This window comes from Balaenoptera borealis (assembly GCF_965194805.1).
Source record: "Balaenoptera borealis genome assembly, chromosome: X".
NCBI classification, from domain to species: Eukaryota; Metazoa; Chordata; class Mammalia; order Artiodactyla; family Balaenopteridae; genus Balaenoptera; species Balaenoptera borealis.
In genome coordinates this window covers 108,462,926-108,586,539 of record NC_138881.1, presented here as the reverse complement: position 1 = coordinate 108,586,539, position 123,614 = coordinate 108,462,926, and the positions used below count along the sequence as shown (strand labels likewise).

The following is a 123,614-nucleotide window of genomic DNA, read 5'->3' as shown; positions in this document are numbered from 1 at the left end:
GGCATAGATCTTGACCATACTGCATCTCTGCCCCTTCTACCCATCTCGTTGTGGTTCCTTCTTTATATCTTTAATTTTAGAAGATCTTTTCTGCTAATCTTCAGGTCTTTCTCATCAGTAGTTGCTCTGTGAATAGTTGTTATTTTCATGTGGGGGGAGGCGAACTCAGGATTTTCCTACTCTGCCATCTTGGCCACTCTCCTAGCAACACATTCTTTTATTACTCTTTTAGTTGTTAACCTAAAAAATTACAACATGCATTCTTGACTAAAACCTACCTGCAATTAGTACTTTTATTACTGCTTAATGTAAGGACCTTTCAACACTTTAACTCACTTTATTCCCTTTTAAGTTGAGTTGTTGTCATGTGCTATTAACATCATAAATTTTAATTCATTGTGTTTTTTTTAACCCACAAGACATTTTTGTAAAAAACTTTGAAACAATCTCAAACCTACAGAAAATTTTAAATACACTATAAAAAAGTTTTTTCCCCGAACCTTTTATGTGTAAGTCACTGACATGATGCTCTATCACTTCAAAATATTTCCATGTGTATTTTCTAGAAAGCAAAGACCATTCTCTTACAAAACTAGATATAACCATCAAATAAGAAAATTAACATTGATACATCACTATTATCCAGTAATGAAATCCCACTCAAGTTTTGCCAGTTTTGCCAATAATATCCTTTATAGCCAAAGAATCCAATTCAGAACCAAGCATTGCATTTGGTTGGCATGTCTATTTAGTGTTCTTCAATCTGCAACAGTTCCTCTCTCTTTCCTTGACTTCCACGACCTTGACACTTGAGGATTATTATTTTGTAAATGTCCCAGTTATTTCATAAAATGTCCCACAACTTGGGTTTATCTCATGTTTCCTCATGATCATATTCAGTTTATAATTCTTTGGCAAGAATATCACTGAAGTGATGCTTTGATCTTTTATTACATTAAGGTGGTATCTTCCAGGCTATATACATATATATCTCCCCAGTTCCTAATCAAACTACTTATTCATTCATTCATTCATATCAGTATGGACTCATGATTTCTTACTTTATTCAATGGGTTTTCATCTAATACTATCATTATTTACTGTGATTTTCAAATTTAGCCAGTGGGAGCCCTTTTAGGCTGCCTTCTATGTCCTTTTGACACTTCCCCATCATTCTCTGAGCACTTCTTTACTTTTAGAGACAAAAATAAGTTTCAAGCTGCTCATTCTTTCTGTGCCCCAGTTATAGAATTAGCTTTTTCTCCAAGGAGCCTGGTTCCTTTTTAATGGAGAATGGTATTTAGAAACCAAGATCTAGGAGCTAGGACTTTTCTTTCTTATTAGGGTTGTTATGGACTAAATGTGTCCCTACAAAATTCATATGTTAAAGCCCTAATCCCCAATGTGATAGTATTTGGAGATGAGGCCTTTGAGAGGTAATTAGGTTTAGATGAGGTCATGAGGATGGGGCCCCCATGGTGAGATTGGTCCCCTTACAAGAAGAGGAAGATACCAGAGCTCTCTCCACCATGTGAGGATACAGTGAGAAGGTGGGAACTAGGAAGAGGTCTGCAAACCAGGAAGAGGCCTATCACTAGAACCCAACCCTGCTGGCCCCCTGATCTCAGATTCACAGCCTTCAGACCTATAAGAAATAAATTTCTGTTGCTTGAGCCACTCAGTCTATGGCATTTTGTTATAGCAACCTGACTAAGATAAAGGTGTTGCTGCTCCCAGGCCCTCTCAGTGGATTAAGAGTGAGAAATATGGTACCTATTTTCTTATTATAATCCTATATGTAATCAATCTTCTGCAGCTATAATTCTCCATATATCATTTAATTTCATGAGTATATCAATTACAATTATTTTCAAGCCTGTGTCTGAGAACTCTAATATCTGGATCTTCTGTGGGTCTGTATCTATTGCCTCTTTTCTCTTAATTTTTCAGTCTCTTGATTTTTTAACATGCTTCATTATTAGTGATTAAATGTTGGACACAACATAAAAAGTTGAAGAGATAATTTGAGGTGATGGATGGCTGATGCTATCTTCCTCCAGAGGGGATTTATTTAGTTTTATTAAAAAAATTTTGTTGTTGGTAAGACTTTATTTTTTAAGGGGACTTTTAGGTTCATAGCGATATTGAGGGGAACATACAGAGATTTCCCATATACTCCTGCTCCCACACATGCACTGACTCCTGCATTATTAACCTCTCACACCAGAGTGGTCCATTTGTCACAGTTGATGAACCTACATTGTTGACACATCATAATCACCATTAGTCCATAGTTTACCCTGGGCTTCACTCTTGATGTTGTACACAGGGGATTTATTTTCTCACTCTGGCAAGCACTCAAGGTAGAGATAGATCATCTTAATCTGATCAGAGATTAAGACTGGGCTTCAGTCTTTATGAGTGCTGATTTGTTTCCCATTCCCTTTTACCCTAGGTAATGGCTGTTTGGTGGATTCAGCTGAAATTCTGTGGTGTTTATCAGGGCTCCTCCTCCTTCACGGGCACTCAACTCCATTTTACCACTTTCAGCTCCATGAGACTTCTGAAGTCTCTGCTCAGCTTCTCAGACTCCCAGCCACTATTTTCTGCACTGTTTTCTCCTCGGGTTCTTAGCTTCTCAATTCACAGCTTTCAGACGCAAATGCCTTAAAAGCAAAAATGCAGCCAGATGTCTGGCTCATTTCTCTCTCTCTCTTTCTAGATTCTCTAGAGTCTTGGCCTCTCAAGTCCTTGCTGCCTTGAGGGCCCTTCAATGTGACCAAAATATGTCTTTTCATGTGTTGATCAGCTATTATAGTTGTTCTCAGTGGGATGGTTAGTCTGAAACAAGTTAGTCCACCACTGACAGAAGCAGAAATTGCTTTAGACTCATGAAAGATAACTCTGGCTATTGTGTGGAGAGTTAAGAGGGGGTAAGAATGGAAATAAGGATACCAGGTAGGAGGCTTGATAAGATGATGGCTTGGACAAGTGTGAAAATAGAGGCGTATGGAAATGGACATAGGTTGAGAGATAGGGGCGAGAAGTAGAGGGAAATATAGGAGACTTATCTCTTCATCTTACAAAGAGGGGGGAAATACCTCTGGTTGGGTTGAACAGGAAACATAAGTTTAAGCATACTATTTAAAGTAAAAAAGATAACCATTAGAGGAAATAATACTAATGTGAAAATTATATTGGAAGGAATGGATGAGAGGTGCAAGTGCTTGAAGTGAGCTTAATCCTCGTCTCTCATCACATTATTTAATAGGTAATGTCAAAGAAGAAAGAAGAGGGGACACATTTGAAGAATTTTTAGGAGGTAAAATTTTCAGGGCTTGGTGATTGATTTAATTTAGTGAGTAAGGGAGAGGGGGAAGGCAAAGGTAATTTACAGATTTCTAGCTTGAGCGGTTGGATGCATGCGGCATTACAACGGAGATAAAGACAATAGAGGAGTATCTAGTTCAAGAGAGAAAATGATAAACTCAGTTTTAGTCGTATGTGGTGCATTGTGGTTGAGAATGTATAGTAGGTAAACATACACACGTGGGCAAAAGTTCTTACCACAATAAAATAAAAAAAGAGAAATTAACAATAAAACCATAGCAAAAAAATATCTGGCCACTTAGAAATTTTAAATGACCTTGTCTAAAAACTCTTGGGTTAAAGTGGAAAAGAAACAAATTACAAATTGTTTATAAATACATGATAAAGCAAAAAAAGAGAAGAACCCATGCTACTGTTGTTATAGATAAATATCTTTGCTTTGTAGACCTCTGCTGTAGACTGAATGTTTGTGTCTGCCACAAATGCATATGTTGAAACCTAACCCCCAAGGTGATGATATTAGGAGATGGGACCTTTGGGAGGTGCTTAGGTCATCAGGGTGGAACCCTCATGAATAAGATTAGTGCCCTAGGGAATTCCCTGGTGGTCCAGTGGTTAGGACTCGGCGCTTTCACTACCATGGCCTGGGTTCCCTCCCTGTTTGACCGCTGGTCAGGGAGCTAAGATCCCGCAAGCCGCGCAGTGAGACCAAAAAAAACCCAAAAGTATTAGTGCCCTTATGAAAGACACCCCAGAGAGCTCCCTTGCCCCTTCCACCATGTGAGAGCACAGTGAAAAGACGTCAGCTGTCTAGGAAGCAGTTTCTCACCAGACACTGGATATGCTGCTTCCCTATCTTGGACTTCCCAGCCTCCAGAACTGTGAGAAATAAGTGTTTGTTGTTTATAAGCCCCTCAGTTTATGGTATTTTGTTATAGCGATACCAATGGACCAACACAACCTCACTGTTAACTACAGTCAGAATTCTGTACACAGAGTGGGCAGATGAGATGAGCCTCATCCCTTCTGTGATGCTAAGTGGGGCCCGTGTTTGCCTGGCAGTGCCATACATTTCATTTTGTCTTGCATTCATTTATAACCCTCAGCAGCAACTCCTCTCCCAATGATAACCTTGATATAAATTGGCTTCATACTCTAATAGAACTGGGGAATGTTTATATGCTCAAACTATGGTATCCCAATGTTTCCATAGTAACTAATGCACACCCAGGGGGAAAAGATGGAAAATAAATGAGAATAGCGTTTTAACAAAATAAGTGAGGGGCGAAGAAGCTTTAGACATGTGATTACTTCTTATTTAGGAATATGAAGATATTCATCTCCTTAATAATGGGGTTATAAAAGTTGTTACAATGAAACATGTCAGTAGCCATTTATATTCCATTTTTCTCTCTAATCATCACCATTGAAAGCATTTAAATGCTTTTTTTGCCCAATAATATTGTAGAAAGTGAGTTAAAAGGACATAGTTGCTGTTCTCCTGTGAGCCTGCAATCAGGATGGGACAGGTTAGGCCAATGTTCATAGTCCAGCCTGCCAGACAGAGCTTTGCCCCAGTGAATATTGGGAGGAGTGAGGGTTCAAAGCAGCTTATTCAATCCTGTGGAATTTGTTTGCTTTGATGCAAGACTTTGCTAGCAACTCAACACTCTCCTGGTTCAAGACTACGAGTATAGGTTGCTGCTGCTCCTCCTTTCTTATTCCACCAGCTGATTTTTCCCATTCCTCCCTAACATCCTTATTCTTCCTTCCCCAAATGCATTCTATGCACCATCTCTACCAATTTCAAAACAATTTGTTCACTTTGCCTCTTGGCTGGTTCTAATGTTCTCTATGTTTGTATATATGTAGGTAGCTACATGCTCCCTATATATATCTCTGATAAACTGATAATTTACTAAAATATGAAACAATCTGTTTTAGTGCTAAACCAGTTGTTAAGGACTGAATTGTGTCCCTCCCCCTCAGTTCACATATTGAAGCCTTAACACCCAACGTGACTGTATTTGGAGATAGAGCTTATAAGGAGGCAATAAAGGTTAAGTGAACTCATAAGGGTGGGGCCCTAATCTAATAAGACTGGTATCCTTATAAGAAGAGGAAGAAAGACCAGATCTCTCTCCCTCACCCCCACCTCCATTTCTTTCTCTTTCTGCATGCCAGAGAGGAAAAGGCCACGTAAGGACACAGCAAGAAGACAGCTGTCTGCAAGTCAGGAAGAGAGCTCTCACTAGGAACCTAATCAAGCTGGTACCTTGATCTGGGACTGCTAGCCTCTAGAATTGTGAGAAAATAAATTTCTGTGTTTAAACGACCCAGTCTATGTATTTTGTTATGGCAGAGCGAGCAGACGAACATATCAGAGTTACATGCGCAACCAATTAAGCTGTTATCAGATAGGAGCAGACTTTGTAAGAGCGAAGAGATACCTTTTTTATTTTAGAATAACAGAGATCAAATTTCTACAGATAAATATAATAGCTAACGGGATATTATTCAACCCGGAACAGAAACACAGAGAGTAGAAGGGCAAAGGTATACTGAATAGCTCCAGGTAGTTAGATAGCCTGGTTTAGCTGATTCAGCTTAGCCAGCTTCCTTCCCCATTTAGAAGAGAAATTAAGAAACACATTCTTTTTTTTTTAACATATTCATATCACCTTTTGAAAATTAGTCTTCAGCTTACCTTCTATGCAAATGAATTCAGAGATTAGAAGCAAGATGTGATGGGAGGTGCCAGTAGGGTGAGGTTCCTTAATGGGAATTAAAGTCAATTTCTTGGAGTTTCCAGGGAAAGATACATCAGACTAGTGACCGTTTACCTTGGATGGCCAGAGATCTGGTAGACATTCTCAAGTTCAGATAAAAAAGGAGTATATCTTCATAAGAGAGGCTCAGTTTGGACAAGGAACATTTCTATTTTGTTTTGTTTGCTTTTAACTTGTGACATTCTGTTTTACAGTCACTGGGTAATGTGGAAGTTTTCAGGAAGTGAAGGTCTCAATAAAGCATTCTCTCCTCCCAAGGGATTTGGTCTCTATCATCATTACATCCAAATTAAAACAAGGCAGAGACTATTTATTCCTGGATAGAATGGTCGTCTCTTGTCATCTATAACACAGAGTGCTAAAAGCTCCTGGTCAATCAATTATATATCATATTAAAATGTAATTAAAATTTTGTCACTGCGTTTTTTCAGACCTCTAAATATCCTTAAAATTAGTGCTTTAGTGAGGTAGATGGACATTATAGTTTACTATAGACAATTTTCTTCTACCTATTTCAGCACAATTCAAAGAAAATCACATCAACAAGGAACATATATTCGCAAACATTAATTTCTTTTTAGTTTTTTCTCGGTGTGGGATTCAGTCTAACAGATTGTCTGAATATATATTTAATACTTCAGTTCTGAATATAAGAAATGGGATAATTTTGTATACATTTGTAGCTGGGTAGAGGTTTGGCTTGAGATCCAAATACTGTAGTTTTGTACAGTACATTGATATAGACATTAATTACAATTTCTGTTAGCTAATATATGCACATGGAGCAAAATTCCAAAGCTATAAAAGAGTGTACACTGAAAATTAGCTTTCTCTCCCACCCTTATATCCAAGTTCTCCAGTTTCCACCTCTGAAGGCAAGCACTGTTACCAGTCTCTTGTGTTTCCTTCTACAGATCTTCCACAGTGCGTTGATGGTGGAACAAGATCTTTCCCTTCCCTTGCTGGCACTCAGTACCTGGCAGCATGAAAATGCTGCTCTTTGAGGTGAAAACTAATGCTATGAGCAGTAGCAAGGAACAGTGACTGCCCTTGCTCTTCTCACAGCCCTCCTTGGAAACCATATACCCAAAGCAGATCACCAGACATTTGTCTAAACCACTTCTAACTGGACATAACACTAACACAGATGCATTTATCAGGAATACACAGCAACAGAAACACCTAACAGATCCATACATTAAATATTTACTTAGTTGTGTATGTGAAAAAGTAGATTCTTTTTCTAGTTGTTGAGCAGGAAGGGGTTCTGTTTTTACGCAGTATGGACTCAGTGAGCAATTGTTCACTCTTTTCCAAGGAGTTGGAGAAGGTTTCATCAGAAAGGTGTTGTGTAAATAACAGAAGGGAGAAACCTTGGCCTCGAAGGTGCGGGAGAAGCATTCCAGCATGCGTTGTGGTCTGGGGGAAATCTTCAATTTGGAGTTTGGGTTAAGAGAAAGAAGGGAGTGTTGAATGTTGATTTGTGAAGAGCCGAGGGGATGAACTGGACTGGCAGGAGGAGGCAGTGCAGTGAAAGTGAGGTAATATGGGATGAATGGCCATTTGCGTTTGTGTGTAGTGAAGTTTTGTATAAGGATCTATGGACAGAGGTCAATCAGTCCCTCTATGCCTTCCATGTTCCTAGTACTTCCATCAGTCCAGAATTTTTCTCTAACAGAGGCACCAAAGAATGGATTGTAGGATAGTATGGTACTTTTCCTCCATTATGTTCTTCTCAGAGGTTAGTTCTATTTACTCAACAGCCATAACTTTCCTTAGTAACTTGCTATGGATCTATCATCCACACATTTATGTAAAGCAGTTTCTCAGTCTGACCACTCTTGACATTCTGGGTCGAATAATTCTTTTGTGAGGCACTGTCTTGTGCATTGTAAGATATTTAGCAACGTCTCAGGCCTCGGCCCACTTGATGTCAGTAGCGCTCCACCCCCAGCTGTGACAACCAAAAAACGTCCAGACATTGCCAATGTCCTCTGGGGCAAAATCGTCCCCAGGTGAACTTACGTAGTTTTTTGTTGTTGTTCTGTAAAACCCCCTTTTAAAAATGAACATTTATAAGTGTTTATCAAAGTGATACATTCATGTGGTTAAAAATGAAATAGTGCCAAAGGGCTTCCTTACAATAAAAAGCAACTATCTCCTGCCCCACTCCTCCCCACCTGTGGTCCCATTCCCTGAGGGTTACCACATTTAACTATTTCTGGTTTGGGTTTTTCTAATGTTCCTGTAGTATCCATCAACCTGTTTATCCATTCACTCAAACCACATATTTATTGAGCGCTGTGTTAGTTTGCTAGGGCTGCCATAACAAAATACCACAGATTGGGAGGCTTAAACAGCAGAAATTTATTCTCTCACAGTTGTGGAGCCTGGAGGTCCAGGATCAAGGTTCCAGAAAGCTTGGTTTCCTCTGAGGGCCATTTGGGAAGGATCCGTTCCAGGCCTCTCTCCTTGCCTTAAAAATGGCCACCCTCTTGCTGCCTCTTCACGTGATTGTTCCTCTGTGCATGTGCACCCCTGGTGTCTCTTCCTCTTCTTATAAGGATACCAGTCATCCTGGATTATGACCGCTTCCCAAGGGCCTCATTTTAATTTAAGCACGTCTTTAAAGACCTTATTTCCAAATACTGTTACATTCTGAAGTACTGGAGGTTGAGACTTCAACATATAAATTTTGGGAGCATGCAATTCAGCCCATAACAAGCACCTACTATGTGCTAGTCACTGTTCTCAGCACTGGAGAAAGAGCAGTGAACAAAACACAAAAACCCCTGCTCTTATTGAGTTTACATTCCAGTGGGGGAGAGCAACAATATGCAAGATAAATAATTAAAATATATAGTATGTTAAAAGACAGTAAGTGCTACGGAGAAAAAGCAGAAAAAGGAGACAGGGAGTTCTTGGGGGCGTGGGCCTGCAATTTCAAATAGTGTAGCCAGGGAAAATCTCTCTGAGAAGGGGAGATTCTGAGTAAGGACCTGAAGGAGGTGATAGAGCAATCCATGCAAATATCTGGGGGAAAGAGCATTCTAGGCAGACAGAACAGCTGGTGCAAAATGGTCCTGTGATAGAACATGTCCAGTTTGCTCAAGGAACAGCAAGGAGGCCACTGGGGCTGACGCAGAGTGAGCAAGGGGGAGTAGCAGTAGATGCAGGGCTTGGGAGATGCTGAGGCAGATGACTGGCTGAGGTCTAGTAAGCCATTGTAATGACTTTGGCTTTTGTTCTGAATGAGATGGTGAATTAGAAACACCTTGTTTTTCCTTCCTGTGTTTCTCCTTTACTCTCACACAACTGCCATACTCACAACACTTCTGACACCAGTTGTGTATGTGGGTTTCCCTAAAACAGGCAATACTCGGTGCCACCAGCTGGGAGTCCTACACTTTAACTCAATTCTGACACTTTCTACCTGGAGGGAGCATCAGATTGCACAGGTTAAGGGCTCAGTCCCACAAGACTACTGCCTCCCCCCCAACTTCAGATGCCAATGGTGAGTTCAGGTTGTCACCTCTACTTTCGACTGATGGGCTGTAAGTCTGAGGTTCCTATGACCCCCTCCTCGGGTTCAATTAATTTGCTGGAGCAGCTCACAGAACTAAGGGAAACACTTACTTATGTTTGCCAGTTTATTATAAAAGGATATGATAAAGGATACAGATGAACAGCCAGATGAGGAGATACATAGGACGAGGTCTGGGAGGGTCCTGAGCGCAGGAGCGTCTGCCCCCTTGGAGTTGGGGTGCATCACCCTCCCAGTATATGGATGTGTTCACCAACCTGGAAGCTCTCTGAACCCAGACTTTTGGGAGCTTTATGGAGGCTTCATCACGTAGGCATGATTGATTATTAACGCCATTTCCAGCCCTTCTCCTTTCTCAAGAGAATGGGGGGTGGGACCGAAAACTCCAAGCTACTAATCATGGCTCTGTCTTTCTGGTGACCAGCCTTCATCCAGGAGCCAGCCAGGAGCCCACCCAGCGCTGCCTCATTAGAACAAAAGACACTCCTATCACCCAGGAAATGACAAGGGTTTTAGGATCGCTTTGCCAGGAACTGGGGGGCAGAGACCAATAAAATTTTTTTCTATTATTTCACAGACGGGAAGCCATTGGGTGGCAAGGTCTGAGTTAACTTTTAAAAGAATCTCTCTAGCTGCTGTGTTAATAATAGACCAAAAGGGGGCAAGGGTGGAAGCAGAGAGACCAGTAAGGGGAGTGTTGTAATAATCCATTTTGTCTAAATGATACGTCCTTCCTTGGTTGACCAGGTCTAGACATCGTCCATCTAGTGACTTCCTGCTCTAATAAATGGAGATTTAGCTCACTTACACTGCAGCAACCACTTCTCTCTTCCTCCTAATACATCACTCCTTTTAGTTCCTCTATTTAATTCCCTTCCCAACAGACAACCATTTTAATGCGTATCTTTTTGTTTGCATGTCTTTTTTGGTTATCTTTGTGCCTTTATATAAGACACATAAATCTCTATTTCTTGTTCCATCATCTATAGATCGAATCTCTTGAGTCTATGCTTTCTAAAATTAGAATATTAGTGCCTCTACACATCCTTCCACCTCCCCTAACTTCATCTACCTTTCAATTTCTGTACCCTATGCTTCTTCATTGTTTGTTGACATTTACTTTATACTTTGTAATCATAATTAAGTTTCCGGTGATTGTCTCTAGGTTGGATTCCAAAGGTTAAAAACTGAAAAAGATAGTGTTTGTCTTATTACAGTTGTAGAGTTTTCAGTGTAAAGCCAAGAATTGGGCCTTGTTTACATTTTCATGTTACAACTTCCATCAATTATTCTATATCACTCCATGTTCTAGTTGTCTTCATTATTGGAAAGTGGCATTTTTGAACAGTTTTGTATTTTCCTTGAATTTTTTTTTGGCCTAGAACAAAACTTTATTTAAGATTTGACTTCCTATGTAGGTCCTTCCTTAACAATTATGATTCGTGATAAGTAGAATTTAATGAGTAAAATTATGGTTTTTAACATGTCAGACTTCAGATTTTTCAAATGCTGAATAGAACTTCCCAAATAAATAGGAGCTGTTTGTTTTCAGTCCCATCGAAAACTACCTTAATGATGAATTGTGTATGAATGTCTTTTTTGAGCTAAAAAGGGAAAATAAAGTACCTCCAAATCATTAGGTAAAACTATAGAAGAAAAATGTTGTTGCTTTGGGGTAGGAAAGGCCTTCTTAAATAAAAATTGCAAATATAAAAAAAAAACTTTAGCAAATTTGACTAAAATAAAATTTAAAACTTTTACACAAGATGTCTTAAAGATAAGTGATAAAATAGGAGAAAAAAATGCAATATGTGTCAAAGAACTGATTCAAAATTTACAACAAACTCCAATAAATCAGCAAAAAAGACACCAAAAGGTAAAAAAATTTTTAAATGAGAAGCAGATATATATAAGAAAATTTTAAAACAGGAAATAAAAATGGTCAAAAAACACATGAAAAGATGCTCTACCTCACCAATACCTGGAGCAATTAAAACGAGATACAAGGGCTTCCCTGGTGGCGCAGTGGTTGAGAATCTGCCTGCCAATGCAGGGGACACGGGTTTGAGCCCTGGTCTGGGAAGATCCCACATGCCGTGGAGCAACTGGGCCTGTGAGCCACAACTACTGAGCCTGCGCGTCTGGAGCCTGTGCTCCGCAACAAGAGAGGTCGCGACAGTGAGAGGCCCGCGCACTGCGATGAAGAGTGGCCCCTGCTTGCTGCAAATAGAGAAAGCCCTCGCACAGAAACGAAGACCCAACACAGCCATAAATAAATAAATAAATAAATAAATAAATTAATTAATTAAAAAAAAAAAACAAAAAACGAGATACAATTTCTTAACCATCGACTGGCAAACAACAAGTGTTGTTGCAGGGAGGAAATGCCTCTTTTGTCCGTTGCTGGCAGGTGAATACGCAGGAGGCTTTGTATTTTCCTTGAATTTTTGATTGCCTTTTTTTTTTTTTTTTGCTGTGGGTCGATTAAACATATGCTGTCTTTACCATATCTCTGCTATTTTCCAGCTTTCTCATTTTGTCTAGTGCTCAGAATAAATTCTATTTGTCTAGAAGCCCACTTCCTGTGTTAATTCTATCCAATTCTTCACATTTTCACATTTGATCCATGGACTTCTTGTACAGATTTTGTTTTTCTTGGCGTTTCTTCATTGCCTCTTTTTAGATTATTTCTTGCATTCTGTGCCTTTATTGTATCTTCAGTTTTCCTAGCTCTTAATCATACCATCTCTTTTGCCAACTTCCCTTTTTCTTGGATGCCTCTTTTTATGTTCTGTATGGTGTTTTTCTGGGCTGGTTGGTTCCAAAATCAGCCTTAGTTTTTGTGTGTTCAGTCAATACCGTTTCCTCCAATTTCTGTCTTCCAGACATTTGTGAAATATACTGTCATCTAATGCCCCTCTTCTCTTCTTTGTTATGAGCTTATGCCTTTTTAATCCCTTTACTATAATTCTAATGGTGTCTTAGGAGAGAGTGGATATAAATGCATGTGATCATTCTGCCATATTGAATGAGAGGTATACAGCCTTATAATAATTTTTTAAATCTTTCTAAGTCCTAAAATTAATAATACTCCTTGCAACTAATTCAGACATGAAAGAAGTGTGTAAAGTAAAACTTAAAAGTTTGTTCACCACTCTCACTCCTCAGAGGTAACCACTGTTCAGTAAATATCCTTCCAGACTTTTAAAATAAAATATACATACATAAAATCATACACTTACACACACAAAAGGTTTTTTAAATTTTGTAAAGTTTGGATTTTATAAAAGTTTAGATACTTGGTTTTTAAACTTAGTATATATTGGGCATACTTGATGTCATTTTTTAATGTAAAATCTTTATTGAAATATATACACATACAGGAAGGTGATAGTCTACTCCTTCCTGTGTATACAGTTAAAGAACTTTTTGTTTGCTAACTTTTGCAATGACAAACAATGTTATAGTGAACATCTTTGTACATATATCTTTGAACATATGTGCTAGTATTTCTCAGTAGAAGTAGGATTGTTGGGTCAATGGTTATATAATGTAAAAATATTAAGAGATACTACTGAACAGCCTTACTGAAAGATTTTTCCAATTTCCTCTTCTATCAACAGTATTTGAGAGGGTACACCCTTCTGAGGCATGCTCTCCTTAAAAGGTTGGAGACTCTGCTGTGCGTGGTTGAGAATTGGACTCTGCCCTGTTTCATGTTTATCTTTAATGACTTCACATGAGCTGGTCTTTTCTTGCTTAGAATATTTGAAGTTCCTTAGAGCCTGGGATCATGTCACTTACTTCTTTGGTATTTCCCATAGTGCCTAGTACAGGCTGGGCAAACTGTGGGTGCTTGACACATACTTAACGATTGACTGACCGATAAACCAGTTTATAGTTTTGGGCTACACAATCCCTTGAGGTCAGCTCCTGGAATGAGAAGGCTGGGCAGAGTGGGAGGCTAGGGCTGTGCTGGGTCAGTATCAGATGCTCTCACTTAGACATCAAGTTTAGACCATAATCTAGGAACCTAAACTGTGAGCACCTAGCACAATCCCTGGCTCAGGGATTAATAGAGACCTTAATAAATGGTCTCTATTGATGTCATTATGACTCCTGTTTAGTGAGAGGGTAGTCTTAGGACTAGTGTTGAGGGCTCTGGCACAGCATCTAAAATCATTCCTGGTGGATTCAGAAATCCACAATCTAGAGATGAAATAAAATTCAGAACCAGCGAGAGCAGACAGGCATCAGAGGCAGAAGCAGCGGCTGGGTTTGAGCAATTTAGTTGCATTGTGATAGCACCTTCCCTGTCACCCCAGGCAGTTCTTATTGGACTTTTTGTATGTTTGGCTTTCACACGGTGGCATCTTTAAGGTGCTTCTCAGTCTCTGACAGGAGCCAACAATCCCAGCACAAAGATGTGAACACAGAAGGTGTGTAATGAAAGAGATGCCATTGATCTCTCACCTGTTGAAACAAATGATGTGGAGGCAATATTGAGGATTCACTTGAGGTGATGGTGCTACAGAACAGCCATTCCACTAGACCAAGATTACATCCCAAGCTTTTCCCAAGCAGCAGTAAGTTTCCCCGGGGATTGAGAAACTAAGTGGCCAGTCAGATAAGGATTAATTTCAGTGACGGATTTAGAGGGTCTGTAAACATGCGGCACATGGATGACAAGGGTTCGACAGAGTGAAGAATGGGTCTCCTTCTTCTTACCTTTCTCCCCCAAGTCAGCAGTGCAGGTAAAGGAGGGAGGTGGGAAACGGCAGTTACCACCGACGTCATTAGAACGTACAACATTGGTTGTGTTTCTCCTATATGCCAGACATTTAGCACACACACATTACCTCCAATCCCCTTTATCACTCTATGAAGTGGGCATTAGCTCTATTTTACAGATGAGGAAATTGGCTCAGAATGGAGAAATTACTTGCTGTAGTTTACACAAGCTACTAAGTAGCAGAGCCAGGATTTGAACCTGGGTCCTTCTGGCTGTAAAGCTTTGGAGCTTTCTACTATGCATACCATCATGTCTCTTCTGCATCAGTGATAGCAGCCCGGGCGTCAGGGAAACAGCTGTTGCTTAAGAACACTAGTTGGTCATGTGTGGACAGGGTGTCCGTGGTTCTCTCCTTTGTTCATCAATTCATTCTACAAATATATGTTTATTTATAGCCGGAAAGTAAGGAGAGGAGAGCAGGCCAGGTAGGTGAGGTGGGAAGGGACACTTGTGTGGGGAGGAGAGCAAGGGGCATGGAAGGGTTGAGGCTAAAGTAAACAGAGAGAAAAAAAAAGGGCCAACAAGAGTTGACCGCAGGATGCGGACTAAGTTTTGGGGTCTGTTCTTGGATACAGTACTGAAGGGGTCTCTGGGTGTTTACAGAAGAGATGTCTGAAGCAACACTAACAGGCAAGCTGCAACCCAGTGGCGGCACTCAGGATCTGAGGCTGTTCAGACAGCACTTTACACCTACACGCCATGAACACACACTCACACAGGAACCATCAATATGGAGACAGGTGTTTTTAAACAAGCACACCAGAATATATGTGACCGCACAGTAGAAGCCTAGACCTTTATTCCATACCGTTTCGAGTGCTCACCATGTGACTGTAACTCCCTTCAAAGGAACCAACACCGATTTGGATGCATGAAGTCTAGAGATTTGTGGAAGAGCAAACAGAAAAAAGAAAGAGAAAAGAAAAAAACGATCTTAGTTTATAGTCACAGTGTAGTTGGGCGTGTGTATTAAGACTTTCGGGATTATAGAAAACAATGTAATGACATAGAAGGAATCGGTATGGAATGTTTGTCCATATACATTTTCCTTATTTTTCTTTTAAAGGTGAGCACAAATAATAATAGATTGTAATAAAGCAAGCCTGACCTACACAGCCACTTAATCCCAGAGGGAATGTGACCCAGAGGAGGGAGGGGCAGAGCTCAGGAATGTGTTGCCGGACACATTGATTCCAGGACGCCCCGGGCTTCACATGCACCTGAGATGTGGACAAAGTATGTTTGGATGCTGTGGAGGTTTCTTTTTGTCCGCTCCCCAGTCAGGAGGATGGCAGCTGGGGTGACTGTGCCACTCCTAAGGGCATCTGGTGTACACAGGCTTGGGAATCCAGGGGCCTGATGGGGCTGAGGGACGTTCCTCTCCCTTCCATACCAAGTGTGTGCAATACCAGCAGCCTCCAGGATTTAAAGGGGAGAACTGGAGGCAATGATACTCATCATAAGGTTCATAAAGACTAAACCGATGATTATAATCAGCATGAGTGCTGGGGAACAATAGAACCTTTATAAAGACATACTTTCCCCTACAAATTAATTATAACACATCTCTCTCATAAGAGAATTACCTAGTGATTTTTTTTTTTTTTTGGCTGTGTGGGTCTTCGTTTCTGTGCGAGGGCCTTCTCTAGTTGCGGCAAGCGGGGGCCACTCTTCATTGCGGTGCGCGGGCCTCTCACTATCGCGGCCTCTCTTGTTGTGGAGCACAGGCTCCAGACGCGCAGGCTCAGTAGTTGTGGCTCACGGGCCCAGTTGCTCCGCGGCATGTGGGATCTTCCCGGACCGGGGCTCGAACCCGTGTCCCCTGCATTGTCAGGCAGACTCTCAACCACTGCGCCACCAGGGAAGCCCACCTAGTGATTTTTTAATCCTTTAAAATTTTTGATTGAAGGGTGCCATGAAAGTGTCAAATGTAACTATCATTAGGTAGCATTTTGCTTCATATCATGTGGGACCCAAATCCTGTAAAAGGAGAAATAGTTCTTGACCATGCACGTGGTCCTTCAACTAACACAAAAAACTGCTGTGGGAAGAGCTTTGGCAGTCTCTTTTGTATTCATTGCAAATACCTTCACCCTAGAGAAACTTTATTCAAGCTCAGGAAAATAGCTGACAATCTGGGCACTCTCCCTAACCGTGTGACAGGTAAGGAAAGGCCACCTTCAGCCCTCTCTCATATTTCCCGTTATATTTGGAAGCCAAGAGCCATCCTAGTGGAAACAGACCTAGTGTCTTTTAAAGTCTGTTGTATAATATTGATACCATGGTTCTCAACTGTTTTCCCCACTCCAATCTTACTCTAAAGGATGCCACTCACTCAGATGAGTAGCAGTGGCTCATCATGGTAATAACTGCCCTGCTGAGGAAGGTGACAGAAGGAAAGAATCAATGTGGTTGGTGGGTGGAGATTCTGCCTTGGATCCCCGCTCCCCGCTCTCCCCGCCCCGCCCCCCGCCTCATTTTCACAAGCTCTTCAAATCTAATACGAATTTACAAGCATTTTTGGGGCAATCTTTACTTCATTATCTACCTGAAAGAATTTACGTCCTGTAAGTAGAGTTTCTCTAAACTCATCACTGTCAATTTTTTGTTTACGACACTGCAAAATTATTCTATTCTTGGGGACAGTTATCCCTTTCAAGTTCCTTTTTACGTTTGTTTGTTTTGTTCTGAAAGCCTTAGAGATGCAGGCCAGGGTGACTGGGACAGAGGTGGGGTCCCTACCTAGTGAATAGGACTTGGGAGGCAGGGGACTTGTTTTTACGCCGGTAAAGAGTAAAATCCCGAGTCACAGTTGATTTCATGCAAGTAGGGCTGGAGAGGCCCAGGGAGGACCTAGTTTGGGGTGAGCATCGGGATCTGTGAGCCAGTGTTGCTCCAGCGTCTCACGGTACGTGTGGGGGGGAGGCAGGTCCCCTGTCCCTCCTGGTCCCATTGGCACTACCCTTCACCCCAGTCTCTGCGGAACTATATTAATAGAAGGCGACACTTCACACATTGGCGCTCAGACCCCAAAGGGAGTCTGGCAATGGCTTGGCAGGTGGGCACGAAGCCGGGAGATGGGTGGGGGAGTGGGGCGGAGGCATCGTCGAGCGGCGTTTGGCTCAGCCAATGGTAGTTCGGGGCAGGGGTGGCAGAGGCGGAGGCACCGAGGCGGATCAGCCAATGGAGGGCGAGCAACTACTGGAACGACCTGGTGACGTGAGGAGCGTTCCATTCGCCCAGCGGTGGGCGGTTGCCACAGCTGGTTTAGGGCCCCGACCATTGGGGCCCCTTGTCAGGAGGAGGCAGCCTCCGGGCTGGGGAGAAGCCGCTGCCACCTCGGGCGGCCGACGCGGTCCCCTGGGACAGTGCACTTCCTGGCCTCGGTTCCCGGCCGAGTTCGGTCTCCGGGGTTCAGGTAACAAGGGGTGGGGGTGGGGGTGGGGGTCTCCGGGGTTCGGCCGCGTGGTAAGCTATCGCTCCCTCGGCTGCACCGGGACGCGCGGACCCTGGGTCTCTTCTTCTCGGCTAGGCAACTGCCGAGCCCCTGGCCGGGGGTGACTACACGTGGCGGGGCGTGTGTGAGTGTGTACGAGCGTGCGGAGGTGGCGCTCGTCCCAACCTGCCCGGGGCGGTGGTCGGCGGCGTGGCCGAGGCAGGGCGGGCCTCCCGAGGCCGCGCCCGCCGCCCGCCCGGGACTCCGGCCTCGGGCCCCGTGCCGCTGGGCCGGTCGCTGGTTCTTGACGGATTTTGATCTTTGTTCTCCCAGGCCCGGCTCCCCTTCCTGGTCTCTCTTCTCTCGCTGGGCCGGTTTATCAGGAGAAGATTATTTTCCAGGTTAGTTTTACACAAAGGAAGTGTTCTCTGTACCTCTGGTGCCCCCTCCCCTTTCCCAAGCCTTCCACCTTCTCCTTTCCCTGCTCAGTTCCTCGTCTCTCTTGGGACCCTTACCCTCTCCAGTCCAGGAATGATTTCGAGTTGGTTGTTCCTCATCAGTCAGTTGGGCTGCAGGCTTCCGCCTCATTCTTGCCAGCGCGGGGCATGTGGTATCAGTAAATAGAGGCCACAGCACCGCACCTGAGAGGAGGAGAAGGGTGGCAGTGGCGGAGAAAGGCTGGGCCTGGGGATTCAGGATGCTAAGTGGAGATGGTACTTCTGAAATGTCCCAGAAAGCACCTTTATGACTTTTCTGGACTGCTGCCGTGCCCCCCTCCCGCCCCTCCTCCCCCCAGCCATAGCAGAACCTCTCCTGCTTAAGTCAGCCTTTCACCTACAGGTCTGTGATGTGGTTTCATTAAGATTCCCACAAATGTTAGGCTAGACCAGCAAGGTTGGTTCATTTCCCGGACTCAGGAAGTAAGGGGGGTTTGATTAGGGGAAATCTGTTTTGAGTAAATACAACCTGGGTTTGTGTACAGAGTGTCCACAACCTAGCTCTGCCAGAGGATGACTTGTTCCCTGGTGTGATTCACATTTGAGTGGCTAATTGAAGAAAGAAGGCGAAGAAGTGGAGGAGGGGTGGGAATGGCTCCTTAAGGACAGAAACTCTCCTATTATTTTTAGAGTCCTCTTTGTGATGATTATAGAAGAATATGGTATAGTGGAAAGTTCCCTGGACTTAAAGTCAGCAGACCTGTTTTCTTGGCTTAGCTTCGTGGCTTTGTGACCCTGGAAAAGTTATCTCCCCTCTTCGGTCTTCACTTTACTCATTTCCAAAACAAAGTAATTGGGCCTACAACTACAAAATCCCTTCTAGTTCCAAGGTTCTATGATAATCACATCATCAGTATTATATTGGAAGTAAAGGGGTATATTTAAGGAGATATGCTAGCCCCCTTCTCTTTTTGAGAACCTTTAACCTTTTCTTCTTTTAGGGGACAGAAACAGATTGGAAATAAACTCTCCCATTTCTTCACCCCCATCCCTTCAAGTGGTGCTCATCTTTCTGCCTCTGGGAAAGGAAGATTGAACTGCATTTTCTTGTTCCTGCCTCATTTTTTTTTTGTGCTTTTTCTTAGGGCTAGAAATTGGACTTCTGATGATGTTTGACGCAGCGGCAGCAATAGCAGGCAACGTGATTTCAAAGCTGGGCTCAGCTTTTGTTTCTTCCCTCTTGTAATCACAAAACCCATTTTGGACCAGGAATTCCAATCATGTCTGTGATGGTGGTGAGAAAGAAGGTGACACGGAAATGGGAGAAACTCCCAGGCAGGAACACCTTCTGTTGTGATGGCCGCGTGATGATGGCCCGGCAAAAGGGCATCTTCTATTTGACCCTCTTCCTCATCCTGGGGACGTGTACACTCTTCTTCGCCTTCGAGTGAGTTTCCATTGAGTAGAGTTGCCTGATTATGGTTCCCTTGGGTCCAGGGGAAGAACCTTCTTTCTGGAGAGTTTGTGGCTAGTCCTTGGATGGCTGTCATTGTCCTCTTGGGCAATGTCTATAGGTCATGCCAACTGAATTCATTGCTTTGAGCTTATAGCAGAGTATGTGCCTCCTAAAAAGACCAAGACCTTTGATACCAATTTTATAGCACTGATTTGGGGCCACCCCTGGAACACTTGGGAAATAAAAGAGTTTGTCTTTATTACTCACCTCCCCTTTTCAGTGTTCTCCTTAGGTGCTTAGTGACAGACTGCCTCTTCCCTACCCTTCCCGAGCCTAGGGGCACTCCCCATGGTCATAACTCCACCCTGTAATACTCACTTATTCTGTTATTCTGGGTCCTATTTCCTTAGGGCTCAGCTCTCAGCTAGCTGTTAAATTGAAAAGCCAACTGAATTGGGAACCTGCAGATTGGTTCCAGCCTCAGCCGTGCCACAGTCTAGCTGTGTGTGTGGCACATATGTGCTTATTAAATGTGAGTTGCTCTTTCTTTCACTCAAAATCGCTCAACATAAACAACTCTCTATTCTGTGTGTGCCTGATACCAGCCTTGGAGTTATTTTTTCTGTGATGCGATAGCTAGTACTAGAGCCACTGTTTGAAGTCTGTGTAGGTCACTGCTCAAGGGAAGTGGCCAGTTGGATTCTAGGGTACTGTGGCATGACTCCTGGGTATGCTGAGAATGCTGTACAGTCTAGGGGTGGGAGCAATGCTAATCGCTTTGGGATTACAGCATTACGAGGAAGGCCTTGAGGAGCCAGGAGGTGTGTTTGTGAACTGTGAACCACACCTAATATGAGCCTGCTACAGTTCCTGTGCTCCGGTGACCTGGAAATGGAGCTCCCATGAGGGGGTGTGGCCATGGGACGGAGGACGGGGCTTCTTGGCCAGACTTTGTGGGTAATTAAAATGAGCTCTGGTCTCTTGGGGCTCATTTTTGTCTTTCTTCTATAAGGGCTTCAGGCTTACCCAATGCATCAAGAGTGATTTTTTTTCAGGCTGCTTTACCGGACTTTTTGATGGTTGCAGCTGGCTTGAGTAACAGCAGAGGAAGGAGGGGGACGTAGTTTATAACAGGGCTAGGAAAGTAAGGTCAGAGGACCTCTTTGTCAAAGGCACTTCTGTTGCTGCTATTGCTGCTGACTTTGTAAAGTATTTGGCAAAGTCAGACACTTTGATGTTGGCTTCTTAGCTGCTTTCCAGTCTGAGTTTCATGGCTGAGTGTGTGTGTGTGTACCTGTGTGTGGTACAAGTGAGCGTGTGCAGGTGGGCAGGCATATGCATAACATTTAAAAAAATGTTTCCCCACTCCTTACCCTTCTCCAAGTTTTCTTTGCTTTATTCCTGCCTTGCTTCTTTTTGGAAGTGCAGAGATGAACTCTGCTTTCTATCATTCTCACTCCTTCCTCTGTTGAATCACTAGCTCTTTTTGCCACCCTCCCTGCCCCGCCCAGGGTTAAATTGTTGTGGTTGGAACCATTCAAAACAGAGATGGGATTTGTTTCTAGACCCTGAGTGAGCTGGTAATTCTGGGCCCAGGAAACCTCTGGTTTTACTGGCCAAGGGAACTTGAAATTTGGAGCTACTGGCATTTGGCCCTTTTTGCATCTGGGAGCCAGACAGAGTCTGATATGGATCTGTTCCACTTCGGCCCTGAAGGCCTCTGAAGAAAACTGCCTGTGGGATGAAGCTTGTAATTAGCCAAGTTACTGTTTGACAGAGGCAGGTTGGGTTTTCTACCAAGATGACTTTTTCCCCCAAGTTATTTCTTGCGCTTTGCCCTCAGATATGAAGGGTGAGGTTGTTTGTAAACTGCCCTGGGTTCCAGCTGTCTGTGGGGTAGAGTAAATATTTTTGAGGGTAGGGCTGGGGGAGGGAGTAAGAAGGCCGGAGGGGAGAAGGAAGTAAACGTGTTAGCTGAGCAGTGGAATGGGGAAGTCTACATCTGACCAAAGGGGAGAGGACCCTGGCAATGAATCCTGTTTTTACTGAGAGTGGTAGAATCTGTGTTTGTGAACGTGCATGCATCTGTCTGTCATATGCAGACACACAGGCACTCTAGGTGGCGGCTGCCTTGAGCCTAACCAATGACAGGCTGTACAGAGGACACCAGCATGCCTCTGAGGAAGGAAGTTTCTTTCTGGTCGACCTTTTTCTTTGGGGTCTATAATTTACTACCAACCACGTGGTGATGGATAGGGTTTGGGGGCAGAATATGGGCTCCTTCGCTAGTATGAGAACTTAGGGAGACCTCAAGAAATCAGCTGATCTAGCCCCCTGCCTTCAGGCAGTTGAGGATGTCTGAACCACCAGTGACAAAGGACTGTCTCTTTTCATCTTTAAATTGTCTAGGAGCGTAGACTATACATCCCCTGGCTGCTGCATTTTGGCCTTGAGGAAGAAAGTTCAGATCTTGAGGCACATCTGGACCTGCATTTTAGTAACAGCGTCCTGCTTGCAGCAGGTGCATAGGAACGAGTGCGAGGTGATTTATAACCACCCATGGCACAGCCCTGGGTCAGCCAGATGGCTTGAGAAATCTGGTCAGGCGTGTGGGCACCCCTTGATGAAAAACATGCAGTGTTAGTAGTGCCAGTGGACATCTTTTTATTTTTGGATTTTGCCTTTACACGTTTAGATTTCTCGAAGGAGGGACCTGTAATTTTCAGTGGACAGACAGTAGGTTGAATACGTAAAATGAAAAAAGGTGGTCCATCCAGGAGCGAGTTAGCTCTGTATTGTTAGAGAAGTGTTTCCAAAGAAGCTGGGTAGCCATCTCTCAGGGCTGCTGTCACAGAGTGGATTCCTGCCCAGGATGGGAAATTGGGCTAGATTATCACTAGGCCTCTTGCAACTCTTAGAGTCTGAAATTCTATATAACTCTTGTGTCTGTCTGGAAAATTCAAATACACACACAGAAAAGGAGGGGATAGAAGATTACTAGTAGGTAGCTGTATTTTAAATGTAATTGTATCTATAGTAAATGTCTTTGAATTTTGAAGCAGAGTGTAAATTGTACGGTGCTTCAAAAAAAGAATTTCCTTGCAAGTAGAGATTATCATACTAAGTGAAGTAAGTCAGAAAGAGAAAGATGAATACCATATGATATCACTTATATATGGACTCTAAAATGTGACACAAATGAACCTATCTACGAAACAAACAGACTCAGGGACATAGAGAAGAGACTTGTGGTTGCTGGCGGGGGTGGGGTGGGGTGGGGAAGGGATGGAGTGGGAGATTTGGGTGAGCAGATGTAAGCTTGTATATATAGAATGGATAAACAACAAGGTCCTACTGTACAGCACAGAGAACTATATTCAGTATCTTATGATAAACCATAATGGAAATGAGTATAAAAAAAAGAATGTATATATAACTGAACCAGTTTGCTGTACACCAGAAATTAACATAACATTGTAAATCAACTATACTTCAAAAAAATACTTTAGTAAAAAAAAAAAAAAAAGAAGAACTTCCTAATGTATTCTTAGGATGAGGTATTTAGGAAGTGTGAGCTTTGAGCACATGAACCGTTCTCAGTCCTTTCTGCCCAAACCCTGTCCAGCTTGTGTGATGAACACATAGCAAACAGCTTGGCCGGGAATGTCAGGACACTATAGCAGAATGACACTGACAACCTGTGAGCTGTCCAGCTACTGAAAGGCTATTGTGGTATTTAGTCAAATTCAACTTCCTCATAAAGCTTGGGGAAAGGACCAAGTGCACTGTGTTCTGGAAGTGGCTTCCTAGCTGTGTCTTTTAACGTTGTGACCAGATCACTAGTGGGGTCAAGGTCCTGAGACTTCTCTTGTGGCAAGAATGATTGTGTGACTCTTGACCCCTGAAGTAGAAGTAATTTGCTGCTATGATCAGTGCTTATGCCTCACTGTGCTGTATCTAGAGGAAACCGTATCAAAGGCACTATCAAACCCTGTTGGACTGACCCTCCTGGGTGCTCCTGATGTACAGAGGAGTCATTGAATTGGATGAACTGACAAAGGTTTTGTAGCACTGCTTAGTAATTGTCCCACTTCTAGCCTATTCATATTCTACCTCTTTTTCAAGTCCCTTCTTGAGTCTTCCTTCCTTCATGAAATTTTTCTAGTAATTTCTGCATTCTCAGAGTCCTGAGAATGTACATACCAGTCATTTGATACGTAATTATATGACATTTTTTATATTTCTGAATTCTGTGGTGATTACACTTCGAGCTCTTTCAATGTCAGGGACCATCTTCTGTGTCTGTGTGGCCCCCACAGTGCCCCCTGCCAGGCCTTTCGTAGAGTAGGTGATGAATAAATGTTGCTGAATTGATACATTCTGGATGCACTTAAAATGTAACAGTCTTGACTCACAGAATCATAGAGTGATAGAGCCGGAGGGGGCCTTGGAGACTATCCCCATCCTTTTGCAGGTGACGAAACCAAGTCTGCAGAAATGGGGTTATTTCATCAAGATCGATCGGCCAGCCAGTGCCTTTATATGACACTACTTTTCATCTCATTGTTACTTTTTGAATACGGAATCCTGAAGACGCGCAGATTACTGAAGATGTGCATAGTGCCAAATGCTGGACCGGCATATTCTGGGGTCTTGCTAGCTAGTGTTTGTGTTACCTTAGTGGACTCCAGGTTACTTTGGCCTCCCTAGCCCATGCTCCTAGAAAACGAAGGCATCTTTGTGGAAAACTGACAGCGTTCCAGCATGGCATTCTGGTAGCCTTGCAGGGACAAGGGAGCCCATGTGTAAGTGTGAACTTAGCAAGTAAGCTTTGTGTGTTACAAGAGATTATCACTGCCGTCGCTGCTCCTAGTCCCTGCTGCCAGGGTGAGGACAGCTCAGAGAAAACTTAAGCAGTGTGTGCTCCCTACCATGTTACTCTGTGGGTGATGGTGATGAGAGGGACACCATGTCCCCATGGACAGGAGCAAGAGAAGAGGCAATCTGATAACAAACTTAGCAGGTTTGAGGAGACACAGGGCTAGGTAGACCAAAGCCAGACTCTGACATGGCAGAATATCTGTGCCTATAGTGACAAGGTCCAGGTTCCTGAATTCCTTAGGTGAGATTAGGAAGAGGAAAAAGTGACTTTATCATGATCTCTAACCAAGAGAGTATTCTCTGGAGAGCTGCTCTATGGAGGTTCAGTCTTGTGCTTATCCCGCCCAAGATTCTGTCTGTGACTTGGCCAACCAAAGACAGTTTTAGAAAGGCATCATTCTGTTAACAGTACTTAGCTAAACTCAACTTCCTGATAAAGCACGTCCCCTGGAGAAGGATTGAGTCATGTCTCCTGAACAGTGTGCTTTCCGTTAACAATTCTTTACGGTTCTGTCATTCAGAATTCATCTGTATATTTTCAGCCTCTACTACCTTTTGTGGTAATGAGTTTCACACTGTCAGTCTCCACTGAATGCGTCTCCCATCTTTTGAGAATGAGTCTTAATTGAGTATAGTGATCGTCTATTTTAGGAAAAGTGAGCACGAAGAACAGGGATGTCCCTAGCATGCCTATATCAGTTGAGATGTTTATTGAGGGAGAGGAGTCCTAAATCTTCCTCCTCAGAGATGCCAGAAGTGGTATTGTGTTTAAGAACAAAAAAAAGGCATCTTAAGCCTCTTGCAATAACAAGAGGCTAGTGAATTCAGGGTAATGAGGGAGATGTGTCTGGAATGGAGCAAGGAGGAGGCAAGAACCTTATGATAATGATTAGATAAGGCCAGTTAAAGGAGGGCCTCGGAATACTGGCCTGAGGAGTTGGGGGCTTAATATAATAGGCAGCAGGGAATTGTTCTACGTTCTCGATCAGGAGGATATTATAATTGAAATTTGTTATATTTGTTATAATTGAAATGTGAAATTTATTATTATAACTGAAATTTGGCAACTACTTAGCAGGTTCGCCTGGATAGAGATTTTGGCCTTCCTCAGTGAGAGGATGGCTCATTGCCTCACAATTGAAAAGGTCCCTGTTTGGTTAATTTTCCCCATTGCTCCTGGAGCAAAACAGGGTTATGCATTTTCCTTTGACCTTCACATAGCAGTAAATCTGGAGGCTGATATTAAATTATGTTTTTAGTGTCCAAGGAAACTTTTTCCCTCGTAGCAGACTCTGAGTGTCATCAGAAGAATGTTGAACCAGTCTTATGGGTGGTTGTACATGTTTCCTGTGCTCTAGAGGTAGGTCATATGTAAAAGGACAGACAGCCGTCCGTATCAGGGAGGACTTATAGCTAAGGCTTATTTCTGTTATCTGGGATCAAGGGCCATTATGGGGCTCTAACCCTTGGGCCATTCCTGCTGTTCCAAGTACAGCTCTTCCTTAAAGCCAACCTTAATGGCTGCTCTGGGAGCAGTTTCAAGCAGCCATCAGCTTCCCAAGAGAGCTCTTCTCTGACCACTTACAGTCCTTAGAGTCTGACTCACCATGTGAACACTTGATTATTGGTCTTATCTTATTTAGCTGTTTCATATGTTAGTTATGTTTTCCTCAACAAAATTAACTCCCGTTTCTCTTGTTCTTCATTTGTTAGACCCATAAATACTTGTTGGCTGATTGATTGCATTGATAAAAGGACAACAACAAAAAACACAGCCAGAAAGCTATTAGGGAGACTTAGAAGCAGAGTACAGAACACCAGTCCACCCTGCCAGTCTGTGAGGCAGCCCTGCCATGGAATCTGTCTGGTTTCTTACCAGCTCCCCTCATGAATCTCTTTTGAGTTTTTTCGTGTGAATTGAAGTCTGTGTCATTAGCATTGTCCCTCCAGTGAACGCTAGTGTGCTAGGGATGGGGGCTGGGACATGACACACCAGCTCAGCCTGGCACTGCTGGTTACTGCTGGTCAGTACCACCATGTGGCCCATGAGACATGTGGGAGTCCTGTCGTCTAGTCCAGCTACGGAAGCCTGAGGCCAATCAAGACGTTGGTAGAGGATGGCTTAAAATGATGATGCCTCTTCAGGTGGCAGAAATGAAGACTTAGTGGGCACATGGTTGCATTTATAAGATTCACAAGGGAGAAAAGCAACTTCTAACCCCCTGGTACTCTGAAGACAAAGGAGAGTTCTGTGTCAAGAAGTGTATGGTTATCATTATTCGTATCGATATAGATGGAAAGTACTACGGGGTTTCAAGAACAGCTTATATTTGTGGATGACAGATCCAGTGTTTCACTAGGACAAATTCGTGATGCTTGAGGATACTCCTGACTTTTGAGGTCGATACTGGGAATTACCCCCAAATCTTCACATAGCTTATTCCTATACAAGACAGATCTCTAGCTTACTGCAATTATGGGACTGACCTAGGTGGGTATTAAAGACAGACAGATGGGTTGTAGTTCACAGTGGTCTTAGCCACTGGCTCTCTTATTTCCTCTTATTCGGGGTAGAAAGGCCTGCGGGTCCCACATCTGCCTTGCCAGCCACACCCACTCACTAGTGACAACTGGCTGCCAGTATCCTTGTCTCTGGAGAACAATACAATGGGCCTGTTGTGTACTTGTTGACATACAGAGTGGATTGTTTTAGCAGGTGCAGATGATAGTCTGTGTGGAGATTACAGAGACCTTTATCCTTAATGGCGTAGTGTAATTGAAATCTAAGTTGTCCTTTGTCCGGTCAACAAGCAGGTGTTGAAATGGGACTTAGTTAAGCTTGGTCCTTCTGTGCATGGGGGCGACATTAGTATGTGTGTGGGGGGTGTGTGTGTGCGTGTGTGTTCTACCTTCTCTGTATCCTTTCCCTCTAATAAAACAGTTTAAACTCCCTTAGGTGGCCAATCAGATGGCTCTGATTTTTCTAAGGGTTTTCGTTGGAGACTATACACCCAGGGCAGTTTGAATCCTGGAGACGTCACTTCTTTGTTTTCAAGAGTGATTTGAGAGATGGGCAGTGACGAAGAAGATGGCTGTTTTCTGTCAGCGTGGTAATTTCATTTGGCTTGTTTGTGAAACGGAGCCTCGTGATTCTCCTGTGTCCCTTTGGGTCCCTGATAAGTGGAGGTGACTTTTCTGAATTCACTTCTTAATTATCTGTACCAGTGAAGGGGAACAGTGGAAAAGAGGGTAATCCACAAGCTAGTGATATGCAAGGACCTTCATTACCCTGAACTCAGCCAGATCCTACCCTTGGCTTTTAGGAGAAGGAAGAAAATCTTACAAAAGCAAGCTAAAACCGAGGATTTTATTAAAAAACAAACGAGCAGGCAAGCAAACAAAAAGCCACAGAAATCATTTTGCAAGTTCACTCCGTATGTTCACCTTCGTGGCAAACTGCTCAGTAAGTTGGTTTGCACTCCCCATGCAGTCGTGTGTGTGGCACGGAGGCAGGGGGAGGATCTCATGGGGATTGTTCCAAACCTGCAGCGAAGGTACAACCCAGGGTTAAACGTTTACTCTGAGTGGACAGCAGCTTGCTTAATCCCTATGCAGATGAGATAAGCCTTTTTCCTTAGCTTACTTTCCTCACTCTGCCTCTGGTCCTTGCTCATCCACTTATAGTCTGCCTCCAAGAGAAGATGTCTATGTTGAAGGAGGAAATATGCCTCAGGAGGAGGAGAGTAAAAATAGGTCAGTGGTAACTCTCATCACGTATTTCCATTTATTTGGTTTGATACTCAGTTCAACTCGACAAGTATTTGTTGATAGCCTCTTTGTTCTCATACTTGTATTAGGCTCTGGGAGATAGAGAACCGTGATGATAATGTTAATAGCTGACATTTACTTAGCGTTTACTATGTGTCAAGGGCAGTTCTAAGCACTTTATTTCTATTCATGCATTTGAACCACACAACCACCCTATGAAATACTGTCATTATCATCCTCATTTCACAGATAAGGAGACTGAAGTTAACTCAGTTACCCAACTAGGAGCTGGTAGAGCCAGAATTCAAACCCAGGCATTCCCACTTCTAAAAGACAAGGTTCTTGCTCTTATGAAGTTCAGTTGGGGGAGTTGAGGTCAACATAGTGAAAAACAGTGCAGTTTAGGATAGGCCTTTGGAAGAGCCAAGACCTCGCTAAATCCCAGATTCTTCAGCTATTATAGATGTAGTGTGAGAAGTGGATGCTGTAATGCGCCTGAAGAGCTTAGTGCATATGGTGTGTGCTCAATAAATTGTGGCTGCGATGATGACAGTGACGGCATTGATGGCTTTGGATCTGAAAGACGAGTAGAGCGGGGATATCCAGAGAGAAAGAGGAATGGCCTTCCAGGTGAATTATGGAAAGAGGGGAAGAAACATGATGTTGAGAAGGGGTGCTAAGGAGATACAGTTTTCTTATTCCCTTGCTTATGGTCACTAGTCACCTACTGGCTCAGCTCTTTGAGGAAGGAAGAGGAGTGAGTGGATGTTGCAGAGTCAGTCAGCAGCCCTGAAGCTTTTCACTGGCCTTCAAGCACGCTGGACATACCGTCTATCTGACACTGGGACTCTGCTTCATGACTGGTCCTCATCTTTTCTTCCCCCTCCTTGAGCTCAGGCCTAATGCCAGATGAGTGGGTATGAATAGCTCTAGACATTCCCAGAGTGAGAGCAACCTATGGTGCTTACAATCCAGGTTCAGTTGGGTCCCTGACCTGAACAGGTATGAGCCTTTGCTGAGGTACAGAGGAAATGTGACCCCCAGCAGGCTGATGGGAGGGACTGGGCTTGAGGGTAGCGGAGGTTCCTTAGGCTATCTTCTGTATGTTATAGGTGGCATCAATCAATGAAGTATTTGTTGAGCGCCTAGAATGTGCAGAACCAAATGTTAGGACTTTTCAGTAATTCGAGAGAAGTAAAAAATATGGTCCCTGTCCTTGAGGTACTATAATTTTGTTGTGGAGATCAGATTGACATACCGGTAACAATTCCAGGTCAGTATAGGGTAGGAATAACTAGATGTTCAATTGCTTGCTTTCTTCAGATGCCGCTACCTGGCTGTCCAGCTGTCTCCTGCCATCCCTGTGTTTGCTGCCATGCTCTTCCTTTTCTCCATGGCTACACTGCTGAGGACCAGCTTCAGCGATCCTGGAGTGATCCCTCGGGCCCTACCAGATGAAGCAGCTTTCATAGAAATGGAGATAGGTGAGTTTTCTAACCAGCTGGCAAGATATTGTACAGTGGGTGGCTTTGATTAGTAAGGGAATGGAATCATAATTGTAGTTGCAGACTAATAATCACTTCTAGCCTTTTCCCTCTGAGATCCTGAATCTGAGATCATTACCACCCTGTGAAGAACGTGAACTTCATTCTTCCCTGTTCTGGGTTGCATTTTAGGAGGGATTTCTTACCAAGGTCCTGCTGCACTGTTCCCAAGAGGATTTTTTAAAAAACTTTTTGGGGGTCGTCAACTCATTTGATTTTTTTTTGTATTTATTTAATTAATTTATTTATTTTGGCTGCGTTGGGTCTTTGTTGCTGTGCTCAGGCTTTCTCTAGTTGTGGCGAGCAGGGGCTACACTTCACTGTGGTGTACGGGCTTCTCATTGCGGTGGCTTCTCTTGTTGCGGAGCACAGGCTGTAGGCGCGTGGGCTTCAGTAGTTGTGGCACGTGGGCTCAGTAGTTGTGGCTCACGGGCTCTAGAGTGCAGGCTCAGTAGTTGTGGCGCACAGACTTAGTTGCTCCGCGGCATGTGGGATCTTCCTGGACCAGGGCTCGAACCCATGTCCCCTGCATTGGCAGACGGATTCTTAACCACTGTGCCACCAGGGAAGCCCAACTCATTTGATTTTTTTTCAAAATTATTTATTTATTTATTTATATTTTTGGCTGCGTAGGGTCTTAGTTGCAGCACGCGGGATCTTTCGTTGCAGTGCGTGGGCTTCTTTCTAGTTGTGGCTCACAGGTTTCTCTCTAGTTGTGGCACACGCGCTTCTCTCTAGTTGTGGCATGTGGGCTCCAGAGTGCACAGGCTCAGTAGTTGCGGCACAAGGGCTCTCTAGTTGTGACGTGCAGGCTCCAAAGCGTGTGGGCTCTGTAGTGTGGCACACGGGCTCCAGAGCACGTGGGCTCAGTAGTTGCAGCACGCGGGCTTAGTTGCCCCGCAGATGTGGGATCTTAGTTCCCCGACCAGGGATCAAACTCGCGTCCCCTTCATTGGAAGGTGGATCCTTGACCACTGGACCACCAGGGAAGTCCCTCATTTGATTTTCTTGATGAAAACTATAAACCTCTTCATAAAAATATTCTTATATGCATCACATACATACAATTTTGGATATAATTTCAGGGATTTATAGATCTTTTGAGGCACGTGAGTGGGTTTCTAACCAAGAATTCCTGCTGTAGGGGAACACACAAGATGAGAGGGGACAGGAACCATTGGGAATTCTAGGAATGGTAAAGGAAGTGGTTACAGGCTAATCACAGTACAGTCTGCAGCTCAGGGTAGGGCTCTTTGGGACAGAAATGAAGAGCTACACTAACCAGGAGCCAGGGTGCCTTCATGAATTGAAGCAGAGCATCCCAGGACTCGAGGAGGGGAGCTCCTGGGAGACTCCTGGAGCTCACACTGGGAAAGAAGGCTCTGATGCCAGTTCTAGGAGGGACTGGGAGCCCACCAGATCCAACAGTGGTGCCTACCTAAATTGTTCTCAAATCTGGTACCCAAGTAGCTCGAGTCAGCATCCAGGCCACGTACAGTAGAAGAAAGGGACCCAGGACTTGTAAGACGAAAAGCTGTACCAGTGGAGCACCAATCTGTGGTTAGCCTTTAGTTCTTTCAGGTGCTTTGTTGTTGTTTGTTTGTTGGGATTTTAATATTTTATTGAATTAAAAAGACACAAACACATTGGGGTTCTAATAGGTATTATATATTATTTTTGAGAGAATTTACATTTGTATAATTATTATGTATAATTATCCCCAAGAAGATAGTACATCTTTCTGTATTTTTAGACTGAATTTTGTGCCCTTTAATAGAATTTTTATACTTTTTTTTAACATAGTTTCTATACTTCTCATATTGAGTTTATTCCTGTTTATATGCATGCTATTGTCAAGGAAATATTTTCTCCCAGTTCTAGTTGGTTTCTTTTTTTCCCCCCCACAGTTTTATTGAGATATAATTGGCATATGACATTGTGTAAGTTTAAGGTGTACAACGTTTAGATTTGATACTTTTTCAGATTGCTTTGAAGGCTTCCAGCTTTTGTATTTCTTTTGTTTATTTAGCTGTGTTTATTTAGCTTCTTAGTGGATTTCTTTTTGAAAAATTTCAGCCTGTTTTAGTTGCAGTAAGGGGACATAGATTTGTGCACATCTGAGCTCAGACTACTTAGGGGTGGGGAGAGGGTGGGAACTGTGGGAAGGAAACAGAGGCGAGGTGTGTTGGCGCAGCTGGAGTTGGGGGAGACCTGGACTAGTTAGGAGCAAGATAGGAAGGGACAGTTGTGAGTGTAGTCTTTTCTCTCTCTGGGTTAGTCTTTTGTCGTCCTCTTTCCATCACGTATAGAGAAACTGAAGGTCAAGGCAGTGCCTTGACTTGATCTTGCCTCTCACAGCAGGCTGTTAGCAAGGTTAGCTCTGTTTTGCCAGATTGCTGGGCCCAGGGCCCAGGCTTGAGCTGTCAGGTTGTTACCTCTGCATTTAGCATGTTTCTCTCAATAGTAGAGTGCGTTCTTGAGTTCATACGTATGTTTATGTTAGCAAGTTTTTGTCAACTTACATTCAGCCCTGTACTGGGTATGCTGTGGGTAGGGGCTGGGTGGGGGAGAGAAGAAGGCATGTGGTTGGTTCCCTTGCATCATAGCGTGCCTCATGGGGAGGGAGAGCCTTGAACTCTCTCCCAGGTGCCCTCATGTAAAGCACATGCAGAGGAATGTTAGGGTGGCATGCTGGTACTTATATCATCCTCTAATGAATAGCTATCCCCATTCTTTTAAGACTTGTGTCACACTGTTATTGTTTGATTTCACAGCATCCACCCCACTCCGCAAAAAAAGGAAAAAAGTTCCATATGGCAGATATTTTTAAAATCAAAGTGAATTGAAAAAATATTCTGTTTTTAGAATTATCCTGCACAGCAAGGGTGCAATGAGACAGGCACTCTCATATGCTGCAGATGGGCGGGTGTGCAAATTGATACAATCTGTCTCGGAAGCAGTTTCGCAATAAGTGATATGGGCTTTAAGGGTTCATACCCTTTGAGCCAGTAATTTCACTTCTCTCAGGATTAGCTAAAGGAAATAATCAGAGGTTTACACAAATACTTGTAGAAGGATTTTTAATGCATCATTTTTTCTTTTTCCTAGCTATTTTAATGCCAGCAACTTCATATATTACTGCTCAGACTTCAACATGCTTTTCTTTTTTTCTTTATGTTTTAGAAATTAATTTTAACACATGAACATATTCTTGAGGAAGGGAGGAGGGGATTGGGATTAGGGTGGAGATCAAAGGGGACTTAAGCTTTGTCTGTAATGTTTTAAGTTTTTGCATGCAGCATCATTTAAATAGCAAAATACCAGAGGCAACTTAAATGCCCAATAACATGAATTGGTTAAATAAATTACAGTACATGCATATGATAGAACACTGTATTGCCAATAATGATGTTTTCGGAAAAAAAATTAACAACCATGGAAAAATGCTTACTGTATAACGTTAAGTGAAAAATACAAGGTATAAAATTGTATCTAAAATATAATCTCAAATTTAAAAAATCATGAATGTTTATTTATTTGTTAAGAGTAGAAGGAAAGGGACTTCCCTGGTGGCACAGTGGTTAAGAATCCGGGTGCCAATGCAGGGGACACGGGTTCGAGCCCTGGTCCGGGAAGATCCTACGTGCCGTGGAGCAACAAAGCCCGTACGCCACAACTACTGAGCCTGTGCTCTAGAGCCCGCGAGCCACAACTACTGAAGCCCACGCGACTAGAGCCCGTGCTCTGCAACAAGAGAGGCCACTGCAATGAGCAGCCCACACACCGCAACGAGGAGTAGCCCCCGCTCACCGCAACTAGAGAAAGCCCGCGTGCAGCAACGAAGACCCAATGCAGCCAAAAATAAATAAATAAATAAGTAAAAATTTATTTTAAAAAAAAGAGTAGAAGGAAATATACCAAAATGCATAAATATCCCTGAGTTGAGAGACCATCAGTGATTTTTTTGTCTTCTATTCATATTTTCTGTTGTTTCCAAATTTTTTACAATAAGCATGTATTACTCTTATTTTTAGATAATTGTTTTTCTGATTCTAAATATTACCAGTCTTTTTTCATGCATATATTTTACTTTTGCAAGGTAAAATCCTTTATACATGCTTCTTTTTAGCGTACATTTTCATTTTTCAGTATGTTGTGAATATTTTCCTGTCATCATTTAAAATGTGTACATCATTTGAAATGGCTGCATAATATTCCATCCCATGCATGTATCATAATGTACTTAACCAACCTCCTATTATGATATTGAGGTTATTTTCAGTCTTTCACTATTAAAAGTGACTTTTGTGACAAATATCCTGTGTTACCATCTTTTGTACATCTCTTTGTAATTTTGATAAGTTCCTAGAAGTAGAACGGGTGGGTCAAAAGTATACACATTTAAGGGCTTCCCTGGTGGCGCAGTGGTTGAGGATCTGCCTGCCAATGCAGGGGACACGGGTTCGAGCCCTGGTCTGGGAAGATCCCACATGCCGCGGAGCACCTAAGCCCGTGTGCCACAACTACTGAGCCTGCGCTCTAGAGCCCGCGAGCCACAACTACTGAGCCCATGTGCCACAACCACCGAAACCTGCGCACCTAGAGCCCATGCTCCGCAACAAGAGAGGCCACCGCAATGAGAAGCCCACACACTGCAACGAAGAGTGGCCTCCGCTTGCCAGCACTAGAGAAAGCCCGTGCGCAGCAACGAAGACCCAATTCAGCCAAAAATAAATAAATTAATTAAGTTTTTAAAAAAGTATACACATTTAAAATTTTGGTAGTCACTGCCATATTGCTTACTGGTAATGTATAAAAATACCTTCTCCCCATCCTTGCCAACACTGGGTATTTTTATTCTTTTTTTTTTAACACTTTATTGGAGTGTAATTGCTTTACAATGGTGTGTTAGTTTCTGCTTTATAACAAAGTGAATCAGCTATACATATACATCCATCCCCATGTCTCCTCCCTCTTGCGTCTCCCTCCCATCCTCCCTATCCCACCCCTCTAGGTGGTCACAAAGCACCGAGCTGATCTCCCTGTGCTATGCGGCTGCTTCCCACTAGCTATCTCTTTTACATTTGGTAGTGTATATATGTCCATGCCACTCTCTCACTTCGTCCCAGCTTACCCTTCCACCTCCCCATGTCCTCAAGTCCATTCTCTACGTCTGTGTCTTTATTCCTGTCCTGCCCCTAGGTTCTTCTTTTTAATACTTGTTAATATAGAAGGTGGAAATGGTATCTTTATGTTAATTTTTATTTCTTTGATTATCAGTAAAGTTGTATGTTTTCATTTCATATGTTTTTTAGCCATTTTTATTTCTTCTTTTATGAATGTTTTTCTTTGTAATCAGCCAAAAAGCTTGAAGAAACACTTTTTTACATGTGCACAAAATAATTGCATGGCACTCAGTGGAATTTGGGGAGGATACTGTGTGATGTTGAGAGTCTAGTCTGGAAATGCCAGCCTGGGGGTGACAGTGGGCCTAGGGAACGTTTGATTACTCCCATTGCTCTTGGAGAGGTGGTAAGACTTTTGGTCTCAAATAATGGCTAGCAGTGGTGTTAACTGTCTTTACTGATCTACAGAAGCTACCAATGGTGCAGTACCCCAAGGCCAGCGACCACCCCCTCGTATCAAGAATTTCCAGATAAACAACCAGATTGTGAAGCTGAAATACTGTTATACATGCAAGATCTTCCGGCCTCCCCGGGCCTCTCATTGCAGCATCTGTGACAACTGTGTGGGTGAGTAAAACCAAAGAGACGTTGCCTGGGGGAAAGGCTGAGTTGAAGAAGAGGGTCAGGGTGATTTTTCTCAGGAAAAATCAGTGGGGGTGGGAAGATAGATTTAGATAGGAAACAAGCTAGATTTTTAGTTAAGAAACTTTAGATGGGAAGCAAGCTTCCGAACAATTGTAAATCTACTGTACTTCTGTAGATCAAATCATAATTTAAATATCCTCTAGTTTAAAAAAAAAAAAACAACCTCTTTGGTAAATAAAGAAATAAACTTTACCTGTTTTTCAAATCTAGATTTTCTTCTACTGGATCTGTTTCAAGTGGAACCCACCTTAACATAGGGGGAGGAGAATCCTAGTCCACTGGAGGGCAGCATCGGGGAAGGAAGGGCTAAATGAGAAGTGGTATTCCCAGGAAGAAAAAAATTGCTAGCATTTATTGAATTCCTAATATATACTAGGCACGTGCTAAGTGCTTTCCCTTTCTCTCATTTAAGACTCATAAGAACCCCATAAGATAGGTATTATCCCCATTTTACAGATGAAGAAATAGATGAAGCACCTTTGTTAGGTTCATATAATTAAATTAGTATGAAATGAAGCTGGAACAGCTCTGATTCCAAAACCCTCATTTGTTCTTTCTCTGCTTCTGCTGCAAGGGTGGGGGGTGTATGTGTGCATAATACAGAGGTCTGTGCTTCTATCTGCATATGTGTGACTTAGTTGTAATCACTGCCTAGTGTATGCTGAGCCCTGGGAAAGATCAAAAACAGGCAGTAATTATGTCTGTTGATAGGCAGATATGTGTAATTCCTTATATTATCAATAGGCATACTTCCAGCATTCTTTATATATGCCATGGAGCATGCCTGAGTACATTGCTTTCCTCTCATTAGCCAATTCTTTTTAGGTTAAGGTTGGGAAGATACATCTTACTTTATATGGTAAAAGCTATATGTAGATAGGATTTTTATAAATTGAAACTCATTTTAAATGAGCCAGGAAACTTGATATTTCAAGAAAGTGTGATGTGAAGGTTTTCAAAAAGTATTCCCTCTCCTTATTAATATTCTTAAACATAAAGAACTCATGCAAATTGATTTTTTAAAAAAGAAGCAATAACATTTCAGTAGAAATATGGACAGCAGATAAAACAGGAAATGCAATTACTTAGTTAACATGAAAAAAAGGTTCATCTCTACTAAAAAGCAAAAAAATAAAAATTAAAACAAGATCTTTTTAAACCTAGAAATTTAGCAAGGAAAACCTGATAACGCTTAGTCCTACACTGGTAGGAGTGTAAATTGGAACAAACTTTTTGGAAGGCAACCTAATAAACTTCATGAAAACCTTAAAACATGTATAACCCTTTGATGCCAGTGACTTGCTTTCTAGGGATCTATCCCAAGAAAATAATTAGGGATGTGGTAAAGATTTAGGTATGGATATATTTACCTCCAGATTATTATAGTAATGAAAAATTGGAAAGAAACTAACTGTCCACCAGTAGATAAGTGGTCAAATAAATTGTGGGACGTAACATACAGTGGACTTCTATGGGTAAAGCTCATACCAGAAAGCTAAATGAAATAAAAAAGCTAAAATAAATTAAAAAGCTAAAAAATAGAAGATAGGCTACATTTATAGTGTGATCTCAGTTACACATTTAAAAAAATATAAGTATGTATAAAGAATTATGCAAGGAAGTACTCTAGAATGCTTACTGTCTATTATCTATAGGTTGTGGGGTAATAAGGGATTTTGTTTCCTTCATTAGAAAAAAATTATTTTCAAGTTTTCTACAATGAGCATGTATTACCTGTATCAATATTATCAGAAAAAAGTGTGATTTATAATATATTGATGGTAAAAATATTGAATATATCTGTATAAATCTGCATTTTTCAGTGTTTTCTATATGGCAGGTTTGCTTAAAGTAAGGCTATCTTCCTTCCCTTTTCAGAAAAGATATAGCCCTTTAACTAGGAGATGCACCTGTTTTTACAGCCTTATTTTTTGACTGGTACACAGCTCACTGTGCCTTAAAAATGATGTATTTTATTCTTTGTGCTTTTTTCATTCATTAAAATAATACATGTTCATTGTAGAAAATATGGGAAGTACAGGTATTAATAAAACTTAATCCCAAACTCACTCTCCATTTTGCTGTATTTCCTTCTAGTCTTTCTCTTGTTTGTGAAATTGGATCATACTAGAGTTTTTAGTCCTGCCTTTGTCACTTACCATTATATCCTGAGCATTTTTCTACATCTTTAATAAATGTTTTTTGAATATATTATTTTAATGACTGCATAATCCATCATATGGCTATATTCTAGTTTATTTAGGTGGTCTCCTATCAGTAGATATTATTCACGATCCTGTTTTATTCATTATTATAAAACTGCAATCAAAATTATTAAATTAAAAAAAATTATTAAATTTAAGGATGTGGCGAAATTGGAACCTTCATACATTGCTGGTGGGAATGTAAAATGGTGCAGCTGCTGTGGAGAGCATTTTGGCAGTTCTTCAGAAAGTTAACATAGAATTATATGACCCAGCAATTCCACTCTTGGGTAATACCTGTATTACCCAGTGTGCTCGGGCTGCCAACAAAATACCACAGACTGAGTAGCTTAAATAACAGAAATTTAATTTCTCACAGGGCTGGAGGTTAGAAGTCCAAAATCACAGTGCCGACTGGGTTGATTTCTGGTGAGGCTTGCAGGTGGCCACCTTCTTGCCGTGTCCTCATATGGCCTTTTCTCTGTGCTCGCGCACTTCTGGTATCTCTTCCTTTTCTTCTTATAAGGATACCAGTTGTTTTGGATTAGGGCCCCACCCTTATGACCTCATTTAACTTTAGTTACCTCCTTAGAGGCCCTATCTGCAAATACAGTCACGCTGGGGTTAGGGCTTCAACATATGAATTTTAGGGGGGGACACAATTCTGTCCATAACAATACCAAAAAATAATTGCAAACAGGAATTCAAACATACTTGTACATCAGTGTTCACATCAGCACTGTTCACGATAGCCAAAAGATGGAGACAATCCAAGCGGTGGTTTGGGGGTGATGAAAATTTTTGGAAATAGGTAGTTGTGATGGTTGTACAGCATTGTGAATGTAATTAATGCCAGTGAATTTTACACTTAAAATTGGTTAAAATGGCAAATTGTACGTTTTATATATTTTACCACAATAAAAAGTTTAATAAAAAAGTATTGAACTTAAATTTCTGTGCACATCTCTATTTCCTTATGAGAGATTATTAAAAATGGATTTATTCTGCCGAAGGGGTGTGAGCATTATTAAGGCTCTTGATACATACGGGCAAGTTGCTTTCCAGAAAGGTTCTCTCAATTTGTACTTCCACAAACAGTATATTAGAGTGTACATTTTACCGTGTTCTCACTAGCACTGAATATTATTTTTTATATTCTTATTTTGACAGGCAGAAAAGTGTCTTATTGTTGTATTAGTATTGCGATGAGTTAGTGAATCTGAAAATGTTTAAATATATGTTTATATGGTATTTATTAACTGTTTTGCTTTTTGACTATTTTTGAAGGAGTATTTGTATTTTGTTATTGATTTGTAAGGACTTTTCATAGACTAAGTTACAAAATTCACATACTTTCTCGGGGTTTTTTTCCTCTTTAATTTTCTTTATAGTATTTTTAACATATATGAAATATTTTTTAAAGTGTATGGAATCAAATCTATTTTTCTTTGTCATCTGTGGTTTTCTTCCATTACTTTTATGCTTAGAAAGTCCTTCTCCATACAGGAGACAAATGTTCACCTATTCTTTATGGTTACTTTAAGGTTTCACTTTGTTTTTACATTTAACTCTTTAATTCATCTGGAATTAATTTTGGTAAATAGTGTGAGGGAAAAAGATCTAACCTTATTTTCAATCAAGTAACCAATTGTCTCTGAGTTGTTGATGGAATGATACTTCCTTTCTCTACTGGTTTTGAAGCACTACCATTCTCAGACAGTAAATTTTTATATATTCTGTTTCTGGGTGATTTCCATTCCATTGAGCTATGCCACGCCATTTCAGGTATGTAGGTTTATAATTTTTTTACTAACTGGAGTTTAAGAAAAACCACACTACTCATTTTTCAAAATTTCCTTGACTATTTACACCTATTTATTCTTCCTGCGCTTAGTAGACACACTTACTAAGACTTTTCTTTGGAAAAGCAAGGTCTCTGCTGTTAACTGACAGTGAGACAGATCACTTAACCCCTCAGTGTCTCAGTTTTCTCATCTGTAAAATGGAGAAAAGAATATCTTCTTTTGCCCAACTTCCAGGATGATTGTGGGGATCAAATGAGATGGCTGTGAAAACATTGTGGAAAAGTGAAAAATAAAAACCAGTGTTGTTTGTGTTTTTTAAAATTTATTTTGGAAGGAAATAGGTTTTTTTTTTGTTTTATTTATTTATTTATTTGAATTTTATTTTATTTATTTTTTTATACAGCAGGTTCTTATTAGTCATCCATTTTATACACATCAGTGTATACAAAACCAGTGTTTTTTACAGTTGAAATAGGCAGCGATCCTAGGGGTCTTGGACTTAGGTATTAAGTGGATGGCAGGGTTGTGCTTAGTTTTGGAGGTTTTGGCACTGGACTCTCTCTTTCTCCCACAGAACGCTTCGACCATCACTGCCCCTGGGTGGGGAATTGTGTTGGAAAGAGGAACTACCGCTACTTCTACCTCTTCATCCTTTCTCTGTCCCTCCTCACGATCTATGTCTTTGCCTTCAACATCGTCTACGTGGCCCTCAGTGAGTATACAGGGCAGTGTATGTTGCTGGAGGGGTGGGTGGTGGGAGAAGGCTTGAGGACAGCTTAGGGGAGTGGTTCCGTATCCTGGTGGGACTTTACCATTGCGAAGGCACCTTAGGACCAGTTAAAAGTGAGCACTACTATCCGCTCCTGAACAGAGCTCCAAACCTCAGCTCACATCAGTTAGGATTTACCAGTGTGCTGGCCTTCTCAGTGGCGCTCTGCTGGAGACCAGCACCATAATTACTGGTCTGTACCTAGAGTACTGGGCATTTCTGAGGTGATCCCAAAGGTTGGGGATGTATTTTTGGCTGTGTCACCTCTTTTGCCTCATAAGACCTGCCCTTGTGTCAGGTGGTAGAAGGGGTTATACCAGAGAAATGTCTTTTAGTGGCTCATGGTCTACTTTGGAAGATAGAAAATATACACCTGTGTGTGTGTGTGTGTGTCCACGTGCACACATACACACACATAAAACAGCCCAAGGGCAGATGGGACGCGGAGTTAAAGGAGTGGTCTTAATCAAGACAGCTTCCTGGGGAGAGATGAGTCCTGAGCTGGATTTTGAACAGTGAAGAGATATGGATTGATGAAGAGAGAGGATTTTTCTTGGATATTTCTGATTTCTTTCATCTATGAATGAATATCCCCCTCCATGGCCATAGCTGGAGGCTAGGGAAAAGGGAGGGGAGCCAGATGCTTGGTTTGTGGCCGACTCTCTAGTCCAGTGTTGGGTCCTGTATTGAGAAGGTGAACCCTTTAGTCAAGAGAGTACCAGCTTGGAGGTGTGAGTCCCTTGCCTGAAAGAGGGCTTATCTCTTGCCAGCTTGTAACAAGGGGTAGGGAGGGAAGAAAGTGAGTAGGCACTAGGGTATGTGTGTATTTTTTACTAAAGTTACTAATCTTTCTCTCTACTCCTCCTCCCAATTTCACAGAATCCTTGAAAATTGGCTTCCTGGAGACATTGAAAGAAACTCCTGGAACATATCCTCCCCTGGCAGGATGTCCCTGTGAAGCCCTCTTAAACTACTTTTCAGCATGCTTTCTGTCTGCAGTTCTCCACCATCTCATTTTTCAGACATCAGAGAGTGCCAACGTCTAAAATTTTTAAATGTAGCCTTAGTGGTAGTGACTAGAATGGAGGATGGCCAGGGCTTAAAGGGAGTTCTTTCCTTCACCTTTGTCTCCACTGCCTCCCTCCCAAGTCCTTCTGATCCCAGGCTCAGCCTTGCCTTCTCTAGTGGGCTATACTTTGCTCTCAATAGACCTCTTGTGTCACTTACTAGGAGTCCCACCTTCCTGTTACAGCTAAGGCTTATTTTGTACAGCAGTTACATTTCTGAAAAGGAGATTCAGATGGGATTTCTAGAAATCACATTCTGGTTTCTTTCCCACCAATAAAGTTTATTTTTGGATGTGTTTTCCATTGGCAGTGATGGCCAACATTGTTTAGCTTTGGACCCCTCCTAAATGTCCCCTTTGAAGAGCCAATGATGAATAAACAGACAAACACCTAAATAGACTAGATCTGTTAGGGAGCTACTTGTAGTGAATAAACAGGCGTCCTTTACCTTTCATGGGGGATATAGCCAGCAAGTTTAGAATTCACCCGTTGTTATGTATGGATATATATTTGTGATACATGTTCCAAGGGGTAAAGATGGTGTGACTGGTGTCATGAGTATGGGCTGCGGCATCAAGTCCCCTGGTGTGGCTTCTTCAACATTCCTTAACAACACCTCACTGTTCTAGAAGTACTCATTTGCTTCTTCACACTCTGGTCCGTCGTGGGACTGACTGGATTCCACACTTTCCTTGTGGCTCTCAACCAGACAACCAATGAAGATGTGAGTCAACTTTTCCTCTCCTCATTACATGTGCTCCTACCAAAAGCCTATTCTCTAATTACCTGCTGGAGAACTGAGTCTCCAGGGCCTGGGAGGTTGAGGCAGGCAGAAGCCAGGTGTGGGAGATTGTTAAACCAGGTGTGTAGAAGAAAAAGCAGACTCCTTTGTTTGGAGCTGAATGCCTGTAGGGAATTAGGAAGAAGAGATTGAATGGTTGGATGAGCACAAGGTCTTTAGCTGTTCATAGGTCCTTAAAAGCTAACTGGTACCTCTGGGTTTGGAATGGAGAGGGACAGTTGCATTGAATAAGTCCTTGCTTTTAAAAAGTTACCGATTGGGACTTCCCTGGTGGCGCAGTGGTTAAGAATCCGCCTGCCAATGCAGGGGACACCGGTTCGAGCCCTGGTCTGGGAAGATCCCACATGCCACGGAGCAACGACGCCCGTGCGCCACAACAACTGAGCCTGCGTGCCGCACCTACTGAAGCCCGCGCGCCTAGAGCCCATGCTCCGCAACAAGAGAAGCCACTGCAATGGGAAGCCCGTGCACTGCGCCAGAGTGGCCCCCCGCTCGCCGCAACTAGAGAAAGCCCACGCGCAGCAACGAAGACCCAACATAGCCTAAAATAAATAAATTAATGAATTAAAAACAAAAAGTTACCGATTAATCCATATTCATTGTAGAAAATCAGGAAATACAGATGAGCAAAAAATAGCAAATAAGTCCCTGTAATTTTACCTCCTAGGCATCACCATTGTTAATGGTATGATCTATAGTCTTCTAGACTTGTCTAGACTTGTTCCCATGTTTGTTTATGTGAATATATTATGTATTTTTAAATGGAAATAATAACGCTCAGGTATCTATCTGCTTTTTTACTCTATTGTGAATATTTTTCCGTGGGTATGCATGTATTTCTTTTTTTTTTTCTGTTGTGGTAAAAGACACATAAAATGCACCATCTTTTTTTTTTTTTTTTGGCTGTGCTGGGTCTTCGTTGCTGCGCACGGGCTTTCTCTAGTTGCGGTGAGCGGGGGCTGCTCTTCGTTGCAGTGCGTGGGCTTCTCATTGTGGTGGCTTCTCTTGTTGCGGAGCACGGGCTCTAGGCGCGTGGGCTCAGTAGCTGTGGCGCAGGGGCTTAGTTGTTCCGCGGCATGTGGGATCTTCCCGGACCAGGGATCGAACCCGTGTCCCCTGCAGTGGCAGGTGGATTCTTAACCACTGGACCACCAGGGAAGTCCTTAAAATGTACCATCTTAAACCATTTTTTAAGTTTACAGTTCAGTGGCATTAGTACATTCACATTGTTGTGCAACCATCACCACCATCCATCTCCAGAACTTTTTCATCTTCCTGTGCTGCATGTATTTCTTCAACATAATGTTTAATGTAAGCCTTGGCTTTTATCTTGCAGATCAAAGGCTCATGGACAGGGAAGAATCGTGTCCAGAATCCCTATAGCCATGGCAATATTGTGAAGAACTGCTGTGAAGTGCTGTGTGGCCCTTTGCCCCCCAGGTACTCAGAGGACTACAAGGTCCTGGAACTCTTGGGACAAGCAGTTTGACCTGATCCTGGCACCTGGTCTGATGCATTCTTCTGAACATGGCCTCTTCGTGTCAAAAGAGGTCTTCCCGGGGATTGTCCCTTGGTGCCATATCTACATGGACCATAGGCCATGGGCTGGTTGTTTTGAAGGGATAACCTTTCATTCTTATTTTATCTATTTGTTCCCTTGTTAATGTGGTATTCCCTGGTTTGTGGAAGAAAAAGTGAATGGAAGGTAGGAGATGTGTGCTAGGATCAGACTAGACTGCCAAAGGGCAGGTTTATATTTTCCAGCACACACAGGAAGATTCAGTGGGGTGGGTGGATGGAGAGGTGGATGCAAAGTGCTTTGTTAACTCTCCTGTCTCCTTCAGTGTGCTGGATCGAAGGGGTATTTTGCCACTGGAGGAAAGTGGAAGTCGACCTCCCAGTACTCAGGAGGCCAGTACCAGCCTCTTGCCTCAGAGCCCAGTAAGTGTTCCTGACTTTTTAAGGCTTTTAGACTTTAAGACTGCGTCGGGGATAGAGGGTGTAGACTAAATTTACACCTTAGAGATATAATTAGGCAATTTTGTGTCCAATCACTCCAGCTTCCCTGTCTCTGCTTCTGCCCTGACATTGCCTTAAGATCTTTGTGCCCTTGACATAGATTAAGATCTAGTCATTTCTTCAACATTCTGTGCCAGCCAGTGTGCTAGGTGCTAGGGATACACCAGTGAACAAGTCACACGATGCGTCTGCTCTTATGGAGCTCATTGTCTAGTGGGGACGAGAGAAATCAGGTTATTAGTCCGTGTAGTGAAAAGTGCCTTGATGAGGGAAGCATAAAATGCTATAGGAGCAATGACAGGGGTCAGGGGGGTGGGTTGGAGTTAGTGGTGTGGTTACCTTGGTAGAAGGGGGCTTCCTCACTGGAATATGCAGATGTGGAAACTCTCCCAGCTATACTGATCACATATGCTTTAACAAAGTATGTTCCTAAAAAGTTATTAGTTGAACTTTCTTTTTTTTGTAATAGCTCTGTTGAGATATAATTCAGATACCATAAAATACCTGTTTAAAATGTAGGACTCACTGGTTTGTAATATGTTCACAGAATTGTGCTATCATCACAACAATCCATTTTGAAACATTTTCATTGCCCCCCAAAAAACCCCTGTACCCATTAGCAGTCACTCTCCCTTTCCCCCCAGTTCCCTCAGCCCCATCCCCAGGGAACTATTAATCTACTTTCTTTTGCTGTAGGCTTCTTCTGTACATTTCATATAAATAGAATCATATTATATGTGGTCTTTTGTGACTGGCTTCTTTCATTTAGCCTTGTATTTTCAAGGTTCATCTATGTTGTAGCATGTAGCAGTACTTCTTTCCTTTATATGGCTGAATAATATTCTGTTATATAGATAGACTACATTTTATTTATCCATTCATCAATTGATAGACATTTAGGTTGTTTCCACCTTTTGGTTATTATGAATAATGCTGTAATGAACATGTGTATGCAAGTTTTTACATAGACATATGTTTTCATTTCTCTTGGCTATGTACATGGAATTGAAATTGCTGGGTCATATAGTAACTTTATGTTTAACCTTTTGAGGAACTGCTGTACTGTTTTCCAAAGTGGCTGTACCATTTTTCATCCCCGCCAGTCACATATGAGAGTTCCAATTTCTCCATATCCTGGGCAACACTTGTTATTATCATCCACCAGTTTGATTCTAGCCATCCATCCTAGTGTGTGTGAAGTCGTATTTCACTGTAATCTTGATTTGCATCTCCCTGATGAATAATGATGTCGAGCATCTTTTCATGATTTTATTGGCCATTTCTGTATCTTCTTTGGAGAAGTGTCTATTCAGATCCTTTGTCAATTTTTAAATTGGGTTGTTTGGGTTTTTTTATTGTTGAGTTGTAAGAGTTCTTAATTCTGTATGTAAGTCCCTTATCAGAGAAATGATTCTTCTAAGAGTTTTAGAGTTTTAGCTCTTACATTTAGGTCTTTGATCCATTTTGAGTTAAGTTTTATATATTGTGTGAGGTAGAGGGTTCAAATTCTTTCTTTTTTTTAATTAATTTTTTTAAAATTTATTTTTGGCTGCATTGGGCCTTCGTTGCTGTGCATGGGCTTTCTCCAGTTGTGGCGAGCAGGGGCTACTCTCCATTGCGATGCGTGGGCTTCTCACTGTGGTGGCTTCTCTTGTTGCAGAGCACGGGCTCTAGGCGCACGGGCTTCAGTAATTGTGGCACACGAGCTCAGTAGTTGTGGCTCACGGGCTCTAGGCGCGCAGGCTCAGTAGTTGTGGTGCACGGGCTTCGTTGCTCTGCAGCATGTGGGATCTTCCCAGACCAGGGCTCGAACCCGTGTCCCCTGCATTGGCAGGCGGATTCTTAACCACTGCGCCACCAGGGAAGCCCCAAATTCTTTCTTTTGCATGTGGATAGCCAGTTGTCTCAGCACAGTTGGTTGAAGATTATTCTTACTCCGTTGAATTGTCTTGGCACCGTTGTCAAAAATCAATTGAGCGTAAACATGAGAGTTTGTTTCTGGACTCTCAGTCCTATTCCACTGATCAGTAAATTTATTCTTTTTTTTTTCTTTTTTCTTTTTTTTTAAATGTATTTATTTATTTATTTTTGGCTGAGTTGGGTCTTTGTTGCTGCTCGCGGGCTTTCTCTAGTTGCCGTGAGCGGGGGCTAGTCTTCCTTGCAGTGCAAGGACTTCTCATTGTGGTGGCCTCTCTTGCTGCGGAGCATGGACTCTAGGCGTGCAGGCTTCAGTAGTTGTGGCGCACGGGCTTAGTTGCTCCGCGGCATGTGGGATCTTCCCGGACCAGGGCACAAACTCGTGACCCCTGCATTGGCAGGCGGATTCTTAACCACTGTGCCACCAGGGAAGCCCCAGTAAGTTTATTCTTAATTCCAGTATCACACTGTCTGGGTTGCTGTAGCATTGTAGTAAGTTTTGAAATTAGGAAGTGTGAGTCCTCCAAATTTATTCTTTATTCAGTTGTTTTGGCTGTGGTCCCTTGTATTTCCATATGAATCCTAGAATCAGCTTGTCAATTTCTGCAACGATGCCAGGTGGAATTTTGATGGGGATTGCATTGAATCTATAGATCAATTTGGGGAGTATTATCATCCTAACAAGATTAAGTAAGTCTCCTGAGCCATTAACACATGGACTGTCTTTTCATTTATTTAGGTCTTTTTAAATTTCTTTCAACAATGTTTTGTAGTTTTCAGAGTATAAGTTTTACACTTCTTTTGTTACACTTATTCATAAACATTTTTTTCTTTTTGATGTTATTATGAATGAAGTTATTTCGGATTGCTCATTGGGAGTATATAGAAACACAATTGGGTTTTTTGTATATTGATTCTGTATCCTGAAACCTTGCTAAACTTTTTTTATTAGTTCTAATAGATTTTTAGTAGACTTGAACTTTCTTTTAAAATCAAATTCTCCTGGAATTCCCTGGCGGTCCAGTGGTGAGGACTTAGCACTTTCCCTGCCATGGGCCGGGGTTCAATCCCTGGTTGGGGAACTAAGATCTCACAAGCCACGCAGCGCGGCCAAAAAAAAGAAATCGAATCCTACTCTTAGGTGAATGCTATTTGTAAGTTAGATAATTGTTCTCTACTTTGCCTTTCTTAAATTTTTAATTTTCTTTTTTGAAGTACAGCAAACTCATGTTTATATATCATTATCATCATTTTGAATATTGTTTTTCTGATGAGTCTGATCTTAAATCATTACAATACAGGCTAGTGATTCTCAGTTGAATGTGGGGAAGGGTGGTATTTTAGAATCACTCAGGAGGCATTTTCAAACCAGATATACCATCTGAAGATTTTACCACCCCACCCTCTTTGGTTTAGAATCATTGTTCTAGGGAGGTATGTGTTAGGGCCGAAAGAAGATTGAGAACCACCGTGTCAGGCCTTGTTAGACAACTATTTTATAACAGTCTGTTGTGAAGGAGGGAAGGTGGTCTGTGTAATTATTTGTGGTCCCTTTTATTATTATCATGCATAATAATAGAAACATCTGTCCACAACAGACAGTTAAGAATAGAACTCAAATAAACTTCAATTGCCTTCTGCTGAGAAGACAACAGTCTAGTCTTGGTTCTGAGTTTGGTGTTGGTGGTGGCGTATCTGTAGCATCAGTGTGGTTGATGGGTTCAGAGGAAGAGTTCAGTGTCTATGGATTACCTCCATTTGGATTTTGAGGGAGAGCTTTGTATTGAATTTGATATCTTTTCCTTCTCAGGCTCCAACAGACCATCTAAGCTCCGATGAGATGCCGGAGGACACCAGCACTCCTGAAGAGATGCCACCCCCAGAGCCCCCAGAGCCCTCACAGGAGGCCACTGAAGCTGAGAAGTAGCCTATCTATGGAAGAGACTTTTGTTGTGTATGATTAGGGCTGTGAGAGATTTAATGGGAGAAGATAACCTGAGACAGAGAGCAAGTAAGCTGTTCCTATTACTGTTTTTCTTTGGTCTTTATTCACCCAGTTGTAAACTGGCATTTTCTTGCTGCAAGCTTTTTTTAATTTCTGGACTCCAAGCAGTTGCAGAAGATGTCAGTCACCTCTGGTAACTGGACAAATGGGTCCCTTGGGCCCTGGCACTGGTTTTCCATGGCCTCAGCCACAGAGGCTCCTTGGACTCCCCTCTCTTCCCAGATCCCAGCTCTCCTGCTTGGGGTCACTGGCCCAATTCTGGGGTAAAGTTTCTTGAGACTGGCTCAAATCCTCTCAAGCTGCTGCACGTCATGAGTCCAGGGGCAGTCACAGAGAACTCTGGCCAGGGAATTCTAACTGGATTCTTGAGGCCTTCAGAATGGAGGGGGATGGAGAGTGGGGTTGAAAGATTCTCCTGGCTACGAAGTGCCAACATTGCCAGCAAATCCTTTCAGGAATGGAGCAGGCAGTTTCCACTTGTTGTATTTATTCGTGCAGCTTCTCCTTTGTCCCCTGTCCACTCTCTAACACCCAAGCCCCACTCTTTTCCAGTGAGATATATGTAAGTAATTGCAGTATAGATAACAATTCACATTTCTCGTAGACTACCCAGAAACTTTTTAATACCTGTGCTGTTCTCAATAAGAACTTATGAGATGCCAACGGCACGGCCCCTCGCACTCTCTGTCTCATCTCTCCTCCTCTCTCATTAGCCCCTTTTAATTTGTTTTCCTTTTGACTCTTGTTCCCGTTGGGAGCAGGAACGGCAGTAATAAAAGTCTGCACTTCGGTGGTTCCTTTTCCTCAGAGGAAGCCCGAGTGCTCACTTAAACACTACCCCCTCAGACTCCCTGTGTGAGGCCTGCAGAGGCCCTGTATGCACAAATGGGGAAACTAAGGCACAGAGAGGCTCTCCTCTCCTCTCCTCTCCCCCTATGTCCCCTCAAAAAAGAAAAAAAAAAGAAAAAAAAGGATAACCAGTACTTCCATTAGGCCTCGGCTGAGTGAGGAGGGAAAGCCCCGCACTGCTGCCCTCCTGGGGGACCCACCTCCAAGGCCTTGGCCCACCTCGGGCTTGGTAACCACACCGGGGGCTTCCTCCAGGCCCCACTCTTCCAGCACTTCCACCGGCAGAGTCCCAGAGCCGCTTCACCCTGGGGGTGGGCTGTGGCCCCCAGTCAGCTCTACTCAGGACCTGCTCTATTTCAGGGAAGAAGATTTATGTATTATATGTGGCTATATTTCCTAGAGCACCTGTGTTTTTCTAAGCCAGGGTCCTGTCTGGATGACTTCCGGGGAGGGGGGGGAGCGTAAACCAGAACTTTTAATCTATTTGAAGGCGATTAAACTGTGTCTAATGCAAACTGCCTGCCTCCTCCTTCCCCCTTCCATTTCAAGAACCACCGTGGGGGTGTGAATATCTTTGGGGGGTGGGGTGGGGGTGGGGGTTGAAGGGGGTGCCTGTTACTACGCATACTTCCATTTTCCAGGGGGCCCTTGGGTTGGAGAGGTAGCTCCCAAACTCTCCATTGACCTATACTACATTCTGGGTTGAAGTTTACCTTCTTCTGGGCTATGAAAAGAGGCCTTTCAAGGCCATGAACAGTGTTAGAAAGATTGGGAGGGTCAGGGGTTATATTAAATTAAGAGAACAAGTTCTTTAATAGGGTATTGTTTTTATGCAGATGGATGCTGTTAATTGCAAATGAGTCTTGGTTATTAAAGCAGGCTCCTCAGGGCCTCCCCTTGGAAATATTTTGTTAGTGATCTTTTACAAGTGATGGTGTATATTTCTTTTTAAATGGTCTGTAATCAAGATTCCTTACCAATTCTTGTCTCGCTCTTCCCAGTTAATCAGAAGTAATGAAATTTGGCCGCTCCTAGCTTTTTCTCTACGTCTTCCTATTTTCTTGTAGCAGGATTTGAGTTTAGCAATCCTTAGGGAGACAGAGAGACAGACTGGGACTCTGACTGACTCAGATTCCTGTCCTATCTGCCTCTACTTTCTCATTCTTTTTCTGGCTCTCTCAGTTTTGTCCTTGTAGTTAGATTTTAGTTAGTTCAAAATAAGGCCAAGCCTGGAGAGTTGGGAAGATATTAGGTTTTTCCAGTTAACCTGCCACTCAGATGAACCCATTTTTAGTCAGTTCTCAACCCATCCTGTCTTAGCCCATCTCCTCTCTCCTCCCTCAACTTACCTCAGCCACTCTTCTGTTGACCCTTGGGTCAGTTAGCGAAGCTTTCTTTTTCTGAGGTGAAGGGTCAGAATGGAAACCCCTTATCATTAGTGTGAAATGATTTTTTTTTAAAAAGCTTCTGCTTTTCCCTACTCCCTGCCCTTGTTCTTTTCCTATATAAATCTTCTGCATTTAAGACCTGGGCCTGCAGATCTGTCCCGTTCATACCATGCACCAGCTGGGACTGTTCCTAGTCTGAGTTCTGATCAGAGGGGAGATTGAAGAATTGGTCCCTCCCAGGGGAATAGGCTTTAAATTGTTTGCTCTTTTCAATGGCTGACATTCTTTCCACCTCTCCCCTTCCTCCCCATTCCTTAAGTTTCCTATGCACCCCACTTCCCCAGACCAGGATGGTTGGCACAGATCCAAAACCTCTGGGGGTTGGTGGAATTTGGCTCTTTGAGGTCTCTTTTTTTTCTTTCATGTCCCTTTGGCCCTGGGGCCCTGCTTGCCACAGTGGAGAACACCATCTCCCCCTTTGCTTTTTTCACCAGTGGCAGCAGTGGGTTCTAACTCTATAGCAGCTAAACTCCATTCTTCCTGCCCTGACCTTCCTGCGTTTACCCTTAAGGCCCCTTTTCCTGCTGACCAAATCTCTTTACCTTGTTGGGGGAAAAAGAAGTATTTTGTTTTTAAATCTATTTTCTAACTTAAATGCAATTTAATATGTAAATCTCTGCACTTTTGTGTGAGCCTACAAATGTGTATGTGTGCTGGGTTTTTCACTCTCTGGTGTTTCGTAATAAAGAAATCCTTCTTTTCGGGGGGAAGCCAATTAATGAAGGAGACTTGAATGGTTTTAGAAATACAGGGATGTCTGTTTCTTTGTGCTTCTGCCTCATTTCTTTACTTGTGCCTAGCGTGCGTGACCGGACCCCTCCCCCACCTTTTGACCCCCTTCTTTTGAGAGGGCCCTCAGCCTAGTGGGGCAGAGAGAGGGACCTGAACTGTGTGTCTGGTACCCCTCTGGGACCACTTGGATTGGCTCAAGTGGTAACCTAGCAACCTAGCCCCCCTCCCTCTCCCCATAGCCTGGCCCTGTTAGTCCTTTTCTTCTAGCTCAGTTCATTTTGTACCCCTTGAGGCTTGGGGCCAGGCTAGGGAAAATCACCAAGGGATCACAGTAATTTTTTTTTTTAATGATAATTTGCTCTTGTGCCTTGGTGATACTAAAGAAGACCAATACTTCCAATAATTCAAAAAGCATTTGTGTCGGTTTTGAGAATACATTCTAGGAATTGCTTGCTGTTCTTCAGCAATGGGTTTTAGAAACAGTATCAAAGGCTAAAACTGCAAATATCATTAGTTTTAAAGGATGCAAGCCCAACTCACAAAAGAGGGAGTCATTGTGGATTTCATGTTTTGGATAAATATGAAAGGGGAATGGGAACTAACATATTTTTACAGTTTTAATATCATACACTGAATTTCCAGTAATGCAACAATTGTGTAAATTGAGTGAAGATGGTATTTTATTTTATTCAGAAGTTTACCAAGAGTTGTGACTTTTGAAAATCATGTCGCCAGTAGCAATGCCATTCATGGATTTTTAAGTTGACAATACTTAGTCTTCCTTTGTAGCAGCTGCATTTGCAGTGAATCTAAATATATAAGTGGAAGCATCTGACTGTTAGATCTTTTAGTATAGTCTTGTGCAGGCATTTGCGTACTGAAATATCTATTATCTGATTATAAATGACTTTCCTTTTATTTCTCCTTTATACTATAGTTAGTGTATTATATTGCTATTCTGGAAATTATGTGTATAAGCAGTTTATATTAACTATGAAATTCATTTCAGGATGGCAAAGGGTACATTGCAAAATACTGTATATACCAATGGAGGGTTGGGGCTGATAGGGTTGAGAGCTGTTGGACTAGATTATCTCAAAGGTCCCTTTCTACCTCTAAATATTTGGAAAATTTAGAAAATCAACAAAAACACCCCCCCATCCCCTTATACCTTTAATGTGCTTTTTAAATTTTAAAAGTAACACATGTTCATCAAATTTAAAAGTAGCACATGTTGAAAATTTTGAAAGTACAGGAAAGTAAGAAGATTGAAAAATCACTCATAAACACATCACCAAATATAATAATCACTGTTAATGTTTTGGTGTATTTCTTTCTGGTCTTTTTTCTGTGCATATATATTTTTGAACATAACTGGAATTCAAGTATAAATATAGTTTTGTAATCTTGCTTTTTTTACTTAGCATTTTGCATATCATTAGAAGTTATTTGAAAATACTTCTTAATGACTCCATAATATGTGCATAACCTTTTCCCTATTGTCAGACATTTAGGTGTCTCCAATTTTTCATTATTATGAATACTGCTGTGATGAACTTCCGTATATATGGGCATATCTTATTTCCTTAGGATAGATTCCTAGAGGTGGAATTACTGAGTCAAAGGGAGCGCTCTTTTTTTTTTTTTTTTTTTTTTTTTTTGGGAGCGCTCTTTTAAAGGCTCTTGATAAATATGGCCAAATTGCTTTACAGAAAGGCTGTCCCAGTTTGTCCTACCAGCTTTGTATCAGAGAGCCTCCTTCAACACACCTCATTTAAACATTTGGTAATTTAGTAGCTAGCGGTAAACTGGTATCTTGATGCCTTCATTTCTTAATTTCTATTTCTTCCGTTAATAATGAGGTTAAACATTTTCCACACCTCCCCTCTGCTTTATGTTTCTTGCTATTTGTATTCTGCGAATTGGCCGTCCAAGTCCTTTATCTTTCTTCTGGTATTAGGGGTTTTTCTACTCAATTAATAAATGAAAGCTTGGAGCTCACCCTCCACCATGGGCCAGGAAGTGAAGGGGCCTTGATTTAGAAGTGGTTTTACAACTCTGGAGCACGGCATTGAATTACTTCCCTAACGTTCCATGTCCCTTCGCTTTCTTCAAGCCCCCCTCACACTGCCTTTTCTGCCAGCCACTGCCCATCTTCAGCTATCTGACTGTTCCAACTTGGCCAAGTGGGTGATAGTTTTGTGCCCCAAATTAGAGACGTGGTTGTCATGAAACCTGGCCTCTGTCCATGACACCCCTGAAAGGAAAACACTGATCACGTGGTCCACGTCGCTTGTGCTCACTCTGGCTCTCTCTCTCTCATCAGAAAATTAAGTACTGTGACGTATCTAAGGTCACATGGACAGTTACTGGTAAAGCAGAGACCAGAATCCAGATGTCCTCACTCCCAGTCCAGAGAGTTTTCTGGCATAACCCCCTGCCCCTCAGTCGAGCAGGTGTAGACAGAGAAAGGAGTTTGAATAATTCCAAGTGTCACTTGAATGAAATGAGCCTTTCCTTCATTTAACATTCAATAAATACTTATTGAAAACTTGTTGACCATGTGCTAGGGTTAACTTTAAGAGGAATTGCATTGCTGACCCCATTCTCTTGTGAGTTGAGAAACAGCAGTAATTTTAGGATTTTTTTTGCCATTTTGGATGAATTTTACCAATGATCTCTCCCTTTTAGGCATGCAGAGGGCTGACTATATATAGTCAGACTGATATGGGGGTAGTTGTTGGGTTTTTGTTTTAGACTTAAATCTCTTAAATCTCTCTACAGACCCCTGCACTTAGGTTGAACTGATGGTGGGGTTTCTTTAGCACAGAAAGTCAGGAAGTTGCCTTGCCGAGTTCCCACAGTCAAATCGCCTGTCCCTTTGTGAGGGCCATTGCCCTGGGCTCTCTCTGACGCTATCCCTGGCAGGTCCCAGAGGCAATGGTATACAAATGCTGTATTGGTAACTGTGAAGTTCTAGGAAAAGGTGAAGCCTACATATCAAGTGCTATAGAATTCCGTTTATTTAGGACCTTCCTGGAGGAGGAATGTTGGCTGGGTCTAGAGGGGAGGCAGTTCCTTCCCACTTGATTGTGTTGTTGGCTGAATAATACAGAATGTGGCCGACGTTGTATGAGAAGCCAAGGTAGCCTCTATTGTGAAGGAGAGGTGGGAGAGCCACTTCTTTTCCCTAGCTGGGAAACCTCATACCTCATCCTGAATTTCCTGACTTGGGAGGGGGGAAGGTGTTGAACCTCACTGAGACTACCATGATCAGTGCCCATTTTCCCCTTTACAAACCTCTTTTAGCTTTTGTTTGAATGCCCTTGGTCTCTAATGGCCCCACTGAGGCCTCCACTTCTGTGAAAAGCCTGGGCGGGGTTTCTATGAGTGAGAGGCAGACCATGATGGTCTAGAGTTTGGGCGGGAGCAGGAGAGGGAATTTGTGGAGGCGGTAGCCGTTTTTGTGGGGGGGGAGGTGGGGGAGCTGATCAGGACCTACCTGGGGAAATAAAGGCAAGGAGTGACAGGCAGGGGCGATGGTTTAGCTAGAATGTGCTGATACCCCCAACTGCTTCCCCTGATGGGCTGGGGAGGTATCTCTAATCCTGAACTGGAGAGGAGCTGGCTGGACTCTACACTTTTTCTTTTTGAATCTGGCCTTTATCCTCTTCCTTCTAGCAGCCCATGGATGTCCAGCGGAATTGCCTAAAATAAGTCTGATACCCAGGGCTGATCATCGTACTGTAGGCTGGGCAGAGCTAGGGCTGTCTCAGGCTCTCAGGTGGGCTTTCTCTCCATCACCAGCCTCTCCGGACACCAGAGCTGGCACCCTCTACCCTGAATCCTAGCACCCTCTGGGAGCTTTGATATAGCATGTCTCTGAGCTACAGCAGTTAGTCTGCAGACAAGCACATGTCAGCGTGGCCTTTGTGCCCATTCTTGAGCTCAGTACCTTGGAGGTTACAAAAAAGTTCAAAAAACCCCAGCATTTATTGTCACTATGTGCCAGAAACTTTATACGCTATCTCATTTATTTCTCTGATAACCCCAAGAGGTAGGTATTATTAGCTCATTATTCATTTTTGTTTAATTTAATTTTTATTTATTTTAAATTATTTTTAAATTGAGATATAATTAACATATAACATTGTGTAAGTTTAAGGTGTGCAATGTGTTCACTTGATATATTTATATATCGCAATATAGATCATTATTCTTATTTTACAGAAAAGAAATATATGTGTATGTAATTACCTCAAATTCTGTAACTAACTAGTAAGTGGTGGAGCCAGGATTTGAAGACACTTTAGAATGCCAAAGCCTTTGCTCTGGGTCACTACACTAGCTAGGGGTCCAAGGTGAGACTAGCCTTGAAGGGAATGAAATGGAGGTTGCAGGGTGGTGACTTGTTATCATTCATTGAGCGTGAATTTTGTGCTTGACACTGTGCTAAGTATTCTACATACACTAGTTCATTCAATCTGTGTAACAACCCCATGAGGCTAGTACTATTATCCCCACTGTACTGATGTGGAAAGTGAGGCTCAGGGAGGTTAAGCGGCTTGTCCAAAGTGACCCAGCTAGTGAGTGACAGAGCCAAGACTTGAACTCAGGTTGGCCAGAGCTCCTAACTGCTAGTCTTCACCTTCCTGCCCTAGAGGAGCCTCCACTTACTGGAAAGGCCCAAGGGCACAGGAAGAGCCCCATTGCCCTCTTGCACCAGCCCTCCCCCACCTTCCAAGGGGAGCTAGAGGCTACGGCTCCCTGGGCCTCTGACATCCGAGGCTCGGGTGGGGGTATAGGGTCTCCAGCTGTGAAGACTCAGCCTCATGGACACCAGTCTTCGGTTTGCTGGGCTCAGGACGCCACTTGGCATCTTCTAGATGTCCGTGGGGCTGGACAGGAGCTTCCAGCAGCCCTGCCTGGACAAGGGGCAGCAGGCTTTGTGCTGCAGACCTACAGAGGCACTGCCTTCCTCGCCCTCAGGCCCTGGCCTGTAGTCTACATTTCCTCATTGCCCCTCTTCACTGGCCCCTCCCTAAGTCTGGTGATCATTGGAGCCCTTGCACAACTACCTACTTTCAGCCTGTATTCAGCCTACAGACCAAACTGAAGCCCCGCGTAGCTCTGAGACACACACACACCCCCCCCCCAACCCAGGGCAGGGGAGGACTTTAAAACATCATTTTCTCAGTCATTCCTCTTTTTCTGAAGTTTTCCTCTCCCCAGCTTGGAGCTAATAGATAGGTATTACCCAGGGGGTTTCAAAGGTTTAGGAATCTCCTCTGATAGGCTCCCCTTGGTGTATGTGGATTTTAAGCACTTTGGGTCTTATTCACCCCCACTCCCCATCTTTCCAAAAGCCTGCATCAAAAGGCAGCAGGATCATGACTTTGCTGCTACCGTAAATTGGAGGCTTAGGCCTATTTATTTATTTAGTTTCATTGTTTTCAAAAATTAAAATATTGTTCCTTTTTATAGATATAAAAATAATACTTTTGAAATTCAAATAAGACAAGAATGTATTAACACTTCTCTTCCTCGCTCCCCTAATCCCACCCACCCCCTCACAAGATCACTGGTAACCATTTGGTGCAGATTTTTCTGGTCTTTATTCTTGTGTATGTTTCCTTTTCTTAAATAAAAATGGAATCACCCTATAAAGTTTATTACTCACTTTTCCCCCATGATATTGCACAGACTTCTTTTTCAAGAACGTTTGTACGTTATTTGTATAATTTTAAAATTTCAATTTAAACAATAAAAATTCACAAAGATTTTCCCCGTGTCATTAAATATTTTTCTACAACGTCATGTTTAATGATACTGTATGAATGAACCATAAGGTATCTAACTAATTCCCCATTTGCGTTGTTTCCAATTTCTTACACAAAGCTGTCGTGAATATCTTTGTCCATATATTTGTGGGCACTTGTGTGGCTCTTTGTAGGGATGGAATCCTGGGAAGGGAATGGCTGGGTCAAAGGGTGTCAGAGGTACATCACAGAGTGATAGATTGCCCTCCGGAAGGCTGGCGGGGCTCTGAAAGCTTGTTGGGCTTCCCACTCAACATCTTCAACCTGTCTGAGCCTCAGTTTCCTCCTCTGTAAATTGGGAAGATGATGGTACTACCTCAGGGGGAGGGGATAGCATGAGGATCACAGGAGAGATATATGCAAAGTGCGTGGAGCCCAGCACACGTGTCGCTGCTTACGAAATGACAGCAACTATTCAGTACCACTAGGGCGGTGAGGCCATTTGGGCTGCTGGAAGCCACTAAGGGTAGTGGGACGAGTGCAGCTGAGAACAAAGCTCACACTCCAGTTTGCCCTCCCTAGTGCAGTTAATGCCGGAGAACCAAAGGAAGCCAGGAGTCTCCAGCCCACCTCCCAGGAGATGGTGTAGCTTCAGTGGGCACACGGTGGGACCCAGGAAGAGGTGACCTCAGAGGGAAGGTCCTGCTCACTGCAGATCTCCCTCTTGGACAACCCTCGGAGCAGGCCCTTTGTCGCGGGGTGCGGGGGGCTGGGTGGGCAATGAATAGTTCTTATAGGAAGAGGGGAATAGCTACCCCCCACCCTCAGACCCCAGCAAGGCTGGTGGCCATGGGAGCCTGAGCTCTGAGGAGGGCTGGTTAGTGGTCAGCAGGGTCAAGGGCACTGAGCATCTTTGGGGAAGGGACAGATGGCCCTGACAGTGGAGAACATTTTGCTGAGTCCAGCTTTGAAGGAGACTGGTGTGTTCCACCCGCCCCCCCGCAACACTCTCTCCATAGGAAAGATAACCGGAGACGGTGATTTAGTTCTACCTGTTTATTGCTACCAACCCATCTCCCTCCACCCCCCTCATATTTACACCCAAACCGCTCCCCCAAGATGGCTTCTACCAGAGTTCCTGGTACTAGGTCCAAGTGTCCACTAAACAGGCAGTCCAAGACATGGCGGGCACTGTTTGCCCTCAGGCCAGTTGGGCCCCGGGAAAGGGTTACTCTGGGAATTCTGGGCATAGACTTGGTACTGGGGTCAAGTACTGGGATACTTGACTCTCCCTCCCCTTCTGGAGCTCAAGGTACAAGAAAACCTTTAGCAGAGTAAAGGTGGGATAGTGGACTCCCCAGTATCAAGCTTTGTGCTTTCTTTGCTTGTAAGGACCCACATGAGAGGCCAAGTCTTGCTTCTGAGGGGCCGGTCTGCCCTTGGAAGCCAGGTCGGGCCATCTGCCATTGGCCTTGGGTGAAGTGTCATTTAAGGGGCTGGAAGTGGAAGGGGAGGGCGCTTGTTGTCTGAGGTGTGGGCATTGTTTTAAGCTGGGGGAGTTGCAGCTTGGCTTGAGTTACGTGGGGAAGTATGGAATGGAGGAGCAGGAGGAGACGTTTCATTTGGGAGACCAAGGCCCCTCCAGCCCCTTTAGTAAACCCCACTGGTGTCCTGGGCCACAGGTAATGGGACAGCAGACGTTTAATATCACAGAATGTCAGAGTTGGCCCTCAGCAACTATCCATTCTTATCCTGACCTGTCCTAGACCCAGATTGAGGAAGGCACTCGGTTCAAGTGGCACAGTGATTTAGTGGCTAAACCTGTAAGAAAATTAAGGTGAAGAAAGTAGGAAAGATACATGTACACGTGGCTTTCTTCAAACCTTATTTAGAGAATCTGGATTCACCTGTGATCAGTTAGAGTTCTTTTCAATGACCAGGTTCCCTAGGGTATTGAGATTGACCTGAACCACCAACTCGGCCCCCTTTCCAGGAGCAGCGCGACAGGGGAGGGTGGTGTGGAGGCAAGGAGGGTTTGGAGGCCTTGGTGGTGAGGGACGTGGGCCCGGTGGCCCCTCAGTGCCCCCCTTGCTCCGGCCGCAGCTGGAAGGGCTGTGCTGTCCAGTAGCTGGTGGAGGGAGGCGGCCCGGCTTCGGCGGCTTGGCGTGCACTCCAGCAGCGCCTGTAGGGCTCGGCCGGCCTCCACTGCCCTAGGTACCCCTGGGGGAGCGGGGACGGGCTCGGTGCCGGTCCTCCGGCCCGGGGCCACCGCGGGAGGCTGGGTCCAGCCCCGCGGCCTGGGCTGCTCGGGCCCAGCCTCGGCCCACACTGCCTCCTCAAGGTGCCCCGGCCAGGGAGAGGCCGTGTAGCTGCTCCTCGGCACCCGCCAGCTCTGCCTCGTCGCGCCCGCTCTCTGAGCCCTCGAAGCAGCCCGAGTCACGCGGGATGTCCACCTTGGGCTCCGCCACTGTGTGCGCCACTGGCTCCTGGCCGCTCTCGGCGCCCTCTTCCGCCTCCTCGCTGCCGGCTGCCGGGGGCCAGGGAGGGAGAGGAATGTGGGGGGCTTGGCCCTTAGCTGGGAGGGGCTTCAGAAACCCTGGGGGCCCATGTGGGTGGAAGGACCCTGGGAAGCCCGCCGGAGGCCGTCTCTTCTTCTGGTCGCCCACCACCAACCACCCCTGCCCTTTCTCGGCCCTTCTGGTGGGAGTGGTTTCCAGGCCAGCTCTCCCGCCCAGGAGCTCAGACTTCCTCAGCACTGAGCTGGTAGCCAGGACACCTGCTCTTGAATCGTGGCTCTGTCGTTGCCCAACGTGGAGGCCTCGAGTCCACGCCTTATCTTCTCTGGCCCTAAGTCTCCCGTTTGATCCCAAAGGGAGTTGAGCCCGATCGTTTCTAAAATCCCTTCTCATCACAAGCTCTGCCCGAGACTGGAATTCAAGTGTGGAAGGTGCCTGCCCGCTGCAGAGGGGCGCCGGGGCAGGGCCAGGCAGGCCTCGCCGCCCAACACGCCCAACACGCCCAGCACCAGCGCTCACGCCCCTCCCCCGCTCCCAAGCCACTCACTGTCGTAGTCCAGCAGCAGCTCGGCAGCCGTGAGCAGCTTGGCCCGATGCTGTGGGTCCATGATATTCAGCTCGTTGAGGTGTGTTTCCCGCAGCTCTTTGAAGTCCTCCAGCGTCTGGTAGCCGTTGAGCAGCAGGGTGGACGTGTGCTCCTGTGGGCAGAAGCAGGCCACCAGCGCGGCCGCTTACAAGCCGCCCCCACCTAGGACCCGTCTCTCCCCGCAGAGCTGACCTGCCCTGGCCCCCATCCCTTGCTCCTAGACACTAGACTAGGCCCCAGCTCAAACCTCAAGGCCGATGCGCTCCAGCAGCTCATGCAGGGTCTTGGGCTTGGGCCTCTTGCCCTTGCTCTGTCGGCGGCTGGGGCGGGCAGGTCCCACAGCCTCCTCGGGCAGCACGTCCACGTAGATGAACTTGAAAGAGCCCAGCCTGCCATTGAGCAGGCCCAGCCACGTGCCCACAGGCGGCTTTTCGATGATCTGGATCACATCTCCTTTCTGTGGGAGGAGAGCAGAGCAGAACAGAGCAGGGGTGAGGTGGCCCCTTGGCCTCCTGTACCCCCTACCTGTATGGGGTACAGCCTGCCAGGCTCAGCAGGGGCCTGGATGCCAACCTTACCTGCAGTTTCAGTGAGTCGTGGTCATAGGGGCTGGGAGTGAAGTCGGTATGGACTCGTGCCCGGCCACAGAAGGGCCCTGTGTACTGGGGGGCAGGTGGTTCCTCCCCGAAGCTGCCAGAGCCTGGGCTGGGGCTGCAGAGCTCACTGCCTGCAGGAAATGGGGCAGGGAGGAAGGTCACCTTTGTCCCCAGACAGCTGGGGCAGTGCCCAGCAGGTACCTTTCCAGGGGGTCTGGCTAGAAATCCCAAGGATACATGCTGGGGAAGAAAACTGAGCTCTAGTAAGTCTCACACTGCAGAAGGGATTCTGACCCAACCCCTCTGCCACCCTGAAGGAGCATAGCTTCCCTCCTGGCGCCCCAGGCATGAAAATAGTTGACCATAGAAGGAGGAATGGCTCACAGATCAAAGACTGGGCAAATTGGGAGGGTCTCTAGAGACCAACTGGGCCAACACCCCAATGAACAGATGAGGAAAACTGAGGCCAGACAGGCCAAGTGACCTGCCCAAGGCCTCTCACCTTATAATTGGCAGCACTGGGTCTGTTAGACTCCAGGCTTCCTGACTCCCACTCCAGTGCTCCTGGAAGCCACCTTCCACCCAGGAAGCCACATCGTGCATCAATATTTTACTTTCTCTACTTAATAAGACTCTGTGTCGAGTTACAACATCACACGGAAACTCAAGACTTTCTCTCTGGGAAGGGCAGGATGAGGGCCTAAGAGGCTTTCAGTGGGGGTAGGGAGGTGTCTTTGGAGCCAGAGAAAGATCAGAGAACTTGGAACTAATCCGAAGGGAGAGAACGGCAGTGCCTCTGTAGGTCTGCAGCGCAAAGCCTGCAGCCCCTTGTCCAGGCAGGGCTGCTGGAAGCTCCTGTCCAGCCCCACGGACATCTAGAAGATGCCAAGTGGCGTCCTGAGCCCAGCAAACCGAAGACTGGTGTCCATGAGGCTGAGTCTTCACAGCTGGAGACCCTATACCCCCACCCGAGCCTCGGATGTCAGAGGCCCAGGGAGCCGTAGCCTCTAGCTCCCCTTGGAAGGTGGGGGAGGGCTGGTGCAAGAGGGCAATGGGGCTCTTCCTGTGCCCTTGGGCCCCTCCAGCAAATGGAGGCTCCTCTAGGGCAGAACTAAGTTCAAGCCTGGGTCACCTTGGGCAAGTCACTTAACCTCCCTGAGCCTCAGTTTTCACATCAATAAAGTGGGGATAATAATAGTACTGGCCCCATGAGATTGTCGTGAAGATTTAACGTTTAGAGGGCTGGGAAAGGTCCCAGCAGGCTAACAGTAAAGGTTCATTTCTCTGTACCACCCTCTCCCAGACAGCCACGTGTATGGCCTTAACCCCGTCCTTTCCTCCAGACTCAGCAGGTGTGCCCCTCCTCCCCTACTCACCAGTGGATGCCTGGCGGCTGAGTGCTGGGAGCTCCCGCTCCTCCTGCTCAGAAAAGGCCAGCGCCATCTTCTCAGGGCCGGGGCTGTCCAGGCCGCAGTCCGGAGACGTCGGGGAGGCTGAGCCCTCCTCCAGAGTATCTCCCTGGAGGGCAGGAGAGGCAGCAAGCCCTGAGCAGCCTCGGCTGAGGTGCACATGGGGCAGCCCCGGGTGCAGAGGAAATGGGCCTGGGCTCCAGGGAGAACTGGGGCCTGGCTGGAGCCCCAGCTCTGCCTCTCGCGGGCTGCATGGCGCCCTCTGGGCCCTAGTTTCCTCTTCCGTGAAGTGGGACTGACAGTCCTTGCCCTGCCCACGTCATGGAATGAGGCTCAACGGGGGTGCCGTGTGAATGCACTTTGTCAGCTCAAAGTGCCAACTTACACACAGAAAAGGCCTCAGTGCCAGAATTGAAACTCAGAGCTGTTACTAGGGCGTAGCCAGGCAGACCACGGCGCTGGAGAGTCCCTACTTTTGACTGTGCTCCTATGTGCCAGACAGAGGATTTCATTTAATCCTCACTTGAGGATATGTGCTCGATCGTCCCAAGTTTACAGATGAGAAGTAATGGAGGAACGTTCCCGAGGCCACGCAGGAGCCCACAGACAAGTCGGTCTGACTCTAGAGCTCCTGGGCCTCCCCACACCTCTGTGGGGTGGTAACTTTCACAAATGACTCAATGGCAATAAAAGCCCTGATTTGTAGAAGTTGCCAACTCCTGTATTGTAAATACTCCCCACCGTGGGCAACAGAGAAATACCACTCTGGTGTCACTGAATGAGTACCATCATCGGCTATTTCCAGCCCCAAAGACTGTAGATGCCAGTAACCTCAAGGGCACAGAGAACAGTGAAAGGTAGTACAAGAATTAGGAAATGAGTTTTGAAGACTGACTTTAGTCTTTTTATTTTTAAAATAATAGATTTAATTCTAAGTTGGTAGAAGCTAATTTTCAGTAATGGTTGTATCTCACACCTGGCTCACAAAATCCCTGAAAATTTGACCAACTGCTATCCAGAGCTGGCATGAGCCAGTTAGCACACTGCTGCCAGGGCACCTCCTCCAAGAACCAGGAGCAAACCGGACTCGCTGTGTGACTTTAGCTACTTGGATGTGCCTGCCCCACAGCTGTGTGTTCTGCCCTCCCTCCCTGGGCCAAAGCCAGCCTTGTCGATTTTCTTTCATAGGGCCTCTTGGAATCAAGCCTTCCCAATCACAGGGGCTAGTTCCAAGCAAAAGTTTGCGGTGGATGAATTTGCCCTGTGTGATCTCGTCTCCTCAGACCCGCCTGCCCACGAAGCTTCTGCTACCCACAACTTCATCCCTCCTCAGACCCCACTCCTGCTCCCTCAGGACCACGCCTTCCTGCCATGTCCATGGCCGAGGGAGCTCCCTTTCCAAGGTGCCCCTTCCTGCTTGTATGGGGCCAGGCATCGTTACCTGAGCGTGGCTGTCACAGTGGCCATGCTCAAACCCTACCAGAGCGGTGCCTGTCCTCCCTGCCCCCCCCCATGGGTCCCAGGCCTCACCATCTCCTCCGACAGTGCCTTCACCATCATCTTGCCCATCTTCCTGTTCATGGTTCGGGAAATCACGGCCCTCCACTTCTTCCCCAGCTTTTTGCTGCTCTTTCCAGCATCCTCTGGGGTCGGAACACCTGAGTCATCTTCTGGAATCTGTGACAATAAATGTGGAGGTCCAGGAACCCTGGTGACCATGTCTAGGTCCAGGACTTGGGAGCTGAAGGCGGCTTTTGGGTCCTGGCAGATGCTGGAAGGGTGCGAAGCAGAGTTCCCCATCCCTTCCCTTTCAGCCCCAGACCTGTCCTAGGCCCTATTCATTTGTATTTAAATTGGCCCTATTCATTTGTATTTAAATCGACAATTAATTTGCAATCGAAAAGAATGCAGGTGAGGTTTTAGGGCCCAGAATTTTAGTGGGTGAGAGACTTGGGCGCATTGTATTTAAAAAGACTTTGCCTCAACAATCCTAAAAGGGTCTTTCCCCCACCCCCACCCCCACCCCGCCATTCCCCCACCCAGGTCCGGCAGCCAGATCCCCCAAGGAGGCTCTGAAACTCACGTTATCATCCAGATTAAATTCCTTCTCGCTCACCACTGGGGAGCTGGGTTTGGATTTGGCAAAATCTTTGAAGCTGCTGGATCGCTGAAGTGAGAGCTGGAAGAAGCAGAGGTGTTGCCATCAGTGGCACTAAAAATGGTGGCCGAGTATGGAGCAAAAAGCTGTCCCCGCTCCCAACACACCGCATGCACCCCAGGGCTGGACAGGGCCACGGGGCTAAGGAGGTGAAGCTACAAGACGTCCTTCTGGCTACCGGGCTTCGTCCTGTTCTTTAGCTGTGAGCGGCCCCTAAAGCAGGCCGCAGAGTAAGCTCCTCGCCTCAGGATCCTCCACCCGGGTCAGGCCTCAGACTAAGCCCAGCTTTCCACCACTACCTGAAGTCTGGTCCCCAGAACCCTGTAGTGAAAGACTAAATGAGTCTGAGTAAACGCGTATCTCCTACTGGAGACATATCTCAGCACGAACCGCCGTGTCACCTTTATTTATATAACAGGGCAAACCCTCCCAAACCCCGCAGCCCGGCCTCCAGGCTCTGTCTTCCCCAAGCACGGTTTCCTGTGACGGTGATCGCGGCAAACACACTGGGGCCTCCAGGCTGATGCATCTGTGTCCCAAGAGGAGGAAGGCAATCCCCCCAGGGGCCAGTAAGACCTGGCATTATGCGTTCTGGAAAGCCACAGTAGAGACTGATTCAGAGAAGGTGCCCGCAGATTTGAGACACAAATGATTGGGTTGAATATGGTAAAAGAAAGCTGCCATTTTGTCTGTCTTCATCTCTGCTTTTAACTTAACTTAGCCGCTAATGCGACGAGCTGGCTACACTAGACGTGTGCCAGTGTTCAGACTTGCAGGCCCGACCTATTGTTTGTGCTGTGAGTGAAAAATGTTGCCGGCCGTATCAGCAAACAAAGGATGCTGCGGCCAGCAAGCCATCGGCCACTACCGCTGCCCCGATGGTGAGCCCCGAGGGAACTCAGGATGGAGACAAACGGGCTGCCCACTGCCAAACCCTCAGCCACAGCAGCCACCCCCAGCGGTGCCCCCTGAGGGGACACAGGATGGGAAAGGACAGGATACTAGCCCTTATCTTTGCATAGCAAAGGAATGATTTCAATGAGCCCCGACTCTTGCATCTTCCCATACACAGAAAAGCGCTAAATTCAACTACTTGGGATATCTGGTTTCCTTTAACCAACAGTGATCTTTTGATGTTCCCACTACCTGGCCTTTGCTGCAAAACCCCCTGTATATCCTGGCTTCTCCCTTACCTCTTGGGAGCAGTCCCTCAGAGTTCTCTGAGAGGCTGCCTCCCGGGCTTGAAGTCCTCAGAAAGTCTGCCGAATAAACCATAATTCTCAACTTTTAGGTTATGCATTTTTTTTCAGTCGACAGTGCTGATAAGCCTGTTTTCAGGAAATGAGCTTTCTTAACTGTACATGCAACGCACATGGCAAGATAGCAGGAGAAACCCGGGTCAGGTAAGGAGGGCCGACTTTAGACACAAGAGGTGTAGGCTGAGCCCGAATCAAGATCAACAGTCAAGACCAGAGATACACACAGGAACCAGAATTCACAGATGGCCAGACAGATAGAGCGGGGTCGGCGGCAGACACCAGAGATAAGGGCTTGAGGAACCGAAGCCCCAAACCCGCTCAAAGCTGAAAGTTTCACATCCTCTTTCCTACAAAAGGGGGGTCCAGTGACAATCCCCCAGGGCAGGGGCAGTATCACCTGCCCCCTCAGCATACACACAACTGGCCCCAGCTCCTGGGGACTACAGTGGAACACTTCAATTCTCTTGGTGGGTCTTGACCAAAAGCAAGTCAGCAGTCAGGGACAGCGGCCACACCTTCCTAGAGGTCACGGCAAGCTAGCTGACCAGAAACTAGGTCAGTGGTCAGGCCAAGCAGACACCACCGCCATGAAGGCCTCCTGGGTGAGGCACCTGCAGCCTCAGGGAGAAAGCCTCTTCCGCAGGATGCCGGGGAGCTGGGAAAGGGGGCTGAGGGGTTACAGGGAGGGGAACGCATGGCTGTGGGGTGACCGCTCCTGTTCCCATGCATCTCCTCCATCCTCCTTCCCTGGTTTTCCCTGCCCGCTATTCTTTCCGCTTTTTCTTCCTTGCTTTCCCCTTCTCTCCTCCACCTTCCATTCATTTCCTCCTCTTGTATGGCTAAGATGCAGCTGCCTGGATAACTTCCTCCTTTTATTGCCTGGAAAAGAGGGAACAGAGAGAGGATGGGCACCAGGCTGGCCTGGGCCCAAGAAGGGCAGGCTGGGGTGCTATTTTTAGGCCGATGGGGCCTATTGTGGCCTCCCCTCCATCAATCCCAATCCCAAGAGTCGCCCCTGAAGCCCCAGGGACCAGTGATCCTGGAAAGCCAGCAGGAGGGCAGGCGTGGGGCTGGAAGTGGGCTTTGCTGAGGAAGAGTAAACTCACCGCCAGGCTGCCCTCTAATTGCAGTTCTTTCCTTTTTCTGTCATTAAGCTGCAGTCGGGGTTGGGGGGTGGCTGGGAAGGTGGCTTTTGGCTCCTGAGACCTTGTGTCAGGGCCCCTCTGTCCCAGCTTTAGCTCAAAATGGGAGAAAACAATCTAAAAGGGCCACGTGGGTGGCGCTGGGACGTGGGCCTGGCCGGCCACTCCTCAGCCCAGGGACGTGGAAAGAACTAGGCAAGTTCTTTGGGTGACTAAGGGTGAGGGCCGTTTGCCCTGGGGGGCCTCTTGCCCCGCCCACCTCTAAACTCAGGAGCGGCTCCAAATATCCTGAATGCCTTTCGGTGAGCCTGAAGTGACCCCCCCTCACCCAGGTGTGAGTGGACATCCTTGGGCCCTTTTGGATTTTCTGCCTGGCCTCCCTTTAGGGTGAGACCTTCCTGGGGGTCCTGGGTGGGAGGTAGTACCGTACACTGTCGGCCATTTTTTCACGTCTAAGGGGAGTATATGGGCCTCTTGGAAAGAACTACTTTTTTGGCGTCACACATTGCTGAGTTCAACTCTGGGATGTGTGACCTTCGGTGAGTTATTTAACCTCCCCAAACCTCAGTCTCTTTACTTGTTGTCGGCTAGCGAGAGTTCACATCTTGGTTCTGCCATTGACCAGCTGTGTAAAGCTGGGTCAATTCCTCAACTTCTCTGGGCTTCCGTTTCCTCATGGGTGAAATGAAGACCGGAGCACACACCTCGCTGGGTTGTTGTGCGGATGAGAGGGTGACCGTGTGACACAGCAGCCCCTCGAGGCATGTTCGGGGAGGCTTACTTAGCCTTTCCAACAACCCACCTCCAGGCTCTTACCCCTTGCGTTCCCCACCTGGAACACTCTGCCCTTCTCTCTGTCAACCATAGTTTCTCCCGTCCTTCAGAATCCAGTTTAACTGGAAGCAACTCAAATGCTCATCAGCTGTAGAGGGATTCGTGAATTGTGGCCGAGTCACATGAGGCAAGAGCACATGGCAATGAGCTTCGTGCAACTCTCCCCAACAATACGGTGACTCTCACGGCTACACCGTTGGGCAGAAGGGACCCACCACCAGAGTATATTATATGGTTCCCCGTACAGAAAGTTCAAAACCCGGCAAAACTAATCCATGGAAGTCAGAAGAGTGGTGACCTTTAGGGAAGGGGGTCATGTAGTGACTGGCAGGGGCATGAGGGAAGCTTCTGGAGCATTGGAAGTGTTCTCTTTGATCTGGGTACTGCCTACATGGGGATGTTCACTTAATGGAACTCCACTGAGTGCTACATTTATGATTTATGCACTTTTTCTATGGATATTATACTTCAATAAAAAGGTTTTTCAAATCCAGTTTTAAAGGCACTGCCCCCTGCAGGAAGCCTTCCCTGATCACCCCCTCAGAGCTGCACCCTGCCCCCACTGGCATCTTCTTCCCCTGCTGCCTAAGACCGAGCGCCCTCTGGGCTCTGGGCACAGGCCTGTGCATGTGTGGGAATCCAGTAACGAGGGGTCAAACACCGCCCCTGTGCCCGGCGCCCTGCCAAGCACTTCGTGTGTGTCCGCTCACTTCAGCTTCGCTGCAGCCCTGTCTTTACATGGCACTTCCCATCTGGGGACACTGAGAATCGGAGAAACGAAGCATCCTAGGTGGAGTGGCACAGCTGACAGTGGGAGGAGCAGGGCTTTGAACCCATGTCTGTGACTCTGGAAGCCTGTGCTTGTTCCTGTGCTCAGAGCTCAAGAAGTTGCCCCCTAGTATAGAAGTGGATTAAGGGCAATGGCGACTGCAGGCGCTGTTTGGAGGAAGCTGCCAGGAGAGCAGGTGGGAGCATGGAGGAAGAAGGGCTCCGGAGGGCTTCGTGGAGAAGGAGGCGCATTTGAGCTGGGCTGTAGCAGGGGAGCCAGGATTTCTCCAGGTGGAGTTGGGAAGGGTTTGTCAGGAGCGAGAGTTAGGGATGTTCCAAGCGTGGCGAAGGCCACAGAAGGCCCTTGCCAGCCATGGCATTAGCCTGTGGGCAATGAGGAGCCACTGGCAATTTGAATTGCATGCTGGTGTGGAGGGGGATGCCAGATGTGTGCTGTAGGAAGGGAGCCTGGGGGAAGCAGTGTGCTGGGATTGGGGAAGAGAGGAGCAGGGAGAGACTGGAAGGAGGGGACGGCTGCACACTCGAATGGGAGCCTTGATTCCTCTCCATTTCTCCTGGCGAGAGGTCTGGGATGTAGCGAAAAGTAGGGGTGTGATGGGGTAGGACCATCCTTAGGAGAGGTAGGTCCCAGGACAAACCCCTGTCGACTACCTACACTCCAACAGACCAAAGAGAGTGCAGAGAGACACTTGATGGAGGCAAAAGTCTCCAAAAGGCAGCCAAGGGGTATTGCTCCCCCCAGCCCGGGCGTCCCCCCAGTCCTTCATGATGCATAGCAGGTGACACATCCTGACCCCACCATCCTGGAGGGCCTGTTCCCAACTCTGCTCTGCTGCTTGGAAGGTCACTCATTCCATGGCCACCTGGGCCTGCCCTGCAGAGCTCTCCTGCTGATAGGCTGAGTCTTTTATGCTCATCAGACTCTTCCAGTGCTTTTGAGATCAGTAGGGAGACAAGAGAGTAGAGGGAGAAGGGGTCAAGACGCTGGACACTGACAAATCTTGGCTGAGATCCCTGCTCTGCAGTTTACTAGCTGTGTGACCTCGGGTAAGTCACTTCGCCTCCCTGAGCCTCGGGCATAAAATGAAGACAATGCCTGCCCCTACTTCACAAGGTTGTCATGAAGAGCCAGCGGGCTAAGGGATGGGTGGAGCGCACAGCACAGCACCTGGCACCTGCTGAGCTGCTAGGTGTTGTTTTCTCCGCTTCAGGGCTGGGACCGAAGCTCCGTCCTTGCAGTGGGTTCCCCGCCCCCACCCACGCCTGTGGTGTGCACCCTCTCGTGGACACATGTACACATGTGACACAGTGCACTCACACGTATTGTTCCAGGCGATCCACACACCCTCCTGAGGTGGGCAGATCAGGAACTATCCCCCTTTTCCGAGGTGAGGAAACTTAGGCCCAAGGAAGGTGAGTGAACTGTCCAGGGTCCTACAGCTGGAACCCGGTAGGATTCCAACTCTGCTTTCTTGTCCCCTGCCTAGCACATTCTCCACTTGGTAGGCCCGAAAGGAGGAGAGGGACAGGAAAGGGAGGCCTCTCTTGCCTTTGTGCTTTCCCCTCCACCACGTCACCTTGGCCTCTGAGGGAAAGGGACTTGCCCAAGTCACAGTGCTGGAGCCGCGCCGCTGCCTCCGGGCCTGGGGAAGATGCTGTCTCCACCTTCTGGAAAGTTGGCTTTTCTAAGGGCACTTCCATGGGATGGGGCTTGGAGAGTGGCTCTGGAGGCTGGCCCAGGCTCTGCAGGGGTGAGGTAGGCTTTGCCTGGACGATGCTGCCCTAGAGGACATGGTCCTCAGAGTGCCACAATGGCCTTGACTCTCCTGGGAGAGGCCTGTGGGAAATCCCAGAGGCCCAGGCACCAAACACAGAATCTGGATAATGGAAGTGGGGAAAGAAGACGGGATTTCTGGCTTCTGTGAGCCTTCGGCCACCTCCACCTGAGGCGGCACAGGGTGCCAGCGTTGAAGTGTTAGCTCTTTCTCAGACTCTTTCCTCCAGCTCAGCTCCCCTGTGGTTTGGGGCCCAGCAGTGTGTAGGGCGGTCTCTGCTTCCCACCCCCATCAGCCGGACAGCAAGGGGAAGTGGACCCACTCGCTGAGGAGAGACAGCCAGTGGTAAGTCTGCCGGGGGCTGGCGCCGTGCGGGGCTTGGACAGGGGTGACAGAGCCTGTGTGAAGAATCATGAATCTCTTTCCCACCCGCCCACCTCCACTGCAACCTTAGAGAAGCAGCTGGAGTGGGGAGAGTACAGCCGGAAGTGGCAGCCACCCCAGGACCTGAGATGGGGCAGGATGTACACCCCAGTGCCCCGAGGCTCGGCTTCTCAGCTGGTTCAGTCTCCGTCTGGAAGCTACTCCCCTGACAAAGGGGCTCCCCCACGGAGCACCTGATCTGGGCTCCAGGGGAAACCAGCGGGGCGCCATGAGGGCCTGGAGGCCCTGGACCTTGGCCTGTGGCTACGCCTGGCCTCTTGGACCTGGTTCAGGCCTGCTTTGGGATGGTCCTAGGCTCCTGCTGGATGTGCGGGATGTATTTGCTGATTGCCTGGGAGGATCTGACGATCGAGTCAAAAAATTAAGTCTAGAAGTCCTCAGATCCAAATAGAGAAACCTAAATGTGGCAGAGCCTTCAAGGAATCTTCTAGTCTGGCCTCAAGACTCCAGGAAGATGAGCACCTCAGTTGCCCGTGGCAGCTGCTTTTCTTCCTGGCCTTTAAAATCCCCCCTCACAGAAATTTTTCCTCCTCAGCCCTCACTCCTACTCATCATCTCAGCACCTTCGTTTCTCATTCTTCACAAATAATTCCTCTCCACCTGGGAAGAAACTGTATGCCCCCAGCATCCCACTGCAGGTTTGGAGGCCCTTTCTTTAAATCTGGAAATCACGCTGGGCCCCATCTTCAGGTGGGCCCCCTCTCCTGTGGGCCCCGGGATCTACAACAGAGCTGAACCAAGTGGGCGAGCCTGGGCTCTGGCCAAAGGGCGGGGGCCCTGGGAGCATCATGGCTCCTGGCTGGGTGGCCCAGCGGAGCCCTTTGAGTGAGACGGCTCCTGAGACGCAGGCTCAGGAAGAAGCGGTGGCGGGACCGGTGTAGGGCAGAGAGAATTAAGTACAGTCTTAGGGTTCAACTTGAGAACTGTATTTTATAATTCTCGAATTCTAGTCTAGGATTCTAGTCCCCAATTTTAAGTCTTTATCTTATCATCGTAGGGTTGAATCCTACAACTTTTAGACTTCTAAGAATGTATTCTGTAACTCTGTTTCTCTAGAATTTGGAAAGTCTCTTCTGTACTTCTGTTACTCTAGTTACCTTTGGGCCCATGTCCCGTGCCCTTGGGAGAATGGCCCTCACCTACAGACTCAACAGAAGGCCTTTGGCTCTTCCCACTTCCGTGAGTCCCGGAGAGGATGGGCTGAGAGAGCAGAGGGAAGGAAGCAGTGAGTGCCCAAAGATGCTCCTCACCTTTTTCTTCTGAGTGGGCTCCTTCTCGCTGGCGTTGGAGGGCTTACGGCGCAACATGGTCCTCTACCCTGGTGATACTCCGTCCCTGCTCTCCTAGCTATCGAGATGCGGAGGCCTCTCGCTCAGCCTCGCCAGCACCGTCCAGGGGGCACGGCATGGACTGAGCCTCTGGCTGCCACTCTGACTGCTGCACTGGCAGCTTGGGGGTGCGGGCCATGGACACCCGGCGGCAGCGGCATACAGGAAGCCCCGTCACGTGACCTGCTCTTACAGCAATCGCAGCCCCTGCCGGCCCCTAGGGAGGAAGGAAGTCCCAGCTTCAGTCTCCAGAGATTCTGATGCAGACGGCTCTTGGGTTGAACAAGCAGAGAAAAGTCCCTACCTTGCCATCTCATGGCAACCATTGCCAGTCCTTCGGCCAGTCAACCTGACATTATACGGCCTACTCAAGCCCTTTATCTCACTGACCAGAGTCCCGAAACCGGAAGTGGGACCATCTCTCTGCCTGTGGGGCCAATGCTCCCAGTCACCTTGCCTCGCCAAGGTCACCACTGCTATCAGTACCTCTCCCATCACCCCGTAGCCATCACTCCTATCTACAGCCATCAGCCCTGAAGTCATCTCCACTGCTACTGGCACACCTACAGCCAGCACCGCTAGAACAACCATCCCTGCAGCCATCACCCCTACGGTTATCATCACTGCTGCTATCACTGTCACAACCGTCATCCTCTCAGCTGTTGTCCTTACGGACATTACAGCCAGTCACTCCCATGACACTCTTACCCCACGACCATCATCCCTACAGCCATCACCCCTGCAACCATCACCACACTCCTGCAGCCAACACCTTTCAGCTATCACCCCTGCAGTCTTTCCCACTGCCATTAGCACCACTACAGCCATCACTGCTAAAACAACCACCCCTACAGTCAACACCCCTCGGCCATCTGTCTCTATCTGCCTCACCACTGCCACTATCACCGGTACCGTGATCATCCTCCTAGCTATCACCCTTACAGACACTGTCACTATAGCCAGTCATGCCCACTGATGCCCTCACCCCTACAACCATAACTCCTAGAGCCATCTCCCCTCCGCCATCACCCTGCAGCTGTCATCCCCACTGTCACCGGCACACCTACAGCCATTCTCACCAGAGCAGTCACACCTACAGTCAACATCCCTTGGCCACCACCACTTATATTTATCACCACCACAGCCATCAACATGAAAAAAAAAGCAATTGCAAGCAACTCCACACCACCAGCAAATGTCCCTTTCAGCAGGCATTTCTCGAATGTCTATGTGCTAAGTTTAGAATGTTCGCTATGTGGATTATCTGTGGCAGATATTTTAATAACCTTAATTACTTATTGCAAAAGCAATTCATATGCATCATATACAATTTAGAAAACAAGGATAAACAAAAAGAAAATTCAAAAATTCTCCGAAATTATCTTCCATACTATTTGCATGAATATCCTTTTCTGTTTTTGAGCATTTAACCTCTCTCTCTCTCCCCGTGTCTCTCTCTCTCTCTCTCTCTCTCTGTCTCTCTCTCTGCAGCACGATTTGCACAGAAAGCAGATCAGTGGTTTGGGGGGATGGGGAGGGGAGGGAGAAATCAGGAGGGGCACAAGGACCCTTTTGGGGGTGATGGATAGTTCACAGTCTTGGTTGTGGTGATGGTTTCATCAGTGTATACATATGTAAAAACTCAACAAATCGTATACTTTTAAAATGTGCAGCTTATTGTAGTTAAATTATACCTAAATAAAGCTGTTTTAAAATTTTTAAAAATTAAAGTCCCACTTCACACACTGCATCTGCTTGTCAAACTGAACACAGGATCAAGATTTTCTCCTGCCATGAAATGTTCTTCTACGACGTGATTTGTAATGGCCGCCGAGCAGCCCATTGTATGAATGCACCACGATTATTTCACCAGGCCCCTACAGATGAACTTACGTTGCCTTGATATTTTTACTCTTAATTGTACATCCTTAAGGTAAATATTCGTGTACAGCCACGAATTTTTTCTTAGGATAGATTTCCAGAAGGGGAATCCTTGGGTGAAAAGAAAGGTGTGCATCTTTTTAAGGCTTTCCATTCTGGGACACTTGTGAAATCCGAGGCTGTTCCCAAGATGTTCTGGTGACTTCCTCGCCCCTACTCTCCAGCCTGCTCTACGCCCTCCCAGCACCCATCCGTGGGGATGAGCTCAGGAAAGACGAGGTCCTTCTCCCCCAAGCTGAAACCATACTTCTTTGGCTCCGTCCTACTCAGCCTGCCGCGTAGACTCGCGAAAAGACCGGCGCCCCCAGCTCGCCTCCCCGTCCCCTCCCCCCACGCCGGGCCTGCGCTTTCCAGACTGAAAGTCCCTCCCCTGCCGCCCCAGGCGCGGGCGCGGGAACGGCCGAGGCTGCGCGGCGCGGCGTCGGGGACCCGGCGGGCCTTTGGTGGCGGGCGCGATCGGGGGCGCCGGGTGGGGGACGCGGCTGCAGGGCTCGGGGCTCCTGGGGGTCCGGCGGCCGGAGCGGCCGGGGAGGGAGCCGCCGGGCAGAACCTTCCCGGCCTGCGCCGCGACGGCGCGTCCCGGCCCCGCGCAGGATGTGCCGGCTTCCTGTTTGCTCAGTCCCGGCAGCGAGCCGAGCTCACACAGTAACCGCAGAGCCTTCAAAGGCAGCCACCTAACCCCAGCGCTGGGCGGCCCCGACCGCCTCGCCGAGGCCTGGGAAAAGGCGGCGGGGTGGGGGCGGGGTGAGGGGCACCTCGAGAGAAGTACAGAGAGGCGACCAGCCCCCGGGACAGAAGGGAGCGGGTGTTTTCAGCCTTTCCCTTCTGGCTTCTTTTCGGATCTGTCGCTTCTGGTCAGATGTCTCCACTCCGAGGGTCCTGGGCTCCCTCATCCGGACTTGCCTTCCCGGAATTTTCTCTCCCAGCAGATTGCCCTGGCCCCAGTCCCCTTAGGTCAGGCCCCAGCTGGCTAATGGGCCCTAAACACTTTTTTAATAGGTTTCCCTTCCAGGCAACACATTTGCATTTTATAGGTTCTGATCCAGGTGCATAAAGCCCTCAACTAAAGAAGCGATGCATGCGGGTCAGTAGTTCAGTGAACAAGGCCACCTCAAACTTGATAATGGGCTGGCAAACAGGACCTAGGAGCTAGCTCTGGGTCCTTGTGCCGGGCACTCGCAGGAGATGCAAGATAAATAGCTGTCAAGGCCCCTTGCACCTGGGAGCTTACATCCTAGGTGGGGCGGCAAGCTTACATTGCCCAGCACTTGCTCTTTGACAAGCACTGCATCAGGCACTTCAAAAACGTTATTTAATCCCGGCACAGGCTCCCCACCCGACCCGGGTAAGTAGTTTAAACTGGGATTATTATGGCAAAGATGTGTCCAGTATAAACGTGGGGCAGGAGAGCCTTGAGTTAACGGCAATATTGCGGGGTGTGTGTGTGTGTCTGTGTGTGTGTGTATGTGTGTGTGTGGTGGGGTAGGGAGGTGTTCCACCGATAGTGAGACCCGTCTGAACCTTCAGAGGGTGGATACCGGGCTTCCAGAGATACAAAGGTCATTGTAGGCATTCACATAGAGCAGCCCCCCACCTGCACCTCCCTGCAAGAGATTCTAATTTGGTAGACGATCATGAGTGGAATATTTGGGCAGATGGGACCCAGACATGTATGAAAGCATCCCTCACTCTGCGAATGGGTACAATCCTGCGTTGAGAGAGTAAGAGTTCGGATAAGCGATATCTACATTTGGAAAACTTCCTGAATAATTCTTATTCTCACCTCCCCCTGCCACCCACACATATCCAGTCGAAAGTAAGAACACTACGTGGCAGGCGGTGGGCTTTACAACAACCCTATGAAGCAGGCACTGCTGTCATCCTCATTTTCCAGGGAGGAAGCCGAGAATCAGAGGGGTTCAGCAAACTGTGTAAGACCACACAGCTAGGAAGTGACGGGAGCTGAGTTTTGAGCACAGGCTTGGTCTGGGTTCAGGGCCCGTGCTATTAACCACTAGGCTCAAGTGCCTCTGATGCAGAGTTCCTGAACAAGGACGTGAGAGAATCGACACCCTACGCTGATTGGGGTGCCACAGGGCCACCTTGAAGCAGAGGGGAGTGAAGAGGATGGGGAGGGCATCTGGAAGCGGCATCATATACACAACAGCTGGAGAGTTACGGTTGATCAAGTGGGGGCGATCTGTAGGGGAGCCCTTGTCAACCTGGGAAGTACTCAACATCTGTAATATCTGGCTTAGAGGGTTGGCATTGGGAAGCAAGTTGACTTCAAACAGCTGTCGTGTAGAGGAGGGGGATGTATTCTGGGTGGCCAGGAATGATGGGGAAGAGGTAAATGGAAGGTTTGGGTTCATTTCAAGGAAGACATTTTTGATATTCAGAGGGTGCTAGCTCAGCCCTGGTAAGTAGTGATCTCCCCGTCTCTAGAAATGTTCAAACAGAGACCACATAGTCCCTTGGAAATACCTGGGCATTTCCAAGGTGAAGTCCATCGTGGTAGCCTGAGCCCTTATCAGACTTCATGGTGGTCATTTTAGGCAGGGAGGGCAAGGAGAGCAGAAGTGCAGGTGGGAGGAGGGCAGAGGAGAGCAAGGGGCCTGGGCAGGAGGCAGCCATTCCCACGCACACAGACAGTACACACGAGCTTGCAGCTCTGGGAACGCTGGGGAGCCCCTGGCAGCAGGGGCTGATGGGAGGGAAAGACAGTCATCTCTGAATCTCTGAATTCATGATAAGGTCTTGGTTTAAAAACAAATGAAAACAAACACCTGCAGGCAGCTGTGGCAATTACCATCAGAAGAGGAGGCTGGGCTTTGGTGCTTGATTAAAAACACACTCGGGACTCACTGGAGGGCCTTTCTATGGGAGACTGGGAGGGACTGGGGGTAGCTGCCTAGGGCTCTAGGAGAGGAGGAGCAGGATAACATCTCCAAGAAATGGAGTCAGGCAGAATTAGATTCAAATTCATCGCCACACATCACCTACTGACTGCATGACCTTGGGCAAGTGACTTCGGGCAATGAGCTCTAGATAATGAGGATGATAATGTGGGCCTTGCTTGGGGGAGGGGGTGAGGAGTGCGGTGTGGTGTGCGTGTCCGTGTCCGTGTGCGTGTGTGTGTGTGTGTGTGTAAGTGTAACCAGCATTACCCAGATGGCACGTATGGAGAGAGTGCTCTTGGCCCGGTGCCCAGTGCGTGGAAAGTTTGGTCCCTGGTGGGGGACTCCACTGATTTTCACTCCAGCCTCCACTCCTGCCTTGGCACCTGCTTCTACATCTCATCTGGGCCCCAGCTGAATCTCTACTCTGTGACCTGGTGGCCCATATCCTGTGTGTCTCCACCTCGTCAAGGGCAGGGTCCCTCAGCCCAAGCTATTCTAGAACACAGGAGGTGTGACAAGCAAGAGGGCCTAGGACTACTCAGGACCACTGGGAGGGAAATTAGCTTCAGGGCCTTGCCATGGACCACTGGGGCTTTCTCAACCTCCCAGCCTACCTCACTTGAGCTGCTTGCTCAGTTCCTGTTTCACAAAGAAACTAGGAAGTGAGGAGATGGGCCAGCCTCAGGGCAAGGGTTGGCTGGGCAGGGCTGGCGCTGGGGAGCGCCTCCCACTCCCAGCTGAGAGAACCCTGGAGGACAGAGATGGACAGAGAGGAAACAGTTGCTCTTGACTCTTTCATATTTCTATTTTTTGGCACCAAGAGTGCCCAACCACTGAGGAAGTGCCCAGCGAGTTGGTAAAATTCACTGCTGACGTGGTTTAGCTGGTGAAGAGTAGCGAGCCCCGCCCCTTCTGTGGTCCTAGCCCATGAACAGCTGGAGCAGCTGGCGGGCAAATGAGAGAGAACTGACAGTTATCATTTTGAAAATGAACCATTTAGACTCTGTGTGTGCGTATGCAGGTATGTATGTATGTGTCATCTTACCCACGCTCTTTCCTATTCCAAAAAGGATTTAAAGGGTCAAAAGTGTAGCTCAATCCCATCGTCACCACTGCTGTCACAGCTGTGTGACATCAAACAGGTCTCCATGGGCCTCAGTTTGCTCATCAGCGCCAGTAAGGGTGTGACAGAGGCACACGCTGAGAGGCACAGGGGAGCCAGCAGCGAGCTGAGTCAGGAATGCTGGGGACTTCATCCCAGCTCCTGCCCTAAAGGGCAGTGTCACCTTGGGCAAGTCCCTTCCTTTCTCTGGGCTGCTGTTGCAGTTTCCCCGTCTGGACACTGAAGTGACCAAACCTGGTTTTTGTTTGTTTATTTGGTCCTGGAGCTCCTAGTCAGGACGGCCTATGGCATTTGTGGGGCCTGGTGCAAAATGAAAGTGTGGGACCCCTTGTTAAAAAATTCTTGGGGCTTCCCTGGTGGCGCAGTGGTTGGGAGTCCGCCTGCCCATGCAGGGGACCCGGGTTCGGGCCCTGGTCCGGGAGGATCCCGCGTGCTGCGGAGCAGCTAGGCCTGTGTGCCGCGGCTGCTGAGCCTGTGCTCCGGAGCCCGAGAGCCACAACTACTGAGCCCGCGCGCAGCAACAAAGACCCAACGCAGCCAAAAAAAAATAAATAAATTTATTAAAAAAACAAAAATTCTTAAAGATTTCAAGATGGTGACAGCAGAACATCACATCAAGAGTGGGGCCCTTCTAAGCACAAGGCCTTGTGCGACTGCACAGGTCAATCACCCAGGAGGTGGCCCTGCAATTGCTTCCAGTACAACTTTATGGGAAGCCCATCCAGCTGCTTATTTTTTTTTTAATGGAAGTAGAGTTGATTGACAACATTGCATCATTTTCAGGTGTACTGGGGCTCTGCTTTGCCTTGCGGCATTTCTGAGGAGCCTTTGGCTCTGGGAAGCATAGCTGGGAAAACAGATTAGATACTTGCTCAAAAGCCTGTCTGGTTTTGACAATTTGTATGTAAAATTTTGGTCCCAAACGTTTTCCTTACCTCCGTCCAAAGGTGGGCAGATAATAGCATTTTCATCTCTTGTCTGTGCAGCTTCCTGGCTTACAGAGCGCTGTCACATCTGGATCTTACAGGCCTCTCACCTCATGAGGAAGGAGGTCCAGGTAGTTTACAGAAGGGATAACTGAAGACCAGAGAGGTGCAGTGACTTGAGCAAGGCCACACAGCTGGTACAAGGACCCCAGAATCCTAAGGCCTAGGAGAAGGGAGTTTTCCACATGGCCTGCTCCACAGCGGCAATCAGCAGGCGAGGAGGGGTTTGGTAAGCTCTGTCCTCCAGCATAAAAACCACGGACCGGAGCCCAAAGGGACATATATTTATCTTCGGTTCCGAATGATGTCTCAAGTGCCCTGCACGTGTTGGGAGCGCTGCTGTGTGTGCCCTGAGCGTGTCCCTGCCTGATCCGGAGCGAAGCCCTTGAAGCAGGCTGCTGCGTGGGCCGGGCATCTGAGGCCCTGGGGGGGAGGCGCTCGGCTGGCTGTGCCCCCTCCGCAGCCACGCTTCTGAATCCAAAAATGGCGGATTAGAAGAGGCAGTTAAACTGTGGGGAGGAGATGAGGTGCAACCCTGGGTCTTGCACTAAAGGGAGGAAAGGGGGGCATGTGAGCTGCCCTGGGCTGAAAGGCCTGTGAGTGGGTCTTGGCCAGGCACCCAGGCCCTCCTGCTGCCCAGGAACCCCAGGATCAAGTGTCAGGGGTCAAAGGTAAAGGCCTGGGCGGGAAGGCCCTGGGGAAGCAGGATCGTGTGGAGAACATGAGCTAAGTCCTACTCACCAGCCATGTGATCCTGGTTGAGTCTGTTTTCTCATTTGTAAAACAGTGAAAGCCGGATCCCTTGCCCTTTTTTGAGAGAATGGGTCCTGGAGTCATTTGCCTGGTTTGATTCTTGCTTTTTTCATATCCTTGACGAGTGACCTTGAGCGACTTGGTTAATCTCTATGAGCCTCACTCTGTTCTCTCACTTGTAAAATGGGAACAATAAAAGTACTTTCTCAGAGGTTGTGGGGATGAAATGGGAAAATGCAATAACGTATGGTACGCTTAAAAATTTCAGAGGGTAGATCTCATGTTTAATGTTCTTACCACAATAAAATTTTGAAAAATGTAAAAGAATGCATGTAAAGCACAGTGCCTGGAACATAGTAAACACTCAGTGGATGGTAGCTCTGATGATGATGATGATGATGATGGCGGCGACGATGGCGACTAATTTTATTATGAGCAGCTGTCTTTGTGGGGCGAGCCTGTGGGGGAACAAATGACTCAGCAAACAGAGGCCCACTGTTGGGTGTTACAGGCTGTCAGTGAGGATGGCTCAGAGCTGTGGCCTTTGGGTGCAAGTATCGGTGGTGATAACTGTCACAGGTCACCCTCACGCTCGGCAAGCTAGGCCTGGTGGGCCCGTCTCTGCCCCAGAGACTTGCTTCTCTCCTCCCCAGACCCTGCTCCCCTTCTGCTGGCCCCAACTTTCCGTGACCACCTTTGCCAAGTCCTCCAGCGTGGGGCTCCCCTCATCCGGTCCACAAGGCTACCCGTCCTTTAGCACAGGAGGTGGTTGGCTGGGCGTGGCATTCATGCGAATCCACGTACGCACACGCATGCTCACTTGCACGTTCTCAAACACATGTGCTCCCCAACTGAGCTTCTGGGAGCCTCACGTCCCCGCCGCCACCTCAACTCCTCCCCTTCCTCTCCCACCACAAAAGCCACAGGTAACAGCAGTCCCCGGCTGCACAGCAGACAATGCAAAACCCAGAGGCAGGCTTCCTTGCCAGGCTGTTTTAAGCATTCAGCAGGATGTGAGCCCAGGTGGCTAACGGCTGGGCTGGCCAGAGACAGCTGTCCCCCACCCTCCCCCTGCCCCAGCTTGGCGAACTTGGAAGGGGCTGGGAGGTAGGCTAAGGGATTCTGCACGGTGCCAAAGGGCAAAAGAGCTGGACTGCTGACCCATTCTGGCCCCACCACGTTCCCACCAAACACGGTGTTTCCCTGGGCAAGTCCTGGGGAGTTGAACTGAACTGGAGTTCAGTTCTCTTATCTGTAAAATGGGGAAACCAGATTCTGCCCACACAGGTTAAAGGTCATCCAAGAATGCGGAGGATTTAACAGCCTTGTCCCAGTGGCTGCACTTTGGAAAGCTCAAAGGGTGACACACGTGCCGGAAGTCTGGGATAGTGATTGCGCAGTGTGCCTCAGGTTGTTCCCAACTCTGGGTAGGGCCATATTCCAGAGTGCTCCCCGCGTCCTCTCCTACCCCATGGCCAGATTGCTACGGCTTAACTCCCCATGCTGTCAGCTGGCATGGAGTCTGCCTAGGGTTTAGGAGTGATGGGCTCACACATGGGTGGGTGGGGCGCTGGTGTATGTGCCCCTCACCTGGCTGGTCTCCCTGACCCTGGGGTGGCAGTAACACAGCCAGAGGACTCAGCCACCATCCCTTCCTCTCCCTCTACAACCACAGCAGGGAGCCCGGAGGCAGCAATTGTTCCTTCAGCCTGTGGGCTGCAGCCAGGAGGCCACTGCAGGGCCAGGGACAGTGCGGGTGGCCAGAGGTGGCCTCAAGGATGCGGGAAGACCAACAAGTCAGGAGCCAGTGTGGGTCTGGCTCTCTCCAGCAGGTGCTGACAAGGTGGGGCTCTCCCAGGGCCATGGAGCCCCCGGGGGGTAGGGCAGTGTCCTATATTGGTCTTGTGGGGGTGGAGCAGACAACAGCCTCTGCCAGGTTACAGGCTAGGCCTACCGGGCCCATGGGAGGAAAGGGACCGGCTGGCTCCTGTATCCTGGGGCTAGGGGTTTGGGGGTGGGGAGCTGAGGGTGAAATGTCGAAGCCCAGGTGTCGGGGGGAGCTGGGGGGGTGGGGAAGGTGTGACCCAGAAGCCCTGCACCCCTAGGGCTTGGCCCTGCAGAAGGAAGCTAAGGGCAGTGGTTTCCAAGCAATGGGTCAGCAGGGGCTCTTGGGGCACGGGTGGGGGGGTGAGGGGAGCTGAGCGAGAGGGTCAGGAGGGGAGTCTCGAGCTGCTAGACACTCCAGCTGAGGATGGTGAGAGCAGAGACTGTCATCAGAGGGGCCAAGGAGGCGGTGGGCGCTGCCCTGGCGGCCAGGGGCTCCGTGTGCCGCTGCAGCCAGGAGAACTCCTCCAGCAGCTGGCGCCGCTGGAGCTCGGGGCCCACCTTCTCGCGGATGGTCTGGTAGTAGCGGTTCAGGTACTGGAGCTGCAAAAGGTAGGAGGGGTAAGGGCCTCCCCAGGCCAAGCTGTCAAGGTGTGGGGGCTTGGTGCCATCCAGTGTCACTTAGGCCCAGGTCCCCACAGGTCCCCATAGGTCCCCAGCCATCATCAGGTGAGCAGGGGAGGGATGCCCCAGTGTGTGCCTATAGGTGCCATCAGTGTGGACCCTCCCAAGAGAGGGGAAGGGGCAGAGGGTCTTGGCGTAGGGGGAGCAGAGGTGAGAGAGGCCCAGGGCTGGGGAGAAGGCAGTTAGTGGCTCGAGGGCTGAAGGGTAAACAGCCCCGAGGGGCGCTCGCTCACCTGCTCGGGGGACAGCAGGCTGACATCGATGAGGTTCCGGTCATAGGGCACCAACGACACCACTTCAAATGTCAGGTAGGTCCCTGGGTACTGGGGCGGGGGCACAGGAAAGGTAGGAAGGCAGGAAGTGAGCGAGGGGGAGGAGCTAGGCTGAAGGGGCGGAGGGAACACTCCACCCAGAAGCCCTGGGCATGGGGAACTGACCTTGTCAAGCCTGAACCCTCCACAGTGCCCTTGGCCACCCCCGTGTCTACCAGTTAGGCACCCGCCTTTGGTGCTCCCCTCATGATTCCTGAAGTTTAGACTTAGGCCTGTGTTTTTCAAAGTGTGTGCCTCCAGAGCGCCAAGGGAACCTGTTAAACATGTAGATAGATTCTGCGGTCCACACCCCAGGTCACTGGAGTGAGAATCTCTAGAGCAGGGCTGGGAACCTACATTTAAATAATTTTAAGGTAAGTATTAGGTTTTTATATCTTTCTATCTGATTTCCATCTCTATCTACATCTCTCTCTCTATCCACATCTCTATGTTTCTATCCATTGATGTATCTATGGAGATAAATATAAAGAAGAAGAAATAGCCCATAATTCCCATCTCCCAGAGAGCTCTTGCATGTATGTGCTTAGAAAATTCAAACTACAAAAAGATACTCAATAAAAATGGAAAGTCTCCTCCCTGCCCGGTTTCCTTCCTGAAAACATTTTTGGCACATATAGTATATATATGTGTATGTTTTAAAAATTCACGCAAAATGTATCCTACTACACACTTTTCTGCACCTCCCCGCCCCCCTGCCATAGTAAACCTAGGAGAGTGTTCCATATTAGCACAGGGAGGTCTACCTCACTCTTTTTAAGGGCCCATAGTGTGCAGATGATAATTTATTTAACCAATGATGGATATTTAGTCTGCTTCCATTTTTTTAAACTATTACCATCACTGCTACGATCAACATCATCGTATAAACATCTTTACACGAAGTGACGTTTTGGGACTATATCCAGAAGGAATATATCTGGCAGTGGGAATGCTGAGGCAAAAGGTATAGGCATTTTCAATACGCATTTTGATAGATATTATCAAACTGCCCCCCCCAAAGGTTGTACCAATTTGTACTCCCCCAGCAATGTATGAGGGTGTTCTTTCCCCCACAAGCTCACAAGCACTGGGTGTCATCAAAGTCTTTCGCTTTTGTCAATCAAATGGTATTTTATTGTCACTTTGATTTGTATTTCTTTAAGAATGAAGTTGAGCATCTTTTCACATTTATGGACCATTTGTGTTGATCTTAGTGAATTGTCTCTTTACGTCTTTTGCCCATTTTTTCCCCGTTTTCCTTATTTCTGTCTTACCAGATTTTTAAAAGCTTGTGGTAAAAGAAGGACATTCCCCCTTTCTCTGACATACGTGCTATACTCGCCATACATCTTTTGAGTTTGTATATGGTATTGTTCCCATATGGATTTTTTTAATTTAATTGAGTCAGAGTTATCAATCTTTTTCTTCATGACTTCTGAGTCTTACATCGAAAGGCCCCTTTCCTCCCTGGGATTATAAATGAATTCAGATAGGTTTCCTTCTAGATCTTTTATGGTTTCACCTTTAAACCTTGATCCATTTGGAATTTTATTTTAGTGTAACAGTGAGGTTCTTCAGTTTAATTCCCCCCACCAAATGATTAGCCATTTGTCCCCCCTGCCCATTTATTAAACAATCTTCCTCTTCTTTACTGTTTTGAAGCACCAGCTTTATAGTAAGCTAAATTCCCATCTTGTTTATGGAAATTAGAGGGTCTATTTCTGGACTATTCTGTTCCACTGTTCCGTCTTTCCCATCTCTGGTGTCTTACTGTTTTAGTGATGGCTGCTTCGTAGTGTGGGCTAATATCTGCAAAGGCTAGTTTCCCTTATTGTTCTTTTCCAGAATCTTCCTAGCTATCTAGCTATCTTTGTATGTTTATTTTAACAAATAAACTCTACTATCATTTTGTGAAGTTACAAAAGCATCCAGTTAGTGTTGAAATTGAGGTTGCCTTGAATTTATAGATTAACTTAGGGAGAAATGACATCTTCATAATATTGAGGCTTATTTTCAGAGACCACCATTTACTTAAATCTTTTTTATGTCCCTCAGTAGAGATTTTCTCTGTGTAAGTCTTTTTAAGTTTATATCTAGGTATTTTATCTTCTTGGTTGTTATTATATAGAATCTTTATACCTAACAGGCTCCCCTGGTGATTATTATGTGCATTGAGAACCAATGATTTAGGGCAGGGATACTGATTCATTTGGTTTGGAGTGGGACCTGGGCGTTAGCATTAAAAAAAAATCTCCAGATGATTCTAATATTCTAATGTGCAAACAGGTTTGAGAAACTGATTTATGGAATTATTCTGGCGCTAAGGAAGACTCCAAATAAATTCATGACCCTACATTAAATTCTCCTTTGACCTTCCTTACCCCCCATGCAGCCCAGAGTCACTGCCACGCTGTCCACACCTCCAGCCTGCCTCAGTGGCACTTTACCTTGGTCTTTGCTTCTACCACGAGGGCCACATCTTCAAGACGGATCCCAAATTCTCCATCCTGATAGTAACCAGGTTCTGGGAGACACAAGGGATGCTGGTGACATTAAGTAGGGGAGGGGACCCAAGCCCAGGTTTCCTACGCTGACTGAGGAGTGGCTGGAGGGCCCAGCTGCCCCCGGCTGTTGGCTTGGGCAGACCCAGCACCTGTTAGATGCTCCGTGGCTACTCGGAGGCCACTGCCAGACTTCAGATTCCCCACCCTCCCTTGTAAGGGTCCTGGAGGCACTCCCCTCTCCCTGTGTGCCACTGTCCTATTACCCTGGCACTTGACTGGAGACTCTGGAGTTTGGATGTACAGCTGGAAACCAACTCCCATGGGCAAAGTGAAGGTACGGGCTGAAGGGGCTTGGGGTTAGAGTGGGACAGCCCATTCGGGGCTGGGAGTGGGGAGGTGAGGGAGTGCAGCGGTGGAGCCGGGGCGGGCCTGTGTGGGGTTGTGCTCCTTATAGGCTGGCGTTCCCTAGACTGCAGTCCTGGAGGAGCCCCGAGAGCCATACCGATGGAAGTGAACATGCCCTTGGCCATGGCAATGTTGCCAGACTGGAATCCCACTGGCCCTGGAAAGGGAGAGTCAGGGACAGTGTCAGCTCTCCTGCACTCACCGGCTTGGAAACTAGCCGGTTCCGGGGAAGAGCAGGTAACTTGGACCCCTAGCAGCGTGTGTCCTCCGCATCACCGGCTGCCTGCGACTGGTACAGACCAGACTGGCTCTGGCTTTGATTTCTCTGGGGTCTATGCCAGTCAGCCACTGGGCCTTGACCTGCCGCTCCTCTCTCTGGGGCCATCCTAAATGCCAGCGGAGTGGCCAGCTGCCAGCATTTCTCACTTACCCTGTGGAGCACCAACTCCCCACCAGCTGGGAAACCTTGCATGGGTCACTGCACCTCTGTGGGTCCTGGTCATTTCCACACCTGTGAAACGCTCCACCTCTTTCATAAGAGGGGGGACTCCAGGGGAGTGCTGAGGAGATACCTACATTCGTGCACACACAGGAAGTTGCCAATGCCGTGGCCTGTCCCATGACCGTAATTGAGGCCAACATCCCACAGGGCTCTGCGGGCAAAGGCCTCCACCATTCGCCCTGGAAGAGAGATGACCTCTGGTCAGCTGGCTGGACCCCAGACTATTGGCTTTGCCCCTTCCTGCTCTCTTTTTCTAGACCAGCCACCAGGATGGTGCCTGAGGAGAGGGCCCCCTGAGAGGCAGGTAACCATGCCCTATGTCCAGTATACTGTACGTTGTACCCACTACCTGGACCTCCCCATCTGTGAAGACACCCGCTTCCTCCAGGAATCCTCCCGTGACCGCTGCAGCCCACACTGACCGCCCCCACCTCTGAGCTCCGGCTCCAGCTCCTGAGTTGGACTAGGAGACAGGAGGCCTGGGCTCAAGGCCTGGCTCTCCCACTAACCCTCTGTGTGACCTTGGGCAAGGCATTTTCTCTCTCTGGGCTGTATTTTATCTATACAGTGGATGGGATGATGATATAATCCCTGCCCCACTAGCCTCCCAGGGTCTGAGTGCAGTGAAATCAGGGCCTGAGGTTCTGGGTCCAGCCTGGTTTGCAAAACCCACCTGATGTAGCAGCTGGGAAGACGAGTCTGGAGAGATCAATGTTTCCTATCAACACGCGGGTGTACGCCTCCTGATGGGGAGAGGGCGAGGGAATGCGGTGTGTGGGCCCAGGCCTGGGTGGGGGGATGTTCGGGGGGAGTGCATGCTCATGTGTGGTCACCCAGGTTCTGGAGGATGGCCGGAGGAGACCGAGGGGGACCTGCCCAGAGCTGGGGCTTGGTCCATGCGGTTCTCTTTGGCTGGTCCACAGGGACGCTTGTAGGTGGGGGTGAGCTGAGGCCACAACAGTAGGGATTGGGGAGGCAAGCTCCCTGGGCTGGAATCCTGACATGGCCACTCACAAATCTGACCTTGGGCAAGTGATTTTAACCGCTCGGTGCCTCAGTTTCCTGGTCTGTAATGGGACGGTCATAGTACCAGCTCATAAGATTGTTGGGAGGACGAGGTAGACTCGTGCATGTCGGGTGTTCCCGACAGACTAAATGCTTAAATAGAGGTCAGCACCCTTCATTGCCATTATCATGATCACCCTTTAGTTTTCTTAAGGCCTTATGGGTTGGGTTGAGGCCTGATCATTGACAGGTCGGCCTTGCTCTGTCAGGGCTGTTACCTTGTGGTAAGAGGGAGGGAGGTGGGCTGACAGTGGCCTCTTCTCCTGGTCACTCCCTGTGGCGATGTGGTGAGTCCCCTTCACCACACACACACACACACACACACACACCACACACACACACAGGCTTGTGAGCTTGAGCATGATAGCCTGGGGCCTTGGATCTAACAGCTAAACTGAGCTCCTTGAGGCCTGACCAGTGTTTGTTTTCTCTCTCTCTCTCTGCCTCTGGCACAATGTCTGAGCCACAGTGCACTTGCTGAATGCACAAATGTGGCCCCCTGCTCTCCAGCCCCCCAGAGGCCCCCAGAGGCACACAGACCATGTCCTTGCCTCGACCCCAAGTGGACCAGCCCTCGCTGCTTCCTGAAAACCACCAGCTCCTTTCCACCTCTGAGACTTTGCTGGTGCCTTTCTCTCCCCCTGGAATGGAATGCCTGTCTTCCTCTTTTCTGTTCAGCACAGTGCTAGGCTCACAGACAGCACTAAAAAAATATTTGTTCATTGAGTTACTGAAATGGGATGATGATAAGCTTGGGCTGAGGCCCTGTTGGGGGACTGAAATATCTCTGGGGAAGTAGTTGGGGGCACTGGGTTTTCTGTTACTAATTTGCTGTGTGACCTTGGGCAAACTACTTAACCTCCCTGGGCTTCAGTTTCAGCCTCTGTACAATCAAATGGCTCTTGGCGGAGTGGTTGCTTGGGTGTCCGTTGGGTGAGTGTGGGTAGGGAAATGTGGTCCAATGCCTACCTTTTGGAAAGCAGAGGGGGTGCCCCAGTGGACTGTTCTGGTGATGTCTGTTGTCCCGTCCCTGTGGAGAAGGACAATCAACATGTCCAGCTCTTCTGAACACCTCGGGGCAGGGATCGTGGCCACGTGCTTCCCGAGTGCTTTCCACTGGGGTTTGAGTGGCAGGGCTGGGATGGGGGTGGGGAGGGAGGTGAAAGGAAGAAGATGGCTGCCATCATGCAATTCCCAAACTCAGCATCTATGAATGAAGGGGCTCTGCAAAGCTATCACGTTCAAAATCACTATGTTTTCTGAGAGTCCCAATTCCCCACATACATCTTCTACCCCCATACCAGCCATTTTGGTTGTTTTGTAAATCTGGGTTTCCTTGGGCCAGGCTGGCTCTAAAAGCAAGGCTTCCTCCAGGCTTCCTAGGAGGTAGGAAAGGATGGTTCCATTCTTACAGATGGGGAAACTGAGGTCCAGAGAGATCATAACACTCTCACACATTCATATACTTATTTGCTATTTATAGAAGGGAGGGAGGCAGAGCAGACGTCATTATCCCCATTTCACAGGTGAGGCAATTGAGGCCATGAGGCCATCTCCCTCTCTGAGCCTCAGTGAGGCCAGGTCTGGCGCAAGCACTGACTCCGCACAGTTCTCTCCATTGTAAACATGGATCTGCCCCAGGGATTTGCTCAGAGTCCCAGTGAACCGAAGCTGCCAGAAGCCAAAGAGTCTGACTCCCAACCACCAGCTGCACCTGTTCCCTTAGGATGCCCGCTGTGGCCACCCCCGGGGGTGGGGGCAGTGAGGAATGATCCCAGGGCCCTAGGGACTCCTCCTTGGGAGCAAGCCACAGGGTGTGGCCGACTTCTTCAGAAGGAGAGAAGAGGAAGTGAGATGGCCATTTCCCCGGCCTCACCCTGCTGAAGCACGCCCCAATCCAGCAACGCCCCAAGAATTCACTTCCCCTTCGCACACTGGCCATCTCAAGTATACACAGCGCCACGCCGGTGACTGCGAAGGCTGCTAGGCTGAGCGCCTGCCAGGCTGGCTCCCAGAGCCCCATTAAGGCTAAGTGTAGGGCCTTTATCATTAGCACATTCACCGCAGGATAGAGGATGGGAAACTATTCCTTGCTCCTCCATCAGTTCAGCGCACCCCTTTCTATCCCCCACTCTAAGTTTCCCACAGTCCACCTGCTTCCTAGATGAGAAGGGAAAATCTTCCAGCCCATCTCAGCTCAGCTCCCATGTGAATGAATGGGCTTAGTCTATTCTGCATGGCTGTCATGTCCAGGTGTTCAGGTTGTGCACTGCACAAAGGTAAGACATCTAAAGAAATGCCATTCACCAAATGGGTATATACTAATTTCAATGAGAGCACACAAGTGGACACACAGATTGTGGGGTCCTGGAGCACGGGACAGTGCCCCCCCGCATAACCCTATCTGTGGTTGTGCACACACTCAGAAGAACACGCACATGTCTACTCGCAGACACATCCCCATGCTGATGGGTGTCCCCTGAGGTTGCTTCACTCACTGCCTACTGCTCTTGAAGGCCTGATCCTGCCCCCGCTCCCCATGACATGGTCACCTCACCGTACAATGAGGGAAGAGGTTGTGAGGATGATGCATCATGCTGGTGGCGTGCGGGACATGTCCAGGGTGTGCATGAGTGGGTGAGAATATGGGCGCTATGTTTGTGCAGCCAGGCGGGGTTGCTGAGCATGGCTGTTCGGACTGTGTAATAATGTTCGGGCTTAAAAAACATTTTACTTGCACAAGGGGAGTCTTTTCCTGATTCTCACAGGGCAGCACCTGTGGGCAGCCCCACTGTTTTGGCCTCTGTCTGCTGCCCACCGGGCAGGGACCCCCACGTGTGAAAATGGGAAGGATACTCAGGCACATTCAGTCCAGGCCTCTCCTTTCTCAGATGAAGCATCCATGCCCAGGAAGGGAAAGCTTTGGCTGGCTCTTGGCTGAGCTGAGACAGCTGGGCCAGGGCTGGGTGGGGAGTACATACCAGTATTGTCCCCCGGAATCCAGCAGGTACATCTCATCTGAGGACAGCTTGCGGTGCAGCTCCTTGGTGGGGCTGGGAAGGGGAGAGACGCTGAGCAAGGAGCAGCCTAACCCTGAGCTGGGTGAGGTGGGGGTCCTGAGTGAAAGCAGAGGAACCTCCTCCCCCCTGGGGGCCGGCCTTCTAGCTAACTCCTTTGCGGAAGTCATCATCTCCCAAAGGGCCCTGGGAGCCTACTGAGCTTCTGCTGCTAATGTCCTCAGCGCACATCTGTTCATCCTGCACATCTGTTCATCCTGCACCTCCCCAAGCAAGGCCCTGGTCCCCAGGGAGGGGAGAAAGGAAAGAGCCCCGAATGTGGGAGACGGGAGAACTTCAATGAACACCTAGCTGAGCTATCTCTTTTTACATCAGGAGAAACAGGTCTGCAGAGAAAGGGCTCACAGAAGGCCCCGAGGGGAAGCCGTGAGGGAGCTGGACCTGGACCCAGATGCTGAGTCTGGGGCTTTCTCTAACTTCTTGCCACCTCTGGGAGCAGAGGGCCCCAAGAAGCCAGGGCACAGGAAGGGAGGGTACCCGAGGGTGGAGCTGGAGAGCAGGAGTTGATAGGGCTGAGGAGTTCCTACCCTGTTACTCTCTAGCAGGGAGAAGGGGCTGGGCTAAGGCAGCCGAAGGCTTGGGGACACTGGAGGAGGGAATTCTGGGATGGGTCAGGCCAGCCACTGGAGGGTGTCTGCCCTCTCCCTGCTTTGCCCTTGCCAGGCTGAGGCCTCTGGTTGGCTCGACCCTCCACCCCCAAATTGCATCAGGCGGGCCTGCAGGTGTTTGTTTTGTACGGAGCCAAACATCTGGCCAGCCTACATCTTGGGCCCACCTTGGTTGGTTCAGGCAGAGTGAATGGGTCCTTCTCCCCATGTGCTTGTGAGCTTTAAGAATTAAATAACTCACAGGAAGCCAAGGAAAAACATCCAGCAGCAGCCCCACCATCTCCCTTCCAGATCCTTCTGCCCAGAGTGCTCACAAAGTCCCAGCCTCTCGAGCAGAGAAATTACTCAAGTCTTTTAATTCAAAGGAGACTCCCAACGCCCGACTGGGCTCCGTGCCCCACCTCCAGCCTCCACAATGCTAAAGGCCTCAGAGCTTAAATGTGGACTCAGGTCCTCCCCAGAGCCCCAGAAAATTCTTTCTTCTGAAGTACCTGTAGTGGGCCAGGGCAGCATTCAGGCCACTAGCAGAGATGGTTTCAAAACTGGATCCAGAGAAGAACTCTTCTTCTCTGGAAAGGACAAGGCAGGGATGGTCAATGAATGGGCCCAGGATATCCAACAAGGGCAAGTGAAGGTGACGGCCGCCTCTACCTCAGCCAGGCTCCACTTGGCCTTCCCAGTCCCACCTCCTGCCGCTTCCCAAGCCCGGACCTGTCACTCATAGACCACTCAAGGTCAGAGAAGCAGAGATTGTAGAGGCCAATTTTTCCTCCTCTACCTCCATTTTATAGATGGGGAAACCAAGGCCTTGTGTCCCAAAGTGAGTTCCTAGTAAAGCAAGAGTGAAGAAACCTAGCTCCCTGTATCTGAAAACTCCCTCAACTCCGGAGCAGCATCCTGGGCTAAGTGTGCCCTCAGGGAACCTCCCTCCCCAACCTGATATTCTCAAGCGGTCCAAGGTCCTACCTGGCCTGAGCTGGCCTGAAGCAGACACTAGGGGGCGCTGTTGGGTTGTGGCCCTTCAAGTTGTCCCACTTTCCGCAGAGCTGGGGAATGTCATCCAACACCGCTGCCCAGCTTCCCGACCATGACCACCCAAGAACCTGTCACTCCTTGTTCCAGAGGGGCCCTCAGATACAAGGAGGGTCTTCCTTCCCCCATAAGGAGACCAATCCCCCTTCCCTGCCCCCACCCCCACGCTAAGACAGTCAGCCGAAAAGGATGGCTGTGGTCCTTCACCCTCGGAACTTCTCCAGCAGCTCTGCCCCTGAGAACTCATCCACGGTGCCTTTGGGCACGTTCTCCTCCAGCCAGACCAAGTATCGGATCACAGCCACAGCGTCCCGCACCTGGAGCAGGGCAGGCAGAGAGGCGGGCCGAGGAATGGTCTCAGCCGGGGCTCAGGGATGAAGGAGATGGGGGGACTGCTCTGGGAGCTGAACTTTAAAAACATGAGGGTCTTACTGGCTGTTCGATGATATTAAGGGATTCTTATTAATGTTTATATATATGATCAGAGTGTGGTCATGTTTTGAAAAGAGTTCTTGTCAGAGATACTGAAATGTTGATAGAAGAAACGATATGATAGACGCGATTTGGTTTAAAATCGTCCAGCAGCCGAGGACGGGGAGTGGAGATAATGAATGTAGGGTTGTAGAGGAAATGAGATCGGCCTTGAGTTGATGATTATTGAAGCTGGGTGATGGTGATGGGGATCATTATGCTATTTCCTCTACTTTTGTATATGCTTAAAATTTTCCACAAGAAAAGTTTTCAAAAATGAGGCAGCGTATCCTAATTTTAACAGGAATATCCAAAGGGGCAAGCCATCCTCTCCCTGCGGTGAAGGAATTATTATAGCTAACACTTATTTAAGACTTGGAATGTGCCAGGCAGTGCTCAAAGCAATATATTAAAAATATATAATTACATAATTATACTTATACATATAGAACTATATAATCATTATATAAGTATCATATATTTATGTAATTATTATATATTTATATGTACATATTAGATATATAAATGCATATATGTACATATATGTAATATTTATATTAATTATGTATTACAATGAATATATTTAAACATACATTATTATTTATACTATACAATGTAGATACATGTCTTTAATCCTCACAACAACCCTCTGCTATGGGTTATGGTTATGATCCTCATTTTACAGAGGAGGTAACCGAGGCCCAGAGAGGGGAAGTGACTTACCTAAGGTCACCCAGCTAGGAGATGGGTAGAGGAACTAGGATTTGAACTCAGATACCATAGCTCCGGGGCCCAGGCTCTAAACCACTGAACCACGCTGGTAACAACAGAGTGGAGCACAAGTGGGTGCCCAGGAGTTTGGCGTCCATGTCTCTGTTTCACTGAGGGCCTTCTTCAGGCTCCTCCGGCAGGGTCTCCTCTCTAACGCATCAGACCGGGAGCTCCCCAGAGGCTCGTGTGTCTGCCTGCCCATGGACTTACATGGCTGGCCCTGAGGAGGGTCTGCTCCTTGCTGTTTTTCACCGCCTTGGTTACCATCACTGGGGAGTAGGTGTCTGCTATGAGTTTCTCCTGTGAGGGGCAGAGAGGAAGCGGTCTGGGAGCCCTCTCTAGGGCACGGTGGTGTTTGAAAAGGATTGGCAGGAAATTCCAGCTCAGATGAGACTTGCCGTCTCCTGGAGTGGCAATGCCCTTCCCACGTGTGCTTTCTGACTACGCAGGGCTTTCCTAGTTTTCCCTTCCAGCCTAACCTTCCCTCTCTCCCTCCCTCCCTCCCTTCCTCCTCCCTCCCTGGTCCTGGATCCCAGCAGCACTCTGGGATGGATCCGAGCCTGGCCCCTGCCAGCCACGGGCTGTTCTGACAGTGTGTTTCCTGCACATCTCATATCGTGACAGCTGCCACTTATTGAGCGCCTGCCGTGCGTTAGGCACTGGGCTTTACATGCACTGTCTCCTTTAAACCTCCTCAGAGTGACTCTTTTGAGGTTGTGACTCTTAGTGCCATTTTACAGGTGAGGAAACGGAGGCCGGATTGACTAAATCACTTGTCCAGGGTCATGGCACAACCAGTTCTCAGTCTCAGGTTTGGTAACCTCAAAGCCTCTGCTCTACCAGCCTGTACTCCCCCAGCCTCCTTGACAATCTCTGAGCTCTCTGTGGACAGATGTCCTGTCTCTTCCCGGGGAGCCCTAGAAGGGGACTCAGTGTACCACTGCTGACTGACCAACTGCCAGAACGGCCCAGGGGCTGTCCCCCCACCACCCCGCGTTAGGTTGAGACTTATCAGGGCTGTTGGGGGGTGGGGAGGACGGTGCCTGGCAAACCCACCTTGGGTATCACTTCATAGAGCCCATACGAGGTGTAGCTGGTCCCGATCCAGATCTTCACGACTCCTGAGGTGTAAGCCTGGACGCTGTCACGGACTTGGCCGTAATCTTCGAGTTGCACACACATGGAACCCGTGCAGCCAGAGTTCAGGTACTGCAGGGTCTCGGAGCTAAAGCGACTCTTGTTTGCAAATAACCTAGGTGGAGAGGGAAGACCAGGAGGGTCCAGAGAGAATCTAAGGACAGTGCAAAAGACCAGCGGCCCTTTGTTCCTGGAGGTCAGAGGAGGCCTGCGCCAGGCAGCTGAGCAGACCAGATTTGGAGTACGCGGGAACAGAGGTCAAGGGGGTCAGGAAAAGCTGATCGGAGGCTTCCTCGAGGGTCCTGCTGGGGCAGGCACCCCGCTTCTGGGAAGGCTGCATGTTGGGGCAGTGAGGAGTTAGAGGAAGTCCGTGACCGCAAGCCAAGGACAAGCCCTACCTGATGGAGGAGTCAGTGAGCAGCGTGTAGGAATAGAAGAAGGGGTTATAAGGGATGTCACTGCTGCGAAGGTTGAAGAGCCCTGGGGAAGAGAATTGATGGGGACTATTTGAGGCTGACCCGCCTGACGCAAGTACACATGACACCTTTGCCCTACTGTTGGCTTTGGCCTCCAAGGATCCCCAGCCGCACGCCCACATCCTCTGCCCCTGAATGTTTCTCAGTCTTTCCGGAGCAGGGGAGGGTCTTTGAAGCACTAACGAGCGCTAGGGGCACTTTCTCCCAGAAAAAGGCAGATACCCAGCCAGTAGTCTGCACACGGTGTCGGTGGGTTCCCAGAATACCTGAAGCCCAGAGCTGGGGTCAGGTGAGAAGCACTGAGCCACGATGGGATAGAATAGGGCTGCACGGGGTGCTAAAGCCGGGAAGCTGAGTGCCCTGGGCTCGTGGCCAGCAGGTTGGGAGGTGTTTGCTGGGCCTCCTCCCCTTCATGAGACAGAAGCCTTTGCTGCTGGGGTTTCCTGGTCCTCTGATGGCCCCGGGGGCTGGCCCCAGATTGCACAGGGCTTCCTGGTTTCCTTAGCGAGCAGACGTGAGCTCCTGCCCTCACCTTAGTTCCCGCAGGCCATGACCACGGAGCTCTCAGAACCCATGGGTCAGTGGTCGCTGGGGGAGGAGTCCTGTGCTGCAGGGCCCAGGAGGCTTGGGGGTTGGGGGGAACCCAGGCACCCCCCTGCATCCACAAATCTATACTCACAGGCCGTCTCATCAAGTGCGGACAGAAGCACGGCAGTTGGGGCCTCACGATGCTTCCGCATCTGGCTGCGGATGCCAGATACTTTCTCCTGCCAGCTGCTTCCTAGAAGCAAAAGAGCCAAAAGAAAGCATAAGTGATCTACGTTCTCTTTGGCACTCTGTTCCTGAGAGGGCTCCCTTAGGGCAATAGTTTTCCATTCCTTTAGAAGCAGTAGAACCCTTTCTTTAACCAAACTCTTGCTTGTGTAATCATTAAGGACATGGGCTCTTGACCCAGACTGTCTGTGTTTAAATCCTACCTCTGTCATTACTTGCTGGGTGACCTTGGGAAAATTAGCCCCTCTGTGTCCTATTTTGCACATCTGTAAAATGGGGATGGATTATAATAATAGTGTCTACCTCAATAGAGTTGTTATGAGGTCCGAATTAACTAATATTTGTAATGTATGTAGAATTGTGTCTGGGTGTATAGAAAATCTGGTATAACTTTCTGATTAATAAATAAGCATGCAAAACAGAGATCAGGAGAGCAGCCCTAGTTGAAGGGCAAAGGGATAGGGCTGGGCCGTGTTTAATCCTCTTCCTCGCAGTAACCCCAGCGCTTACTAAAGCCACTTGGGTCTGGGCTAAGCACTTTGTGTACATTGTTTTAATCCTTACTTGGCCCATTTTACAGATAAGGAAATTGAGGCTTCAGAGAGGTAAAGTGACTTATCTATGGTTTTTATAGCTGGCAAGGGGCGGAACTGAGACTTGAACACAGGTCTGTTTGACTACATGGCTCACACTCTTAATCGGTATAGACATTGGACTATCTTGCTAACCTTGTTAGTCTCCAACCTTGTCCTTAAACTCTGTGTCACAGAGCTGTCCTTTCTGGGATGCTTGTATCCTGGTTCTAGGACTTTGGTTTTCATCTTTTTTTCCTGCTCCCTGTAATCCCTCTAAAGAGTCTGCTGCTAGGCAGGGCTAGGAATTTGCTGGCAGAAGATCATAAGCATTAAGGGTCCTAGTTGGGCTGAGAGATTAGCATAAACAACATAATTCAATTTAAAAAATCTTTATGCAAACAGGTAAAACTGTTCATCAAGAACCAAAGCTTTGGGTGCGATACTTCTTCTAGGTTTATTTTATTTTATTGTGGTAAAATACACATACCATAAAGTGTTATCATTTTAACCATTTTAAAGTGCACAATTCAGTGCCTTTAAGAACATTCACAGGGCTTCCCTGGTGGCGCAGTGGTTAAGAATCCGCCCACCAATGCAGGAGACATGGGTTCGAGCCCTGGTCTGGGAAGATCCCACATGCCGCGGAGCAACTAAGCCCGTGCGCCACAACTACTGAGCCTGTGCTCTAGAGCCCGTGAGCCACAACTACTGAGCCTGTGTGCCACAACTACTGAAGCCCGCGCAGCTAGAGCCCGTGCTCTGCAACAAGAGAAGTCACCGCAACGACAAGCCTGTGCACCACAATGAAGAGTAGCCCCTGCTCGCCGCATCCAGAGAAAAGCCCGCATGTAGCAACGAAGACACAACACAGCCAAAAATAAAATAAACAAAATAAAATAAATAAATTTATATAAAAAAAAAGAGGATTCACAAAATTGTGCAACTACCACCACTATCTAATTCCAGAACATTTCCGTCATCCCAAAAGGAAACTCTGTAGCCATTAGGCAGTCTCTCCCCATTTGCCTCTCCCCCTGGCCCCCGGGGCCCCCGGCCACCACTAATCCGCTTTCTGTCTCCATGGATTTGCCTACACTGGATGTTTCACACAAATGGAATTCTACAATATGGGGCTTTCACTGACTTCTTTCACTTAGAATTATGTTTTCAAGGTTCATGGATGTGATACATTTTTGAGACAACAAATGAAAGCCAGTTTAAATTGTTTGATACACACAGGTATCTTTGAGTAACTACTTTTCATGTTCTTCCCTTTGCTCTTTGCCCCCTTTAAAACCTGTGAGTGGCTGGAGAGAAAGTCTCTCTTGTCTCTGTGAGCTTAGAGACTGTTCTTGGGCTTCCAGGCCCAGTTCTGGCTCTGGATGGCTTTTCCTTGAAGACTAGCAGCCTGTGATGGCTTGGCTTCCTCTCACTTGTGGGAAGTGATAAAACCCATGTGAATTCTCTCCCAGTCCCTGGAAGATTTCCCCCTTTATCCACTCCTCTTCCTGACATAACCGCACCCTTCTTTATCCGAATGGGATGAGTTTTATTTATGATGGAACTGTCTTGGATAGCAAGTTTCTTTAAAAACTGCGTCAAGATGCAGAAAGTTTCTGCAAGTTACATCAGAATGGATAAAGAAAATTGGACACAATTTTGACTTGTTTCATCAGACTCGCTATTTTGAAATTTCTCTCCTGTTTCTGGGATTCCTTTCCAAACAAGAAGTGTGCATAGACCTGTGTGTGGAAAGGGACCTCTCAGATTGCCCAATGTTTCTAGGAATCCAAGTCTATGGGCTTGTTCAGAATTCCTAGGGAGGTAGGGGCTGGTGGTGGCCAAGACATTGATTCATACTCAGTAGCCTGGGTTCGGTCAGTTTAGTTACTACTTATAAGAATTATAGAGCCTATTGTTCTTTTATGACATATTTAGATGGTGTCAACACGGTCAAGATTATCGATGTTAGAATTTTGGGGGTCAGTTAATTTTCCTTTGCGGTCCGGCCAAAACTTGAACCCTAATCTGTGCCACAGACTGAGCTTGAGCTTAGTTTTTGCTTCCTTTGTCCATGCCAGCCCATCTGACCCCGGCCATCTTACATCTAAATTCCCTATCACAGGAGGACCAGAAGTCAAGGTCTGAATGATTCAATACAAACCAGTCTTCACTACCAGACAAGAAGCTCATATCATGTTTGTTTCTCTTTTTAGAGGGGTAGGTGTTTTTTCATCTTTCTCCGACTCCCTTGTTTCCCCCCTTCCTGTTCCCTCTTGCTTCAAATCCTGACACTCTTTATTCCAGCATTTTCTAAATATGCTTCGAGGAACTTCTGATTCAGACTCTCTGAAGGGATGGGGCGTAGAAATCTGCGTTTTAAGAAAGCATCCCAAGCTATTCAGGCGCACATGAAACCATTGCTTTGGGACCTCTTAGGATGAATTTTTCAGCCAAAGGCGCAGCAGCGGGGGCCTGTGTTGCTCCAAGGTGGGAAAGAGAACGGGCGTAGGAATCACCTGTGAATGCCTCTTGCAGGGCATAGATGGGCTCACTTGGCACCGGAGGCCTCTCTGACCCCCACAGCAGGTCCACAAGGTTGACGGTGATGGACACCAGCTCTCTGCCAGAGTCTCGGAGGGCCACGTTATATCTCTCCCAGGAATCTGCAGAGGCAGGAAGGAGTCACTTGTCCCTTGCCTGTGTATGCCTCCGGGAAAATTGTGACTCAGGCAAAGCTCCTTCTTGTCCCCTCTGCCTCCTGTTCCGCTCAAGCAGCCTGGGCTGTGCCCTCTCGCCTTCCTCCTTCAGCTTGCCCTGAGCCCGCCCCAGTGCTGCCCACGGTCAATTAGGTAAGCTCGCCCTTTTAAGTGCCAAGGGCTGCGGGGCCCTCTTTTCGGTCCTGTCTGTTTGACTGAACTTCAGTGCCACAGCCCAAAGGAATGGTGAGGTTCAGGCCACTGGAAAGGCTGGCAAAGAAGCCAGATCTGAAGTGGGAGCCTTTCCGTGCATATTCATGAGGACGGCACCCTGGGGGCAGGCTGGCCAGCTGGCGGGGGCACTGGAGCTCAGGGAGCTGTGTTCCTGGACGGGAGGGGAGGGGACTGTGCTTCCTTTTGTAAAAAAATTGTTTGGCCACGCCATGTGCGCCATGAGGGATCTTAGTTCCCCGACCAGGGATCAAACCCACGCCCCCTGCAGTGGGAGCGCAGAGTCTCAACCACTGGACGGCCAGGGAAGTCCCAGGGACTGTGCTTCTTTACTCAGAAACCCTCTCAACTCCTTTGACCCTTCCAAGCTGCCTTCCAGAAGAGGGCTACCAAATGGTTCTAGTGCCCTGATTGTTAGAGTTCCAGGGCACAGAGGATGGTTCTAGGTTTAAGAAGATCCCGGCCTACCCACTGGCTAGGTCTCAACGATTCCCTGAGTCTTCTAGGTTGGGTCTCTGCACTCCGGACTTAAAAAAAAAAAAATCTATGTTTATTCTTTTAAATGTATCTTCATTACACAATCCAGGAATACACCCTTTTTGCAAAATATTCTGCAACTACAAGTTCAAACACTCTATCTTTAGAGTCACCCTGCACCTCCTTCTACCAAGATGTGCTTCTTTACATCCTGAGGGTGTGAGTGTCCCTCGCTGGTGTGGACAAACGCAGGGACTGAGGGAAGAACATACTGATGGAGAAGAGGAAGGGGTCAAAGCCCACACGCCCTCCAACAGGGATCTCGGTGAGGAGCCAGGTGACAACAGGAGTGGTGCCAACTGCGAGAAAGACAAGAAGGGACACTGAGGTTACCCCAGGCCCTCCAGCCGGGCTTCTGTCTGTGACAGTCCTTCCATGTCTGTCCTCCTTGATATCCACCTCAAAGATTAGGGACGGCTGCAAATTTCTTGAGCTTCCCACAGGGGCCCAGCATGGTCTTCCACGCACCCCCTCACCTGTACCTTCCCGAACCCAGTCTGGGCTCCAGGGCTTGGGGAACAAATCCGTGCCGTCCTCTTACCTTCCTTATGGAGCTCCCAGATGCAATCCATCTGCCGCTCAGCCTGGGTCCAGTAGCGGCTGTCGGTCCAGAGAGCGGCTTTCCCCATGGTCACCACGGCGATTCCTGGGGCAGAACAGAGAAACTTGGAGGGGAGGGTGAAGGTGCGGAGCGTGGCTTTAGTTAGCGCTTTAGCAATGCGGTGCTGGCTCTGACAGTGTCACGAGACGTCTCTGGAAAGAGCTGCTCTCCTCCCTTGGAAGGGAGTGAGGCAGGAGATGTTAAAGAGAGTGTTGGGGGGAAAGTAGCCGGAAGTGTGTCCTGAGCTGGGCATCTCTGCTTTGCCTTGAGGTCCTTTCCTAAGCAGGCATTTAGCAGGACAAGTGGGGTCTGCTTTTGGCCATCCCCAAAAGTCGATGCTACATGTAGGTGCTCTCAGCAAAGATGGTGTGGCAGTCAGCATGAAGATGCGGTGGCTGATGGGAACACTAAGCCAGGGACTTAGCTGAGGACAGGCAGAGAGGCCAAACCCAGCGACTTCTGCAAAGAGAAGAAGGGCCCGTGATGGGCAAGCCAGGCAGCTTGAAGCCCAGGGGAAGGATGTTTAAGGATCAGCAAGGGAAGCTTAGGTTTCATTCAAGGGGCCAGGATCAAGGTGGGAGGCCGATTCCAAAACTGGGACCCCATAATGGGCCTCTATGTTTGTGTCTCATTTGGCCACGTGAGGTGGTGTTATCCATAAAAGGACCAGCAAAGTAAAACTTTGTCCCCATACGAGCCATTGTGTGAAGGGAATCAGCGGGCTCCTAGTGGCTAGATATAGAGGTAGCAACTGTCCCAGAAATGGAGCCCAGGGAGTGCTGGCTGGGCCTGGCTGTGGCCGAGGCAGCGAGCACAGGAAAGAAGTCAGGAGGGCCATCTGCCTCATGCAGAAGCGTGGCTGCTGGGCTATGAGATGTGTGCCCTGGTGACCCCTTTTGGAGTGGTGAAGGGGGAGGCAGAGAGAGGAGCAGGGGCCTCTGGACACTCGCTCCTGGGCTCCTGGCTGCTGAGAACTAGCCACACCAGGGCCTCTCTGACCACTCTGGGTCTCCCACCAGAAACAATGAGGGCCGGGTAATGGCTGTCACCTGCAGACCCCGTAAAGCCTGTAATCCACGCACGCCTCTTGTCATAGTCGCTGATGTACTCGCTCTAGGAAATCAACAACACCGTCATTAGCTTTCTTCATGGAGTCACACCCCGCATGGAAGGCCCCCAACCACATCCCGGTTCTTTCTGTCTAGTCAGTTTCAACCAGTCCTACAAGCCCAATGGGTACCTCATAAATAACTTGTGCAGAGAGCTTTACACATTATTGTGTTTGGGTTCTCATAACCCTTGGAGACAGATCTCATTATTCCCATTTCGCAGTAGAGGAAACTGAGGCTCAGAGAAGTTCAGACACTTACCCAAGCTTCTTAGCCCTTTTCGGCAGGTGGGAAAATGAATTCAAGTAATCGTATTGACACTGAAAATGCCTTCTCTTCCAACTGGGCTGTTGCTGGGAAGGTGGATGGGGTGGAGGTGGAGCCAGGGTGGGAAAGGGTGGGATGGGTGGGTAGGGGCGCTGCTTTGGGAAAAGCAGTTCTGGCTCAGACCATCTTCTTTCCTGTCTGCTCCCCTCTCCCGGCCTACACCCCAAACTTATGGAATCTTGGATGCTGGATCATTTCAGCGCTCCATCCATCAGCTGATGGGAAGGGCTGAGCCAGAAGGGAGCTCAGGGTTCTTCTAATTCAGTTCCCAGCCCACATTCTAACCTCCTAGGGCAGGGGTATCCTAAACATTCATTCTGGATCCGCCATCTAGGAATTAATCAAAATCGTTCTGAAGTTGTTTATAGTTTCATTGCCTGAGGTCAAGGAGATTTGGCAATGTCTTCTCTCCTATGTAAAGGAATACATTCTTTCAGTTGCCCTAAAACGCCCGTGTCCAAGCTCCCCACTTCCTTCCCTTTGCCTGTCAAATCCTTTTTCTGTCTTCAATCTTCCGATTCTTAACAGCGTCCTGTTTGTGGCCTGTTCTCTTAGGCCAGACCCGGCTCGGGGCGGGGAGGGGGTGGGGGGTTGGTGGGAGGAGCCATCCCTCACCATGTGGGCATCCGTGTCGGGGACGATGTAGGCAGAGAGATTCTGGGTGTGCATCTGCTGGCGGAGGGCTGTGAGCTGCGCTGTGGTATTGACCACAGTAACTGGAAGGTACTGACAGGTGACAGGAAGACACCAAGACACACACACACACAGACACACATTGCTTAGAGAAAAGGTCGCCGGGGCCCCCATCCTCTCCTTAGGCAGGGATTGGGGTTGGGTAGGCTGGGCCAGCCTGGAGAGGGATGGGGCAGAAGCTGATGTTATGGATTAGTCTAGATTAAGGTGCCTGGGCTGAGTGGAGATGGAGGTGTTTAAGAGCTTGGAGAGAGACTTTTTGTGACAGTAATGGGACCTGAGTCTGGGATGGGGTAGGGGGTGGGTAAGAACTGCAGGGTCCTGAGCCCTGGCACTGGGCCAGGCCAGGGGATGGCCTCTCTTTGGATACCTTGGGGTAGAGTTGCCAGTTTAGCAAATCAAAATACAGGATGCTCACCCAGTCACATTTGAATTTCAGGTAAACAATGAATAATGTTTTAGTATAAGTGCGTCCCAAGTACTATTTGGGGCATACTTATATTAAACACATTATTCATTATCTGAAATTCAGATGTAACTGAGCGTCCTGAGTTTCACCTGGCAGCCCTACCTTGGGGACTTGTTTCAAGTTTCCACTCACTGGTCCCAAATGGCAGAGGAGAGTGAATGAGTACCCCCAGCAGTTTGGGACATTGTCCAGAAAGATCGTCTCCAAGCCAGACATTTTGTTAAAGGTTATTTTATCTTAAAAATAAAAAGTGTGGGCTTTTTGTTTTGTTTTGCCTTCTACTCCAGGATACATCCATGTTTATTTTAACATAAAAATAATGTGGTTTGCCCACCTACCTGCCTGCCCCAGTGGTCTCATAAAGTGGACGAGGGAAGCAGATGTATCCCATTTGTCCTGAGGCTTTAGTGACCTGCTGGCAGGCCCATGAGCCCTCACCTTCCCATGAGCCCTCACCTTCTGGCCTGCTCCTGTCTGGAGAAGCTCTTTCACACTCTCATCTAGTTGTGGAAAGAATCCCTCTGGTCTCCAGCTAGGGAGCTGACGACCTTTCAGCTCCAATATGCTGGGCCTTCACACAGTCTTCACACCCGAGGCCTCCCTCTCTTGACCTTCCGCTGGCTCTTCTAGCCCTCTGTCTTCCGCCCTCCTCCCCGTTCCTCTAGAATTGTTGTTTTCTTTCCTCCCGTCCTCTTCCTGGCCTCTGCCTAGCTAGCCTCAGCTAAAGGCTGGCTAGGGGCCTCCTCCCTCCTTGCTGCCCCTCCTCCCTCCCTCTCGCAGGGGCTGCCTGGGCTCAGGCCTGGAGGGAAGGAGATGACCTGCCGTGGGAATGGCTGGGAGGGAGGGATAGGGGCGGATGTCAGACACCTGAGAATGCGCCGCCCGCCCGCCCCGAGGGAGGTTAATCAGAAACAGTGGCCCCAGAGTCCGGAAATCAGGAGGAAGGCTGGTAGAGGGTGAGGCTAGCAGCTGGGCCCATGGGGGATGGGGAGGAAGGTGGGAGCTGTGGGTCCGGGCGGGGCGGGGGCGGGGTGGAGGCAGGGCCTCACCGGAGGGCTGATTGAACAGTTTCTCACATCCTCTCTCAGGTCCAGTGACTTTGGGCGGCCCCAGGCACAAGCTAGAAACCGGAGAAAAGTCCAGGGTCACTTGGAGACTGGATAGGTCCTAGAGAGCACGGGGACATGTTCCCCCAACCCCGCTCCTGGTCCCCACAGGGCCTGCATCCTTTGATGCAGGAGATGCTGTCCAACTCTACTTGAGGATAAAAATAATTACATTTCATAGGAAATCAGGCTGAATTGGATGGCACCCTGGGTCACAATCAAAGAAACCTGTTTCATCGACAAGTGATTGCCACTTTTGGATGGGTTTTAGTGCTCATTAAATCAATTTTTTCCTTCTAATCTAATTGGGTCTTTTCAGGATCTACCGAACTGGAAAAGTTGTGTGTAAATTAAATTTTTGTAATCAGATTTTCTCTTAAATGCTCTAGAGGATCTCGCTAAATAATCACCCCACCTTTGTTTTACCCTTCTATAAATCTAATTATATATATATTGGGTTTACTTAAATTCAAGGCCCACTTCTACCATTTCTTACAGTCCAAATATCTGCCTCTCATTCCAGGCTACAGAGGCCAGGCAATCCCAGGCTGACGTCGTCCCCTGGTGGGGAAAGGTGGGTTAACATTTAAAGAGCTCCTACTGTGTGCTAGACACCGAACTCAGCAATTTACCTATAGTTTCTCTTTTTTTTATTTTTAAACGGCTCTGATGTCCTGCTAGCCATCTTTTTTTTTTTTTTTAATTTATTTTATTTATGGCTGTGTTGGGTCTTCGTTTCTGTGCGAGGGCTTTCTCCAGTTGTGGCAAGCGGGGGCCACTCTTCATCGCGGTGTGCGGGCCTCTCGCTATCGCGGCCTCTCTTGTTGCGGAGCACAGGCTCCAGACGCGCAGGCTCAGCAATTGTGGCTCACGGGCCCAGCCGCTCCGCGGCATGTGGGATCTTCCCAGACCAGGGCTCGAACCCGTGTCCCCTGCATTGGCAGGCGGATTCTCAACCACTGCGCCACCAGGGAAGCCCTAGTTTCTCTTTTGATACTTGCAACAACGCTGGGAAGTGGGTATTGTTGTCTGCTTTCTACAGAAGAGGAAGCTGAGGCCCAGGTACGTTTAGTTACTCGCCCAAGTTTTGCCACAATGAGTCCGTGGCAGAGCAGGAATTTGAACCTAGGCCATCTGAGTACAAAAAAGCCAACCATGGAAGGGTGGTGCCCCAGAAGGGAGAGAATGTATAGAGACTTAGTTTCCAGTTGGGGTTCTGCCCCAAATTTGGTGTGTCCCAAGAAGAGTCACCCAGTATTCGTTGAGCAAACATTTCCTAAGCCCCTGCTGTGTGCCAGGCACTGGGCTAAGTCCTGCAGGCTCTGGGCCTTCACACCCTGAAAGTCCAGGGGTCTCTGATAGGCCTTCCCTCCAGCCCTCCATCTTTTGGGGGGGAACCTCTCCAGAGGTAATGGGGGTCTGAGTTTGGGGAGACACTCTACTTTTCCTTTCTGAGTAGGTTTAGCTACAGATGGAAGGAGTACAGCTGGGTTCTAACACCACGAATGCCCTGCCTCACTCTCTCTCCCGGTCCGGTCGCATAAACTCAAGGGAGAGATGAGACCCACCCTGCTGATTTAAGAGAATGAACACTCATTTCTGTAGGAACAGATCTCTGGCAAAATGGTGGCGCTAAAACACCAACATAAGAAGCAAGACACAGCCAACCCATGTCCCTCTAGACACCCCAACTGCTGTTCTCTGAGGTCAGGGCTCTGGCTCCCAAGGGCAGGCTCTGCAGCCGAACCACTCTGTGGTCCCTGGCACGGGGCCTGACACTGGGGAGGTGTCAGGAACTGGGTACTGAATGAATGAGTAGGGTCCTGCCGCCACAGAGCAAAGGGAAGGAGGCCTCCCTAGGGCCAGGGTGGAGAGGATGTGGAGGGTGCTGGGCTGGGCACTTAGCTGTGACTAAAGAGTACAAACAGGACACCATAGGGTGACAAAGACCAAACTTTAGCTAGGCTCCTCCAAGCCCTCTTCTCCATTAGGCCTTGACTTCCAAGTCCATCCCGTCCTTACTGGGCCTGCATCGCCCAGACTTAGCAAGAATCCTGCTAAGTCAGCTTAGAGAGAATTCCCCACCCTTAGTATCTCATCAACCTTGATATCTGATCAAATTCCTCATCATCCATCCTTGATATTTGATCACCCTGCCTTCAGCATGGATCCTATTAAGTCAGTTTAGCAAGAATCTCCTCACCCTTGATGTCTCCTCTTGGCGATTTTCCATCCACTGACCCCCTCACTCTGCTCATTGACAAGAAGTCCTCAGCCATCTTTGCTGTATTCGGAGTTGAGCCTGATCTTTCTCCCCTGCTGCAGCGCCCCTATTGCAATAGTCTTGAATAAAATCTTCCTTACTCTTTTTAACAAGTGCCAGAATCATTTTTTCTTTAACAGGTGGGAATGGAAAGAGGCCAAACCAGACTTGAGATGAGTCTTGAGGGTCCCCAGGACTGGCCCTGGGGTTCCTCTTCCTCAAGACAGAGAGAGGGACCAAGAAAAAAAAGAGACAACCTAGGCCCAGCCTTCACTCCAACCCTTTCTGAGCCCACAGGGGAGAGGCCAGAACTGCTCTCCAGCTGGACCTGCCCTCCCAGCGTGGGAGGGAGAGACGGGGGATGCACATACCACAGAGGAGGACAAGCCAGGGGTAGCAGCCCCAGGGAGCCCAGGCCATGGGGTCTTCAGATGCCGGTGCTGGGTGGATGGAGGGTGAAGGGAGAGTGGGCAGGGCTGTTTCCTTGGTCTCTTCTTCCAGGCCTTTCCGGGGCAGGAGCAGCCAGGGGGTGGGGGCTGGCAATGGGGAGGAGGTGTCCAGCTGGTGGATGGAGAGTCCTCTGGTCTTTGGTTTCTGAGGGTTCCAGGAGTCAGGCTGGGTGGAGAAGACTCGACTGCCCCAGGCAGCCTCTGCTGGCTCCCTGTCACCCAGAATAGGCTGTGAGCCTGCCCCGGGCAGAGTCCAAAGATCTCTGAGACAGAGGAGCAGCAGCTGGTCTCAATCAGCCTGCTTCTCCCAGCCCCCTCTTCAGCAGCCAGCCTCGGCCATTCCCGAATTCTGTCCCCCTCCCTCCAGCAAGCTGTTTCCTATTAGCTCCCTCACCCCAGGCCTGGCTACAGCCTCACTTTTGCTTTGAGATGGATGTTTATCCTTCCGCCTCTTCTGAGCTGGCCTGACTCAGAAAAAGCCAGTGTCCTCTCTGCCCAGTGCCTGTGAAGCCCCACTGCACCCCTCGGAGAAGTTAGTTACAGCCGGAGACTGACTTTCCTGAACTGAGGGCTGGGTCCCCTCAGGAGAGTACCCTCTGTAAAAGTGGCAGCAGTCACTGGCAGAGGGGAAGACTGCCCTTCTCTTGGGATGGTGGGGACGGCGGAGTCCATTCAGCTGTTAGTGCCATTCGCCCCTGAGGGAATGAAAGCCCAAAGGCCCATCTGGAGGGATCGGGGGATGACATTGAAGAGGGAAGAAGACCCAGAAAGGGGAGTTTGGGGGCTCCCAGAAGACAAATTTGGTTAACTGGACATGCCCTTTCTACCATAGCTTCTAGAACAGGTCTTTGTGCCCCTGCGGTGTGGGTCACTCCCAACGGGCATGACTCCCTCTGGGGGAAGTGGGCAAACTGAAGCCAACCCTATGTCCACCCACTACATCAGAGGGCGGCTCACTGCACCAGCGCCAAAGCAGCCCCCAGTCAGAGCCGTCTACACCCCTAGACCAGAAAGGAATACTTCCCAGAGACAAACAGACCCAATGGACAGGCGCTCCTCCTAGCCTGGAGGGCCCCAGAGGCAAACTACCCATTCCTTTTGATCTTATTTTTAACGTGTTTACACTGGGCTTACATCCATAGCAAGTTTAAGGCAGCTTTCAAGTAATCCATCCAAGATCATAAAATAGATCATTTCGAAGAGGGAAGGGGGGCCTTCGTGGGAGTCCCTGAAGGAAGGGTGTCTAAATGAGTGAGGAGGTTCAGGGAACTCCACCTCCAGGGATAAAAGTAGAGGCAGAGCCCAGAGCCTCAGAGGACAGCCCAGGACTGGGGATGAAGTTATGCCCAGAGACCAAAGGACTGGGGAAATGTCCCCTCAAAGGCCTTTCCCTCCCCTGTGCACTGTATTAGCCATCCCCAAACGCAAGCAGGTAGACTTGATGGGGTCATGCAGGGGAGGGACCCGGAAGACAGTCTTCTAGGACAAACAGCCCTGCCTTGACCAGTGACCTGGGAGCCAGACTGCCAGGGCTTCAATCCCAGCTCCGTCACCCACTAACCTCACGATCTTGGGCAAATTGAAACAGGAGGGAAGGGGGCAGGACACAACCTTTAAAAGAATGACATAGCCATAGGACATGACAAAAACTGGTTAGAACCAGCTAGGTTCAAGATGGCGGAAGATTTGACTTCCAGTGGACCTTGAGCCTCATTATAAGCTCATTGTTATACATTAGCATAAGCTAAGTGACACACGCACAGGTGCCATGACAGTTCCGAGGCTGACCATCAAAGATCAAAAAGTGGGCGGTAGGGCTTCCCTGGTGGCGCAGTGGTTGAGAGTCTGTCTGCCAATGCAGGGGACACGGGTTCGAGCCCTGGTCTGGGAAGATCCCACATGCCGCGGAGCAACTGGGCCCGTGAGCCACAATTACTGAGCCTGCGCGTCTGTAGCTTGTGCTCCGCAACAAGAGAGGCCGCGATAGCGAGAGGCCCGCGCACCGCGATGAGGAGTGGCCCCCGCTTGCCGCAGCTGGAGAAAGCCCTCGCACAGAAACGAAGACCCAACACAGCCAAAAATAAATAAATAAATAAATAAATTTTAAAAAAAAAGTGGGCGGTAGCCCAGTTCCTGGAAATCTCTGCCCCTTCCCCAAAATACTTGGAATAATCCTCTCGCTCATTAGTCTATGAAATTACCCAGCTGGTAAAAACTAACCACGCCATATTTTGAGGCCTCTTGCCTTCTGAGATGGCCCACACTCTGTCTGTGGAGTGTGTTTCTCTCTAAATAAACCCACTTCTTCCCTATCACTTTGTCTCTCAGTGAATTCTTTCTGCGATGAGACATCAAGAACCTGAGCTTCATTAAGTCCTGAGACCGGGTGTGTGATCTCAATTAAAAGATCTCAATTGGTTCAAGTCCCAATCTGAGTTGCACAGTTTCAAAATGATGTCACTTCTTTGAGCCCACAGTTTCCTCACCTGTGAAATGGGTAATAATTGTAGTAACTTCTTAGGAATGTGATGAGGGTTAAATGCATTCATGTTTGTGAAGCTCTCAGAACGTGCTTGCCACAAGGAGTAAAGGCTGTGTGAGTTTGTTAAATCAAATGCATAACTAGAACTCAAACCATTCTCATCTGTACCTGGTTCTTTCTGCCCTGGCATCCAACACTGCTGAAGTGGCAGTTAATGTTTTAGCAAAGATCAGCTGGGCTGAAGTGCCAACCCTGGAAAAAAATAACCTGAGCAGACATCCCTCCCCCATCTGCTGGACTCTGCCCTGGGATGGTCTCGGAGGCTGCGCACAGGACTCAGCCCTCTGGTTCTTTCCCCAGGTTCCCTGTCTTGGCCCTGGTGGCAATGCTGACCTCACCTCCCTTCGCCCTCAGCTCCTCTCTTATCTCAAAACCAATGTCTTTACTCATCACTCTGGGGGACTTGAACCCAGGTTGGCAACAGGCCTGATGTGGAAAGGAGTGATTCAGTGCAGGAAGGGTGGATGGCCAAGAGTCCTTGTGTCAACGTTGTTTCGATGAACTGTCACTCGCTGAAGTCTGGCCGTGGTGGTGCAGGCAGCCCATCTCTCCAAGGCCAGCCGAAAGGCCAAATTCTGAAACTGGAGAATTTGTTCTTAAGGGCCACTCCTGTCCCTGCCTCTTTTTTGGCACCCTGATCCCATCTTAGGCTTGCCATCCTGCCTTCTGACCTAGGTCTGCCCACTCTGGGTACCCAGGACTGCCTGACTTCATCAGAATGCACCTACCTAACTTGCATTTTCTCCCACTTGGTGAAAACGGATGTCCTGAGTCACCGTGCCGATCACAATCACAACCCATCTCATGTGTACGACAGAAAATGCATGTAAAGCGACCAGCATGCCAGGAGCTCTAGCACCAGGGCCACAGGCAGCCCTGCTGTGGGACCCTCTGGAAGAGTAGAAGCCAAGGACGGCCTGAGAGGGAAGTGGGAGCCAGCAGGCCAGAGCCGCAGAGGGCATCCTGACAGCCTCGGGGAGTAGCATTGGGGCGAACACTGGCAGGAGAGGCGCAGAAGTGGCACTGCAGGCAATGGTCACGGGGTGGGTTGGGGGCAGATTGGTGGCGTTGACATAAACAGCAGCCCGAGAGAGCATGGGCAGGTGGCACTGTGGCCTGGAGCAGCCTGTGGCAGCAGGAAAGTTGGAGACCCAAGCGTGCTCCGAGCATTGTGAAATACCCCACTGGGGATGTCCCAAGATATTGAGGATGAAACCTCAAAAGGGAGCCTGTGGTCCTGCTGTTCTGCAGGTGGGAGGGGACTTTGAATCTAGCTGTTGACGTGACCTCAAAGGCTGAGAGACCAGCCCCCCCTTGCCATGCGGGCAGAGCACATGTCTGCTGCTTCCAAAGCCCCTTTCTACCCTTCCATCAGGTTAGTCAACCATCCTGGGAGACAGGCAGTCCTCACCTGCAGAAGAGGAGGCAGGCTGGAGAAGAACAGTGGCGTGGCCCAGGTCCAAGCTGATCAGGGGCAGAACTGGGACTCAAACCTGGTTTTGGGGGCTTCAAAGCCCCTGCTCCCTCCATTGGGCCTCACTGTCGCCCCCACCTGAAGTTCCTCCACGGCTCCCATTGTCCTCAGGATAGAATTCAATCTCTAGCTCAGCGGTCAAGGCCTTCCTCCCTGATATGTCCCATCACCCATCTCTTCCTGCCCACATTCTCTCCAACCATCAGAGTCTAGTTCAAAAGTCACCTTGTCCACCAAGCCCTGACCCCCATCTCAAATTCATCCCTCCACTTTGGAGGCTTCCATAGCATTTTGTTTGAGCTTCTATATTAAAAGCTTGCCTTGACCATTTGCTTTCTTGACTCTCCCTTCCTAGGTCACCCATCCCTGAGAGCAGGAGCTTGCTATTATAAATGGCTGTATGCACCACAAAATCCAAGACAGAGTCCAGCAAAGAGTGGGCTCAATACAAGCTTGGTGAATTGACACTAAACCCCAACAATGTGTGGACTAGCCCCCCATCCCTAATCTGGAAGGAATGCCCTTTATTGGGTGTCAATTGTCTAGTCCCCAGAAGGCTGCTGTGGTGCTTTTGGGTGCTCCTTCTATCACATCTGCCCCACTTTGACAAAAAGCCAGCCCTGCCTGGGTTGTGTGTGTGTGCGTGCACATGCATGCATGTGTAGGGGTGGCCACAGGGCTGGAGGTAAGAGTTTGTTTCATAGAAGCTGGCCTTTGGGGCTTCCCTGGTGGCGCAGTGGTTGAGAATCCACCTGCCAGTGCAGGGAACACAGGTTCAATCCTTGGTCTGGGAAGATCCCACATGCCCTGGAGCAACTAAGCCCGTGCGCCACAACTACTGAGCCTGTGCTCTAAAGCCCACGAGCCACACCTACTGAGTGTTTATTCCTAGGTATTTTATTTTTTGTTGCAATGGTAAATGGGAGCGTTTCCTTAATTTCTCTTTCAGATTTTTCATCATTAGTGTATAGGAATGCAAGAGATTTCTGTGTGCATTAATTTTGTATCCTGCTACTTTACCAAATTCATTGATTAGCTCTAGTGGTTTTCTGGTAGCATCTTTAGGATTCTCTATGTATAGTATCATGTCACTTGCAAACAGTGACAGTTTTACTTCTTTTCAGATTTGGATTCCTTTTATCTCTTTTTCTTCTCTGATTGTTGTGGCTAAAACTTCCAAAACTATGTTGAATAATAGTGGTGAGAGCGGGCAACCTTGTCTTGTTCCTGATCTTAGTGGGAATGGTTTCAGTTTTTCACCATTGAGAATGATGTTGGGACTTTCCTGGTGGCCCAGTGGTTAAGGATCCACCTGCCAATGCAGGGGACACGGGTTCGAGCCCTGGTCCGGGAAGATCCCACATGCTGCGGAGCAACTAAGCTCATGCGTCACAACTACTGAGCCTTCGCTCTAGAGCCTGCAAGCCACAACTACTGAAGCCCGTGCACCTAGAGCCCGTGCTCTGCAACAAGAGAAGCCACCACAATAAGAAGCCCGTGCGCCACAATGAAGAGTAGCCCCCGCTCAATGCAACTAGAGAAAGCCTGTGTGCAGCAATGAAGACCCAATGCAGCCATAAATAAATAAATAAATAAAACAACGTTGGCTGTGGGTTTGTCACATATGGCCTTTATTATGTTGAGGTAAGTTCCCTCTATGCCTACTTCGTGGAGAGTTTTTATCATAAATGGGTGTTGAATTTTGTCAAAAGCTGTTTCTGCATCTATTGAGATGATCATATGGTTTTTCTCCTTCAATTTGTTAATATGGTGTATCATATTGATTGATTTGCATATATTGAAGAATCCTTGCATTCCTGGGATAAACCCCACTTGATCATGGTGTATGATCCTTTTAATGTGCTGTTGGATTCTGTTTGCTAGTATTTTGTTGAGGATTTTTGCATCTATGTTCATCAGTGATATTGGCCTGTAGTTTTCTTTCTTTGTGACATCTTTGTCTGGTTTTGGTATCAGGGTGATGGTGGCCTCGTAGAATGAGTTTGGGAGTGTTCCTCCCTCTGCTATATTTTGGAAGAGTTTGAGAAGGATAGGTGTTAGCTCTTCTCTAAATGTTTAATAGAATTCGCCTGTGAAGCCATCTGGTCCTGGGCTTTTGTTTGTTGGAAGATACTTAATCACAGTTTCAATTTCAGTGCTTGTCATTGGTCTGTTTATATTTTCTATTTCTTCCTGGTTCAGTCTCGGAAGGTTGTGCTTTTCTAAGAATTTGTCCATTTCTTCCAGGTTGTCCATTTTATCGGCATATAGTTGCTTGTAGTAATCTCTCATGATCCTTTGTATTTCTGCAGTGTCAGTTGTTACTTCTCCTTTTTCATTTCTATTCTATTGATTTGAGTCTTCTCCCTTTTTTTCCTGATGAGTCTGGCTAATGGTTTATCAATTTTGTTTATCTTCTCAAAGAACCAGCTTTTAGTTTTACTGATCTTTGCTATCGTTTCCTTCATTTCTTTTTATTTATTTCTGATCTGATCTTTATGATTTCTTTCCTTCTGCTAACTTTGGGGTTTTTCGTTCATCTTTCTCTAATTGCTTTAGGTGTAAAGTTAGGTTGTTTATTTGAGATGTTTCTTGTTTCTTGAGGTAGGATTGTATTGCTATAAACTTCCCTCTTAGTACTGCTTTTGCTGCATCCCATAGGTTTTGGGTCGTCATGTTTTCATTGTCATTTGTCTCTAGGTATTTTTAGATTTCCTCTTTGATTTCTTCAGTGATCTCTTGGTTATTTAGTAGCGTATTGTTTAGCCTCCATGTGTTTGTATTTTTTACAGACATTTTCCTGTAATTGATATCTAGTCTCATAGCACTGCGGTCGGAAAAGGTACTTGATACAATTTCAATTTTCTTAAATTTACCAAGGCTTGATTTGTGACCAGAGTGACTTTCTTTTAAACATAGCAATAGATAACCAGAAGAGCCTTCTAATGACAAAATTGAAAGGACCATTTTACGGGTAGTGACCTCTCTGTGGCAGTTGATCTAGTAGAACCGTTCCCTCCTCTTGAAACTTTCCCTTTCTTTGACATCCTTGACAATTTTTCCTGGTTTTCCATGGTTGCTTCTTAGTCCTCTACCTACACTCCTTTATATTCTTCACCTTAAATTTTGATGCTCTGGCCTCAGCCTTCTTCTTTTCCTCTTGCAGCTCACTCTCCCTGGAATATCTCACCCATCTACCAAGTTGATGCTAGTCCAGACTTCTTTCCTGAGCTCGAGACTCATACAACAAATTGCTCACTGACTATCTCCACCTGGATCTCTCACACTCACCATTTCCAAAATGGATCTCTTCATTTCTCCTGTACCCCAACATGTTCCTCATCCAATGATCTCCAAAGTTCCCAACTCCATGATTGGCATCCCTAGCCACCCAGTTGCCCCAGCCAGAATACTGACAGTCATTTCAGACCGTTCCCTCCTCACTGCCCTCACATTCAATAGGTCACCATATTTCGTCAAACCCACCTCCTAAATACATCTAAAGATGTTTGTGGTTGTCTTCTGCAACATCTCCACTCTCCCCTAATCAACACCGGTGCTCATACAGTCTTCCGTATTCAGACCTGACATATCCAAGCTACAGCTGCTGTGGTCCATGAGCTTGGAGCTGTTTCCTTCAGTGAGGAAGGTGAGCTGCTAGAGCAGCTCCAAAGTCTGTGTTCTCAACCACTGGCCGTGGTGTGGAGGCTAGTTTGGAAGGAAGAGAGTAGAGGCAGACAAACCAGTTAGGGTCTATGGCAATTTTCATGTCTCTGCCACTCCCTGGCTCTGTGACCTTAGGCAAGACATTCACTTCTCTGAGTCTCAGTTTCTTCATCTATAAAATGGAGACAATAATAATTTTACCTACTTACAAGGTCGTTGCCAGGATTCATTAAGATAATGCATGTGCAACATTTAGCACAGTGCCCTGCACACAGCAAATGCTCATGCTCAATAAATGATTGTGGAGTGTTCAAGAAGGAGGAGTAGATGGGAACATGGCTGGCTCTAGCAGCTCGCCTTCTTTGCTGAAGACAACAGCTCCAAACTCATGGACCACACCAGCTGTGGCTTGGGAACATCGTCGGGTCTGAATAGGAAAGACTATGTGTGCATTTGTGTTGATTAGGGTGGAGTGCAAATGTTGCAGAGTACATCAGCGTTGTGTTCCTGCAGTCAGGGTGGCAGCTAGGGGCTGGAGGGACTGACTTAACCTGCCCAACTGGAGCCAGCATGTCTGGAGCCAGACAGCAGAGGGCAGCAGAGGTTGATTCTATTGCAGTTCCCTGGGTTGGAGTGGGGGTGGGGAAGAGAAACCTAAAGGAAGGACTTGTGGTCCTAATTCCAAATTCTGGTGGACTGGGGAAGCTGTTCAGAGAAGAGACATGCTCTTGGGATCACTCACCCTTAGGGTCTGGGGTGAAGATGATTAAGGAAGTAAGACAGCTTGCGAGGGGCCAAAAGGGCTAGAATTTAGGGGTGGGATCTGAGTGAGTGAGTTGGGATGTTTACAAAGTATATTAAAGAAATGTATATATCCTAGTCGTGTCTCTATTTGGGCCTTCTCACTTTTCTTGGAGTCCCAGTGGTCCTTCTAAGGGCAGAATTATCAACTGGGGACCCTAGAGAGTGGAGATACCCTTATGTGTGTTCAATGATGAATTCGTAGTACAGGTAGGGACCCCATTCCTAAAGTATGGATGAAAAGAAGCCTCAGGCTCACAAGAGGGAAAACCAAAGCCCAGAGAGGGGAAATGGCTTGCCTAAGGTCATATAGCTAAGATTCAATGTCAGAGTCAACACTCACTGAGACCCTACAGGTACTGCTGAACACACTACACACATTACCTCACTTCACCCTCACAGCAACCTTATGAGGCAGAATCAGATGTTTTATTATCACATTTTACAGATCAAGAAACTGAAGCTCAGAAAGGCTAAGCCATTTGCCCAAGGTACAGCCAGGATGTAAACCCAGGCAGCCTGATTCTAGGGCCTGTGCTATTAACCACCTCATTCTACTACTTGCCTAGACCAAGGGTTAGGTCTCCAGACTCCCAAATCAGGGCTTTTACCATTATTCGACATTGTCTTGGATGGAAATCCAATTTTAGTAAGTCAAATCCTGGTCTTAAATTAAGTATAATAACAAGGCAGTTTGCTTCTTTAAGTGGATTTTCAGTTAATTCTTTTGTAAGGTAAATACCCCCATTAAAAAAAAAAATCTCCTCTCATCTATAATTTACCTGCTCTGTGATGTTCCTATATTGTGCGAACTGTCTGGGGGATGTGCTATTTGGTATGCTTCCTGTGGAGCATTAACGCCAATATGTGTTCTGCTTTAAGTGGCTTCTTTCTCAGCCTGCTCTGGCTCTCTCCTGGGATACCTTCCTACATCAGACTGTCAGTGTAGGTCCAGGGACAGTGAAAGTTAGTTAAAGCAATGGGATTTTTTGGATGATCATCTATTTTGTTTTCCTTGTAGTATTGCTTATTGTTGGCCAAGCAAACATTCTTATGCTTATTCAGTATTTGCATGGAGGCATGCATGAATGCATTCATTCATTCATTCATTCAATACTTGCTGAGCACCTACTATGTGCCAAACACTATGCTAGATCCTGGGGGTACAGTGATGAGCAAGGTGAGCACGGTCCCCGCCCTCATGGAATTTTGATTCTAGATGGGCAGCACGTGCCCCTCACTGAATTTGGGCAGCGCCCGTCTTCTCCACCCTCACTGCCTCCTCAGCTTGAGCTCTCGCCATCTGTCTCTTCCTTGGGTCACTGCATCTGGTCTGCCATCTCTGCTTCCTCTCAACCCCCCCACCACCACCCCAGCCTGCACAGAGCAGACAGCAGCAGACAGACTCCACCTTGGAAAACATCCCTTTCAACATGTCACATCCTTCCCCTGCTCAACCTGCTCAAAATCTTTCAATGACTCCCCATTTCCTGTCAAATGGGATCCAAATTCCTTCACCATCTGGCCAGAGTCAAGCAATTCCATGAACCCATCCTGCCCTATCCCCCACCCCTTATTTTCTACCTGTTCCTCTGTGAGTAGGGAGGGTCTTCTTACCGTCCCTATACACTGCCATCTCATTCCTCATCCGTACTGCACTTCCATCTCTGAGAATCCCACTCGTCCTTCAGAGGTACCACTGCCCGCAGGAAGCTTTCCCTAAAGCACCCCCCCCCCATTTTCTGCTCTCCCTTCTCTGTGATTCCTGGGTCCAAGTCCTGGCTGGTGTGAGAATCAGATGAGAGCCATTGTGGGCAAATGCTTTGTATTGCCTAATGTTAGGCAGTCTTCATATTGATTCCCATAGCTAGCATTTACTGAGCATGTGTTCTCTGCCAGATAGTGGGGCTCAGTGGTTTACAGACTTCATGTCACTGAATTCTCTATGAAATAGATAATATTTATTAAACCCGTCACTTAGATGAGGAAACTGAGGCTCAGAGAAGTTAGAGATCTGGCCCAAGATCGCACTTAGAGATTGGTCCATCTGGGGATCCTGTGCTCTTTCAGGAGATGGTCCATTGGACTGAGCTGGGTTGAATCTCAACTTTGCTCTTTTCAGCTCCCTTCGTTGAACACCATATGGCCTTGAGGGTTTTTTACACTTGGTTTTTAAAAAATTCTATTGATATTTCCCCTGGTCCTGACTCTCTGTTTCTATTTTATCATTATTTTATTGTTGTAAGCCACCTAAAGTCTTTGGGAAACAAGGCATAAGTAATTGAATTCGATGCAAATAAAATGCATCCCTTCTGTGTCCACTCCCAGCGTCCAGGAGAGAGGTGGGTGCCGGTGTTACGGGTGAGCATTGTCTCGCCCCGTGCTCTGTGGGCCCTTGAGGAAAAGGCAATACAAGTCAGAAGCCAAAGGTCAGTTCCTTCTGTGAAATAAAAGGGCACAGAGTCTGTGCCAGGTCCTCTAGCAAAATGCCAAACTGTGGCATGAACTCTACTTCCTTCCATGGTTTTATTTTTAAGGAGCCATCAGGTGGTGATGGATGATTCATGCTTTACTTACTCTTCTTGTTTATTTCCCTTCCTCGACCTTCACATTTTTTTCCCCTTAATGTTTGTTCCGGGTTTTGACAAAGCACTGAGGTACTTGACTTGCGTTGGGAACTTTTTTTCCCTAATGTCTTCTCAGGAAAAAAAAAATGAAAGGAAGTGACAGTATTCCAAAACCATCTTTTATTCCATCAGTGGATGGATTGCACCTGCTACTCCTAAGGTCACTCTCCTCTTGTTTCCTTTTACAGTAAAACCTCATTAGAAGACACTCCATGGGTACCAGATGGCGATGGCTTGGGCCCTACCTGACCTTACTTTGCCCACTCTCAGCAGAAAGAGTCATCTGAATAAATGGGCTTCATGCACTGAGCTTCCCTACTTCAAGGCAGCAAACTTTGTCACTCCTTTGGCAGCACTGTTTGCGCACAAATGATTGATGCTGGGGAATCTTTTCATTCAGGCAAGCCTCCTAAGACCTCGATTAGGCTACAATTTGTTAGCCTACTTGGAGTTACTGTGAATTATTCAAAGCAATAAAGCTTCGTTTCTTTACGAGTAACCTACAATACAAATGGTTCACTAATTTGAAGGGCTACCTCCAATTAGTGTAAGCGAAGTTGGACTGCATTCAGTAGCAATTTATTGATTTCTCTCATCGTAGAAATCACCCTCTCTAGGCAAGAACACTTTCTAACAGCCCCAGCACCGTGGAAAGACTGGAAGAGTGGGTTCCCCCTCAGAGACAAAAATGTGCTGGCCACTCACCTGTCCTTGAGTTGGAACCTTAGTAATAGGGATCCCTTTGAACTGATACATCCATATACTTGTAATCTTATACTTTATGGCTAAAAACATGGTCTGAAATTCATGGTCAGTATAGGGCTGGGATGGAGAACTGGTTCTGTGTGATACTGGCCAAGTTCCTTTACTTCTTTAGGTTCGAGTTACCTCATTCTGCGATTGTATACTTAGCCTGTGAGTATGATTAAGGACCGTCAGTGGCCAAGGTTAGGGCTCAGCCTGTGGATGAAGAATTAAGCAAAGGGGCCTTCCTTTCCCGATTCTTACTGGCTGCTCATAGGTAGCCCGATGCTCTACCCCACTGAGCTAAGATACAAGACACTAGACAGCTAGAGGCGACTGGAATTGCAGGACAAAGACATTTAGGAAGGTGGGGAAAGATAGTGGATAATTTATATTCCCTGTAAAGGCAAGAAGAAGAGGGTCACTTCTGCAGTCACTGGTGTAGCAAGGCATTCTCAGATTCCAAATAAGTACTTGAAATGGGTGACTTTGCTGTGAATTTCTCCCTGGGAGACTCTGGCCATGGGATGCTGCTGGAGTATGTTTCAGCAAAGCTGTCTTTTCTCTGTCTGTAGTAAGCGTGGGGAGGAAAGGAGATGGGCTGGGCCACCTTGGCCATATTTGAGTTACAAGATGACAATAGAATTCCTGCTCAGAATGCTAGGGAAATGGGCTTCTCTGATCTCCTGGGAGGAATTGTAATCACCAAGTGTTGAAAAGCCTAGGGAATCTGTAACTGAAGGCTGCCTTTCATTTGGGACAGGAAGAGACAGACACGGAGGGTGAGACTGATAAGTGCAAGGGCGTGAAGCACCGTTTCCCTGGCAGGATGCTGGGGCTGGCCTGGAGAAGAGGAGGTGGTGGTGGTGATGGGGGAACTTACCCTCTTTGACCTAAATGCTCACAACCACCCTATGAGATCATTACCATTATTATCCCCACTTTACAGATCAGGAAACTGAGGCACAGAGAGAAACAGAGGTCACACAGCTGGTGAGTTACAGAGCTGTAACTTGAATGGAGGACTGACTCCAGAGCCTCCAGTTGTGGTTATTGGGAAGAGCAAGTCCTCCTGGAACAACAAGGTGACATGGAGAAGAAAGGATGGAGAAGGCTATGGTAACATGGCACCTCAAAGGCCCTGAGGTGGCCTCCATGCCAAGAGGTAGTATAGTGTAGCGGGGAAGAGCGTACATCAGTGATCCAACAGTCTCCGTCAACAGTCTGGGTTCAAAGCCCAGATCTACTGCTTCCTGGCTTGTGACCTTGGGCAAGTTTACTTGACCTCTCCATACCTCAGCTGCTTCATCTGTGAGATAGGGATGTAGGGGTAATCATAGTACCCGCTTCCTGGGATTGAATGATTCAATACAGGATTGAATGAATCAATGCCTGACACCCAGTGAGGACCACCTAGCTATTTAGCATCTTGTGCGGCAATGAAGTGCACAAGGGCTAGGGCTGTGGTTGGCTGGGAGCCCTTTGAGCCCCAGTTCCTCCCTGCAGCCCACTTTAGGGTTCCTGTGAGAGGCAAATGAGGCAACGCAGAAAGAGAACTGCACACGGTGATCCCCGCAGCTGTTTTGCATGATTACATCAGCCTCTTGCAACTAACGCTAGAATCCACATTCTCCTGTTGGCCTGGATCTGGGAGTTCACATATTAAATGAGTGGGTCATTGGCAAGGGATGGGGAACAGCTTTTGCTATGCAAAGGATTTCATTTTTTTTAATTAATTTTTATTGGGGTATAGTTGATTTACAGTGTTGTGTGAGTTTCAGGGGTACAGCAAAGTGAATCAGTTATACATATACATATACCCACTCTTTTTTAGATCCTTTTCCCATATAGGCCATGACAGAGTATTGAGTAGAGTTCCCTGTGCTATACAGTAGGTCCTTATTAGTTATCTATTTTATGTATAGTAGTGTGTATATGTCAGTCCCAATCTCCCAATTTATCCCTCCTCCCCCTTTACCCCCTGGTAACTATAAGTTTAAGAATTTTGTTTTTAATGCAAGCGACTTTAGGTCCTGCTGACAGACAGTGAAGAGGGAAAGAGGCCATGGCCTCAGGTACCTCTGGGCTCAGATCCAGAGCCCCAAGAATCCAAAGCCTGCAAGGCGGTAGAAGAAGAACTCAGCTTCCAGAGCCAGACCCGCCTGGTCCAGTCCTCACTCTAGCGCAGACTGAGTGGCCTGGGGCAAGTAACTTCACCTCTCTGCCTCAGTTTCCCCGTCTGGAAAATGGAGATACGATTTATACCTCACAGGGCTGTTGTAAGGGTTAACTGCATGAACACGTGTAGAGAGCTTAGAGCAGTGCCTGGCACGTAGTATGATTATTGTTGATTTATTTCCCGAGAAACCAGGGAGATGAGTGAGAAATGAAGGAAGACGGGCACTCCCCCCCACCCTTTCCCCTTCCCCCCTGGCTGGAAGGTGCTCCTGTCCAAGTTCGACATTGACGCCAAAATAGCACAATAAAGGAAAGGAAGCCTCTCAGGGAGCAGATGGGCTCCCACTGCCGCCTCCCAAGGAATGTGCTGACTCTTCAGGAACAGGCCTTTGGCTGTCACTTAACACAATCACGGAGCAAAGGGAAATGATCAAGTTTGTCACCAGGGTCAGTGCCAATTTATTTAAGAAAGTGGTGAGCCTGAAAAGGAGGATGTGGGTAATGGGAGGTCCCATACATTCCTGGAGCCAGTTTGCAAAACCTTCGGGGCAGCAATCCCAGGTGAATGGGGAACCACCCCTCCACACATGCCCTTCCAAAGTTCCCAAGTGAGCAACGTTGACCAGAGGCTGGGATTGGAGGCTCTGAGCCAAGCCTGAGAGGGGGGTTGGTGGCCTGTGTGGGCTGCGTCCAGTTGAGGCTCTCATGCTTTCTTTATTCTATTCAGCAAACTTGTATCAAGTGTCCAGTCTGTGCCAGGCACTGGGCCAGGAGCCACGGGAGATGCTGGGAAGAATGATACAGGTAAGGTCCTTGCCCTGGAAGAACTCACAGAGGGTAGAGCCTATGCTCATTACACCCCAGGAAAGCGTCTGAGAAACACTGAGGGGTCAGGGGCGAAATGGCCACCCCTTTTCCAGGGAGTTTACCTGGAAAAAAGAGAATGTCTGGCAAGGATAATGCTTAACACGGAATAACCTCTCTTGGTGGAATTAGTGGGGGAGTTATTTACCGGGGGGTGATGGGGCTACAGCAGACTGTAAACTCATTCAAGGAAAGGCTTATGCCTTTGTCACTCCCTTCACCAGTGACTAGCATGGCTTTAAACCTGAAGAGACTCATAGGCAGAGCATCTAGAATTCGATGCCACCAGCTTTGATTGAGTGCCTACTATGTGCCAGGTACAAGGCCAGGTGCTCTCCCATGCTTGGATATTGTACAAAATCTGAGTTGGATTAATGTAAATACTGACTGACTGGGCATGGATCATAGACAGGAGCATGGGTATAATATAGCCCAGTGGTTCTCAAAATGTGGCCCCTGGGCCAGTAACATCAGCATCATCTGAGAACTTGTTAGAAAGGCAAATTCTCGGCCCCACCCCATAGGTACTGAATCAGAAACTCAGGTGTCGGGCCCAGCAAGCTGTATTTTAACAAGCCTCCCAGGGGATGCTGACACATGCTCCAGTCTGGAGACCACTGCTCTAGCCCAGTGATCTTTAAGAGGGCATCTCGGCTGCCATGGAGGTTCTGGGGGAAACTCTGGGGAGGGGAGGGGGGCTGGAGCAGCCCTATTTTCTTCTTCTTCTTTTTTTTTGACCGCACCACACGGCTTGTGGGATCTTAGTTCCCTGACCAGGGATCAAACTCATGCCACTGCAGTGGAAGTGCGGAGTCTTAACCACTGGACCGCCAGGGAAGTCCTGGAGCAGCCCTATTTTCATCTGCTTTACATGTTGAGCTGCTACATCAGACTTTGTTTAAAGAAAGTGTTTTAAACTGAAGAAGTTTGAAAGCTGTGACCCTATCTATCCTGCCTCATCATCTGCACAGATGGAAACACTGAGGCCCAGAAAGGGAAGGCTCTGGGAAGCAGGGATGGACCAGCAGCCAGGCCCCCCAACTTTCAGCCCAGGGTGCTTACCAGCAGCTCAGGCAACCCCCTCATGAGAGAGGAAAGAGGAAGACTAGCCTTTGGGGCCGTCTGTTAGTAAGATCCTGGGGCCTGTCTGCTTCTCTTTCTAGTTATGCCAGGAAAGGCCAGGGGCTTCCGGGGTTCTTGCAGGAAGCCCTCTGGTTTCGTCTTTCCTCCTGTGGCCCAGGGCCTGTAGCCCCGGACTCCCTCCTGGCCAGCCTGACTCTCCCGCCCCCCCCCCACCCCAACATTCATCTCAAGGCAGAACATCACGGAGGTCTGCCTGTGCTTCCAGCCTCTCCCTCTATTCCCCATCCCGCCCTCTTAGGCCCACCTGATGTCTGAGACCCTGCCCAAGTCTGCCTTTCCCTGCCCTCCATTCCTTGCCCACCCCAGTCCAGGCAATGCTCCATCATTGGCATCATACTATGAACTGGGGTCACTGCGAGCTCCTCCTGAGAGCTCCTCCTGGGAGGTCACTGCATTCTGTACCATGGCTCCTCCCTTCCCAGCCCCCAACACTGCCAGGCCTATGGTCCCAGCCGGCAGCTCTCAGGGCTTGGTAAATGGGCAGGGGAGATGCTGGTGGGGTGGGGGTCTGCACCACCAGCTGCTGGCTCCTCCCCAGGCCCAAAGACCCAGCTGGCAGGACCTCCCCACCGCTGCCTGTGCCCTTTCAGGGCATCCCCTTTGACTTAGGACTTGAGCTTTTGCCAACCTCTCTGGCTTTCTCCAGGGCCAGAGCACGGAGTGCAGCCAGGTCCACAGCGCAGCGGAGTACGCAGCGGCTTCTCTGGGTGCCAGCTGAGGACAGCGCCCAGGCTGCGGCAGGAGTCTCGAGCCACTGAGCCTACGTGAACAAAGTCAAGGCCACTTCAGTGTGGTGTGTGAGTCAGCTGCTTGGCTCTTCCCTTCTGGATGTGTGGGTATGTGTGGGGGGTGGATTCTGGGGGAGGGAGAGAATGAAGAGAAATTGGAAACATGACCACCGAAAGGCTAACATTCATAGACCAAACCAGCTCATGCCCCCTGCCAAAGGGTGTTTGAAACCCTAGCCAGGCCCGCCCCTGTCCGAACTCTTGCCTTCTGTGGACTGGCTTATAGCAGGAATTTCACAGCTGATGGAAGCTGGGCAGTGTGAGGGAAATAGCCCGGGCTCCGGAGTCAGATGGATGGACATTCAAATCTGGGCTCAGCCCCTCACTGGATGATCAGACTTATGTGAGGGACTCCACCTCCTTG

General features: G+C 47.7%; 3 protein-coding genes across 5 annotated transcripts; 1 reads left to right on the top strand and 2 right to left on the bottom strand.

The window, feature by feature from the left end:
- The first annotated feature begins 17,669 nt into the window (after positions 1 to 17,669).
- Positions 17,670 to 49,760, top strand: ZDHHC9 (zDHHC palmitoyltransferase 9). The gene is made up of 11 exons (XM_082376224.1): positions 17,670 to 17,873; positions 18,225 to 18,292; positions 19,474 to 19,775; positions 29,757 to 29,917; positions 35,572 to 35,730; positions 40,392 to 40,529; positions 41,466 to 41,626; positions 42,267 to 42,377; positions 43,792 to 43,895; positions 44,300 to 44,396; positions 48,202 to 49,760. Exons 3-11 carry the CDS (start codon positions 19,609 to 19,611, stop codon positions 48,316 to 48,318), a joined length of 1,215 nt encoding a protein of 404 aa, XP_082232350.1. The 5' UTR covers positions 17,670 to 17,873; positions 18,225 to 18,292; positions 19,474 to 19,608; the 3' UTR covers positions 48,319 to 49,760.
- Positions 49,761 to 58,225: 8,465 nt separating this feature from the next.
- SASH3 (SAM and SH3 domain containing 3) lies at positions 58,226 to 74,287 on the bottom strand. Its single transcript, XM_082377727.1, has 8 exons — positions 71,943 to 74,287; positions 64,375 to 64,470; positions 63,822 to 63,968; positions 62,259 to 62,400; positions 60,865 to 61,013; positions 60,534 to 60,743; positions 60,248 to 60,398; positions 58,226 to 59,711 (listed from the first exon to the last, which is right to left on the bottom strand). The coding sequence occupies exons 1-8, from the start codon at positions 71,997 to 71,999 to the stop codon at positions 59,521 to 59,523; spliced, it is 1,143 nt and encodes a 380-aa protein (XP_082233853.1). The 5' UTR covers positions 72,000 to 74,287; the 3' UTR covers positions 58,226 to 59,520.
- Positions 74,288 to 79,985: 5,698 nt separating this feature from the next.
- Positions 79,986 to 109,916, bottom strand: XPNPEP2 (X-prolyl aminopeptidase 2). Of its 3 annotated transcripts, XR_014239559.1 has the most exons (22): positions 106,346 to 109,915; positions 103,655 to 103,725; positions 102,059 to 102,169; positions 101,057 to 101,120; positions 99,948 to 100,052; positions 99,619 to 99,705; positions 98,459 to 98,605; positions 95,270 to 95,371; positions 94,513 to 94,594; positions 94,034 to 94,229; positions 93,188 to 93,277; positions 91,943 to 92,052; positions 91,195 to 91,272; positions 90,000 to 90,071; positions 87,988 to 88,048; positions 86,627 to 86,696; positions 86,028 to 86,132; positions 85,549 to 85,608; positions 84,990 to 85,066; positions 82,465 to 82,554; positions 81,314 to 82,150; positions 79,986 to 80,181 (listed from the first exon to the last, which is right to left on the bottom strand). XR_014239559.1 is itself a non-coding variant. In XM_082376841.1 (21 exons), exons 1-21 carry the CDS (start codon positions 106,392 to 106,394, stop codon positions 81,956 to 81,958), a joined length of 2,022 nt encoding a protein of 673 aa, XP_082232967.1. In that variant the 5' UTR covers positions 106,395 to 109,915; the 3' UTR covers positions 79,986 to 81,955. The 3 variants fall into 3 exon arrangements, 2 of the variants coding, with proteins under 2 accessions (XP_082232967.1, XP_082232968.1); XM_082376841.1 differs by having other exon boundaries at positions 79,986 to 82,150; XM_082376842.1 differs by lacking the exon at positions 102,059 to 102,169 and having other exon boundaries at positions 79,986 to 82,150; positions 106,346 to 109,916.
- Between the last annotated feature and the right edge of the window lie 13,698 nt (positions 109,917 to 123,614).

Coding starts and splice junctions, on each gene's coding strand:
- ZDHHC9 (XM_082376224.1), top strand. CDS start 19,609: ATGTCTGTGATGGTGGTGAGAAAGAAGGTGACACGGAAATGGGAGAAA. Junction 40,530..41,465: donor CATCGTCTACGTGGCCCTCA/GTGAGTATACAG, acceptor CCAATTTCACAG/AATCCTTGAAAATTGGCTTC. Junction 41,627..42,266: donor AGACATCAGAGAGTGCCAAC/GTCTAAAATTTT, acceptor ATTCCTTAACAA/CACCTCACTGTTCTAGAAGT.
- SASH3 (XM_082377727.1), bottom strand. CDS start 71,999: ATGTTGCGCCGTAAGCCCTCCAACGCCAGCGAGAAGGAGCCCACTCAG. Junction 64,471..71,942: donor AGCCCACTCAGAAGAAAAAG/GTGAGGAGCATC, acceptor TGCTTCTTCCAG/CTCTCACTTCAGCGATCCAG. Junction 63,969..64,374: donor AATTTAATCTGGATGATAAC/GTGAGTTTCAGA, acceptor TTATTGTCACAG/ATTCCAGAAGATGACTCAGG.
- XPNPEP2 (XM_082376841.1), bottom strand. CDS start 106,394: ATGGCCTGGGCTCCCTGGGGCTGCTACCCCTGGCTTGTCCTCCTCTGT. Junction 98,606..99,618: donor CCCCTTCCTCTTCTCCATCA/GTATGTTCTTCC, acceptor CTGCCTCTGCAG/ATTCCTGGGAGAGATATAAC. Junction 88,049..89,999: donor GATTCCGGGGGACAATACTG/GTATGTACTCCC, acceptor CCTTCTCCACAG/GGACGGGACAACAGACATCA.